This window comes from Thalassophryne amazonica, chromosome 1, assembly GCF_902500255.1.
Source record: "Thalassophryne amazonica chromosome 1, fThaAma1.1, whole genome shotgun sequence".
Lineage (NCBI taxonomy): Eukaryota > Metazoa > Chordata > Actinopteri > Batrachoidiformes > Batrachoididae > Thalassophryne > Thalassophryne amazonica.
The window spans coordinates 8,751,182-8,885,331 of NC_047103.1; the positions used below are offsets into that span (position 1 = coordinate 8,751,182).

The 134,150-nt window shown below is 41.9% G+C and overlaps 1 protein-coding gene across 2 annotated transcripts; it reads left to right on the forward strand.

Moving 5' to 3' along the window:
* The first annotated feature begins 8,704 nt into the window (after positions 1-8,704).
* On the forward strand, positions 8,705-114,493 carry oplah (5-oxoprolinase, ATP-hydrolysing). 2 transcript variants are annotated; one of them, XM_034160364.1, is made up of 28 exons: positions 8,705-8,750; positions 24,226-24,397; positions 25,279-25,470; positions 40,909-41,023; positions 48,765-48,888; positions 49,051-49,246; positions 50,619-50,784; positions 50,971-51,109; positions 51,474-51,541; positions 53,846-54,042; positions 54,116-54,256; positions 73,267-73,379; positions 73,595-73,765; positions 76,146-76,283; positions 76,419-76,557; positions 76,858-76,970; positions 77,740-77,891; positions 82,265-82,425; positions 82,518-82,619; positions 82,698-82,872; positions 94,465-94,649; positions 94,737-94,883; positions 98,246-98,380; positions 98,620-98,769; positions 100,600-100,757; positions 101,798-101,958; positions 102,038-102,135; positions 113,937-114,493. In XM_034160364.1, the coding sequence occupies exons 2-28, from the start codon at positions 24,227-24,229 to the stop codon at positions 114,087-114,089; spliced, it is 3,960 nt and encodes a 1,319-aa protein (XP_034016255.1). In that variant the 5' UTR covers positions 8,705-8,750; position 24,226; the 3' UTR covers positions 114,090-114,493. The 2 variants fall into 2 exon arrangements, with proteins under 2 accessions (XP_034016255.1, XP_034016310.1); XM_034160419.1 differs by having other exon boundaries at positions 53,846-54,029; positions 54,115-54,256.
* The last annotated feature ends 19,657 nt before the right edge of the window (positions 114,494-134,150 follow it).

Sequence of the window (134,150 nt, forward strand, 5' to 3'; positions counted from 1 at the left end):
TACTATGTATGCTACAGTTAGTCTATGGTCATTTTAATGTGATTTTGAAATGTTTTTTTTTTCTTTCAATTTATTTTCATTTATATGGCGCCAAATCACAACAAAGTTGCCTCAAGGCGCTTCACACAAGTAAGGTCTAACCTTACCAACTCCCAGAGCAAACACACAGGCAACAGTGGTAAGAAAAAACTCCCTTTGATGATTTGAGGAAGAAACCTCAAGCAGACCAGACTCAAAGGGGTGACCTTCTGCTTGGGCCATGCAGCCGACACAATAAAAATAAGTGCGTCTTAAGTCTGTACTTGAGAGTTTCTACAGAGTCTGTTTTTTGTTTTTGCTTTTTTTTATGCAGGGAGATCATTCTACAGAACAGGGCCACAATAAGAACAAACTGTGACCTCCAGACTTTTTATTCAGCCTAGGGACCAAAGTAGTCCTGCACCCTGAGAACTCAAAGCCTGGGCCGGTACATAGGGTTTAATTAGGTCAGCTCGGTAGGGAGGTGCCAGTCTGTGAACAATTTTATAGGCTAGTAGCAGAACCTTAGATTCTGATCTCACAGGGACAGAAAGCCAGTGAGATGCGAAAATGGGTGTAATGTGGTCAAACTTTCTACTTCGTTTCAAAAGTCTGGCAGCAGCATTTTGAACCAATTGGAGAGCCCTAATGCTAGACTTTGGTAAACCATAAAATAGAACATTGCAGTAGTCCAATCTAGAAGAGACAAATGCATGTTTCTATTTTATTTGACTTTTTTTTTTAGGTTTTAAAGTTAGTTTCATTTTTGTGATACTGTCATAGTGTGTTATATTTGTCTTTACAGATCAAATCAATTTTATTTATATAGCGCCAAATCACAACAAACAGTTGCCCCAAGGCGCTTTATATTGTAAGGCAAAAGCCATACAATAATTACAGAAAAGCCCAACAGTCAAAACGACCCCCTGTGAGCTAGCACTTGGCGACAGTGGGAAGGAAAAACTCCCTTTTAACAGGAAGAAACCTCCAGCAGAACCAGGCTCAGGGAGGGGCAGTCTTCTGCTGGGACTGGTTGGGGCTGAGGAGAGAGAATCAGGAAAAAGACATGCTGTGGAGGGGAGCAGAGATCAATCACTAATGATTAAATGCAGAGTGGTGCATACAGAGCAAAAAGAGAAAGAAACACTCAGTGCATCATGGGAACCCCCCAGCAGTCTAAGTCTATAGCAGCATAACTAAGGGATGGTTCAGGGTCACCTGATCCAGCCCTAACTATAAGCTTTAGCAAAAAAGGAAAGTTTTAAGCTTAATCTTAAAAGTAGAGAGGGTGTCTGTCTCCCTGATCTGAATTGGGAGCTGGTTCCACAGGAGAGGAGCCTGAAAGCTGAAGGCTCTGCCTCCCATTCTACTCTTACAAACCCTAGGAACTACAAGTAAGCCTGCAGTCTGAGAGCAAAGTGCTCTATGGGGTGATATGGTACTATGAGGTCCCTAAGATAAGATGGGACCTGATTATTTAAAACCTTATAAGTAAGAAGAAGAATTTTAAATTCTATTCTGGAATTAACAGGAAGCCAATGAAGAGAGGCCAATATGGGTGAGATATGCTCTCTCCTTCTAGTCCCCGTCAGTACTCTAGCTGCAGCATTTTGAATTAACTGAAGGCTTTTCAGGGAACTTTTAGGACAACCTGATAATAATGAATTACAATAGTCCAGCCTAGAGGAAATAAATGCATGAATTAGTTTTTCAGCATCACTCTGAGACAAGACCTTTCTGATTTTAGAGCTATTGCACAAATGCAAAAAAGCAATCCTACATATTTGCTTAATATGCGCATGGAAGGACATATCCTGATCAAAAATGACTCCAAGAATTCTCACAGTATTACTGGAGGTCAGGGTAATGCCATCCAGAGTAAGGATCTGGTTAGACACCATATTTCTAAGATTTGTGGGGCCAAGTACAATAACTTCAGTTTTATCTGAATTTAAAAGCAGGAAATTAGAGGTCATCCATGTCTTTATGTCTGTAAGACAATCCTGCAGTTTAACTAATTGGTGTGTGTCCTCTGGCTTCATGGATAGATAAAGCTGGGTATCATCTGCGTAACAATGAAAATTTAAGCAATGCTTTCTAATAATACTGCCTAAGGGAAGCATGTATAAAGTGAATAAAATCGGTCCTAGCACAGAACCTTGTGGAACTCCATAATTAACCTTAGTCCGTGAAGAAGACTCCCCATTTACATGAACAAATTGTAATCTATTAGATAAATATGATTCAAACCACCGCAGCGCAGTGCCTTTAATACCTATGGCATATATGTAACATATACATATATATATGTTACATATGTATGATACATGTATAACATATACATACAGGTCCACAGTTGTGTCTGTAAATACATCTAAAACACAAAAGTTCAGTTCCTTGTGACGTGGTGTCAGACTTCCTGCCTGGCGCCGCCTCCTTTTCCGAACAGGTGTCGGGGCGGGGAGTCAGTCTGTCCATGGCAGCCATACAGTCTTGGGGGCGGGGGCGAGTTCCTCCGTTTTATTGGCTAGGGGGCGTTTTTTTCCTCTGAGCGCTTCTGATTGGCTCACAAAGATGAAAGAAGAGCTGATTCCCGCTTTGCTTTTTTTAATGCATATTTATTTTTTGCTGTATAAAATTCTATTCATAAATAGTTTTAGCTCAAGTGTTGTTTTTTTTTTTTTTTTTTTTTTTTTTTTTACTGACACGTAAAATTAAAGCAGAACAGTAAATAATAATTTTTTAAAAGTCCGAACTGACTGGGTACGTCACTTCCGGACAGATTTCAGATATCAGATTTCTGCCCGGAAGTGATGTATTTTTGCTCGTACCACACGCAGACTGGACAGCTCATTGGCCCACACGCACACACTCCGTACAATCCGCTGAAGTAAACTGGCGGCCATCTTGCCACTCCCAACTTATGCAGACCGCACATAGACAGCTTATTAGAACGTCAACAATTTCAAGTAATCACTGAGCTGATTCTCTCATTTATTATTTTTGTTCTTCGGATAATGTAAGATTGATCTCTCCTAATCTATGCATGCCATAATTAACTATTTGATTTATTTTCTTTCTTTCTTTTATTACTTTGACACTTTCTTCCCTTCTATTCTCACTTATTCATATCTCACTGGGACAAATAATACTAAAATTATCATTGTTTAATCAAAGTTTATACAAGTGCTGTGGAATCATCAGCAAGTTTATATATGCAGGGTGCACATAAACTCATCATGCTCATGTGTGCTAAAAATTACTGATGCTCAGCACACAGAGGGAAACACTTTTCCTACAATCTGTCATTGCTGTCCTTCTATGAAGTGCTTCCCTTGTGTTTTCTGCTGCACATTTAATTTTAGCACGCACAAGCTCCACAAGTACCAGTTATGTGCATGTCTATATATATATGTGTGTGTGTGTGTGTGTGTGTGTGTGTGTATTGGGACTATATCATGAACAAAAGTGGATGGATAACAATGCGAAGTGATGCGAAGCAAGGCGGGGGTGTTGCTCTTATTTATAAATCTAGGTTTAGCTTATTAGCTGTTGGGGGTCACAAAAATCACTCATTTGAGCATCTGATTCTCTGCTCTGCTCAGGATATTACACATCGCCAAGGTCAGAAGAATAAAAATCAGTCGTATTACTTTGTCACTGTATATAGGCCTCCTGGCCCTTATTCTGAATTCTTAGATGAATTTGGTGCGTTCATCTCCAACTTGTCAACTAGTGTAGATAACATTCTGATCATTGGTGACTTTAACATTCATATAAATAAGCCTTCTGATCTCCTCTGCAAATCATTTATGGAAATTGTGGATGCATTAGAATTTCAGCAATGCATTCGGGATTCGACGCACATTAGTGGAAATACCCTGGATCTGGTTCTCGCACGTGGTATTGCTGTCACGAATATTGACATCATGCCTCTTGCATCAGTGGTGTCTGATCTAGTGCAGCGGATAACTGAAAAAAATGCTTCAAATGGTGATGCAAGCACCAAATTTGGCACACATACTCCTTAGACAGTACTCTTTTAAAAATGCCGGGTACCCACGTGAACTTTCAATAGGCGGCCAAGAAGGGGTCAATTGAAGTATTACACAGGGGTCAAAATTTAAAAATGCTCCATTCATATTGAAAGGTATTCCATATTATTTGTCTGATCATAAAGATTCCAAAAAGGTATAGTTTGGACTATCTGTGAATGAATGTTCCGGAGTTATGGGGTAAAAACAGCAAGAACACTGAGAAAGGTCAATTTCAGTTTGTACAGGGGTGAAAAGTTAAAGTTGCTCCAATTTTGGTAAAAAAATTGTGCAAATTACTGGTTGAGCTAATAGGATTAATAAATGGAATAGTTTTGACTGTGTTGCGTGCTTGGTTTGCAAAGTAAAGGTTAAACAATATCAGCATCCATTGGATTCTATGACACTACTACACCCTGCTATTGAGGTGGGCGCCACTACTGAGGTATTACCTAGATTTACAGAATTTAATAGTATCTCACTAGACATGCTGACAAAACTCATAATGTCAACAAAAGCACAACCTGTTTATTTGATCCTATACCAACAAAACTGTTTAAGGACCTGTGGCCCACTCTTGGGCCGACTGTGCTGGAAATTATTAATCTTTCTTTAACTTCTGGATCTGTTCCTAAATGTTTCAAATCTGCAGTAATTAAACCATTACTTAAGAAACCTAATCTTGACCCTAGTGTATTGAAAAACTATCGGCCGATATCAAATCTATCATTTTGCTCTAAAATTCAGGAAAAAGTGGTGTCACAGCAGCTTGTAGACTATCTTACTGAGAATAATCTCTTTGAGCCACTGCAGTCTGCTTTTACAAAATATCATTCCACAGAGACGGCACTCACTAAAGTGGTGAATGATCTTCTGCTTACAATGGATTCAGACACCACTACGGTTCTGTTGCTGTTAGATCTCAGTGCTGCATTTGATACAGTGGATCATCATATTCTACTTGATAGGCTGGAAAATCATTTTGGGATTACTGGGAGTGCCCTTGCATGGCTGACGTCATACTTGACCAGTCGTTCTCACTGTGTTTTGTACAGTAACACTACCTCTAACCTTAGTGACATGAAATTTGGGGTTCCACAGGGGTCTGTCTTAGGCCCCCTGCTTTTCTCCCTTTATATAGCACCCCTTGGGCACATATTGCGGCGTTTTGGGATTACCTTTCACTGCTATGCAGATGATACTCGGTTATATATGCCGATAACTGCTGGTAATCTCGTTCACATAAAATCCTTAGAAGATTGCCTTGCAGCAGTGAGAAGTTGGATGTCTAGAAACTTCCTACTTAAACTCTGATAAGACTGAAATGATGGTTCTTGGTCCAGTGAGACATCGGCATCAATTTGACCAGTTAACGCTTAGCCTCGGCTCGTGTGTCATACATCACACTGACAAAGTGAGGAACCTTGGGGTAATTTTTGGTCCTTCGTTGTCCTTTGGTCTCCATATTAGAAATATTACTAGGACTGCTTTCTTCCACCTGCGAAATACAGCAAAGATTCATCCCATCCTGTCTATGGCTGATGCTGAGACCCTGATCCATGCATTTATCTCTTCTAGATTGGACTACTGCAATGTTCTATTTTCTGGTTTACCGCAGTCTAGCATTAGGGTTCTCCAATTGGTTCAAAATGCTGCAGCCAGACTTTTGACATGAAGCAGAAAGTTTGAACACATTACACCTATTTGGCGTCTCTTCACTGGGTTCCTGTCCCAGTGAGATCAGATTTTAAGGTTCTGCTACTAACCGATAAAATTATTCATGGACTGGCACCTCCCTACCTAGCTGACCTAATTAAACCTTACGTACCGGCCCGGGCTTTACATTCTCAGGGTGCAGGACTACTTTGTGTCCCTAAGGTGAATAAGAAGTCTGCAGGTCACAGAGCTTTCTCTTATCGTGCCCCTGTTCTGTGGAATGATCTCCCGCGATCTCCCTCAGATTCTGTGGAGATTTTCAAATCCAAACTTAAGACGCACTTCTTTTCCCTTTCATATGGCTAGCACATACTCGGACTGATATTGGGATTTTGGGAATTTGCCCGGTGGGCCGCTGCACGTTCTCACGTGCGTAGGCCGGCCCTCCCATATTTATAGAGATTATGGAAATACAGTGTTCTCGAACCGCGCGCTGCTGTCAACACGAGGAAAGTCCGTGATCGGTGAAGCTACAGCATTTAATCGGCTCAGCTGCAGAACCACTTCCTGAATTTGTGTCAAAATAAAAGTTCTGTATTTCATACACGGTGCAGTCTTATTCTAGGTTTCAGTTTTGTTTCCGTTTGATCACACAACGGTGACTTATATCGAGCACAATGATTGACATGACCAACAGCCAATGACAATTGGAGAAGCATACAAGGTGGCCAATCAGATTGCAGGAAGAGCAGGCGGCCGCTCCCGCCCCTGCACTGTTGCCAGATGTACGATAGTTTTACCCTCTGTACGATGTACGATCAATAATGGGAAAAAATCCAAAATGTACGATAATTTCAAATTTGGTTGCCCAAACACGCGTCTCTCTCTGACACCCAAGAATCATTTTGCAGGCGTTGCACTCAGGCGGCATCAAACACACACCACACACAGGGCTGCTGCTGGCTTTGTCCACCCGGGACAACGTCATTTGAAAGCCCCGCCCCCTCTCATACAAAGTAATGAGTTCCATCCAATCTGTGCCGTGACAGGAAGATTCCCCAACCAACACCTTTTTTTCGAAACTTTATTTCAACATATGCAATAACAAACGAACAAAACATAAGAGCAAAGAGATAAACAAGAAAAATAAAAAAAGTTAAAGTTCCTTATGGAGGTGTCAACATTTTTTCTGTGTTCAACAAAATCTGCACAAGTGGCATCGGATGACGACAGCGACCTCAAGGTTGAATTCGACTCTTTCTAGTCTGGTAATTAACACGTTTGTGTCCCTTCACAGAAAAAAAAAAAAATCATCTTTCTAGTAGTGCGTTCTAGTTTCCCCATTACTATAATTACTGTTTAAAAATGTGACATAAAATCCTTTGGAAATTAAAAAAAAAAAAAACCCGCTAAAATAGCTACGTTTTGTTTGTGTACGATCATTTCTCCCAAAATACGATAATTTGGAGGTTTTGGTAGTCTGTGGTAGCCAGTGTCCTCTTCTCTGTGGTGGTCTGCTGGGGGAGCAGCATGAAGAGGAGGGACGCCGGACGACTGGACAGGCTGGTGAGGAAAGCTGGTTTAGTGCTGGGAACAGAGCTGGAGACACTAACATCAGTGGCAGAGAGAAGGACCCTCAGTAAACTGCTGGCCATCATGGACAATGTTGAGCATCCTCTGCACAGCGCCATCATCAGGCAGAGGAGCTCATTCAGCGGCAGACTGCTGTCCCAGTCCTGCCACACGGACAGATTCAGGAAGTCTTTTGTCCCTCAGGCCATCAGACTGTTCAACTCTTCCCATCTCAGTAAGAAATAATCCTGTGACACATCTGTTTGACCTTTTATTGCTTTCTTTTGCACTACCAACACTGTTCACATTGTGTACTGTTTACGTCTGTGCTACCTCCTCACTACTGCACTACTACATTTACTCCTCCGTCATATTCTCTGAGACTGGATGCTGTACTTGCACACAAATTTTATTTTATGTTATTTTATGTGTTATTGTGTTGGCGATCCTCCTGTCCTGTGCACCAATAGCATTTCTTGTATATTCGTCCGTGAATTGTTCTGTAATTTGTGTTTTGTATTATGGCCCAAGCAGAGGGTCACCCCCTTTGAGTCTGGTCTGCTTGAGGTTTCTTCCTCAGAGGGTGTTTTTCCTTACCACTGTTGCTCTGGGGGTTGGTAAGGTTCGACCTTACCTGTGTGAAGCGCCTTGAGGCAACTCTGTTGTGATTTGGCGCTATATAAATGAAATAAAAAAAAAATAACAACAGCCATGATGAATAATACAGAAATAGTGGATTTTCTTTTAAATAGCTGCACTAATAGAATAAAACACCACTTAACTAGCTACAGGAGAGTTAGTTTTCTCTGCGATGACATTTATTACACACAGCTCTGTGAGCTTCAGCCTAATATAAGTAATAAACCTCATAGCAACAACGCCTAAAGCTCCAAAACTATGCACAAGCAGACCTACTAAATGTCTTAAAATAGCTCGTCCAACACAAAAACACATGTGGCTTCACATGTTGAGTTAATAAGCCACTTATTATTATTATTATTATTATTATTACCTTTGCCTATATGCTGGATTAAGTGAGAGATCTCTTCAAATTATTGTTCATTACTTCCCATTTCAATCATACTCACAGGTAAATTGTTCGTCCACAGCCTTTGATCTGGCGATCTGCGCAATTTATAGCTGCACGTGAAGGTATTTTATAACAAAATTACAAAGAATAAAGTTGCGTGCGCCTCATTAAAGATCAATAGAAAAGAGCGTTCAGGAGCGGGACATGGGAGTGGTAATATGGCGGCCGGTTTGCTTCAAAAATATTGGCCAATGAGCGATCCAGTGTTATATAGAGATCAGTGGTTGTTGCTCGTACCACACACAGACTGCATTGCACATATATATACATATAATATTATAAGGTACCACACAGAGCCTGTCTGACAGTCGCGGCACCGATGTCTGTGTGTGCGGTTATTGGGATTAAAGTGTTACATCGCCACATATTAACCGCTCCAGGTGGGTAAGCGTCACCGCAGTGAAATTAGTTTTACGGTGGATATTCGACAGACATTCGCTTCGGTTTACCCTCTTTTTTGTCGCGGGTAAGCCTCCTCTTCGCCCCGGTTAAACCTCTACTTTGCTCCGTCTACAATGCGACTCTGAGCAAGCCACTCCAACATTTCAAGGGTGACCGTATTGCAGACTTTACAGTAAATACGCGGCCGACAGCACACGTCTACGGCGCGTATCGACTTCCTGTTTTCAAAATAAAAGTGGGATATTCAAACCAGAGATGTTGTTTAAAAATGTTGAGGAGCTCTTGAAGAAGTTCAACAGCTCCAGAAGCTGTTGTTGGACTTCTGTGCTAGTCACAGTTTGTCCATCACGAACACCATGTTCGAGCACAAGGGTGTCCATAAGTGCACATGGCACCAGGACACCCTGAGCCAGAGGTCGATGATTGACTTTGTAGTCGTATCATCTGACCTTCGGCCACGTGTCTCGTACACTCGAGTGAAGAGAGGGGCAGAGCTGTCGAGTGATCACCACCTGGTGGTGAGTTGGATCCGCTGGGAGGGGAGGAAGCTGGTCAGACCTGGCAGGCCCAAACGTATCGTGAGGGTCTGCTGGGAACGACTGGCGGAACCCTCCGTCAGCGAGGTCTTCAACTCCCACCTCCGGGAGAGCTTCTCCCAGATCCCGGGGGAGGTTGGAGACATGGAGTCCGAGTGGATCATGTTCTCCACCTCCATTGTCGATGCGGCCGCTCGTAGCTGTGGTCGCAAGGTCTCTGGTGCCTGTCACGGCGGCAATCCCCGAACCAGGTGGTGGACACCGGAAGTATGGGATGCCGTCAAGCTGAAGAAGGAGTCCTACTTATCTTTGTTGGTAGGTGGGACCCCAGAGGCAGCTGACAGGTACCGGCAGGCCAAGCGTGCCGCAGCCTGTGCAGTCGCAGAGGCAAAAACTCGGGTCTGGGAGGAGTTCAGGGAGGCTTTGGAGGAGGACTATCGGTCGGCCTCGAAGAGATTCTGGCAAACCGTCCGACGCCTCAGGAGGCGGAAGCAGCTCTCCACCGGCACTGTTTACGGTGCGGGTGGGGAGCTGTTGACCCTGACTGGGGATGTTGTTGGGCGGTGGAAGGAGTAGTTCGAGGATCTCCTCAATCCCATTGTCACGTCTTCCGAAGAGGAAGCAGAGCCTGGGGACTCAGAGGTGGACTCATCCATTACCCCAGGCCGAAGTCACCGAGGTGGTTAGAAAGCTCCACGGTGGCAAGGCTCCCGGGGTGGATGAAATCCATCCTGAGTACCTTAAGTCTCTGGATGTTGTGGGGCTGTCTTGGCTGACACGCCTCTGCAACATCGCGTGGCGATCGGGGATAGTGCCTCTGGACTGGCAGACCGGGGTGGTGGTCCCTCTGTTTAAGAAGGGGGACCGGAGGGTGTGTTCCAACTATAGGGGGATCACACTCCTCAGCCTCCCCGGTAAGGTCTATTCCAGAGTACTGGAGAGGAGAATTCGACCGATGGTCAAACCTCGGATTCAGGAGGAGCAGTGTGGTTTTCGTCCTGGTTGCGGCACACTGGACCAGCTCTACAGGCTCCATCGGGTGCTCGAGGGTTCATGGGAGTTCGCCCAACCAGTCCACATGTGTTTTGTGGATCTGGAGAAGGCATTCGACCGTGTCCCTCGGGGCACCCTGTGGGGAGTGCTCCGGGAGTACGGGGTCCGGGGTCCTTCGCTAAGGGCTATCCGGTCCCTGTACGACCGCAGCAAGAGCTTGGTTTGCATTGCTGGTAGTAAGTCAAACCTGTTTCCAGTGCACGTTGGCCTCCGCCAGGGCTACCCTTTGTCACCGGTTCTGTTCATTATTTTTATGGACAGAATTTCTAGGCGCAGCCAGGGTGTAGAGGGGGTCTGGTTTGGGAACCACAGAATCTCGTCTCTGCTGTTTGCGGACGATGTGGTTCTGTTGGCTTCGTCAAATCAGGACCTTCAGCGTGCACTGGGGCGGTTTGCAGCCGAGTGTGAAGCATCCGGGATGAGAATCGGCACCTCCAAATCCGAGGCCATGGTTCTCGACCGGAAAAAGGTGCTTTGCCCTCTTCAGGTCGGTGGAGTGTCCTTGCCTCAAGTGGAGGAGTTTAAGTATCTCGGGGTCTTGTTAACAAGTGAAGGACGGATGGAGAGTGAGATCGATAGACGGATCGGTGCAGCATCTGCAGTGATGCGGTAGCTGTATCGGACTGTCGTGGTGAAGAGAGAGCTGAGTAGGGGGGCAAAGCTCTCGATTTACCGATCGATCTACGTTCCGATCCTCACCTATGGTCATGAGGATATTGTACCAAAAACCACCATCTGCACCTACCCTAACCAGAAACCATTTGTCGAGCTAGTGGTACGTGCCAAACTCAAAGCATGCACCGCTGCCTTTAATTCTGGAGATCCTGAGGCCTACAAAGCAGCCAAGTACGACCTCAGGAAGACTGTACGAACATCACAGCGGGAGTATAGGAAGAGGTTCGAATCTGCCCAACAGAGCAACGATGCCCGGCAGGTGTGGTATGGCCTCCATTACATGATGGATTATAAGGGGAGGAGCAGGTCTGTGGAGATGTCCAGCGCATCATTCCTGGACGAGCTCAACACCTACGCCTGGTTTGACGCAGACAACACCACACCTGTCACCAAACCACATGTGGACAGTGAGGACGCCACACTCCACATAGACACAGCTACAGTGAGACGGGTGTTCAAGAAAGTAAACCCTCGAAAGGCTCCCGGGCCCGACGGCATCCCAGGGCGGGTGCTGAGAGTCTGCGCTGACCAACTCCCCGAGGTGTTTACCAACATCTTCAATCTGTCACTGAGCTTGCCCACCACCCTCAAGACCTCCACCATTGTTCCTATCCCAAAGACCCCCACAGCAACCTGCCTAAATGACTTTCGGCCCATAGCACTCACATCTGTCATCATGAAGTGCTTTGAGCAGATCATTAAGAAACATATCTGTGCCTCCCTCCCCGACACCTTAGACGCCCTGCAGTTTGCATACAGAGCAAACAGGTCGACAGAGGACGCCATTGCTCTGGCAGTTCATACCTCCCTTAGCCATCTGGAGAAGGGGAATATGTATGTGAGAATGCTCTTCATTGATTACAGCTCAGCATTCAACACCATAATCCCCTCCAAACTGGTCACCAACCTCACCGCCCTAGGCCTGGAGAAGTCCATATGCTGCTGGATCTTGGACTTCCTCACTAACAGACCACAGGCGGTGAGAATTGGCAGACACCTCTCCTCCACACTTGTCCTCAGCACAGGTGCTCTTCAGGGCTGTGTTCTCAGTCCACTTCTCTACTCCCTCTTCACGTATGACTGTACAGCCAAGCACTCCTCTAACGTGATCCTCAAGTTTGCTGATGACACCACCATCTTGGGCCTCATCACTGACAACGACGAGACTGCCTACAGAGATGAGGTGAAATCACTGACCAGCTGGTGCCAGGAGGATAACCTCTCTCTGAACGTCAGCAAAACTAAGGAGATGATAGTGGACTTTAGGAGACAGCGCGGAGGTCAGCACTCCCCCATCCACATCAACAACACCGAGGTGGAGCAGGTCAGCAGCTTCAAGTTCCTCGGCGTCCACATCACCGAGGACTTATCCTGGACCTTACATGCAGACACTGTGGTTAAGAAAGCCCGGCAGAGACTCTACTTCCTGAGAAGGCTGAAGAAGTTTGGCACAAACACCGCTGCTCCTCCACGTCGAAAGGAGTCAGTTGAGGTGGCTCGGGCATCTTTTCCGGATGCCCCCTGGACGCCTCGCTGGAGAGGTGTTCCGGGCACGTCCCACTGGGAGGAGGCCCCGGGGAAGACCCAGGACACGCTGGAGGGACTAGATCTCTCGGCTGGCTTGGGAACGCCTTGGGGTTCCCCCAGAGGAGCTGGGGGAGGTGTGTGTGGAGCGGGAGGTCTGGGTGGCTTTGCTTGAGCTGCTGCCCCGCGACCCGACTCCGGATAAAGCGGAAGAAAATGGATGGATGGATGGATGGATGGATGGATGGATGGATGGATGGATGGATGGAGGAGCTGTTGAGCTAAAATGCTAATATTTACATAGAAAAATGTATTTAAAATATTCAGATATTTAAAATGCAAAAAGAAGAGGTGTATCTCATGCAACCAGTGGAGCACAGTGATTTCACACAGATTTTGAGTCATTTGATCACATGACCTGGAAGCTATTGAGCTAAAAGGCTAATATTTACATATAAAAACTATTAAAAATATGAACAGATTTAAAATGTAAAAACAAGAGGTGTATCTCATGCAGCCAATGGAGTACTATAATTTCACACTGATTTTGAGTCAATTGATCACATGACCTAGAAGCTATTGAGCTAAAATGCTAATATTTACATATAAACGACACCTCTTGTTTTTTAAATCTCTGAATATTTTTTAATTCTTTTTTATATGTAAATATTAGCATTTTAGCTCAACAGCTTCTCAAGAGCTTTAAACGCAGTATCTATGGTTTGAATAGCCCACCTTTTTATTTTGAAAACAGGAAGTCGGTACGTGCCGTAGTCGTCTGCTGTATCCGCGTATTTACTGTAAAGTCTGCAATACGGGCGCACTTAAATGTTGGAGTGGCTTGCTCAGAGTCGCACTGTAGCCGGAGCAAAGTAGAGGTTTAACCGGAGCGAAGAGGACGTTTACCCGTAGCAAAGAAGAGGGTAAACTGTCGAATATCCAACGTAAACTGATTTCACTGCGCGGTAAGAGACTCCTCTGTTTCTGTCGAGTAAACTCGCACTAAGTTAGAGGTCAACTTCGATTTTTTTTTTTTTTTTTTTTTTTTTTTTTTTTTATTTAGGCTTGATAGATGAATTAGCTCATAAATCAAATTATTAAAATGAGCATAATGTTCATGTGCAAAATTCTGTTTTTGCTATGTTATTTTGTGCAGTTAATTGCTGCAGTCACTGCAGCGTGGCAGAATGTTGCTTAGTTGCTATTTAAAGGGGTCATATTTTCAGCGGTTTAATGTGGGTCGTCAGATTTTTAAAGGTTTACTTCATTAATTTGCTCTACCAATTTTTCAATTTCAATTTATTTTCATTTATATAGCGCCAAATCCAGTGGCGGCTGGTGAAAAACAGTCTTGGTGGGGCTGCTGTGCCAATAGATTCCCTTGCCTTGTCCAGTACAGGCATTCAAGTGAACAGTCGGAAAATTACTACAATTCCACAATAATCATTTCATGTCCTTCTCAAAATCAGCAGTTTTCCAGATAAAGTTAACCATTTACAGCTATATTAGGCCCCATTTCTACTTTGGAAAGGAACAGTATCAAATACAACACTCAAGTTCTTGAGCAAAGAACATTTCACCATTTGACACCAATTACACACATAGTACACCAAACTGTACTGAACTGCCATTATCTTCAGACAAACAGATCCTGGGGTTCACAATGACACCGACCTTAACAAAATAGAAAATATCACCAAATTTACACTCTTTCAAAATATGGAAAAATTCTTCAATTGACAAAAGAACATTATGTACATATTACAATGTTCACACCACCTTCAGAGAGAGAGAGAAAATGTGTGTGTGTGAGAGAGAGAGAGAGAGAGAGAGCGAGAGAAAATTAAGTTGCATGAACATTACTGAGTGGAATGGAGGCAAACTAAAGAAGCTTGAAAAACTTAAATAACTTGACTAACTACTAACACCAAAACCTTTAAATTGGTTAAAATTAATTAACAGTGTAGAGGACAAAGCAAATGAAGTATACAAAACCACTTAATTAAATGCGTTGCTAAACTTGGGTTTGTCTGACTATAAGTGTCTTGTGTGTACTCAGTGGCTGAGTTAAAATTTCTTTAAAAAACATGCAAATTGCTATTTTGGGGTTTTGTTTTGTTTTTAAACTGAGCAAATAATTTGTTTTAGAGTGTGGAATACTCCAAATAATATTTCATTTCTGTGAACTGATGCTCATAACGTGTAAAGTGAAATCAAAATACCAGCATGGCTGCAGCTTTGAACACTGTTACAAACAGCCCCGGCCTCCCCTATTACCATTAGAACTGGTCTGCTGTCCCAATAAAGATCACAGCTTTGACCCCCTAAAACAAACAAAAAAACATCACTCCTTCGCTTTCGTTTTATCCACACCAGGAGAAACATTCGGGAATAAATCCGAGTCATTTCAAATGGCAACTTTCTGGTTTTAAGAAACACTATAAGAAATCAGGAAAAAAAATTGTGGCAGTCAGTAACGGTTACTTTTTTAGACCAAGCAGAGGGAAAAAAATATGGACTCACTCAATTCTGAGGAATAAATTATGGAATCACCCTGTAAATTTTCATCCCCAAAACTAGCACCTGCATCAGATCAGATCTGCTCGTTAGTCTGCATCTAAAAAGGAGTGATCACACCTTGGAGAGCTGTTGCACCAAGTGGACTGACATGAATCATGGCTCCAACATGAGAGATGTTAATTGAAACAAAGGAGAGGATTATCAAACTCTTAAAAGAGGGTAAATCATCACGCAATGTTGCAAAAGATGTTGGTTGTTCACAGTCAGCTGTGTCTAAACTCTGGACCAAATACAAACAACATGGGAAGGTTGTTAAAGGCAAACATACTGGTAGACCAAGGAAGACATCAAAGCGTCAAGACAGAAAACTTAAAGCAGTATGTCTCAAAAATCGAAAATGCACAACAAAACAAATGAGGAACGAATGGGAGGAAACTGGAGTCAACGTCTGTGACTGAACTGTAAGAAACCGCCTAAAGGAAATGGGATTTACATACAGAAAAGCTAAACGAAAGCCATCATTAACACCTACACAGAAAAAAACAAGGTTACAATGGGCTAAGGAAAAGCAATCGTGGACTGTGGATGACTGGATGAAAGTCATATTCAGTGATGAATCTCAGATCTGCATTGGGCAAGGTGATGATGCTGGAACTTTTGTTTGGTGCCGTTCCAATGACATTTATAAAGATGACTGCCTGAAGAGAACATGTAAATTTCCACAGTCATTGATGATATGGGGCTGCATGTCAGGTAAAGGCACTGGGGAGATGGCTGTCATTACATCATCAATAAATGCACAAGTTTACGTTGATATTTTGGACACTTTTCTTATCCCATCAATTGAAAGGATGTTTGGGGATGATGATACCATTTTTCAAGATGATAATGCATCTTGCCATAGAGTAAAAACTGTGAAAACATTCCTTGCAAAAAGACACATAGGGTCAATGTCATGGCCTGCAAATAGTCCAGATCTTAATCCAATTGAAAATCTTTGGTGGAAGTTGAAGAAAATGGTCCATGACAAGGCTCCAACCTGCAAAGCTGATCTGACAACAGCAATCAGAGAAAGTTGGAGCCAGATTGATGAAGAGTACTGTTTGTCACTCATTAAGTCCATGCCTCAGAGACTGCAAGCTGTTATAAAATCCAGAGGTGGTGCAACAAAATACTAGTGATGTGTTGGAGTGTTCTTTTGTTTTTCATGATTCCATAATTTTTTCCTCAGAATTGAGTGATTCCATATTTTTTTCCCTCTGCTTGGTCTAAAAAAGTAACCGTTACTGACTGCCACAATTATTTTTCCTGATTTCTTATAGTGTTTCTTAAAGCCAGAAAGTTGCCATTTGAAATTACTTTAGTTTTGTGTCATGTCTGTGATCTGCTTTTTTTCTACGAAATTAAACAACTGAATGAACATCCTCCGAGGCCGGTGATTCCATAATTTTTGCCAGGGGTTGTACAGTTGGTTATTTCGCTGCACTTCAAGGGCGCTTTTAATGACCGCCCAAGACGAGGAATGATACGTTCTCTGCTTCCTTCGGTGGAAATGCACTGTTGAATGAGAGTCAGTTGGAGGAAGTGTTCATATTACATGTAGGCACATACTATTAAGTAAAACTGACATTGATAATACTTTTTAAATATACATATATTATGACTTTTCCCCTCCACATCTAGGAGGGCAGCGCCCGAGCGCCCCCTATGGGCCAGCCGCCACTGGCCAAATCACAACAGAGTTGCCTCAAAGTGCTTCACACAGGTAAGGTCTAACCTTACCAACCCCCAGAGCAACAGTGGTAAGGAAAAACTCCCTCTGAGGAAGAAACCTTAAGCAGACCAGACTCAAAGGGGTGACCCTCTGCTTGGGCCATGCTACAGACATAAATTACAGGCCAATTCACAGAACAATTCACGGATGAAAATACAAGAAATGCTATTGGCGCACAGGACAGGAGGATCGCCAACACAAACACAACTCCCATCTCTGGATGGAGCTGCACCTTAAACTGAGAGAAAAAACAGAATCAGGCGTCAGAAAGACAAAAAAATACTGTATAATTTGTCAGCATTAATCAACAAGAAAAACAAGAAATACTAAGGTGATCGCCGGCCGCTAGCCCTAAACTTCACTAAAAGACCCAGAATATAGGTAAAGTTGAGGCCGCGGCCCGCTCCAATTACTAATAACATGAATTAAAAGAGTAAAAAGCGTAAAGCAAAACTGTACCAGTATGCTAGCCATACGAAAGGGAAAATAAGTGCGTCTTAAGTCTGGACTTGAAAGTCTCCACAGAATCTGACTGTTTTATTTACGCAGGGAGATCATTCCACAGAACAGAGGCACAATAAGAGAAAGCTCTGTGACCCACAGACTTCTTATTCACCTTAGGGACACAAAGTAGTCCTGCACCCTGAGAACGTAAAGCCCAGGCCGGTACGTAAGGTTTAATTAGGTCAGCTAAGTAGGGAGGTGCCAGTCCATGAACAATTTTATAGGTTAATAGCAGAACCTTAAAATCTGATCTCACTGGGACAGGAAGCCAGTGAAGAGACGCCAAAATAGGTGTAATGTGATTGTACATTCTGCTTCATGTCAAAAGTCTGGCTGCAGAATTTTGAATCAATTGGAGACCTCTAATGCTAGACTGCGGTAAACCAGAAAATAGAACATTGCAGTAGTCCAATCTAGAAGAAATAAATGCATGGATCAGGGTCTCAGCATCAGCCATAGACAAGATGGGACGAATCTTCACTATATTTCGCAGGTGGAAGAAAGCAGTCCTAGTAAAATTTCTAATGTGGAGGCCAAAGGACAACGAAGGATCAAAAATTACCCCAAGGTTCCTCACTTTGTCAGTGTGATGTATGACACACGAGCCGAGGCTAAGCGTTAACTGGTCAAATTGATGCCGATGTCTCACTGGACCAAGAACCATCATTTCAGTCTTATCAGAGTTTAAAAGTAGGCAGTTTCTAGACATCCAACTTATCACTGCTGCAAGGCAATCTTCTAAGGATTTTATGTGAACGAGATTACCAGCAGTTATCGGCATGTATAACTGAGTATCATCTGCATAGCAGTGAAAAGTAATCCCAAAACGCCGCAATATGTGCCCAAGGGGTGCTATATAAAGGGAGAAAAGCAGGGGGCCTAAGACAGACCCCTGTGGAACCCCAAATTTCATGTCACTAAGGTTAGAGGTAGTGTTACTGTACAAAACACAGTGAGAACGACTGGTCAAGTTTGACGTCAGCCATGCAAGGGCACTCATCAGTAATCCCAAAATGATTTTCCAGCCTATCAAGTAGAATATGATGATCCACTGTATCAAATGCAGCACTGAGATCTAACAGCAACAGAACCATAGTGGTGTCCGAATCCATTGTAAGCAGAAGATCATTCACCACTTTAGTGAGAGCCGTCTCTGTGGAGTGATATTTTCTAAAAGCAGACTGCAGTGGCTCAAAGAGATTATTCTCAGTAAGATAGTCTACGAGCTGCTGTGACACCACTTTTTCCAGAATTTTAGAGCAAAATGATAGATTTGATATCGGCCGATAGTTTGTCAATTCACTAGGGTCAAGATTAGGTTTCTTAAGTAATGATTTAATTACTGCAGATTTGAAACATTTAGGAACAGATCCAGAAGTTAAAGAAAGATTAATAATTTCCAGCACAGTCAGCCCAAGAGTGGGCCACAGGTCCTTAAACAGTTTTGTTGGTATAGGATCAAATAAACAGGTTGTGCTTTTTGTTGACATTGCAAGTTTCGTCAGCATGTCTAGTGAGATACTGTCAAATTCTGTAAATGGAGGTAATACCCCAGTAGTGGCGCCCACCTCAATAGCAGGGTGTAGTGGCTGGGTTAAGGCATGCTGGGATATGTTCAACCTCATGTCATCTATTTTCTTCTCAAAGTAATCCAGGAAATCTTGTGCTAAAGGAGTGCGAGCTACAGGTGGTTGTCCATGAATAAGTGTTGCCACCGTGTCGAACAAGAACTTTGAGTTATGCTTGTTTTTGTTGATCAAATCAGAGTCATAGGTCCGCTTTGTAGCCAATAATGCATGTTTATAGTCTAAGATAGCATCATGCCACGCAAGGTGAAATACTTCTAATTTTGAATGACGCCATTTCCGTTGTAGACCTCTTGCTTTATGCTTGAGGTCACGCAGGTAATCATTGAACCTGCGTGACCAACTTACTCCAATTAAGGGTTACAGGATGCTGTCTGACTACTTTCAATTTAGCACCAAATAACAAAAAGTTGCCTAAGGCCATCACAAGTATTTTTTTTTTTTCGACTGGGTGTGAAGCCGTGTATACGCTGAACCGGATGCCAGTTTATCACAGGGCCACATATTCTCAAGGTTGGTCATACTGGCATTTAACTTTGAGGGGCAGGTGGCAAGCTCAATACAAATACATGTAATTTGGTCACTTTTCAAAGGGATCAGACTTGTCAATAAAGTTAATTTAATGTACAAAGGTTCATTTCAGGTCATCTTAGTGTATAAATCGCACCGTCCCAGGCAGTGAGAGCTATCAGCTGGCTGTTAGAGACAAAAGCAAGCCGGCTGATTTCAGTAGACAGTTAATGCAGCCCGAGTGAGTTTTCGCCGAGCGGCCGGTCACGGAAGTATGAATTCTCAAGTTCGGATTGGCCACTTTGCCGAAGTGACGTGGCGCCGATCTCGAGAACGCAATGCATCTGTAAAATATTCACAGAGCTTCACTTTTTCCACCTTTTGTTATCTTGTAGCCTTATTACAAAATGGATGAAATTCACTTTTTTTCCTTGAAATTCTGCTCACAATACCTCATAATGACAATATGAAAAAGTTTTTTTTTTTGTTTTTTTTTTTTACATTTTTACGTTTATTAAAAAAAATTGATAAATTAAGAAATCACATGTACATAAGTATTCACAGTCTTTGCCATGAAGCTCAAAATTGAGCTCAGGCGCCTCCTGTTTCCACTGATCATCCTTGAGATGTTCCTACAGTCACTTGGGGTAAATTCAGCTGATTGGACATTATTTGGAAAGACACACACCTGTCTACCAGATGGTCACTCTGTCAGAGCTCCAACATTCCTCTGTGGAGAGAGGAGAACCTTCCAGAAGGACAACCATCTCTGCAGCAATCCATCAATCAGGCCTGTATGGTAGAGTGGCCAGATGGAAGCCACTCCTTAGTAAAAGGCACATGGACGCCCAGCTGGAGTTTGACAAAAGGTACCTGAAGGACTCTCAGACCAGGAGAAACAAAATCTCTAGTCTGATGAGACAAGACTGAACTCTTTGGCGTCATGTTTGGAGGAAACCAGGCACCATCCCTACAGTGAAGCATGGTGGTGGCAGCATCATGCTGTGGGGATGTTTTTCAGCAGCAGGAACTGGGAGACTAGTCAGGATTGAGGGAAAGATGAATGCAACAATGTACAGAGACATCCTGGATGAAAACCTGCTCCAGAGCGCTCTTGACCTCAGACTGGGGCAACGGTTCATCTTTCAGCAGGACAGTGACCCTAAACACACAGCCAAGATATCAAAGGAGTGCCTTCAGGACAACTCTGTGAATGTCCTTGAGTGGCCCAGCCAGAGTCCAGACCTGAATCCAGCTGAACGTCTCTGGAAAGATCTGAAAATGGCTGAGCACCGATGCTCCCCATCCAACCTGACTGGGCTTGAGAGGTGCTGTAAAGAGGAGAATGTGCAAAACTGCCCAAAGATAGGTGCACCAAGCTTGTGGCATCATTCAAGAAACATTGAGGCTGTAATTGCTGCTGAAGGTGCATCGATTGGTGCGGCCCGGTGGATAGTGGTTAGCACTGTTGCCTCATTGCAAGAAGGTCTGGGAATGATTTCCACCCGTGGCCTTTCTGTGTGGAGTTTCCATGTTCTCCTTGTGTTTGTGTGGGTAATAAGCATTAATTATAATAAGCATTAATTAACATTCAATTAGTTCATGCAGTAATAATAAGCATTAATTAACATTCAATTAGTTCATGTAGTAATGATCATTAACAGTGAATTAGTTCATGCAATAATACACAATTACATTTAATTAGTTCATGCTGTAATAAGCATTAACAAATTAGTTTGTGCAGTAATAAGCTTTAACATTGCATTAGTTCATGCAGTAATAAGCATTAATTAACGTTTGAATTAGTTTGTGCAGTAATAATAAGCATTAATATTGAATTAGTTCATGCAATAATAAGAAATAATTAACATTGAATTAGTTCATGCAATAATAAGCCCTCAGATTCACTAAAAGACCCAGACTTTAGATAAAGTTGAGGCCGCAGCCCACTCTCATTACTAATAAATGAATTTAAAAGGGTAAAAATCATAGTAACTATGAACTATGGCTAGCATACTATGCCAGTATGCTAGCCATACAAAAGGGAAAACAAGTGCGCCTTAAGTCTGGACTTGAAAGTCTCCACAGCATCTGACTGTTTTTTTTTGATGCAGGGAGATCATTCCACAGAACAGGGGCACAATAAGAGAAAGCTCTGTGACCCACAGATTTTGTTCACCCTAGGGACCACGAAGTAGTCCTGCACCCTGAGAACACAAAGCCTGGCCAGTACGTAGGGTTAATTAGGTCAGCTAGGTAGGGAGGTGCCAGTCTGTGAACAATTTTATAGGTTAACCTTAAATGTGATCTCACAGGGACAGGAAGCCAGTGAAGGGATGCCAAAATGAGTGTAATGCGGTTGAACTTTCTGCTTTGTGTCAAAACTCTGGCAGCAGCATTTTGAACCAATTGGAGAGCCCTAATGCTGGACTGCGGTAAACCAGAAGATAGAACATTGCAGTAGTCCAATCTAGAAAAGACAAATGCATGGATCAGGGTCTCAGCATCAGCCATAGACAGGATGGGACGAATCTTCGCTATATTTCGCAAGTGGAAGAAAGCAGTCCTAGTAATATTTCTAATGTGGAGGTCAAAGGACAATGTAGGATCAAAAATCACCCAAGGTTCCTCACTTTATCAATGTGATGTATGACACACAAGCCTAGGCTAAGTATTAGCTGGTCAGATTGATGCAGATGTCTCACTGGACCAAGAACCATCATTTCAGTCTTACCAGAGTTTAAAAGCAGTAAGTTACTAGACATCCAACTTGTCACTGATGCAAGGCAATCTTCTAAGGATTTTATGTGGATGAGATTACCAGCAGTTATTGGCATATATAACTGAGTATCATTGGGATAGCAATGAAAGGTAATCCCAACGCGCCACAATATGTGCCCAAGGGGTGCTATATAAAGGGAGAAAAGCAGGGGGCCTAAGACAGACCTCTGTGGAACCCCAAATTTCATGTCACTAAGGTTAGAGGTAGTGTTACTGTACAAAACACAATGAGAATGACTGGTCAGGTATGACGTCAGCCATGCAAGGGCACTCCCAGTAATCCCAAAATGATTCTCCATCTTATCGAGTATAATATGATGATCCACGGTATGAAACGCTGCACTAAGATCTAACAGCATCAGCACTGTAGTGGTGTCTGAATCCATTGCAAGCAGAAGATCATTCACCACTTTAGTGAGAGCTGTTTCTGTGGAGTGATATTTTCTAAAAGCAGACTGCAGTGGGTCAAAAGGATTATTCCCAGTAAGGTGGTCCACGAGCTGCCCGTGAAACCACTTTTTATATAGGATCAAAGGATCAAATAAGCAGGTTGTGCTTTTTGTAGATGTTACGAGTTTCATCAGCACGCTTAGTGAGATACTGTCAAATTCTGTAAATCTAGGTAATACCTCAGTAGTGGCACCCACCTCAATAGCAGGGTGTAGTGGCTGGGTTAAGGCATGCTGTGATATATTTAACCTAATGTCGTCTATTTTCTTCTCAAAGTAATCCAAGAAATCTTGGAGTGACTAGAGTGACTAAATGTTTAAGTGTTGCCACTGTGTTGAACAAGAACTTTGAGTTATGCTTGTTTTTGTTGATCAAATCAGAGTAATAGGTCCGCTTTGTAGCCAGTAATGCATGCTTATAGTCTAAGATAGCATCACGCCACACAAGGTGGAATTCTTCTAATTTTGAACTACGCCATTTTTGTTCTAGACCTGTAGCCTTATCCTTGAGGTCATGCAAGTAATCACGGAACCAAGGTGACTGTGTTTTTTTGGGGAGGGTGTGGTTTTAATATAGGTGGCACAATCATGTCAAGTGTAGTTTTGAGTGCCGAGTTTAAACTGTCCACAAGAGTGTCTACTGATTGGGCATTTTCCAAAAGGGAAACTAAGATATCAGGCAGTCTAGCCTAGAGTTCAGTCATAGTTGAGGAGTTGATGCATCATTGCAGTGATAAATAAGGTTGTTGTTCCACTAAACACGGCAGCAAAATTGTAAACCTAATGAGTGATCAGAGACCACTGATGTAAGAGGCAAGATGTCAACATTCGTGACAGCGATACCACGTGCAAGAACCAAATCCAGGATATTTCCACTAATGTACATCGAGTCTCAAATGCATTGCTGAAATCCTAATGCATCCATAATTTCCATAAATGATTTGCAGAGGGGATCAGAAGGCAGATTTATATGACTGTTGAAGACACCAATAATCAGAATGTTATCTGCACTAGTCGACAAGTTAGAGATGAACTCACCAAATTCATCTAAGAATTCAGAATATGAGCCAGGAGGCCTTGTCTTAATTCTATGTTCGTTAAACCTTATGACGATGTTTGTTGTAAAGTGTGACAAAAATGCACTAACCCTCACATGATGATTAAAGTAGAAATTGCACCAGATTAGGCCAAACATGTAAATTAGTGAACCCATCTAGTTTATTGTGGATTATTGGGAACATGAATAAGTGGTATTCATCCTCATTTTTTTTCTCACTCCTTTCAATATCTGGTTTAACTGGTTTAGCTGATTTAATTGAACCAGTAGTCCTGTGTGCAAGATAAACTGGTTATTTGAACCTGTTTCAAACAGAGTAACAGTTCCCCCAACCCCACTGTTTCAAAGCAACACCAGTTCCACGTTCTGCCTTTGTAGAATAAGTTTAAACATGCACCCAGATTGTTCTGTTGTGGGTTTGATTTCCTGTGCGTTGTTCTCAGCGTTGTATCGTTCTGTCTCTGTAGTCTTCCTCGCTCCTCAGTATGGCTCACATCAAAGGAAAGTTTGACTTTGCCATCGACCGTGGGGGAACCTTCACTGACGTGTTTGCCCGACTACCAGACGGCCGTGAGAGAGTCCTCAAGCTGCTGTCCCGGGACCCCCAGAACTATAAAGACGCTCCCACTGAGGGAATCCGCCGAATTCTAGAGGAGGTAATGTGGCTTGATGGTTGGATTCTTATTTTTTAGGTGGAGTTTTGTGGGATGACATGTGAATAAAGCTCAGCGATTAGTCTTGAAGGCTGAAGAATCATTGGATTAAGTGCGACACATGATGTCCACTCAAAGGTCACAGTAGACGGTTGAGCACCATTGGAGTTATGATTATGTTAGTCTGTTTTTTTTTTTTTTTTTTTTTGGTTGGTAAGTCAGAAGCTAGTCAACATTTCAGTGAATCTTAGTTAAAGTTTGGGTGTAGGCTGAATGGAAAATAAACTTTTTGATTAATCTGGACTGAAAACATTTGTCATCTATCTGGTCTGGATCAGGTACCTTTGAGTTTTGTTGTGTCTCTTAACAGACAGAAGAAGGCTAAGTCACATTGGGCTTTTTTGTTTGTTTTTGCTGTGCTTTGTTTTTTTGGGTTTTTTTTTTAAAGCAGCACCACTGGTGGCATCCTGCACTCTGATTGCTTTGGTCTCTGTCACTGTTTGTATGAATGTTAGATGTTAGCAAGATATCTTAAGAATGTCTAATCCCATAATGATCAAACCTGGCAGGTACATCGGTTCTGTCAAAGTGATGAAGTGATTTTGTTTTGGTGAGGATCAGTCAGTGATTAGAGGTTAGGCTCAGATTTCTTGCCCCTTGCTGACATATACTTAAATGGCAAATCTTCAAGAAATGAGTTCAGGTATTTATTAATCATTTTGCATCGGGTCCCATGAAAACCAGAGCATCAGAGCAAGGAAATGTTAAAGCTACTTGTTTTTTGCATGAACACGATATTTATTTTGTATTTGGACCTTGACAGAGTAATGCTCGTGGATCAGACACGTGTCATAATTTACGTTGCCTGTGTGTATTGCTGACAGGAAATGGGGCGGGGTTTTCCACGAGACCAACCTATTGACACGTCTCAGATTGGCTGGATCAGAATGGGCACGACAGTGGCAACCAATGCGCTGCTGGAGAGAAAAGGCGAAAGGACCGCCCTCCTGGTCACCAAAGGATTTAAGGACCTGCTGCACATCGGCACCCAGGCCCGGCCACAGTTATTCGACTTGGTCAGTGTGTTTGTTTTATTCATGTTTATATGTAAACAGTGTCCCATTAAAAGTGACGGCAGCGGAAAAACTAGCTGGGTGTTTTTATGTTGACTTTTTGATTGCATGTTGCTTAATAACAAGGTTGTGATGTTTGCTGTGTTTTCTCAAATTCTGATAGCGGACTATTTTAAAAGCTTATTATTATTTTATTTTTTTTTTCTTTTTGAAGCCCCTTTCACATCAGGCCTGCATAGAGTTGCATATGCCGTGTATCTGTACGCAGGAATGTCTGCGTCACTTGCGTGCAGCAGGGCGGGAGAAGCTTGGCTCAGCTTGGCAACAGACTGCCTGGACACACAAAATGGAGTTGATACGTTGGAAAAAGTCAGAATACATTATTTCCAGTAGTTAATGGACTTTATTACTGATTTGTCTTCTGCTTTATCATTTTTCTTGTGCCGCGTTGCAGGTGTGTGCGCTGATGTGTGTTCTAGTTTATCTTTCTTCTTGTGCAGCACTGCGTGTTTGCGCTCTGATTTCTGTTCTAGTTTATCTTTCTTCCTGTGACCGCCGAGCTGCAGTCAGCGATTGCTTGCACGCACGCGCGATCCATTTGTGAATGGACGTGGAGATGTCCTTTGTGAGGAGACATGGAGATGTCCTCTGTGACGAGTTATACTGGATGTGGACATGTCCTCTCGCTGGCGATCGGTCTGTGAGCAGGAGTTAATGGACTATATTTAACACAATCGTGAGAGAATTTGAGATGAAAGTGCCGAGGAGCTGCAGCCAGGCTGTAATGAGCATTTTTTTTCTTTTAATTGTTCATGTGTGCTCTTTGAGCGGTATAGTTGCTACATTGTGTGTGGTATAAAAAGTTCGACAACAATCCTGCACGATTTATAGCTCGGCAACAATAGAGCACAGTAGGAATCATAAATCGTGTCGGGTAGCGTGGTATTGCCTGGGTGGGGCATCCACTCACAATAAGTACCGTAACGTTGCTTCAACTTGTGTGAAAACTACTTCAATTTCAATTTATTTTCATTTATATAGCGCCAAATCACAACAGATTTGCCTCAAAGCGCTTCACACAGGTAAGGTCTAACCTTACCAACCCCCAGAACAACAGTGGTAAGGAAAAACTCCCTCTGAGGAAGAAACTTCAAGCAGACCAGACTCAAAGGGGTGACCCTCTGCTTTGGCCATGCTACAAACATAAATTACAGAACAATTCACAGACGAATATACAAGAAATGCTGTTGGCGCACAGGACAGGAGGATCGCCAACACGAATACAACTCCCATCTCTGGATGGAGCTGCACCTTAAACAGAGAGAAAAAACAGAATCAGGCATCAGAAAGACAAAAAATGCTGTATAATTTGCCAGCATTAAACAACAAGAAAAACAGAGACGGCCACTAGTCCTAAACTTCACTAAAAGACCCAGAATTTAGGTAATATTGAGGCCGCAGCACGCTCCAATTACTAATAAATGAATTAAAAGAGTAAAAAGCGTAAAACATAACTATACCAGTATGCTAGTCATATGAAAGGGAAATTAAGTGTGTCTTAAGTCTGGACTTGAAAATCTCCACAGAATCTGACTGTTTTATTGATGCAGGGAGATCATTCCACAGAACAGGGGCATGATAAGAGAAAGCTCTGTGATCTGCAGACTTCTTATTCACCTTAGGGACACAAAGTAGTCCTGCACCCTGAGAATGTAAAGCCCGGGCCGGTACGTAAGGTTTAATTAGGTCAGCTAGGTAGGGAGGTGCCAGTCCATGAATAATTTTATAGGTTAGTAGCAGAACCTTAAAATCTGATCTCACTGGGACAGGAAGCCGGTGAAGAGACGCCAAAATGGATGTAATGTGGTTGTACATTCTGCTTCGTGTCAAAAGTCTGGCTGCAGCATTTTGAACCAATTGGAGACCCCTAATGCTAGATTGCGGTAAACCAGAAAATAGAACATTGCAGTAGTCCAATCTAGAAGAGATAAATGCATGGATCAGGGTCTCAGCATCAGCCATAGACATGATGGGACGAATCTTTGCTATATTTCGCAGGTGGAAGAAAGCAGTCCTAGTAATATTTCTAATGTGTAGGCCAAAGGACAACGAAGGATCAAAAATTACCCCAAGGTTCCTCACTTTGTCAGTGTGATGTATGACACACGAGCCGAGGCTGATCATTAACTGGTCAAATTGATGCCGATGTCTCACTGGACCAAGAACCATCATTTCAGTCTTATCAGAATTTAAAAGTAGGAAGTTTCTAGACATCCAGCTTCTCACTGCTGCAAGGCAATCTTCTAAGGATTTTATCTGAACGAGATTACCAGCAGTTATCGGCATGTATAACTGAGTATCATCTGCATAGCACTGAAAGGTAATCCCAAAACACCGCAATATGTGCCCAAGGAGTGCTATATAAAGGGAGAAAAGCAGGGGGCCTAAGACAGACCCCTGTGGAACCCCAAATTTCATGTCACTAAGGTTAGAGGTAGTGTTACTGAGAACGATTGGTCAAGTATGGCGTCAGCCATGCAAGGGCACTCCCAGTAATCCCAAAATGATTTTCCAGCCTATCAAGTAGAATATGATGATCCACTGTATCAAATGCAGCACTGAGATCTAACAGCAGCAGAACCGTAGTGGTGTCCGAATCCATTGTAAGCAGAAGATCATTCACCACTTTAGTGAGAGCCGTCTCTGTGGAATGATATTTTCTAAAAGCAGACTGCAGTGGCTCAAAGAGATTATTCTCAGTAAGATAGTCTACGAGCTGCCGTGACACCACTTTTTCCAGAATTTTAGGGAAAAATGACAGATTTGATATCGGCCGATAATTTGTCAATACACTAGGGTCAAGATTAGGTTTCTTAAGTAATGATTTAATCATTGCAGATTTGAAACATTTAGGAACAGATCCAGAAGTTAAAGAAAGATTAATAATTTCCAGCACAGTCGGCCCAAGAGTGGGCCACAGGTCCTTAAACAGTTTTGTTGGTATAGGATCAAACAAACAGGTTGTGCTTTTTGTTGACATTACAAGTTTTGTCAGCATGCCTAGTCAGATACTATCAAATTCTGTAAATCTAGGTAATACCTCAATAGTGGCGCCCACCTCAATAGCAGGGTGTAGTAGCTGGGTTAAGGCATGCTGGGATATGTTTAACCTGATGTCTTATTATTTTCTTCCCAAAGTAATCCAGGAAATCTTGTGCTGTAAAAGGAGAGCGAACTACAGGTGGTTGTCCATGCTTAAGTGTTGCCACCGTGTCGAACAAGAACTTTGAGTTATGCTTGTTTTTGTTGATCAAATCAGAGTAGTAGGTCCGCTTTGTAGCCAATAATGCATGCTTATAGTCTAAGATTGCATCACACCACACAAGTTCTAATTTTGAACAACGCCATTTCTGTTCTAGACCTCTTGCTTTATGCTTGATGTCACGCAGATAATCATTGAACCAAGGTGACTGTGATTTTGGGGAGCGCGGTTTTAACACAGGTGGTGCAATCATGTCGAGTGTAGTTTTGAGCACTGAGTTTAAACTGTCCACAAGTCTGTCTACTGACTGGGTATTGGTCAAATGTGAAGCTAAGACATCAGGCAGTCTAGCTTCAAGTTCAGTCTTAGTTGAGGAGTTAATGCATCGCCGTAATGATATATAAGGTTGTTGTTCCACTAAACATGACAGCGAAACTGTAAACTTAATAAGTGAGTGATCAGACACCACTGATGTAAGAGGTATGATGTCAATATTCGTGACAGCAATACCATGTGCGAGAACCAGATCCAGGGTATTTCCACTAATGTGCGTCAAATCCCGAATGCATTGTCGAAATCCTAATGCATCCACAATTTCCATAAATGATTTGCAGAGGGGATCAGAAGGCTTATTTATATGAATGTTAAAGTCACCAATGATCAAAATGTTATCTACACTAGTTGACAAGTTAGAGATGAATGCACCAAATTCATCTAAGAATTCAGAATATGGGCCAGGAGGCCTATATACAGTGACAACGTAATACGACTGATTTTTATTCTTCTGACCTTGGCAATGTGTAATATCCTGAGCAGAGCGGAGAATCAGATGCTCAAATGAGTGATATTTGTAACCCCCAACAGCTAATAAGCTAAACCTAGATTTATAAATAAGAGCAACACCCCCGCCTTGCTTCGCATCACGAGGGACGTGACTAAATGTATATGCTGGTGGGCAGGCCTCATTTAAGGGGAGGACAGCTGTAGGTTTAAGCCAGGTTTCACATCACCCAATCATATCTAAGTGATGATCAATAATTATATCATTGATCAACAATGATTTTGAGGACAGTGATCTTATGTTAATGAGACCCAGTCTAAGGACCTCAGTGGGGTTGACAGTTGAACTGTTTGGATTTAGGGGTGGTTCCAGAGTAGCATATATAAGATGCCTAGAAGTAGGTTTAGGTTTGAGACATTTCATGCGTGTTGTAGGTAGCAGACACGAAATCTTTGCTATTGCTGGAACAACCACTGGGCAATCCTCAATTTCAACATCATCCAATATAGTAATGGGTATTAAGTTTGGAAAGCATATCCCTCTATGATTTTTATGGACACGACTACGGAAGTAGGCCACAGTCTCAACTTGTTGAAATTCTCTCCCTGGCAAATAAACTGCACTATCACCATAGTGGATTTTCTGCACTAAATTCCCCGCTAAGTTAATGGATTCCACACCCACATTTGTCATAAGCCTTGCAGGGTCTCTAATCACCTGCTCTGTGGCCTGCTGTAGATTCCTAATGTTACCCTCCCTGTAGAGCTCTATCTATGTTTGCAGACAAGATTGCGGCGCCTTCTCCAGTAGTGTGGAGGCCGTCCGGCATCAGCAAGCCGGACGTTTTGCCTTCAGCCTTTTTGCATCCATTGCTCTACGGAGAAAATCCGTGAAAAATTGCACTTTCATCCCTCAGTGCATTGTGGCTTTAGGCTGCATAAATTCGGTGTCATCATGATGCTGCATGATGCAACTCTATGTTGGCCCAGTGTGAAAGGGGTTTGAGGCGTCATCAGGCTGTGTTTTCATCTACTCGTATATGACGTCACATTCACATGTTGGTGTAGAAAAACCATCACTCTGGTTGTCAGCAACAGTGACAAACAAGTGATGACGTGTTAAATAGGTGGCCAATAATTTATTTAATGGACATCGTTTTAGAGTTTTGGACAATCTTAGACTGTGACATGAAGCTGTCACTCTGATTAGTGTTTAATGCTGCGTTTACACATAGGCAGGACGTGTTACGCATGTCATATTTGCGTCATTCTTGGCACATTCCTGACATTCTTAACGTGACTTAACACAGGTTTCTTAATAGTGCGTGTTGGTGTGTGATATTCGTGATTTTCGTGGAGCATGTTTTCGGCTGTCAAAAAATGTTCCACAAATGTCAAGCACCACCCTCATCTCACCTCATGTCGTGGAGGTCGCAACTGAGCATGTTGATCCATCTTGATTAGTGGCGATCCTTAATAGAGCGTGACAGCATTCTTCTCTGATGTGCGCACAATTAACCCTGCTGCACCGCATTCAGTTTCGTTGGTGCAGTATGCTGAAGGAGGACAGTGATGCCAAGTCGGCTCAAAGTTTCGTTCCAGTGTTCTTCAGCGCGATCCTGCAGGTGTTCCACCTGCTGCATGTGCCTGATGTTTGTGAAAAAGAGTGAGACGAGAGCCTCGTGGGGCCACACATCTGGCTCTCTCCATCTCCTCCTCTCTGCGCCACTCCACAGCACAGAGCCCAGCTAAGCATGCAGTCACAAAGTTCTTCTGGTGTGGATTTTGAGGAGCAAAGTGGAGCGCTCTGAATTGTTCAGCAACTCGCGGTTGAGTGAGTGTGTGTGTGTGTGTGTGTGTGTGTGTGTGTGTGTGTGTGTGTGTGTGTGTGTGTGTGTGTGTGTGTGTGTGTGTGTGTGTGTGTGTGTGTGGAGACAGTTCGCCTGGTTCACAGTGTGACAGAACTTAACAATGTGCTGTTATGCACGATACCGTGCAACAGCGCGGAACATTATTCTTGACTGTGTTATGGTTCCTGATAATTCTCCAGCAGCACGTGCCATTAATTGTAACGTGTGGTAATAGGTTGCAGCAGTTCCTCCTGAATCATCACATTCATGATCAGCAGCCAAGAATGTGTACTTCGTGGCATTCTTGACTTGTCATTATGTGTAAACGCAGCTATAGAATTCAGTGTTTGTGATGTTACACTTTGACTTTGTCTCTGTAATGTTACAGATGTTGTTCCTTTGATGTTAAACCAGGTGTCTCGGCACTAACATAATCCATCCCTCCCTGTCTGTCTTTTCCCATCACTAAAGGTAAAACAACTTCCAGTTTGCTGCTAGAAGGGGAAAACTTGAGTTATTTATTTGAAAGCTCTCAGCTGTGGTGGAATCTGTTGTGTGCTCTTTAAGGTTTCTTATTCAATCTACACGTTGTCACACATGTGAGATTATTTGTTTTTGGTCCTGCATGCCAAATTCGGTGAAAGGAATGAGGGTCAGCTAAAGGACAAAGTGATTTGATATTTGAGAAAAACTGGGTTTAAAATCAAGGTCACAGGCCAAGGTCAGAATGTGGTCCCAATGCTTATGTGTAAGGATATATGGCTATTTGGGGGAATTGATTAAACATAGCGCCTGTGTTTACATTTAAACACTAATAAGAAGTCACATGTCACCTTGCTATTGGTCACATGACCTTGAAGTATTAAACTCTGTCTTAACTGTTAATCTTGCCAGAAACGTATATTTTGGAATTACAAAGTTACAGCCCCAATTCCAGTGAAGTTGGGACATTGTGTAAAATGTAAATAAAAACAGAATACAATGATTTGCAAATCCTCTTCAACCTGCAGTTGAGCTCAAACGTTTACATACCCTGGCAGATTTTCTTTTTTTTTTTTTTTTTTTTGGCCATTTTTCAGAGAATATGAATGATAACACAAAACTTTTTTCACTCATGGTTAGTGGTTGGGTGAAACCATTTATTTTAAATTCTCTTTTTAAATCATAATGACAACACAAACTACCCAAATGACCCTGATCCAAAGTTTACATACCCCTGTTCTTAATACTGTGTATTTCCCCTTTAATATCAATGACAGCTTGGAGTCTTTTGTGGTAGTTGTGGACGAGGCTGTCTGATGGTAAAGCTGCCATTGAATATGTTTCGGACTTTATTTACACCAATTACAAAGAAATACAAGCAATATGGCACTCTATGGTAAATCTGCATGGAGTAGCCAATTCTCAAAAACTGAGTGACTGTGCAAGAAGTAGAAGAGTGAGGAAAGCTTTATTGTTTTGTGCAAATATTTGCTCATTTTTGAAATGGATGCCTGCAACACGTTTCAAAAAAGCTGGGGCAGTGGTATGTTTACCACTGTGTTACATCACCTTTCCTTCTAACAACACTCAATAAGTGTTTGGGAACTGAGGACACTAATTGTGAGTGTCATGATTAGGTATGAAAGGAGCATCCCCAAAAGTCTCAGCCATTCACAAGCAAAAATGGGGCAAGGGTCATCACTTTGTGAACAACTGCATAAAAAAAATAGTCCAACAGTTTAAGAACAATGTTTCTCGACGTTCAATTGCAAGGAATTTAGGGATTCCATCATCTACAGTCCATAATATAATCAGAAGATTCAGAGAATATGTAGAACTTTCTACACGTAAGCGGCAAGGCCAAAAACCACCATGGAATGCCCGTGACCTTCGATCCCTCAGTCGGCACTGCATTAAATACCAACATCATAGTAGAGAAGCTTGAATCTTTGACTGGACTGGGTTGCTTGACGCGAGGACGTTTCACTTCAAATCGCAGAAGCTTCCTCAGCTAAAATTCTTGCTGTGGTGGTCCCACTTCTGTCTTGACTCTTGTAGAGAAGAATAATCAAGAAGTCACAAAAGATGGAGTTTTAAACCTAACCAGACCCCTCCTACCGAGAGGCAGACTGCTATAGGCTAGTGACTAAACAATAGCTCTAATTAGCACCTATTGTGCTCTAGTTAGCACCCTCCTAATGACAGGGCAGCTGTCCCTCCTAATGATGGGACAGACCCTCTCATGATGTCTCCCTTGACGACTCTGCTGATGACGTGAATGACTCATTACCATGAACAAAAGACTGAAACTGCTTTGACCTGAGTACCCCATTGTAAACAGGGGTAAACAATATTTTAACTTCCTTGTCCTTTCTTGTCCTCAAACAAGGAAGGACAAGGAAGTTAAAATATTAGCCAGAGAGAAGAAATGGTTTGAGAGAGGGGTCAAGGAGGCATTCTTTGTGAAACGTTTGAAACCCATCTTTAACCAGGGATGGGCTCTGAGACATGCTTTATCCCCTGTTTACAATGGGGTACTCAGGTCTCACACTGAATTTATGAGATCATGAGATGAAATAAACGGTCAAATATCCTTAAAACATCCTTAAAAATCAAATAAAATCAATTTTATTTATATAGCGCAAAATCACAACAAACAGTTGCCCCAAGGCGCTTTATATTGTAAGGCAAGGCCATACAATAATTACGGAAAAACCCCAACGGTCAAAACGACCCCCTGTGAGCAAGCACTTGGCAACAGTGGGAAGGAAAAACTCCCTTTTAACAGGAAGAAACCTCCAGCAGAACCAGGCTCAGGGAGGGGCAGTCTTCTGCTGGGACTGGTTGGGGCTGAGGGAGAGAACCAGGAAAAAGACATGCTGTGGAGGGGAGCAGAGATCAATCACTAATGATTAAATGCAGAGTGGTGCATACAGAGCAAAAAGAGAAAGAAACACTCAGTGCATCATGGGAACCCCCCAGCAGTCTAAGTCTATAGCAGCATAACTAAGGGATGGTTCAGGGTCACCTGATCCAGCCCTAACTATAAGCTTTAGCAAAAAGGAAAGTTTTAAGCCTAATCTTAAAAGTAGTGCTCTGTTGGGGTGATATGGTACTATGAGGTCCCTAAGATAAGATGGGACCTGATTATTCAAAACCTTATAAGTAAGAAGAAGAATTTTAAATTCTATTCTAGAATTAACAGGAAGCCAATGAAGAGAGGCCAATATGGGTGAGATATGCTCTCTCCTTCTAGTCCCCATCAGTACTCTAGCTGCAGCATTTTGAATTAACTGAAGGCTTTTCAGGGAACTTTTAGGACAACCTGATAATAATGTATTACAATAGTCCAGCCTAGAGGAAATAAATGCATGAATTAGTTTTTCAGCATCACTCTGAGACAAGACCTTTCTAATTTTAGAGAGATTGCGCAAATGCAAAAAAGCAGTCCTACATATTTGTTTAATATGCGCATTGAATGACATATCCTGATCAAAAATGACTCCAAGATTTCTCACAGTATTACTAGAGGTCAGGGTAATGCCATCCAGAGTAAGGATCTGGTTAGACACCATGTTTCTAATATTTGTGGGGCCAAGTACAATAACTTCAGTTTTATCTGAGTTTAAAAGCAGGAAATTAGAGGTCATCCATGTCTTTATGTCTGTAAGACAATCCTGCAGTTTAGCTAATTGGTGTGTGTCCTCTGGCTTCATGGATAGATAAAGCTGGGTATCATCTGCGTAACAATGAAAATATAAGCAATGCCATCTAATAATACTGCCTAAGGGAAACATGTATAAAGTGAATAAAATTGGTCCTAGCACAGAACCTTGTGGAACTCCATAATTAACCTTAGTCTGTGAAGAAGATTCCCCATTTACATGAACAAATTGTAATCTATTAGATAAATATGATTCAAACCACCGCAGCACAGTGCCTTTAATACCTATGGCATGCTCTAATCTCTGTAATAAAATTTTATGGTCAACAGTATCAAAAGCAGCACTGAGGTCTAACAGAACAAGCACAGAAATGAGTCCACTGTCTGAGGCCATAAGAAGATCATTTGTAACCTTCACTAATGCTGTTTCTGTACTATGATGAATTCTAAAACCTGACTGAAACTCTTCAAATAGACCATTCCTCTGCAGATGATCAGGTAGCTGTTTTACAACTACCCTTTCAAGAATTTTTGAGAGAAAAGGAAGGTTGGAGATTGGCCTATAATTAGCTAAGATAGCTGGGTCAAGTGATGGCTTTTTAAGTAATGGTTTAATTACTGCCACCTTAAAAGCCTGTGGTACATAGCCAACTAATAAAGATAGATTGATCATATTTAAGATTGAAGCATTAATTAATGGTAGGGCTTCCTTGAGCAGCCTGGTAGGAATGGGGTCTAATAGACATGTTGATGGTTTGGAGGAAGTAACTAATGAAAATAACTCAGACAGAACAATCGGAGAGAAAGAGTCTAACCAAATACCGGCATCACTGAAAGCAGCCAAAGATAACGATACGTCTTTGGGATGGTTATGAGTAATTTTTTCTCTAATAGTTAAAATTTTATTAGCAAAGATAGTCATGAAGTCATTACTAGTTAAAGGAATACTCGGCTCAATAGAGCTCTGACTCTTTGTCAGCCTGGCTACAGTGCTGAAAAGAAACCTGGGGTTGTTCTTATTTTCTTCAATTAGTGATGAGTAGTAAGATGTCCTAGCTTTACGGAGGGCTTTTTTATAGAGCAACAGACTCTTTTCCAGGCTAAGTGAAGATCTTCTAAATTAGTGAGACGCCATTTCCTCTCCAACGTACGGGTTATCTGCTTTAAGCTGCGAGTTTGTGAGTTATACCATGGAGTCAGGCACTTCTGATTTAAGGCTCTTTTTTTCAGAGGAGCTATAGCATCCAAAGTTGTCTTCAATGAGGATGTAAAACTATTGACGAGATACTCTATCTCACTTACAGAGTTTAGGTAGCTACTCTGCCCTGTGTTGGTATATGGCATTAGAGAACATAAAGAAGGAATCATATCCTTAAACCTAGTTACAGCGCTTTCTGAAAGACTTCTAGTGTAATGAAACTTATTCCCCACTGCTGGGTAGTCCATCAGAGTAAATGTAAATATTAAGAAATGATCAGACAGAATCAGACAGAGTTTTCAGGGAATACTGTTAAGTCTTCAGTTTCCATACCATAAGTCAGAACAAGATCTAAGATATGATTAAAGTGGTGGGTGGACTCATTTACATTTTGAGCAAAGCCAATCGAGTCTAATAATAGATTAAATGCAGTGTTGAGGCTGTCATTCTCAGCATCTGTGTGGATGTTAAAATCGCCCACTATAATTATCTTATCTGAGCCAAGCAGTAAGTCAGACAAAAGGTCTAAAAATTCACAGAGAAACTCAGTGTAACGACCAGGTGGACGATAGATAATAACAAATAAAACTGGTTTTTGGGACTTCCAATTTGGATGGACAAGACTAAGAGTCAAGCTTTCAAATGAATTAAAGCTCTGTCTGGGTTTTGATTAATTAATAAGCTGGAGTGGAAGATTGCTGCTAATCCTCCACCTCGGCCCGTGCTACGAGCGTTCTGGCAGTTAGTGTGACTCGGGGGTGTTGACTCATTTAAACTAACATATTCATCCTGCTGTAACCAGGTTTCTGTAAGGCAGAATAAATCAGTATGTTGATCAATTATTATATCATTTACTAACAGGGACTTAGAAGAGAGAGATCTAATGTTTAATAGACCACATTTAACTGTTTTAGTCTGTGGTGCAGTTGAAGGTGCTATATTATTTTTTTCTTTTTGAATTTTTATGCTTAAATAGATTTTTGCTGGTTATTGGTGGACTGAGAGCAGGCACCGTCTCTACGGGGATGGGGTAATGAGGGGATGGCAGGGGGAGAGAAGCTGCAGAGAGGTGTGTAAGACTACAACTCTGCTTCCTGGTCCCAACCCTGGATAGTCACGGTTTGGAGGATTTAAGAAAATTGGCCAGATTTCTAGAAATGAGAGCTGCTCCATCCAAAGTGGGATGGATGCCGTCTCTCCTAACAAGACCAGGTTTTCCCCAGAAGCTTTGCCAATTATCTATGAAGTCCACCTCATTTTTTGGACACCACTCAGACAGCCAGCAATTCAAGGAGAACATGCGGCTAAACATGTCATTCCCAGTCCGATTGGGGAGGGGCCCAGAGAAAACTACAGAGTCCGACATTGTCTTTGCAAAGTTACACACCGATTCAGTGTTAATCATCAAGCAAGAATGTGAAAGAATTCCACCTACAAAGCTTCAACAATTAGTGTCCTCAGTTCCCAAATGCTTATTGAGTGTTGTTAGAAGGAAAGGTGATGTAACACAGTGGTAAACATACCACTGTCCCAGCTTTTTTGAAACATGTTGCAGGCATCCATTTCAAAATGAGCAAATATTTGCACAAAAACAAAGTTTATCAGTTTGAACATTAAATATCTTGTCTTTGTGGTGTATTTAATTGAATATAGGTTGAAGAGGATTTGCAAATCATTGTATTCTGTTTTTAGTTACATTTTACACAACGTCCCAACTTCATTGGAACTGGGGTTGTTATTTATATGACTTATTTTCAAACTTGAGGTTTGATTGTTGCTCTCTGAGTGTCCCTTCTTTTTGTAACCACATCTATGCCTTTAAGGAAGCGTATCAATGCCTGTGCAGCATGTCTGTAAATGTTACCAGTGACCAGTTAACACGGGAAAAGTTAGTCAAGTTACAGGTAAACTGATGCATGAAGTGGACAAAGTTTGTCTGAAAGGAAGCCATGTATGCAGTATTTGTGAGTCTGTATGTGGTGTTTTTCGTAGGCTAAGTGCAAAAACCAGGATTAGTCATTATTGTTGTCTTGGAATTTGTCCTTCAGACTTGTTTTAAATGATCAGTTATTTAGAGACTGTAACTGCTGCTTTTTAACTGATCGAGCTGACGGGAAAAACTAAAGTGGAACATAAGCAATCTTAAATTGCATTACAGTATAATGCCTTAAAGGTATTTACAGTGAAGAAAATAAGTATTTGAACACCCTGCGATTTTGCAAGTTCTCCCACTTAGAAATCATGGAGGGGTCTGAAATTTTCATCTTAGGTGCATGTCCACTGTGAGAGACATAATCTAAAAAAAAAAAAAAAAATCCAGAAATCACAATGTATGATTTTTTTTTTTTTTTAATAATTTATTTGTATGTTACTGCTGCAAATAAGTATTTGAACACCTGCCAATCAGCAAGAATTCTGGCTCACACAGACCTGTTATTTTTTCTTTAAGAAGCCCTCTTATTCTGCACTCTTTACCTGTATTAATTGCACCTGTTTGAACTTGTTACCTGTTTAAAAGACACCTGTTCACACACTCAGTCAATCACACTCCAACCTGTCCACCATAGCCAAGACCAAAGAGCTGTCTAAGGACACCAGGGACAAAACTGTAGACCTGCACAAGGCTGGGATGGACTACAGGACAACAGGCAAGCAGCTTGGTAGAAGACAACAACTGTTATGATTATTTATTAGAAAGTGGAAGAAACACAAGATGACTGTCAATCTCCCTTGGTCTGGGATTCCATGCAGGATCTCACTTTGTGGTGTAAGAATGATTCTTAGAAAGCTCAGAACTACACAGGAGGACCTGGTCAATGACCTGAAGAGAGCTGGGACCACAGTCACAAAGATTACATTAGTAACACATGATGCTGTCATGGTTTAAAATCCTGCAGGGCAGCAAGGTCCCCCTGCTCAAGCCAGCACATGTCCAGGCCCATTTGAAGTTCACCAGTGACCATCTGGATGATCCAGAGGAGGCATGAGAGAAGGTCATGTGGTCAGATGAGACCAGAATAGAGCTTTTTGGAATCAACTCCACTTACCATGTTTAGAGGATGAGAACAACCCCAAGAAAACCATCCCAACCGTGAAGCATGGGGGTGGAAACATCATACTCTGGGGGTGCTCTTCTGCAAAGGAGACAGGACGACTGCACCGTATTGAAGGGAGGATGGATGGGGTCATGTATTGCGAGATTTTGGCAAACAACCTCCTTCCCTCAGTAAGAGCATTGAAGATGGGTCATGGCTGGGTCTTCCAGCATGACCCATCTTGACAATGACCCCAAACACACAGCCAGGGCAACTAAGGAGGGGCTCAGTAAGAAGCATTTCAAGGTCCTGGAGTGGCCTGGCCAGTCTCCAGACCTGAACTCAATAGAAAATCTTTGGAGGGAGCTGAAACTCCAAACACTGAAAGATTTGGAGAAGATCTGTATGGAGGAGTGGACCAAAATCCCTGCTGCAGTGTGTGAAAACCTGGTGCAAAACTACAGGAAATGTTTGACCTCTGTAATTGCATACAAAGGCTACTGTACCAAATATTAACATTGATTTTCACAGGTGTTCAAATACTTTATGCGGCAGTAACATACAAATAAATTATTAAAAAAATCATACATTGTGATTTCCAGATTTTTTTTTTTTTTTTTTTAGATTATGTCTCTCACAGTGGACATGCACCTAAGATGAAAATTTCTGACCCCTCCATGATTTCTAAGTGGGAGAACTTCCAAATCGCAGGGTGTTCAAATACTTATTTTCCTCGCTGTAAATATCTTAAACCTGCTTTTTCTGTTTAACTATGTTGACTTGTATCGTACCAGTTTGCATTTTGTGTATCAGGTGTTTGCTTTCTTTCTTTTTTTTTTAAATGGCAGATGCCAAAACCAGCTGCACAGACCTGATGATGATTGTGCAGACTGAATGAAAAGTGTTTGGATAATCCTGATTTGCCACACGGTTGAGGTGGCGGTGCCTCAGTGTTGAGGAGAATGTCGAAGACATGCCCACATTTAACCTGGCTGCACAGATAGATGGTTAGTTTTGAGGGGTGTGGATGGACTCTGCCTGGATGTTTTTCATCCAGGACCTGAGACAGTACAGCGATGTGGTGGATGCGCCGACGCCTGGTGTCGCAGACCGAACAGGCTGCCCCTAAAAGTCGGTCCACCTTTTGCATCTACACATGCATCATTTCGGACCACAGCAGCATGTCTGAGATGGAGTCTCTCCACCCAAAGCAATTAAATGGATTAATGGGATTATTAACCATCAGATGATCAGAAGATAAAAGCTCTTAAATCATTCTAAAGTCAGTTTTAAGCAGAAATGAGGCTGTTTTAAGCAGAAACTCAGCAAAATTCCGTGACACTTTGAAATGACCGATGCGCAGTGAACACATCAGCTAGCAGCTCATTTAGCCGTGGTGCTCTGATCACTTCCGCTGCCTTTAATGGTGAAATAATGCTGAATTTATGTGGAAATTATTGTTTTAGAAAAGCTTCAGATATCTGCCGCTGAGATAGATGATGAGTGGAGGCAGTTTGAAGCAGAAACGAGGTGTTAATCCGTGAAGCTCATCATCAGGGGGATAGATTTTTAGGGGGACCGTTCGGTCGGTGACACCAGCACTGGTGCATGCTACCACACCTGCTCTGTTCTGAATTTGCATAACTGACAGCGTTGCTTGTTGTTGACAGGAGGTGGTCATACCCGAAGTCCTGTATGAAGAGGTCATTGAGGTCGATGAGCGAGTCATCCTCAGACAAAACACCTGCCAGCTGCCCACAAATCATAGCAGGCGTATTGTCACAGGTGTGAGTTTACCTTTGTTACTGTGAAGTTTTGGTTAAAAAAAAATGAATGTGTTACTCTTTGTAATCACAAGACCATAATCAGATTTCATTATGATTATGGGAGAAACTGTGTTTTATAGATATATCACGTGTTTTTAATCCTGCTGCTGGAGGGCGCTATTTATCAATCTGTATATAATCGCCAATTGATTTCTTTCAAACTCACGTTCTCGAGATCATGAGGACTTTTGTTTTCCATGTGAAAAATAAAAGTTCAAAATCTTTTTATGGTGTTGCTGTAGCAATAAATGCTAATGGATGGGAAAGATGTGAAAAAAAGTTTGTTGGTGTTACCAAAAATATTCTGTCGGAGTCGCATTCACATCAGAACAGATTTAAACACATCCCCTAGTTAAATAAAGATAAACCGTTTTGTAATTGAAATAAAAGCACAGACTTATTCGCCCTGTTTACGTTTCAAATCCCGCAAAACCTCGGAGAGGTCACCGCGCTGTGAGATCTCAGTAACATTGAGAACTGCATTGAGACGCTCTGATCTCACTGCACTTTAACCGCTGCACACAGACAACACCATTAACATTGCAACATAAAACTATTTTTATATTGTGCCTAAAACTCTCATGAATATATTCTCTGGGTTTTTAGACGTTGTTATTGCGTTTATTTTATGTCAACATGCAAGAATCACAGGCTGTCTCGCTGCTGTGAGCTGCGATCGCTTCCTGTTCATGTCGTTCTGGAGGAAAGTGAAGTTTGCTCTTTAACGTCTTCATTATTGTTCTTTACAACACTGTTTGTCCTTTTTGTTCGAGACTAATATATATAATATGTCTGAAATTCGGTTTGCGTTTATTAAATTCCACGCAGATTAAACGTAACAGACACGGATTATTTGTTATAATTGCTTTAGCAAGTTTTCAGGGTATTATGCAGCAGTCTCTTATTAACGTGATGAAAAGCATAAAAAATTACATTTTTGTAGTATAATATTCATTTAAAATTGTCATCATATGGATTCTCTATGTTGTTTTGACTGCAGCGACTCTCTGGCAGGCAAGGGATTATGGGATACGTCAATAGGGCGAATGTCACTAAACAAAAGTAAAAAATATTCATATCCAAACTAAACTTAATCTACTGACTAAACAAAATAAAAGTAACATTTAGCGGTTGTTAAATTAAGCAACCACTGAACAGTTTATTAGCTAATTAAAGCTGAACACAATGTCTGGTTATTAAAGTGAAAGCTAACAAGCTATTCACCAAGTAAAGTCAAAGAGCTGGATTGCATAGCTTATGTAAATAAAAATATCTAAGTGAAGGTGACCATAACAATCTGTTAACTAAACAGAACAAAAAAACTCTGTGTTTATTAAATAAAGCAAACACTGACCACTTTATTAACCAATTAAAGCTGGACACAATGGTTACTAAAGTGAGAGCTAACAAGCTTGTAGCTAACTAATGTCGAAGAGCTGGATTGTGTAGCTAAACAAATGTCATAATATCTGCATGGTAATTGAAGTTGATCTTAATCAATTAAATAAGCAAGATAAAAGTAACTTATGTGCTTGCCAAATTACAAGCATTGAACAGTTTATTTTGTAACTAAAGTCAAACAATGTCTGGTTGCTAAAGGTAGAACCAACAAGCTAGTACCTAGAAAAAGTCAAAGCACAGAATTGTGTCACTAACGAAAGTCAAAACAGCTACACACTAACTATAACTGAACTTAACATTCTACTAAGTAAACAAAATAAAAGTAATTTTTTTGTGATTGCTAAATTAAGCAAGCAGAGAACAGTGGTTACTACAGTGAGAGCTAACAAGCTAGTAGCTAACTAAAACCAAAGCACAGTCATTTGCCCAGTTTTGGATCACTTTTTTGAAAGTCCCGCTATACGGAGCCATAATGCAACTGAATGTCCTTTATTGGGTATTGTTGTATTGGGTATTTGGATGTTATCTTGATGAAAACATCAGGATGGGTTAGCCATTCTACTTAAAATGTGAAGCCACATTATGTGTGGTGCAAATATTTGCTGGAAATGGATCACTTTGCCCGGTTCTGGATCACGACACTCTGTCACTTTGGGGGCATTCCTGGCATCTGGCTAGAGCCCTTCTAATGCAGAATGATGCACACTGTGCGCGAGACATTCACACACACACATTCTCAATAAATAAGTTTATTGAGATTCCACATTATTTCTGAAAAAGTATAAATGTGCTGTGTTGCAAGAGCTCTCATAACAAAAGATCAACTTATTTCTCTATAGAGGGTTTTCATGTGACATATCGGTCACGTCATTTTGTGTCCCGCGGCCATTCTGGATTACAACACGGTGGCCGCTGCTACATGCATTTGGCGAACAATTGCAGAAGCTTCAATGTCGGTGTGAAGAAGCCTCGCGGCACCGTGGCGCTGAGAGAGATCCGCCACTAACAGAAATCCACTGCTACCAGAATTTTATTTTATTTTATTCGGCAATACAATTATATAAGAATACATAAAAATACTGCTGAGGATAACACAAGAACGCTTCCAATACGGATGCTTATTTACATTGTGGTCCTTGAGCACCGAGCTGCTGATCCACAAGCTGCCCTTCTAGCGCCTGGTGAGAGAAATCGCTCAGGACTTCAAGACGACCTCCACTTTCAGAGCTCCGCTGTGATGCTCTGCAGGAGGCCGGTGAGGCTGACCTGGTCGGCATCTTCCTAGTTCACAATATCGCAGTGTGACACTGTCGGCCAGTTTGTTACATCACCACTAAATTCACTATCTGATATAAGATACGGATCCACTGAACCAACTGCTACACATCTATCACGATGAATAGCTTTATCTCGAGGATTTAAAGCATCGTAATAACCGTATATTCTCTCCATTTTTCTATCAGGCGGCAGCCTCCTTGTAATCCAGAATGGAGACGGCACCTGTCCTGCAGCAAATCGGTCACGTGATTGAAAACCCTCTATAGTACTACACTGTATATAACTGGAAACAGCGTGTATCCACCATTCAACCTTCCTGGACAAAATAATGCTTCTTTTAAATGATTATTATAGCTCACTTCATGTTTATTTATATTGTTAGAGGAGGGTTTTATGCTGCGTTTACACATAACGATGACAAGTCACGAATGCCATGAAGTACACATTCTTGGCCGCTGATCACGAATGTGATGATTCGGGGCAGAGGCGTCAGGTGTCCTCAGGAACTGCTGCAACCTGTTACCACACGTTACGATTAATGGCACGTGTTGCTGTAGAATTATCAGGAACCATTGCGCATGGTCAAAAATAGTGTTCCACGTCGTTGCGCGCTATTGCGCGTAACAGCGCATCGTTAAGTTCTGTCATGTTGTGAACGAGGTGAATTGTCTCCACACACACACCCATATTCATCCAACCGAATTCAAATCACTCCAGTTTTTCAGAAGAACTTTGTGACTGCATGAATACAACCCCTGGCAAAAATTATGGAATCACCGGCCTCGGAGGATGTTCATTCAGTTGTTTAATTTTGTAGAAAAAAACAGATCACAGACATGACACAAAACTAAAGTCATTTCAAATACCAACTTTCTGGCTTTAAGAAACACTATAAGAAATCAGGAAAAAAAATTGTGGCAGTCAGTAACGGTTACTTTTTTAGACCAAGCAGAGGGAAAAAAATATGGACACTCAATTCTGAAGAATAAATTATGGAATCACCCTGTAAATTTTCATCCCCAAAACTAACACCTGCATCAAATCAGATCTGCTCGTTAGTCTGCATCTAAAAAGGAGTGATCACACCTTGGAGAGCTGTTGCACCAAGTGGACTGACATGAATCATGACTCCAACATGAGAGATGTCAATTGAAACAAAGGAGAGGATTATCAAACTCTTAAAAGAGGGTAAATCATCACGCAATGTTGCAAAAGATGTTGGTTGTTCACAGTCAGCTGTGTCTAAACTCTGGACCACATACAAACAACATGGGAAGGTTGTTAAAGGCAAACATACTGGTAGACCAAGGAAGACATCAAAGCGTCAAGACAGAAAACTTAAAGCAATATGTCTCAAAAGTCGAAAATGCACAACAAAACAAATGAGGAACGAATAGGAGGAAACTGGAGTCAACGGCTGTGACTGAACTGTAAGAAACCGCCTAAAGGAAATGGGATTTACATACAGAAAAGCTAAACGAAAGCCATCATTAACACCTAAACAGAAAAAAACAAGGTTACAATGGGTTAAGGAAAAGCAATCATGGACTGTGGATGACTGGATGAAAGTCATATTCAGTGATGAATCTCGAATCTGCATTGGGCAAGGTGATGATGCTGGAACCTTTGTTGACTGCCTGAAGAGAACATGTAAATTTCCACAGTCATTGATGATATGGGGCTGCATGTCAGGTAAAGGCACTGGGGAGATGGCTGTCATTACATCATCAATAAATGCACAAGTTTACGTTGATATTTTGGACACTTTTCTTATCCCATCAATTGAAAGGATGTTTGGAGATAATGAAATCATTTTTCAAGATGATAATGCATCTTGCCATAGAGCAAAAACTGTGAAAACGTTCCTTGCAAAAAGACACATAGGGTCAATGTCATGGCCTGCAAATAGTCCGGATCTTAATCCAATTGAAAATCTTTGGTGGAAGTTGAAGAAAATGGTCCATGACAAGGCTCCAACCTGCAAAGCTGATCTGGCAACAGCAATCAGAGAAAGTTGGAGCCAGATTGATGAAGAGTACTGTTTGTCACTCATTAAGGCCATGCCTCAGAGACTGCATGCTGTTATAAAAGCCAGAGGTGGTGCAACAAAATACTAGTGATGTGTTGGAGCGTTCTTTTGTTTTTCATGATTCCATAATTTTTTCCTCAGAATTGAGTGATTCCATATTTTTTTTTCCCACTGCTTGGTCTAAAAAAAGTAACCATTACTGACTGTCACAATTTCTTTTCCTGATTTCTTATAGTGTTTCTTAAGGCCAGAAAATTGCCATTTGAAATGACTTTAGTTTTGTGTCATGTCTGTGATCTGCTTTTTTTTTCCTACAAAATTAAACAACTGAATGAACATCCTCCGAGGCCGGTGATTCCATAATTTTTGCCAGGGGTTGTAGTTGGGCTCTGTGCCATGAAGTGGCTCAGAGAGGAGGAGGAGGAGGAGGACAGAGCCAGATGTGTGGCTTCATGCGGCTCTTGTCTCGCGCGTTTTCCCAAACATCAGGCACATGCAGCAGGTGGAACACCTGCAGGAGCGCACTGAAGAGCACTGAAATGAGACTTTTAGCCGACTTGGTGTCAGCAATCAAACTGAATGCGGTGCAGCAGGGTTTAATTGTGCGCACGCTTCTTCCTCCGCCGGACTGGAGGAGGTGCAGAGATGTCTGGCTGCACGCGAGTCTCCTCTCGCTCCTCTGGTTGCTCAGACTCGTTTCTCCCGTTCATCGGTTACAACAGCAGGTGGAAAACCTGCAGGAGCGTCTTGGGGAGCTTCAGCAGGAACTGTGGAACGACACTTGGAGCCGAGTTTAATTGTGCGCATGTGACAGAAAACTGATTCGTCGTGGCGCGCAGTGAAATGTGACGCCGCGTTACAAGTCGTGTCAAAACTTGACAGTTTCTGTGTCACTTCGTAATAACGTGTGACAGTTTGGGCTCCAAGAACCATCACAGGAACCACTACGAACGTTGTCACGTTCTATTAAGGATCACTACTCATCAAGACGGATCAATACGCTCAGTTGCGACCTCCACGACGTGAGACGAAACGAGGGTGGTGTGTGACATTCATGGAAGATTTTTTGACAGGCAAAAACATGCTCCATGACTATCAAGGATATCACACACCAACACGCACTATTAAGAAACCTATTCAGATGCGTTATGTCACTTTAAGAATGTCAGGAATGTGTCACGAATGACAGAAAAATGACATTTGTAACGCGTCTTGGTTATGTGTAAACGCACCTTTAAATGCGTGGAGGTGAGATTTCTCCCGAATTAAAAAGTAAAAGCCCCCACATTCATGTCCATTCGTGATGTTGAGATGACCCCCAAAGTCCACATGACTCGCATGTACTGACACGAGGCTGCTGCTTCAGTGATCCACAACCGGCAGATTTTCTCGTCAGAGATAAATGTGTGCAGCAATTAAACAGCAAGACATAACACACTGACATTTTCTACCCAAGTAAGTATTTTCCCACTCTAGAACCAATGACACTGAATGGCTAACTCACCTTTGCTACTTCTTAGAGATCATTACTTTCAAACTTGCACGAATGAGTGAGTCAGAAAACGCGTGCACACCACTGAGACCGGGATGATTTGATTCCTCTGCTGATCACAAAGATGGCTGGATCCGGTCGAGCTTGTGGTCGTTTATAGACAAAACATCAGTCTTTCCATTGGTACCAAGTATTAGCTTATTCTCACTGATTACAAGAAACGGTGGCGCAAATACTACAGCAGTGATCCGGAACCGGCAATGATCCAGAACTGGGCAAGTGACTGTACTGAATTGTGTAGCTCATGAAAGTAAAAGCTGTAATCTACATGTTAACTGAAGTTAAGTTTAATAATCAGCTAAGTAAACAGAATTAAAGTAACGCTTTTGTGGTTGCTAAATTAAACAAGCAGTTTATAAGCTAAGTAAAGTCAAACACAATGTGTGGTTGATACAGTGAAAGCTAACAGGCAGGTGGCTAACAAAAAGGTCAGCTTTAATGGTTAACTTGAAATCAACAATCCAACAGTTCATTATTTAAAAAAAAAATGTCCACTTGGTCAATCAATTTGAAACTGAGTTTCACTTGTTGTTAAAGTCAGTAAATCTGTAACTCACGCAAAGACTTGCCTAACAGGCATGCAGCTCAAGATTTCTTAAAAATTTGAGTGTTGGAGAACTTTTTTTACCCCTCCAGCCTGTTATAGGTTGGCTGGTTACTGTCATCAACCCAGCGGGTGGGTATTGACCGACATCAACAATTGGTTTGTTAGCGTTTGCTCTGGAATGGTGAGGCCTAGGGTCACCAAACTTACAGGAGAGGAGTACCAGGTCAAGACCTCAGTCAAGTTTAAAAATTGGTGTCCTTGGCCCTGAGGTCAAGGCCATAGGCCAACAGGACTTCCTAACATCACAGGAATTCTGCCACCCAGGGATTTCATTGCCTCGGAGGCTGAGGAGTATCACTGACAGCCGCCAGTATTTTTCACTTGTAGAGAGAAAATAAGTATTCAGATAACGACCCTGTACTAAAACACTGTGACCCGGTTGTTTATACTGGTTTTGATATTTCATGTGTTGACAAAAATCATCTTAAGAAAAATGTATGCAGTTATTTAATGTATGCAAGAAAAGAACTTTAAAACATTTTTTAGATAAAAGTAAAAACTGATAAACATTCCTCATGATGACCACAGTGGAGCAACAGTTAGTGTTTGTTCAGCTAGGGTTCAAATCCCTAACGTGCTCCATTCTCCTGGTACATGTGGCGCTGCTTCAGGAAAGATGTCCGGCGTAAATCTTCTGCCAATTCAGCATGTGGTGCAAATGTGAGACACCAAAAGAAATGAGTTAGTATTTCTGTTTATTTACAGGGACACAGTAAAAGTACAGCGTGAGTTAAACTCTTTATCAGTGTCAGAATGTCATAACAGAATAAAGACCTGATGACAGCGAGTTGAAATAATGAGACAGTCTGTTTTTTTTTTTGTTTTTTTTTAAGGCAGTTCAGGGGATTCTCTGGAGGTGTGGAAGGAGCTGAATCTGGATCGTGTGGAGGAAGACCTAAGAGGAGTTCTGTCCCGCGGCATCACCAATCTGGCCGTTCTTCTGCTTCACTCCTACACGTCAGTTACATTTTTTCTTGTTCCCCAATTGTGTACGCCTGCTGTTAGTTCTGTATACATATAAAACCCTGGTGGTTTACTGGGTCAAAGTTCAGGACTTTACCTATGGTGCTTTTTAGCTCTTCTTTCTCTCTCTCTCTCTCTCTCTGTTTCTCCTCTCAGATGGCCGGACCATGAAAAGGCAGTGGGCTGCCTTGCACGTCGTCTGGGTTTCACGCACGTGTCTCTGTCCAGTGAGGTGATGCCGATGGTGCGGGCGGTGCCTCGGGGCTACACCGTCTGTGCCGACGCCTACCTGACCCCAAAAATTTATCAGTATTTGGAAGGTTTCACCTCTGGCTTTAAGGATGGTCTGAAGGTGTGTTCACTTTTTGTTGATTTTAGAAAGGAGGCTGTTTTTGGATCAGACGTCAGGTTCTGTAAGACCACAGTGGATCCTGTCCAGTGGAACCGTGGATCAGCTTTTTACCAGAACAGTGCAGCTTAAAAGGATTCATCTCGTTGGGTTTTCACATGATTTTAAAAAGCATGACTTCTTCATAAAGTCCTTTTTTTCTGAAGTGATTTAGTACAGCTTGATCTAAAAATATAAAACACAAAATAACTGACTGCATGAGTGCTTATCCCAGTTAATATAGCACAAATAAATCATCACTTTTACAACCAGGTGTTTTTAGGAAAATCGGGGGATGGATGCACAGACACTTCCAAGTTCAGTCAACTTAGTTGTTACAGGTGTCATAAATGGAATTTAAACATTACTGTAGCAACCAACAGCAGCCGGTCTGCTCTGTGTCAGCCTGATCCCAACAGATCTCAGAAGCTAAGCAGAGCCGGATCTGGTTAGTACTTGGATGGGAGACCTCTTTGGAACACCAGCGGCTGTGTGTGTTTCTCCAGGTAAAACTGGAGTTGCGTCAGGAAGGGCATCAGGCATAAAACATGTGCCACCTACCAATGTGGATCTGGCTGTATCTGCTGCGGCGACCCCAAACAAAACCGGGAGTGGCCGAATGACAAAACAACTGTAGCAACCAAAAACTTTATTCAATGTAAAGATTTAATTTGTTAATGGCATCTTGTGCAGAGTATGAACCAACATTCCCTCTGTGCTGCCCTGTGCAACCATTGCTCCATGCATAAAGAGACAGCAGCACTCACTTCGTAGCTGCTGATTTTTTTTAAGCTAGTGAACCACAGCGATTTTCCACAAATATGCTCAAAAATCACCTTTAGATCCTAAACGTGCCTCTGACTATGAACATGATTGATGTTGCACGTACATCTGTTTATTTTCTGCACAGAAAACTCTTAGAGCTGTTAAACGCCTTCAAATTGTAATTGTTCTGCACAATGCTGTGAGGGAGGGTTGGGGAGGAGTGGCTGAGAAGGTGAACTTTGTTTTGCTTCTGAAAATTGAGGTAGAGTGACATCTAGTGACAGAAAAACAATCAATTAGGGCACCTTTATAAAATGGAGAGAGGATGGAACAATAGGGTCAGTCTGCCTAGAGTAGGCTGTCCTCATAAACTGAGTGAGTGTGCAGGAAGGAGGCGAGTGAAGGAAGCTACCAAGGCACCCGTGATAACTATAATAAAAGTAGAACTTTATAATTATTAACAGATAAATCAACAGATTACAGATGTTTTAAATCCTTACTTCTGTGATAGTTGTCTCGATAGTAGTCATCTGAATCCTGAAAGGAGCTCTTTGTTCTGTTTCCTTCTCAGGATGTGGACGTATTGTTCATGCAGTCAGATGGTGGTCTGACTCCCATGGCGCAGTTCTGCGGTTCACGGGCCATTCTTTCCGGCCCAGCAGGGGGCGTGGTGGGATACGCTGTCACTTCATACAGCCAGATGGAGAGGAAACCCGTCATTGGTTTTGACATGGGCGGTGAGGGAAAGAATAAAAAAAAAGAAAAAAGAAAAAAAAGTCCACTTAATACCTAAAATAAAGTAACAAAAAAAAACCTCAAACCTAAGCGTAAACACAAAACAACAAAGTTCCCATTTTTTTTTCTTTTCTGACTGTTCCAGACTTTAGGTTGTAAAGTTCCTGGTCTCCTCTTCTTTTTTTCAGGAACGTCCACCGACGTGAGCCGTTATGCAGGCCAGTACGAGCACGTGTTCGAGGCAACCACCGCCGGCATCACCCTGCAGGCGCCACAGCTGGACATCAACACTGTGGCTGCAGGCGGAGGATCGCGACTCTTCTTCAGGTTAGCCAGTCGAGAGTCGTGACTGTGCTGTCGGTCAACGTTTGACCCCGACTCTCCCACAAGCACATTAATAGACAGAATATAGATCAGAAGAATATATCAGCTCACATTAGTAAATGCAGAGTGTTCACAGTGAACCTGAGTGCAGGAAAAGGAAATACACAGTTTGATTTCAAAATAAAAGCATGCCGTTTCTTTAATAAGCTTGCTTGCTTGTTTGTTTATTTTCCTAGTTAGGTGCACAGTGACTCCATGTCGCTGCACACCAGACACAAAATATTTTCAACTGTTCATTCATATTAGAAAACAGCACAAAAATAATCCATTGACCACAAAAAGACTTTATTGTTCTCTTTCCTTTCAGATCAGGGATGTTTGTGGTTGGACCGGAATCTGCAGGTGCTCATCCAGGACCAGCCTGCTACAGAAAAGGTTCCGCCTCCTTCACCTTTAATCCTCTGCTCACTTTGAGATTTACTTTACTTTTTAATAATTTGATGTGTTTATTTTGGTTCTGTCACACTGTAAGTTAGTACATTCTACATTTTCAGCTGCCAGCCAAATAATAACAATAATAATAATAAAAACAACTCCATAAATGGGGGTATTGTAATAAAATCATTTTGGATCATACATCATCCAGTAATTAATCCACAGCACCAAATAAAAACATGCAGTAACAACTGTTTGTTGAATCTTAGCTGATCTACAGCCTGTAATAGGGCAGCGCAGTCTCGTTTGAGGGCGGGCACTAAAGGGGTAAAATACGATGCATATGACGTAATTTCTCTACTTCCGGGGACAAAAACAAAGCATTTTCTCTGTTTTGGGGCAAATTACATGCAAACAAAGTGAAAATGCAAAGAAAAAGTGATGATGCGTGGGAAAGTGGACATGTGTCGCAGTTTGTTTATGACATGGAACTCAAACATGTCGAGGCAGTTTTGCTGGCGAGAGAACGGAGCTACTCAGCTTGGCTGTGTAGGCTAACACTTACTGACACCACGTCTCCCATTTGCCTCATCTTCCCTTCTCCACTGGGATTTCACAACTGCTTCAGTGATTGCAGCCGAAAACAAAACAGTACACCATGTGTGAAGTTCTGCTGTGTTTATGTTGCACAACGGGAGCAGAGGTCCCCAAAAGTGGTCAAATCCCGCAATATCACGCAGGGTTCAAACGAAACTGCGCTGCCCTGGTCACAGTGATTTACAGCTGGTTTTGGGTCACATCCAGGGTGGTTTGCTTTCACTTACTCCAACTCGTTTAAATTATCATCATAGCTTTGTCTAATCTACCCTCTGCTCTGAAAGAAGCAGCACATTTTGTATTTGTTGCTTTCTCTACTTTTTGGTTTCCTCTTCTCTGGCCTGATAGTTTTTGGTGCATGAAGACTGAAAACTTCAAGTTTAAAGTGATGGAACTCTTGTGTGGTTCACGGTTCTGGGTTGGAGCTAAAATCTGATCTTGCAGAAAACAAACAAGACTCTGTGGGAGAATTTGTTCTCTTATATAAAGAAAAAGCATAGCACACTCAAAATATTGATGTCCTGTTGCTGTTTTATTTCATAATAACGTTTTGGCCAAAGGCCTTCGTCAGATTGCAGGTTCAGTTGGACCAAGTGTTCAAAATTGTTTGTTTTTAAACATCCTCACACTGGTAAAGTCATACCCATCAGAGGCATCATATCCTGCAACACAAAATCTGTTATCTACATGATTACCTGTTCATGTGGAAAAGCCTACGTGGGAAAAACAAGCAGGGCTGAACATAGGAGCACAATAAGTTGTAAAAACTTAAATTATCCTGTGGCAGCTCATTTTGTGGAGTTCAATCATCCGATCTCTTCTTTAAGATATATTGGTATTGAACATGTAACTCTGCCACCAAGAGGTGGGAACCTGGAAGTGCTACCGTCAAAAAGAGCAATTCTGGATCCACCATTTGAAGACTCTCACTCCTCATGGACTCAACATTGACTTCGATTTAAGATGTTTTTTTGTGATTATGTTTTTGTAATCATGTATTGTTTATGCTGATGTTTTTCCTATGAACATTTAATAATTTTGTCTTCTGATTTTTAGAATGGGCTGAAATCACTTGGTGTCATCACTCTTGGGACCTCCCACTCGTTGGAGGGGTTTTGAGCACCTGGGTTGACAAACAATTTTGAACACTTGGTCCAACTGAAGCTGCAATCTGACAAAGGCCTTTGGCCAAAACGTTATTATGAAATAAAACAGCAACAGGACATCAATATTTTGGACATCAATATTTTGAGTGTGCTATGCTTTTTCTTTATATTTGAGTTACTATTTCTGCATATGCACCTCAGCAGAGGATCTTGGTGTGCATTTTTTACCTATTTAGAATTTGTTCTCTTGTCATCATTCAGTTATAGTTCATCTCTCTTCTGTCTTTAGGAGGTTGTTCGAGAGCTGGAACTCTGAAGTTGACATTGTGGACATTGAGGCTTTTTGATTGTGCAGCTGAGCAATCTTGGTCTTTTCAAAATAAAGCACACACAGAATAGTGTTGTAATTCTTACATTTAGAGTGAGATTAAAGCTGACAGTCATTGATTTTGTAGTAATTAATGGATCTGGTTCTAAAAATAATGACTCAACTGTAAATAAAAAAACAAACCTCAAATACACGGCTGTAAAGTGATGTTTCATGTGTACACTTACAATATAAAATCATCTATGACTAAATAAATAATCATTTTTTCCTCAGGTGGCCCTCTGACTGTGACGGATGCTAACCTGATCCTGGGTCGACTCCTCCCGTCATTTTTCCCAAAGATCTTTGGTCCTGAGGAGAATGAACTGCTGTCCTTAGAAGAGACCACAAAACATTTCCACCATCTCACTCAAGAGATCAACCTCTTCCTGTCTTCTAACCAGTCACAGGCACCAGCATCAAAAACAGAGGTAGAATGTTGCTTTTATCAGATATTCCGTCAGGGAATTAATAATAATAATAATTCTTTTAATGTGTTTTCAGGTTGGTGCTGATGGCACCAGTGACTCCCACAGCAGCGCAGTGCCAAACAGCCAATCTGCGATGAGTATGGAAGAGGTTGCCATGGGTTTCATTCGTGTCGCTAACGAGGCCATGTGTCGTCCAATCAGAGCTCTGACTCAGGTAGTTTAGTTGGTGAAGGGGAGGTGGTGGCGTAATGGTTTGCACGTTGAACTGTGGTGCCGGTGATCCGGCTTTGTTTCCCATTCGCAGCCCAGTTCCCAGCTTTCACTTTGCGATCAGAGTGTTACACTGCTGGAGGCAGTGTGAACTTTGAGCCGGGGTGCTGGGAAGGTGGAGAGACACGTGCTGTCCTGGAATCCTGGAAATAAGCTTCCCAAAAAAAAACATGTGGGGGCTTTCGTTGGCTATTCATGTGAAAATAAAGACCTTTACTTTAAGCTGAATCACATTTATGAATGGAGTCCTTTAAAAGTTGTGGTGTAGGGTTTATATATGTATGTTTATATTCTGTTCTAATTGGTCTCGTGTGAAGGTGGGTGATAAAGGTGTTAAATGAAAGAGCATATGATGCAAAAATTGTACTTCCGGAAACAACCCCATTATCATTATTTTTTATGTTGTCATTATGGGGTTCTGTGAGGAGAAATTTGGGGGGGAGGGGGGGGTGAATTTATCCCATTTAGCTATGAGGCTGTAACATAATAAAATGTGGGAAAAGTGAGCTGTGAATACTTTTCACACACACTGTGGAAGCAGACTCTTCAATAGACATGTTGGTGACAGAGGTGATGAAGAAGTAATGGGTAGATATTTTATCGAGGACAGGAATGTGGAAGGACAGGTGGTAGTTTGCAGAAAGGATGGAAATGGCTGTAATGAACACCTACTTTAAGAAAAGGGTGGAGCACAGGGTGACATAAGAGTGGAGGAAGATCCACACAGGTGCACTAAATTCTGTGTAGGAGAGATAAGAGAGACTTTGTCATTGTAATAAACACCAAAAATTTGTTGGTGACAAGCAGTCAGTAGCAGCAATGCTTAGATATAAAAAATAAAATAACATAAATAAAAATATAAGAGCAGTAAGGTGCATAAGACAACAATAGACAGCTTATTTTATTTAGAATGTAAAGTGAGATGCAAAAATTGCACTGCCCATAACTTTAAAATACAGTTGGTATACAGTTGGTCTGTGGTTCAGTCTGTAGCTGAAGCTGGTGAGTATGAGAGTGGGGGGGGAGCTCTGGGAAAAAAAGATGGTCCTCATTCTACTAATCCGGGTTTTTATACTGCGGAATCACTTCCCTGATGGGAGCGAGACAAACAGATGACATCCTGGTGAGTTTGGTCAGTGGAGATCCTGGTGGCTCTCCTCCGCAGACATCTAGCATACACAGCTCCAGGACAGGAGCCTCAGCACATACTCTCCACAGTGCTCCTGTAGAAGTTCACCAGGAGCTGAGGGGAGAGACCAGCCTGCTTCAGCTTCCTGAGGAAGAAGAGCCTTTGCTGTGCCTTCTTCATCAGGTTGGAGGTGTTGAATGACCAAGAGAGGTCCTTGGTGATGTGGAGTCCCAGGAATTTGATGGTGTCCACCACCTCCACCATCTCACCGTTTATGTGAAGTGGTCGGGGGTGGTCTTCCTGGTCCTCCTGAAATCCACAATGACCTGCTTGGTTTTTGAGGTGTTCAGAAGCAGATTATTCTCTGAACACCACTGAGACAGATGTTGTACCTTGTCGCGGCTCGTCTTTAGTCTTCTCAGGATGTCGTCTTTTAGATAACACAAACTAATTGCAAGTGATATGCTAGAAAAGGACACAACACTTTAGAATAATTCAGCCTTAAGCAAGATAAAATGCACAGAGTTTTTAAGTTTATTTAAGCCTTTGACACAGAGCTTAGACAAACTGAGTCCTCTAGAGAGACTGAATATGACAACCGCGCTCGTCTATTTATTGGAGACCCGCGGGCATCGCTCCTCCTTCAACTTTTTTATTTATTTCATTCCTAAGACATGGTTTTCTATTGGAAGCGTCCTCTAGTGAACCCTAAGCAGGTGTTAGGCCATTATATCAATGTGACAAACGCTCCCATTAAAACATGAAGGATTTACAACTGATTTTTTTTAAAAGACCTTCAGCCACAGGTGCAGCTGGCCTGAGGCCCCCCCCGCACGTGGCCTCAGTCACACGTGCACGTGGCCTGCGGGAAAGCACCTAAGAGGCCTTGGAAAGCCCCTGACAGACTGAATGACTAATAGAGCCCTTTTTTTGGGTTGAACACCTGCTAGTTCAACCAGAGGACATACAGTTCAGATCAGGACACTTGATAGTTCATCACAGTTCAAATATGGACCTAAAAATTCTTCTACAGTCCCTCCTCTGGGACTCGAAAGAGTCCCATTACTTCAACTATACTCTTGGGTTGTTTACTGACAAGACATCTTCATTTGTGCATTGCAGTAATAAAAAAGAAAAACACATCACTCGACTTACTGATAACTCTGGTGCGGATATGAATATCAGTGATACTTCACACGGTAAATATATTGCAGTGCAGGTGAACCTACATACTAAGGCACAAGGTGAGCAATTAGCTGGATTATATCAACGCAAGGTGACATTCAAACATTGAGTTTTGGTGTAATTCAAGGCACTTAAAATGGCCACATAAAACAAGTTACAGCAACTTCTTAATCATGGCAAAGTAAAGGCTTTACATTGACATCAGTGCAACCAATCATCTTCTGGCATCTATTGACTCACTCAACCAGAGGCTCCAACCCATTATACTTGGTTCTACATATTATTTTGTTAAAGCGTCACACCTTTATTACTTAAATGCATCAAATAACCCCTACGTTACCACTATTTAGTCAACCAATCAAGAAACTATTCTAAGGTTAGCGCAGCTATGTCTAGTTAAATGATAAACACAATAAATGGTTTCCCTTCATGTCCGTCCTTAAGTCATTTGCCTTAGTCAATCATATAATGGTTTTTATTATAGGCCATTTCTCAACATTCTCCACTTTGTTTTTCTTCTTTTTCAGCTTGTTTTCTAATGCCCTTTTTGGCCAGACGCCAAATTTAGGCGATGCATGTCTCTTGAGGCATGCTATAATTTAAGAAAAAGGGGTCCCTATGGTGCATCTTTACTACTAAATCTACAAACACGCCGTGTAAGGGTCCCCTTTTTATAACTTTGCAATGTGATATCTATGTGTATGCATTTAGCTTTATCTGTGTTACGCAGATGATGGTAAGGACAGACATTTACCCAACCTTCGTTACTAACATATATCCTTCTTTGTTTTTATTTACACTCAGATTTCTGAAACCAGTCCGCAATTCAAACTCAAGAACCAAGATCATAGTCCGTGTTCAGTGCCATTACGTCAGTCCGCGCTCCTCAGCATTTACTCAGCATCTGAAGTTTTGGGAGAAGTTGGGGAACATGGGGAGGTTGGCCTTTCAGGGGTAGTGGGGGAAGGATCAGGAATTCTGGCTTTCAGACAGTCGTGCAGTTCTCTGATGGATCTTTCCAGCTCCTTGTGCTGCTTGGCCAGGTTGTACAGGGCCCCCAGAGAATTCTTGCCCACATTCAGGGTGGTGGTGGCCAGTCCTAGCTGCTCCCTTTCCATATGCTCCATCATGCTGGCTAGCATGTCCATACTAGACTGAAGACCACACAGTTGAGTATGGAGGCCCTCCTGAGCACAAGAGATGTTGGCATTGTCACGGTGTATCCTGAACAGGTATGCAGCTGTCTGACTTAGTTGTGGCATGATTTCCTCAAATAGCTCATGGGGAATGTGATTTGTGAGGGGCAGGAGCTGCTCCAAGGTTTTTGGAACAGACTCTTGTGGAAGACGAAGCTCTCGAACCAAGATTGCCACGTCCAGTGGGGTGACCATGACCAGATTAAGGTTGTGCAGTCCAGGGGACAGGAAGTACAAGGGGGAAGGCATTTCGTGTGTGGGGGGAGTATTGTTGATGTCGCACAGGCAAGTGGTTGGGACACTCTGGGCATTTAGTAGCCTGTACAAAGCTCCCCTCTGTCCTGGTGGGTGAGTTCGACTAAGGTCCACCCCTGCTGATCCTCCTCCAGAGGTACTGGGCTGATCAGAATATCTCTCCTGCCTTGGGGGTGGAAAGCTGGGGACAGGTCCTAGCAGTGAATTGGGTCTAGGATGCACTCGGGCAGTTGCTGCATATGGCCGACCTTGGCTGCCTCCCCTGGAGGGTATCGTTGCCACTGGCACATGTGACTGTCTCCATGGCATCTGCGGAAGGGGTGTGTTCCTGAGTCCAAAGGGTCCTTCAGGTGATGGTGGAGTCCTCGGGCCGACTCTTGCTGCAGGCAGATTCTGTGAAGCCGTCATCGCCAGGTGCTGGAACGATGAAGATCCTTCTGTTGCCAACTGGTTTAGCTGCTGGATGGAAGGCGGCTGTGGCGACCAATCATGTCTCGACCATCCCTCCTGTATATCCTCTCCTCCAAACAGTTCTGAGAGTCCAGTCAGACTTGATAGAGGCAGATCAGGCATAGGTCCCTGATCAGGGGAGTCTGGTCTCTCAGCCATACTCCTGTGTCCTAGTAATATACATATACGTTCATTATTACAGCTCCATGTCATTCTTTCAGATATTGTCTATCCTATCCCTCATTTTTGTGGGTGCATGTGTGTGAATGTAAATGTGCGTGCATGTCTTCTTCCTCGTCTACAATATCACCAAGCACGGTCCATCCCAGTCCTCCCTATCTGGGGTGTACGCCACGATATTAGGGAGCTGGGGGCTGTCGGGGAGGATAATTGGTATTTCATCCATTTCCATATATTCTGGTTCTCTGTCTGTTTCGTTTGTGCTTTCTTCTAGGGCTCGGATGGCTAACAGTGGGAGCTGTCCTACTGTGGATGAAATCAATTTATTGACCAGAAATTTTATCAAGGGAATACCACAACATATTACCAGCAAGACCGCCACCCCTGTTAGTGCCAAGATTACACCTATCTGGTATAACCAGTCTTTCCATGATATCCACCCTCTCCTTAGAGTCCCAAACAGTGAAAATAGTGGGCCAATATTCATTCCATTCCCTACAATGTATCCAGAATCGTCAGTTTCATTTCTCCCTCCTATGGAGTTACTTAACAGTTCCTGTTGCATCTCCTCAAGTGTGATTAAGAGCTCTGTCAAATTTCCGTCTTCCCCTGTACGCATGGGAATAGCTGTGCAACATTCGGTGGCTTTGATCATAATACAAACTCCTTGTTCATCAGCCATCATCATCTCGATAGCTTATCTATTTTGCATTGTCATTAGCGAGGTGGCGTGCAGTTGTTCGGTTAAGGCTCCTACTGCTGCCAATGTCCAGTTCAGGTATCTTTGCTGATTATACCACAAGTAATTAATCCACTGCACCTCCTGGAACCTAGAACGGATTTTTGGAGTAACCCCGAACAGAGCCAATGCCCATCCCCATTTATCCGCATCTTCATCTGCTTTAACTCTGCTACTGTCTATGGCTTCTAACTGTCTGGGTATCCCTTCTGGTATCCCGTTTCTTACTGTGATGTTGTAGTCTGTTTTAAACGTCATTATTCCTCTTTTCTTACGAAGTTTCTGTGGCATGGGTTGTATTGAATTTGGCATTTCAATTACTGTTATTGCTCCTGTGAGCATCACAGGAGCACAAAGGCCTTTCCAATTCGGGGACAGCGATGACAGGAGTTTCCTTTTTTGTCCGCATATCCAAAAGATGTCAGCTAAGGGTACCGTTCCCTTAGCTAAATTTGGAGTAGATACCCATGAAGCATGGGTGAGATTCAGTCCAATTACAGACCCCCCTGTGGCCGGTACTATTTGTTCACACTGTATGCCTGCTGCTGGCAGGGTGTGACAGACGGTAATGTTCCATGCTGTTTTGGCCGGTTTGTATTCTTGCTGCTTTTGCATACACTGTATGTGGTGTTTTGGCTGGGTCGTCCCTACCTGCCAATCGCTTATGTATTGTGCTACTAAGCCTTTAGCTATACAGAATGGGTGTATCATCCCTTTCTCTATTTTAATCATAGGTGGAACGGTTCCTTCTGTACTTAGGGGCACTGGACAAAGTTTACTGTCGGCAGCATATTTTTCATCACCTACTGCCATTTTCATAACACATTGTGTATAGCGTTCTGCTTGGTCTGAGTTATGTTGGGGACTCCTATAACAGTTGTTGATATCAGGTAGGGGTTTAGCCTGAGGTATCACACCTTTCCGGTGACAGGCTATGCAAGGCTTTTCACTGATCTGCCTAGCCGAAAATTTCAACCATTGGTAAAATAAATTGGTCTTCAACCCTTGTGTGCGGGCTAGGTCTGTACTGGGATCCCATCTCCCTAAGTGACTGCTTGTTTCTAGGCTTCTAATTGTCCTCTTTTTCCTTGGTTTGATTTTTACCCATTTTGTGGCTTCATGTACTGTAACAGTTACGTCTTGCTTGGTTTCCCTGCATCCTCTTTTATCACAAATTACCTCTATGTTGAGTGTTCCCTCCTCTTCACATTTGATGCTAATGGCTTCGCCTAATATGTAATCCCCCAGCTTTCCCTGTATTCCTATGTTCTTGTAGGCTTTTGATTTAATGTATACCAAATTATATGTTTTTCCTGTGTTTAGAATGCCTTGTTTAGCTGCTATTGCGGCCATGGCCACGGCACAGTCCGTTGTATGTTTTGGATGTCTATTTTCTCCCATACTGACCACCAGTAGTATTGTCAATCCCTTGAATAATTCCTTAATCATTGCTCTGATGACTGTTGAGATGTGCTACTAGATGTGCTACTAAGTGAGCCGTCACTAGATGAGCTGTCACTAGGGATGTGTGGTGTATCTGTGCTTTGTCTGGGTTGTACTTCCTGCGGTTCTTCTGTCGGTAAATCTACTGAGTTGCTGTCCGAGTCTGATGTCTCCTGTGGCCTGTCTATCTGTCGGTCTGTATTTCTGTCTGTCTGTTGGCCTGCGTCTCCAGTTGTTTCTGAGTCTGCATCTGAGTCTGTCGCTGCTCTATCTGGCAGGGATCCACTACTCTCTGAAGCTGTGCGTCGTCTTTGTTCAATCAGTCTCTGTGAGCGCCTTGGCCAGTGTTCGCCTGGCTGCAGGGAGGCGTGGCCTTCCCTCGGTGCTTCTTCTGGCTGCAGGGAGGCGTGGCCGTCCCTCGGTGCTGCTGTAGGGTCTCTGGCTTCTCCTGCTTCCCCCCTTGGCCCGGCGGCTCTGCCAAGACGAGCTTGCCGAGGCCGCAGGGGCGCTGGGCCACCAACCCTACAGCAGTGGTTTAAATGAAACCAAGTGTCCTTACCGTCTACTTTGACTGCTGTACGTGAGGCAAGAATAACTTTAAAAGGACCTTCTCGGCGGGGCCTGTCCCACTTCTTTTTGAACACTTTGACGTAAACCAGATCACCAGGCTGGATGCTCTGATTTTCGAGTGGAATCTCTGCTTCTCTGTCTTCTGTAGCACCTTTGACCTGCAAAAAGATAGTTTTGTGTATTTGGGTTAACTGTCTCAGATAATTATGCCATTCGTCTTGTAGCTGCTCCAGCGATGGTCCTTCGTAGGGTCCTCTCAGGTATGGAATAGGCATCGGCCGACCTGTAAGAGCTTCAAATGGTGTCAAATGGGTTAGTCGGTTAGTTTGTGAGCGCATTGACAATAAAGCAAGCGGCAACGCATCCAGCCAGGTTAGTTTGCCATTGCTGTCTGCTATGATTTTTGCTAGTTTGTTCTTTAAAATGCCATTAGCCCGTTCCACCGCCCCATTTGATTGAGGGTGATAAACACACCCAAACTTCTGTTTGATACCCAATTGTTTGAATGTTTCTTGTGTAACCTTGGCTACAAAAGCCCTACCGTTGTCAGATGAGATAGTATCTGGAATGCCAAATCTTGGAAAGACATCTCGGCACAAGAATTTGGCTACCGTTTTATGGTCTTGATTTGCAGAGGCTACTGCCTCAATCCATCGGCTGAATCTGCATATCACTACCAAAACATATCTCATTCGTTTAACTCGATTTTCTGCTCCCATGTCTATGAAATCCATCATAAAATGTCTGAATGGCCCATCAGGGACCGGAATGTGGGCTAAAGGGGCTGTGAATGATTTCCGGACATTGTACTGTGCACATACCTCACACTCATTCAACAAACGGTCCACTGTAGCTGCCATATATGGTGACCACCAGACAGCTTTTAGTTTGTTCATAATTTGGACTCGCGAACAATGATCGGGTCCGTGGGCCCAAATGATTGCATGTCGTAATAAATTGGTGGGTAACACAAAATGTCCATGACTACTGCGCCACAGCTTGTCCGCTGGCCCCTGACTGCGTGTCTCAATAGCGCCTCGTTTAACCCACATTCGTTTTTCTTCTCCACTGGCCCTACTTTGAGCCACTATCAGTGCGTCAAGTGAAACCAGTGGGGCACAATCTTGGATGGTTAGCAGGGGAAACATATTTTCTCCTTGTGCTCCTTTGCGAGCTGCATCATCTGCTAGGTTGTTACCTTGAGCTATGATGTTATTATTCTTTTGATGACCTGCACATTTAATGATGGCTACCTCAGACGGTAATTGGAGAAATTGTTGGGAAATTGCTTCTCCATGAGTGACAGGGGTGCCATCTGCTCTCAGGAATCCCCTTTGTTTCCAAATGTTTGCATGTACATGACATACGCCATAAGCGTAGGCTGAGTCTGTGTAGATATTAACACGGTGATCTTTAGCTATCTGGCCAGCCATAGTTAAGGCTTTGATTTCTGCCAGTTGGGCTGAACAAGGCTGATCAATTCCTTGGGACTCCAGTAATTCAAAGGTCTCGCCATCCGTGTTTAGTTTAACAATCCCCATACCCGCATGCAATCCCGCGGCATCCCGAAAGCATGAGCCATCCACGAACAGGGTTAGATCTGCATCTATGGCGTGATTATACAAATGTTCTCTGGCTCTCAAAAATTTCTCTGTCTCTGCCACACAGTTATGTGGAGTACCATCTAACGGTGTGGTCAATTTGGTGGCGGGATTCACCGTGTGACAACGTTGTATTGTTATTTCTGGAGCGGACAACACAACTTCATATCCAGTGCGTCTAGCTTGTGTTAAGACAAAACGTTGACTGGTTAGCAGGGCATGTAACTGATGCGACGTGTACAACGTTACTGCATGTCCCATGATTATGGATGATGCTTTTTGAAATGCAAAGGCAGCTGCTGCTAGACCCTGATAGCATGGTGGCAATCCTGTTTCAATGTTGTCAAGCTTTGTACTATAATAGGCCAATGGTTGTTTTCCTTCATTTGTTTTCTGCATTAGTACAGCACAAGCATAACCAGCTTTTTCAGTAACATACAAATGGAAAGGTTTCCCATAATCTGGGTTACCTAACGCGGGAGCAGATTGCATGTCTGTTTTTAGGGCCTCAAAAGCTCCCGTTGCCTGATCTGTCCAGACGAGGAGAGCTGCATTGCTTGTTTGCCCCACTGCTCTAATCATGGCACGCAAAGGTGCAGTTTTTATAGCATAATCACAAATCCACGGCCGACTGTACCCTGCCATCCCAAGGAATGAAAGCATCTGTCCCACTGTTTGGGGTTTGGGAGCCTTGATTATAGCCTCCACTTGGCTTGGGGCTATACATCGCGTGGTCCCACACAACTGTCTTCCCAAGTATTCTACTTGTTGTTTGCAGAACTGCAATTTGTCCTTACTTACTTTATGATCTCCATCTGCCAATGCATGCAATATAATTAATGAATCTTTTTCACACTGTTCTTGAGTCTCTGCTGCAATAAGGAGATCATCCATATATTGCACCAATGTACTGGGTATATCAAGGTGTTGTAAATCTTCAGCCAGGACTTTGTTAAAGATGGCTGGGGACAGGTTCAGTCCCTGAGGTAGCCGTGTATACGTTAGCTGTTGTCCCAGAAATGTGAATGCAAACAAATGTTGTGAGTCTGGGTGCACAGGCACACTGAAATAGGATGAACACAGATTGATTACTGTGTACCATTTTGCTCCAGCAGGGATGCTTGATAGTATAGTATGCGGATCAGGTACTATAGGTGCATCCATTTCTATTATTGCATTGATAGGATGCAGATCATGTACCAGCCGATACTCTTTGGTATTGTTTTTAGGGATAGGATAGATAGGAGTATTGCATGGGCTTGCAGTTTTTATTAAAACTCCAGCTGCCATTAGTCCCTTAATTACTGGTTTTATGCCTTCAATAGCCTGAGGTTTTAATGGATACTGCCTTTGGTGAGGCAGTTTTGCTCCCGGTTTTACTTTTATTTTTACTGGTAAGGCTGTTTTTACTAGTCCTACATCCGTTTTGCTTTTGGACCACACCACTGGTGGTATTTGCTCTAACAATTTCTCTTGTTGGGCCGATAACACCATCTGTCCCTCTGGTCTAGGATTGAGCTCCACTTTTTGAGCTATAGCCTCATCATTTACTTTTAAATTAATTCGTATAAACTGCTGGTCTTTTGACAGATGTACTTGTGGACTTTCCATGTTTTGCCATTCTTCAACTTCTGAGGCTGTCTTTACCATTGGACCTAGGTCATGGGATTCGTACTTTTCTGAGACTAAAAGGGTCACATCAATCAATCAATCAATCAACTTTTTTCTTATATAGCGCCAAATCACAACAAACAGTTGCCCCAAGGCGCTCCACATTGCAAGGCAAGGCCATACAATAATTATGAAAAAAAACCCCAACGGTCAAAAAGACCCCCTATGAGCAAGCACTTGGCCACAGTGGGAAGGAAAAACTCCCTTTTAACAGGAAGAAACCTCCAGCAGAACCAGGCTCAGGGAGGGGCAGTCTTCTGCTGAGACTGGTTGGGGCTGAGGGAAAGAACCAGGAAAAAGAGATCGATCACTAATGATTAAATGCAGAGTGATGCATACGGAGCAAAAAGAGAAAGAAACAGTGCATCATGGGAACCCCCCCACAGTCTACGTCTAAAGCAACATAACCAAGGGATGGTCCAGTGTCACCCGATCCAGCCCTAACTATAAGCCTTAGCGAAAAGGAAAGTTTTAAGCCTAATCTTAAAAGTAGAGAGGGTATCTGTCTCCCTGATCTGAATTGGGAGCTGGTTCCACAGGAGAGGAGCCTGAAAGCTGAAGGCTCTGCCTCCCATTCTACTCTTACAAACCCTAGGAACTACAAGTAAGCCCGCAGTCTGAGAGCGAAGCGCTCTAATGGGGTAATATGGTACTACAAGGTCCCTAAGATAAGATGGGACCTGATTATTCAAAACCTTATAAGTAAGAAGAAGAATTTTAAATTCTATTCTAGCATTAACAGGAAGCCAATGAAGGGAGGCCAACACGGGTGAGATATGCTCTCTCCTGCTAGTCCCCGTCAGTACTCTAGCTGCAGCATTCTGAACCAACTGAAGGCTTTTTAGGGAACTTTTAGGACAACCTGATAATAATGAATTACAATAGTCCAGCCTAGAGGAAATAAATGCATGAATTAGTTTTTCAGCATCACTCTGAGACAAGACCTTTCTGATTTTAGAGATATTGCGTAAATGCAAAAAGGCAGTCCTACATATTTGTTTAATATGCGCTTTGAATGACATATCCTGATCAAAAATAACTCCAAGATTTCTCACAGTATTACTAGAGATCAGCGAAATGCCATCCAGAGTAACGATCTGGTTAGACACCATGCTTCTAAGATTTGTGGGGCCAAGTACAATAACTTCAGTTTTATCTGAGTTTAAAAGCAGGAAATTAGAGGTCATCCATGTCTTTATGTCTGTAAGACAATCCTGCAGTTTAGCTAATTGGTGTGTATCCTCTGGCTTCATGGATAGATAAAGCTGGGTATCATCTGCGTAACAATGAAAATTTAAGCAATACCGTCTAATAATACTGCCCAAGGGAAGCATGTATAAAGTGAATAAAATTGGTCCTAGCACAGAACCTTGTGGAACTCCATAATTAACTTTAGTCTGTGAAGAAGATTCCCCATTTACATGAACAAACTGTAATCTATTAGACAAATATGATTCAAACCACCGCAGCGCAATGCCTTTAATACCTATGACATGCTCTAATCTCTGTAATAAAATTTTATGGTCAACAGTATCAAAAGCAGCACTGAGGTCCAACAGAACAAGCACAGAGATAAGTCCACTGTCCGAAGCCATAAGAAGATCATTTGTAACCTTCACTAATGCTGTTTCTGTACTATGATGAATTCTAAAACCTGACTGAAACTCTTCAAATAGACCATTCCTCTGCAGGTGATCAGTTAGCTGTTTTACAACTACCCTCTCAAGAATCTTTGAGAGAAAAGGAAGGTTGGAGATTGGCCTATAATTAGCTAAGATAGCTGGGTCAAGTGATGGCTTTTTAAGTAATGGTTTAATTACTGCCACCTTAAAGGCCTGTGGTACATAACCAACTAACAAAGATAGATTGATCATATTTAAGATTGAAGCATTAAATAATGGTAGGACTTCCTTGAGCAGCCTGGCAGGAATGGGGTCTAATAAGCATGTTGATGGTTTGGATGAAGTAACTAATGAAAATAACTCAGACAGAACAATCGGAGAGAAAGAGTCTAACCAAATACCGGCATCACTGAAAGCAGCCAAAGATAACGATACATCTTTGAGATGGTTATGAGTAATTTTTTTCTCTAATAGTCAAAATTTTGTTAGCAAAGAAAGTCATGAAGTCATTACTAGTTAAAGTTAATGGAATACTCAGCTCAATAGAGCTCTGACTCTTTGTCAGCCTGGCTACAGTGCTGAAAAGAAACCTGGGGTTGTTCTTATTTTCTTCAATTAGTGATGAGTAGAAAGATGTCCTAGCTTCACGAAGGGCTTTCTTATAGAGCAACAAACTCTTTTTCCAGGCTAAGTGAAGATCTTCTAAATTAGTGAGACGCCATTTCCTCTCCAACTTACGGGTTATCTGCTTTAAGCTACGAGTTTGTGAGTTATACCACGGAGTCAGACACTTCTGATTTAAAGCTCTCTTTTTCAGAGGAGCTACAGCATCCAAAGTTGTCTTCAATGAGGATGTAAAACTATTGACAAGATACTCTAACTCCCTTACAGAGTTTAGGTAGCTACTCTGCTCTGTGTTGGTATATGACATTAGAGAACATAAAGAAGGAATCATATCCTTAAACCTAGTTACAGCGCTTTCTGAAAGACTTCTAGTGTAATGAAACTTATTCCCCACTGCAGGGTAGTCCATCAGGGTAAATGTAAATGTTATTAAAAAATGATCAGACAAAAGGGAGTTTTCAGGGAATACTGTTAAGTCTTCTATTTCCATACCATAAGTCAGAACAAGATCTAAAATATGATTAAAATGGTGGGTGGACTCATTTACTTTTTGAGCAAAGCCGATAGAGTCTAATAATAGATTAAATGCAGTGTTGAGGCTGTCATTCTCAGCATCTGTGTGGATGTTAAAATCGCCCACTATAATTATCTTATCTGAGCTAAGCACTAAGTCAGACAAAAGGTCTGAAAATTCACAGAGAAACTCACAGTAACGACCAGGTGGACGATAGATAATAACAAATAAAACTGGTTTTTGGGACTTCCAATTTGGATGGACAAGACTAAGAGACAAGCTTTGAGGCACATGAGGCGTGGCATTCGGCACTTGATACCATTGTTGTTCAGCTGAAGTTAGCTTGACAGAAGCTGCGGCCCCTTGGGGGCCTAAATAAATTTCTGTGGTGGTTATGTGAAACAGCCGTTGATTCATCAATACATCCCAGCAGCATGCATAGTCAGTTTGTTCTTGTTTGGCATCGAACATCAGGGTGACATGTAAAGGTAAACTAGGTGTATATACTGCTTCATAGTGTTGTTCGGCCCAGGGCTTCCATTTTTCCCATTGCAGTTGAAGATTTGAATTTTCTGGTTGTAACTTCAGCCAGTATACCATGGGTTGCACAGGTCGGACCTTGTTTTCCATGTCCATAAGCACCATAATGTTGGCGAGTGCTTCGTCGGGAAAGTGTATTTGCAGTCCTTGATGGGTACACACTATCTGGGTTTGTAGCTTACATAAAATGTCTCTTCCCAGCAAATTCACAGGTGTATTTTGTGAGTATAACAGGGGTGCTTCAATTGTTTTTCCTGCAATCGTTACAGGAAGTGGGCGTGTAAAAGGTATTATTTGAGTTTTCCCAGAGAAGCCGATGGTCTTAATTACAGACCCAGAGAGGGGGAGATGAGCGCCCATTTTCCCTATGCAAGAGTATGTTGCCCCTGTATCCACCATGAAAGGGAAATCTCTGTTTTGTATATTAACAGTGATGGTTGGCTCTTCCTTAGGTATCATCGAAATAGCCAATGCCACCGTTTCCCCCTCTGTCTTCTCTAGGCCTCCCTATTGCCAATAGGCCGAGGGTCCAACCCAAGGTCGGGCCGGACAATTTCTCATTCGATGTCCAGGTTGTCCACAGCTCCAACACTCATTAGAGGGTTGATCCCCTATTGGGGGTGTTGGTCCCATAGGCGGTCCCGCTTGACTGTTCCTGGGAGCTGAGTTTTGGAATCTGTTTCCAAATGAAGGTTGGCGAGATCCTCTTCGCCACAGCTGTCCAGCTGTCTTTCCCATATCATGACGTTTCTATGGGGGTGGCTCTGCTTCCCAGCTCGGTGCACTGGCTTTAGTCTCTTTGGATCTTTCCTCTGTCATTTTTTCTCTTTTCTGCTGTAGCCTCTGTGCTTCCTGCTTGAACAAGGCCAAAAGTTCTTTTTCTTCAGTGCGTTTTTTGTTGTTATTTACGTTCTTCTGCTGATCTTTAATTTCTTTTTTCTGTATTTCTACCGCAACTGCTTCACACATCACCGGATCAAATGATCCCTCCAAAGGCCATTGCCTGCCCCCATGTGACCTTTTGTGCCACTTTTTCATACATTGGTTGGCCTTAATGCGTTTTCCTGGATATTTTCTTAGTACTAAGTCTAGCGGGGTACTTTCCCGACCTTGAGAGTTACCCATGTAACCCTGACAAACGCTATGTGAGGTGTTTCTATGGTGTTCTGGTAGTCCCTCAGGGGCTGTCCTGATCCAGACCAATAACTTGCTGGCTGTAACACCTGTTTTGTATTTTAAACCCTTAAAAGGATTAAATTTCCAACTGTTATGCCCGTCTTCTTTTTCTTTAACTAAATACGAAAATTTACCTGTTTCCCACCGAACCTTCCTTGGGACCACAGTCAGAGTCAACCTAGGAAACAGTTCTTCACCTGGATCGGTTGGCAGTGTTATTAAATGATTTAATGGTATGCTAATTTCTTTATTAGGATCAGCACAAAGCAGCTCCAGCCACGGGGTTAAACCCTGATGCCACAGACGTCTTATCAGCAGCTCCCAATTAATTAGAGGGAATTGTTCTTTCTTTTGCTTCAGATTGATTACCTTAGTAATCTGCCATAATTTCTGATTGATCTCTTGTTCGTCCTGCCAATGTTCTGCTCCTACCCTGTCAAAATAGGTTCTTTCCAGCCAAAAATGTGTCCTGATTCCCTGGGTTTCGATGTCTCCGTCAGTCAAGTAATGTTCTGGGAGTATTATTTCATCATCACTTAAGTCTCCCATCAATGACTGTCCCAAGCATTGATCAGTCTGTCAGCTTTTTCACTATAATCTAAGCTTTAACTCTTTTGATTTATAACCAACTTTATTTATTTAATCCTCTTACAACCCTAACACCTCCTAATGTCTTTGCTCCCGACTTTCTATTTTCCTTCTAATTTTTTAACTTTCTGCTTCTCGTCTTTTTCTGCTATGTTTGTTTATTAGTTTTCTCTCTTTGAAATAATATCTACCTTCTCTGTATTTACATAGCACTCTTCTCCTGTCTTTTTCTTCACTGTCTCTGTTTCACACTTTCCTCTCTGCCTGTCATGCACCTCCCAAGTCCTCCTGTTGGGTCTAAATACCTCCCCCTCGTACTCTTTCACATTAATCTTGTATGTCAGCCAGCTTGCAAGCCCTCACAGCTTTGCTTGCACCTCCCCGCTTACTCTCCACTCTCCCACACACAATTTTCAACAGCTTTATACACAAAAATTATTAAAAACAACTTTCTATATATCTCTATCTAGACTTCTGCCACTTTTCACTCCGCGGCTTTAAACAACCTTTTTATTCACTTAACACCAGTGTGTTCTGTTTAAGCATGTATCTCTTCTTCACGTTAGACAGCTTCTCCGGCGCTGTCAGCAACTTCATATATTACTTTTTTACAAGCCCTCTTTGAGCGTACAATATTTCATTTACTTCTACGCCTTACCGCGCCTCGCGTGCGTATCCTGTGCTTAATATATTATTTTTCACCAGCTCCTTTCTGAGCATGCAATATTTCATTTACTTCTACGCCTTACCGCGCCTCGCGTGCGTATCCTGTGCTTACTATATTATTTTCACAAGCTCCTTTCTGAGCATACAATATTTCATTTATTTCTACGCCTTACCGCGCCTCGCGTGCGTATCCTGTGCCTTTCTGCACTTTCTTCTACCTTTTTTTTTTTTCACTTACTGAGCTCCTCGTGAGCTAATGTGCCTTTGCACTGAAAATACTCTCTTTTTCTTTTCTTATAAAAAACTCATATTACTGTGTACTTAATTACTTATTCTTCTCCCACGCCCCACAAGCGTGTATCTGGTGCCTTACTGCACTATTTTCTGCTTCATTAATTCTCATGTATTCTGCACTAACTCTTCATTCATTTTATTTATTTTTTTTATAGTTTTTCTCTTTTCTTAAAAAATGACGTCCTTTATTGAGCTCTTTTACTTACTGTCAGCTGTGCTACTTTGCACTTTCTCTTTAAATCTCTTTATCACGTACGGTATTTCTACTGCGCCCCCTCAGGCGCTTGTCTTGTGCTTCCTCTGCACATATTCTCTGTTAAACTCTTTTTCTCACTTATTTCACTTCAGTCTCTGTTAAACTCTTTAAATAACCTTGTATTACCTTGTATCTATTTGTCAGTATACTCCCCTAAATTAACCCCTACAGCGCATGCTATCAGCCGGCACGTTAGTAATGAATTTCAACACCAATTATTCCCCAAGCATTCCCCAAAAAACATCCAGGTTAGTTCTCCACACATTCTTTTCCGCACCAGAGTTCATGAACATTCCTGACCTTTCGCTCACACAGACATTCTTTTTCCCGGGAACACACACACCTTCTGAGCATTTTATCTACAAGGCCTGATAATTTTCAGTCTTATCTTTTTTTAGTCTCTTATCAATTTTCTTAGTCCAGGTTCTTTTGGGTAAGAGGCAATTAAAAATATCACCTGTCAACTTGGGCGGAAATCCCGACTCACTCCTCCAGATCGTGCAGAAGTTATAAAAGGTTTCTGCTTACCTTTTAGTCGTGATCACTGTTATTTACGGTCTGGAGGGATGAGCTGGACTGCCCCAGGTTGCCGGAATGCCCCTGGACCCTCCTGAAGCTGGCTCGCCAAGTTCTGTCGCGGCTCGTCTTTAGTCTTCTCAGGATGTCGTCTTTTAGATAACACAAACTAATTGCAAGTGATATGCTAGAAAAGGACACAACACTTTAGAATAATTCAGCCTTAAGCAAGATAAAATGCACAGAGTTTTTAAGTTTATTTAAGCCTTTGACACAGAGCTTAGACAAACTGAGTCCTCTAGAGAGACTGAATATGACAACCGCGCTCGTCTATTTATTGGAGACCCGCGGGCATCGCTCCTCCTTCAACTTTTTTATTTATTTCATTCCTAAGACATGGTTTTCTATTGGAAGCGTCCTCTAGTGAACCCTAAGCAGGTGTTAGGCCATTATTTCAATGTGACAAACGCTCCCATTAAAACATGAAGGATTTACAACTGATTTTTTTTAAAAGACCTTCAGCCACAGGTGCAGCTGGCCTGAGGCCCCCCCCGCACGTGGCCTCAGTCACACGTGCAGCTGGCCTGAGGCCCCCGCACGTGGCCTGCGGGAAAGCACCTAAGAGGCCTTGGAAAGCCCCTGACAGACTGAGTGACTAATAGAGCCCTTTTTTTGGGTTGAACACCTGCTAGTTCAACCAGAGGACATACAGTTCGGATCAGGACACTTGATAGTTCATCACAGTTCAAATATGGACCTAAAAATTCTTCTACAACCTCCTCCCTGTAGAGAGCCTCCTCATTGTCACTGATAAGTCAAACTATAGTGGTGTCATCAGCAAACTTCACCATAGTGTTAGAAGAGTGGATGGTGGTGAAGTCTTGAGTAAAGAGGGTGAACAGGGCTGGGCTGAGTACACAGCCCTGTGGCACCCCAGTGTTCAGCATGATGGTGGTGGATGTATGTCTTCCTATCCTGACATTCTGCGGCCTACAGGTAAGAAAGTTCATAATCCATGTGCAGAGTGAAGTCGTAAATCCAAGATCCTGGGGTTTGTGAACCAGTTTATAGGGGATTATTGTATTGAAGGTGGAGCTGAAGTCTATTTGGTTGTTCCAGGTGGGTCAGGGCTGAGTGGAGTGCAACAGTGACTGCATCCTCTGCAGATTTGTTCCTCTGGTAGGCAAACTCGTGACTATCCAGATCTGCAGGGATGATGTCTCTGATGTGGAACAGGATGATCCTCTCAAAGAACTTCATGACTACCGGGGTCAGAGCGACAGGGCGGTAGTCATTAAGGCAGGTCACGGATGTCTTCTTTGGTGCAAGAATGATAGTGTTTGATTTAAGTGGGGACAGCAGCTTGTTGCAACGAGAGGTTAAAGATGTTGGTGAACACTCTGTTAGCTGGTCAGCACATGACTGCAGTGTGCGGCCTGACACCCCAACAGGTCCTGATACTCCATCAGGTCCTGCCACTTTAGAGGTCTTGATGTGACACAGAGCAGATCTCACCTGGTGTTGCTGCAGGACAAGTGCTGATTCTTCAGATGCAAGCTAATAGAAATTGGAGACTGTGACTGCAGCCTAATGAGTGAAACTCTTTCACTGAGGAATCCTGCAGCCTGTCGTGGTGTTTGACCTCAGAATGTTGTTGAGATGAAGCAGCTCCACCCCTGCTGTGATCTTTCTGTACAACAACCTGATTCATCCTTTTCTCTCCAAATCATCTCACACAGGCCAAAGGTCACGATACATCGCAACACGTGCTGGCCTGTTTTGGTGGTGCGGGCGGTCAACACGCCTGCGCTATAGCCAGAACGCTGGGGATGAAGACGGTCTTCATACATAAGTAAGAGTGCTTAGTGTGGATGAATGTTCCGTTTGGAGTGATAAATTTGTGCTTGTGGGTTTACTTTTGACAACAAAACAGGAGAAAAAAAAGCTTTTGTGTCTGCAGCTTTTCTGCTTCTAGTCTTTTGTAACATTAAAGTCAGTTGCTGCAGTGCAGACATCGTCACGAAGTGGACATACGTGCTTGATGGAGACGTGTGCTGTGTGTTCCAGGTACAGTGGCGTGCTCTCGGCGTACGGTCTGGCTCTGGCTGATGTGGTGGAGGAGGTTCAGGAGCCGTGCTCGCTCCGCTACGAGCAGCAGTTTTTCAATGATCTCGATGGCAGGATGGAACAGCTGTTGCAGCGCTGCCGTGACACGCTGTGTGCACGAGGCTTCACCAGGTCAGCACCCACCCAACGCCAACTGGGTGACCCAACATGTCGCTAAAGCCTCTGTTGTAAAATTCGTGCACACACATTTATTTCTTCTCAGTTTATAACCCTGTGCGCTGCATTGCTGATTTCAATTAATCACAGTCTAGAATGACTTTTGATTACAGAAAACCAGGACACTCGGCCCAGCAATGAGATACTCAAATGATACTCTAAGTTTACTCAAGGATGCCTTATAATTTCAATGCATTTAAAGTATGCTTCCTCTGTATGGATAGAAAATGATTATATTAAAAACACTATAACCAAAGACAAATTCAGATAAGCTTCTCAGAGGTTACTCAGCATGTATTATTATGCCTAAAATAACACCTCTTTGCTAAGTCAAATATTTGGCTTTTGGATTTGTAGCTGTTGTGGTGTTTCACAGTATTAAATGTCAACGCACCCTCCGCTGCAGTCACAGCATCATCTTCTCTTTTTCCGGGTCTAACAAAGAACTCCATCAACTTTGCTGAAGTATTCTCACCTCGCACAGCTTTTTTTGTTTTTCGGTGTCTGTGTGAGCTTCAAGATCCCTGGCACCCCCACTGGACTGCAAAACATATGTGCCAGGTTTGCACGCGGTGCACTCAGCCCAAGGCGCCATCAGGGATTTTGGGCCCCATGAAAGCAAATCTTACTGGGACACCCTCCATATTATTTTGTCAGTATTATAATAGTATTAGGGGCCTCTCTGGGCCACTGTCAATGATGGGTCCCTAGAATCCTTCACCTTATTCTCCTCTTTCCATCACCCCCGCCATTAGCCTCCCACTTGTCCCGACCAGGACGGTAAGTGGGGAATTTTTTCTGCAGCTCATCTATAAACGTGCACTTGCATGTTGGCATTTTGCAGGCAGAAGTAACTCTGCTCAAACGGCTGTCTACCAAGCTGTCTGCTGGCTCCATGTGAGTGAAAAGAGAACTGTCTACATGGCAGCCTCTCAGGGATGACGTCACATGCAGCAGAGTGCCCTAATGCTGCTCAATTTAATGGACCAACAATGAAAACCAGGACATTTTCATCACTTTCTGTTTAAAACACCCAGGACGGCCAGGGCAGGACATGAAAACAAGACATGTCCCAGGAAAAACAGGACCTTTGGTCACCCTACCACAGTCATTGTGAATGTGTGTGCATGTGCACATGCCTGATCTCGACTCAGAGAATATGCCGTGGTCAAACTAGCAACTTGCAGCAAGGCTTTTATTTGCAGGTTCACCTGAAGGGGTGGAGCCAAAAGCTCGAATTGTGCGTCCTGCAGCCTTTACCGTCTTGGTATCCAAACCTTAGCTAAAATGCATAATTTGCTTGCAAGTGAGCGGAACAAGCTCATTTTGAAGCTAGCTAGCTAAGCTTGCTCATCTGGTTAGCCATTGTTGTGACCTTGGACAGTGGTTTGCATGACTCCAACAAGACTGATTGTAAAGGATTTAGTTTAGTTATCTAACACAGTTTATGCCCGGACAAAAAGTTAGCAGTTACTTGGATGGATTGTATTTGTGCTGTCGTGTTATTTTAATGTCGTTGGCCACCACAAGTGACCCGCTTATGGAAGAGTTTATTATCAACTCAGGATGAGTTTTACCAAGATGTATTATTTGACAAACAACAAGACCTCAGGTGTGGAAATGAACAAAACTGACAAGCTCATGTCCCTGCAACCATCAAGGACATGTCCAGCAGGGGGCAGACAGGTAAATGGTATGATCATACTCGAGCGCCATTAGCTCAAGCTAAAAGTGGGCACTCTCGTTTTGGCCAAACAACTGTCCAGTTTCTGTATATTCTGTGTTAGTGTGCGCCCAACGTGCTTGATGAATTCCTGCACAAAAAGTAGTTCCCAGATAATTGTGATATATTCCTGTGAGATAATGAGTATATCTCATCTAAATTAATTCTAAAATTTACCACTAATAAAATTATGAAGATAACTGAAGTTTTAAGAGTGGCCGTAATAAATATTTAAGAAACTTAAAGTTTATGAGCAACTTCACCTGTTATTGCTCAAGCACATTGTAAACATTGACACGATGGAGTTTGATGCGGAAGAGTTCAGAAAGATACGACTGGAATGTTTTGATGACCATTTACAGTTGGGTGTTAACTTCATGTTAAAGTCAGAACAAGAAGCTGCACTGAAAGAGATCTATCTGGGACAAAGAGACACATTCTGTGTTGTTGCTCCAACGAGAGCGTCACTCTGAGGGTGTGGTATGACTGTTCCCTGCAGCAATTCAAGACATGTTCAGCAGGGGGCAGACAGGTACTTTTTGAAGACTGTAGACGTTGGTAGAAGGTGAAGTATTTGTCGTTTAAAGTGTTTTTTGTTTTTAATTGTTTCAGCGGACAGATCACCACAGAGGTTTTCCTCCATCTGCGTTACGAACGCACCGACTGCGCTTTCATGGTTACAGCTAGCGGTTACCCCAGTAACGCCCAGTCCTGTCGAACTGGCGACTTCTGCACCGCCTTCACCAAACGGTGAGTTATTTACTGACTCGACCATTTAAACAGAGATGAGTTATTTTACTGCCACCGATGACTGAAGTCTGTTTTGATCTTACTTTCACCGTGTTTCTGCTTTCTTCCTCACATCCCTCCTCTGCCTGTCTCTAGTTACCTGAAGGAGTTTGGGTTCACCATCACTGACCGGCCCATCATGGTTGATGACATCAGAGTGAGGGGTTGTGGGAAATCTGGTATTAAATCGGTGTATGAAATGAAAACCAGAGCCGGACAAGCAAAACCTGTTTCGGTAGAAACACACACATACAGAAAAACACAAATACGTACTTGTGCAGGCCGTAGGTGTCCACATGTTTCATTGAAGCCCACATGAACCTCTGATCAAACACTTGTTTTGATGAATGTCTTCAACTCGATGCGAGCTGTGACTGATGATGTAACAGACAAACATTACACTGTGCACAGCTTCTCCAATCACAGCCTCAGACGCTCGTCTCACCTTCAGAGTCACCTGAGTGTCTCGGTGGCTCCTCCTCACTGGTCTCCTTCTCACGCCGTCTCTGCGATGTTCCGTTTTCTGTTTGTACAGATGACTAAGTGTTACTTTGAGGACAGTTACCTGGATACCAGCGTGTATCTGTGGGAGGAGCTTCCATGTGGTCACAGCATCGAGGGGCCGGCCATCATCATTGACAAGAACAGGTAACGGAATGTTCATCAAATACCCGCGTTCCAGCTCTCCTCCAAATACGTAGAAATACTGCTAATGAAATAAAAGCTCATTAAAGTACTTGTTATGTAGGTTCATTGCCATTTATTCATTGGTATTTTAATTTTTAGGCACTTCAAAATGTAATTGATTACTGGTGATTAAATCCCTCTTTGTTTTTGTTATTCCATTGTTGACCAGTAGGGTGTGACATAGATGTGTAATTACCATGGTACATGGTACCATGTACCATGGTAATTACAGACCACAAAGTACTCTTACTCTACTCTTATGTCTTGAATAAGAGTAGAAAAGCATCTGCATTATCAGCTTTTCAGTGGTAAAAGCTGTCCAATGATGTAAGGAGGTGGAGCTTGGGTGTTGTTTATTCTGTAGTTGTGAGAAAGCCACAATGCGCTTGATTTTAGCTTTTTAACGAGATAAGTGCATAACGCCACAATGGTCTCATATTTGATTCAAGACTTTAGATACTGATGTTCAGCTGTTATTTGCAATACTCGCCTCAACCATGTGGGGGCGGTATAACCACATGCACAGTAAGATACCATTCAGAACAACAAATTAAAAATGTTTGAAGAGAAACCCCATGTACTTGTTTGTCAGTCAGATATATCAGAGGAGGCAAAAAGAGGAGGACGATAACTTGCAGTTCCCAGAGTTTGAGTCTGTTTTGTTTTTCTGTTTTTGCCCCATGCTGCACATTGTTTTACTTATTTATTTTTTTATTGTTTTCTTATTCAGCACCATCTTGGTGGAGCCATGCTGTGAGGCCCGTCTGACAGAAGGGGGCGATGTGTGCATGACTGTGGGCTCGGATCCACACTGTGTCCTTGGCACCGAGCTCAACACTGTGCAGCTCTCCATCTTCTCGCACCGTTTCATGAGCATAGCAGGTCAGCACGCGTGTCACTGCAGAGGAGGGAACGAGGGGAGGAGAGGAAGTGAGTGAGAAAGACGCAGGGATGGAGAAGAAAAAGGAAGGAACGGGCAAAAAAACTCACCTTCAGGGCAATTTTTTTTTTAATTCTAACTCTACGGTGTGTGTGTGTGTTTGTGTGAGTGTGTGTGAGAGAGAGAGAAATTTAGATTTTTATTTTTAATTGACTGTGTTTGGTTTGTGAGTGAGAGTGGCCGATTATTAATGAACCAATTTTTACTTTTTCCACAAACAAGACAAAGCTTTGGCTTCAGTTCCGTGTATTTATACAGCGCCAAATCACAAAAAAGTTGCCCCAAGACGCGCCACATGGGTAAGATCTAACTTTACCAACTCCAGCCTGTATTCCTGGAGGGCTTTTTTTTTTTAAATAAATAAAATTTGGCATGATTGCCATTTTATTTTGGGTTGGAACTTAGATAAAGGGAGTCTCCTGCAGGAAAATAGACCATTTTGATCTTTTTGCGGGTTTTGAGTTCACTTTAGTGGAGCAGATAACTGTAACAACTGTTCATTTCTGGAAACAAATGCAAAAATGGGCACACATACTCCTTAGTAGACATTAGTCTTTAGAAAAAAGAGTAGGGGTCAATTGAATAATTACACAGGGGTCAAAATTTAAAAATGTTCCAATCATATTGATAACTATACCACATTATTTGTCTGATCACAAATATTCTGGAAAGGTATAGTTTGGACTATCTGTGATTGAATGTTATGGAGTTATGAGGTAAAAACATTAAGAGTGGTGACAAAGGTCAATTTCAGTTTGTGCAAAGGCCTGAAGTTAAAGTTGCTCCAATTTTGGTGAAAAAAAAAAAGTGCAAATTATTGGTTGAACTAATAGGATTAATAAATGGAATAGTTTTAACTGTGTTAAATGCTTGGACTCCAAAGTAAAGTCAAACAACAATGCCCATAGGATTCTGTGGCATGTCACATATGCTACCCTGTAACGTGATAACTAAACATGACACATGGTGCAAACTATTCCTTTTTAAAACCCTATTAACTCAACCAATAATTTGCATCACATTTTACAATATTTTGAGCAACTTTAACTTCTGACCCCTGTGCAAACTAATGGCCCAGTCACACAGCACACGACGATTCCTGAACGAAGGGAAAAAGTAAAAAAAAGTCACAATTTGTTGAGAAAAGGTGGACGAAAGAGCTTTATCGCCGAACAGCCTGCAAAGGAAGCGCGCAAAAGGGACGAAAGAGGAAATTAACAAAACCAAAGCTAACGATCTCAACGCTTTCAATGAAATGTGCCTGGAGCCACAGCTGGAGTAGTGTGTGTCTGCATCTCTGAGTTCCAGGACTCGGCGCTGGGACGGAGCTCATAGCGCCTGAGTCCTGGAGAAACTGCAAACAGAAGCTGTGGAAATCTGTGTGCATGTCGGTGGGACCACCTGCTGTGGTTACTCGTCCAGAGCAAAAGAGGGCTCATCTACTTCATCTTCAGAATCCTCACTGTCTGACGACACGCTGGGCGCTCCGTCACTGCTGTATCACTGTATTATGTTCTAAGCCACATATATATTGATTTATAACAGAAAACTGTCAAAAAGGGAAATAAATCTAAGTGTAAAGATGATTGAATATATAGGAGCAGTAAAGTGATCAGTCCGTGTGAACTTAAATTGACTCACGTGCGGTTATTTCCACCAGCTGACCACTGATCCACAGCATGAATTCTGCCTTCAGTACAGCTTTTATATAATCTTTTGAATTATCTTCCTGTTGCCACATGTACAGAAGGGCTGGATTGTCATTCCTACACTCATATTGTTATATTTAATAAAAAATAATTAATTAATTGTATCCACATAAAAGATTAATTCTGGCCTATATAACGTGCCTGAGCCCATTGAAGCTGACCCCCCACACAGATAAAAAAAAAAATCCTAGCAAACAGGCTGAGTTTGCCCTGTAATTTCCGACGGTACATGAACGCAGCAGCAGCGCTCACAAACCGGCTTCTGCACTGTGTGAAAACATTCAGCTGGTCAAACGAAGTCAAACTAAACAATACCATTACAAAAATGAAACAATAAAAAAAAACGTCAAGAACGACAGCAAAACGAAACATGGACAAATTGAGATTTTCGTTGCCCTTCGTTCAAATTTTTCAACAGTTTAAAATTCCTGACGAAGCGTCAGCTGCAGGAACGAAGCTGCACTAAGGTTAAACGATGCCAACGAAAGTCCAGATTTCTTGTTTTGTTAGGGCTTCATTGCCTTTATGTTCATGACAAATAATGTGGTATTGCTTTCAATATGATTGGAACATTTTTAAATTTTGATGCCTGTGTAATTCTTCATTTGACTCCTTCCTTGAAAATTCAAGTGGATATTCAGTTTTTTCAAAAGAGTAATGTTTAAGGAGTATTCATGCCAACTTTGGTGCTTGTATCACAATTTGAAGGATTCCTCTGTAATTATTCTGTTATCTGCTGCACTACTTCGTTTTTTTTTTTCGAGTGCAAAATGTGGTTTTCAGTGTCCCCAGGTTGGGATCCCAGTCTGGATGACCTTTGTTGCATGTCCATCCCCATCTCTGTTTTCTTGTTTTCTATCTCTGACAGATTGGTATTTTCTTGTTTTCAAAAAATAAATAAATAAACAAATAAACTCACCAACATTACAACAATCATCATAGCAAGATTCTGGAAAAATAGAAATCATCAGATTTTTACATTATCAGCGGTCCTTGAAGTAATCAAGTGCACTGACTGCTTCTGTCAGGAAAGAAAACAGCTAAATTTCAAGTGAAAAAGTGGGATTTCATTGAAATTACCTATTCTACACATGTATGCAAAGGTTTGGGCACTCCTGATAATTTTCATGATTTTCCTTTATAAATCATTAGTTGTCTGGATCTGAAATTTCAGTAAAATATATCATACAGCAGACGAACACACAGTGATATTTGAGAAGTGAAATGAAGTTTATAGGAATTACAGAAAGTGTGCAATAATTCTTTAAACAAATTTAGGCAGCTGCATAAATTTGGGCACCCTTGTCATTTTATTGATTTGAATACATTTAGCACTAATTATTGGAACACAAAATTGTTTTAGTAAGATCACTGACCCTTGACCTCCTTACACAAGTGAATCCAGTCATGAGAAAGGGTATTTAAGGTGGCCATTTGCAAATGTTCCCCTTTTGGCATCTTTTCTAATAAATGGCAACATGGGAGCCTCTAAACAACTCTCAAATGACCTGAACAACATCATGGTTTAGGGGAAGGATGCTAAAAGCTATCTCAGAGATTTCAGCTGTCAGTTTCCACTCTGAGGAACATAGTGAGGAAATGGAAGACTGCAGGCACAGTACTAGTTAATGCCCGAAGTGGCAGGCCAAGAAAAATCTTGGATAAGATGAAGTGAAGGATGGTGAGAACAATCATAGTCAACCCACAGATCTGCTCCAAAGACCTACAACATGATCTTGCTGCAGATAGTGTCTCTGTACATCATTCAACTATACAGCGCACTTTGTACAAGGAGATGCTGTATGATGCTGTAATGCAGAGGAAGCCTTTTCTGCATACACGCCACAAACAGAGTCGCTTGAGGTATGCTAAAGCACATTTGGACAAGCCAGCTTCATTTTGGAATAAGGTGCTGTGGACTGATGAAACTAAAATTGAGTTATTTGGACATAACAAGGGGTGGTATGCATGGCTGAAAAAGAACACAGCATTCCAAGAAGAACACTTGCTACCTACAGTAAAATTTGGAGGTGGTTCCATCATGCTGTGGGGCTGTGTGACCAGTGCAGGTACTGGGAATCTTGTTAAAGTTAAGGGTCACATGTATTCCAGTCAATATCAGCAGATTCTTAAGAACAATGTTCATGAATCTTGTGGTGATGGAAGCACCACTTGTCATACATATATTTTGTTGTAGATTAAGATTTGATGTAATCTTGTTTTAGATTAGATTAGATCTAATCTAAAAGAAAATATATGTATGACGTGGTACTCCTGTCACCACCACTAACAGTTGGGTGCAGTTGGATGAATGTGTACATAGAGATTACATTTTTTTAAAATTGTAAAATAAATGATGAAAGAAATTCGACTTATATTTTTTCTTGTTTTTTTTTTCTTCTTGTTTCATGATTCATGACATAACTACTCTACTGCACAAAGGCATTTAATTTAGTTCATTCCTACTTATAGTCATGATTGTGCTGTTTCCTGTACAGGTGCAGTAAAATATGTAAAAAAAAAAAATGTGAAGGAAAGAAAAACAAAAGAACTTGCAGAGTTCTTATTGGCTTGCTAAGTTCTGGCCCCTCTTTCATTCTTTACAGAACAGATGGGTCGAGTTCTTCAGCGAACCGCCATCTCCACCAACATCAAAGAGCGGCTCGACTTCTCCTGTGCTGTGTTCGGACCAGACGGGGGTCTGGTGTCCAACGCGCCCCACATCCCGGTCCACCTGGGGGCAATGCAAGAGACCGTCCAGTACCAGGTGAGGCTGCAGAACCGCACCGCTGACGCTCGTGAGAGCCGATGCTGAGCGCGCTGTGTGACCGGAGATTCTGTCCGCTCTTCTCCCCACAGATGAGATCGCTGGGGGCCAACCTGAAAGAAGGGGACGTGATTCTGAGTAATCACCCGAGTGCAGGAGGCAGCCACCTCCCAGACCTCACCGTCATCACACCCGTCCGTCACCCGTCCTCTCTGCACGCCGCATAAGTTTCTCACCTTCTTCTTCTACTCATGATTTTGTTCGTCCATCAGGTATTCAGGAAAGGTGTGAGCGGTCCAGTGTTCTTTGTAGCCAGCAGGGGGCACCACGCCGACATTGGGGGTATCACTCCAGGCTCCATGCCGCCCCACTCCACCTCCCTTCAGCAGGAGGGCGCTGTGTTCATCTCCTTTAAATTGGTCACGGGTGGAGAGTTCCAGGAAGACGGTAAGAGACAAAACACAGCTGCAAGATTACAATTCTTACCAAGGACTTTTTTTTTTCTTTTTTTTTTACATTATCTGAAAACCAGTGCGTCCTCACAGACGTTTAACAGTCCAGGATTTTACATATTTAAACTAATACCTTTTTTGTATGGTGCTTTCCAACAAACACTACCAAGATCGACACAACATTGATAAAATAAAGTAGTACACAAGAAAATAAATCAAATCAATTTTATTTATATAGCGCCAAATCACAGCAACAGTTGCCCCAAGGCGCTTTATATTGCAAATCGAAAGCCATACAGTAATTACATACAAACCCCAACGGTCAAAATGACCGCCTGTGAGCAAGCACTTGGCGACAGTGGGAAGGAAAAACTCCCTTTTAACAGGAAGAAACCTCCAGCAGAACCAGGCTCAGGGAGGGGCAGTCTTCTGCTGGGACTGGTTGGGGCTGAGGGGAATCGGGAAAAAGACATGCTGTGGAGGGGAGCAGAGATCAATCACTAATGATTAAATGCAGAGTGGTGCATACAGAGCAGAAAGAGAAAGAAACACTCAGTGCATCATGGGAACCCCCCAGCAGTCTAGGTCTATAGCAGCATAACTAAGGGATGGTTCAGGGTCACCTGATCCAGCCCTAACTATAAGCTTTAGCAAAAAGGAACGTTTTAAACCTAATCTTAAAAGTAGAGAGGGTGTCTGATAGATAAAGCTGGGTATCATCTGTGTAACAATGAAAATTTAAGCAATGCTTTCTAATACTGCCTAAGGGAAGCATGTATAAAGTGAATAAAATTGGTCCTAGCACAGAACCTTGTGGAACTCAATAATTAACCTTAGTCTGTGAAGAAGACTCCCCATTTACATGAACAAATTGTAATATATTAGATAGATATGATTCAAACCACTGCAGCGCAGTGCCTTTAATACCTATGGCATGCTCTAATCTCTGTAATAAAATTTTATGGTCAACAGTATCAAAAGCAGCACTGAGGTCTAACAGGACAAGCACAGAGATGAGTCCACTGTCTGAGGCCATAAGAAGATCATTTGTAACCTTCACTAATGCTGTTTCTGTACTATGATGAATTCTAAAACCTGACTGAAACTCTTCAAATAGACCATTCCTCTGCAGATGATCAGGTAGCTGTTTTACAACTACCCTTTCAAGAATTTTTGAGAGAAAAGGAAGGTTGGAGATTGGCCTATAATTAGCTAAGATAGCTGGGTCAAGTGATGGCTTTTTAAGTAATGGTTTAATTACTGCCACCTTAAAAGCCTGTGGTACATAGCCAACTAATAAAGATAGACTGATCATATTTAAGATCGAAGCATTAATTAATGGTAGGGCTTCCTTGAGCAGCCTGGTAGGAATGGGGTCTAATAGACATGTTGATGGTTTGGAGGAAGTGTCTAATGAAAATAACTCCGACAGAACAATCGGAGAGAAAGAGTCTAACCAAATACCAGCATTACTGAAAGCAGCCAAAGATAACGATATGTCTTTGGGATGGTTATGAGTAATTTTTTCTCTAATAGTTAAAATTTTATTAGCAAAGAACGTCATGAAGTCATTACTAGTTAAAGTTAAAGGAATACTCGGCTCAATAGAGCTCTGACTCTTTGTCAGCCTGGCTACAGTGTTGAAAAGAAACCTGGGGTTGTTCTTATTTTCTTGAATTAGTGATGAATAGTAAGATGTCCTAGCTTTACAGAGGGCTTTTTTTTATAGAGCAACAGACTTTTTTCCAGGCTAAGTGAAGATCTTCTAAATTATTGAGACGGAATTTCCTCTCCAACTTACGGGTTGTCTGCTTTAAGCTGCGAGTTTGTGAGTTATACCACGGAGTCAGGCACTTCTGATTTAAGGCTCTCTTTTTCAGAGGAGCTACAGCATCCAAAGTTGTGCTCAATGAGGATGTAAAACTATTGACGAGATAATCTATCTCACTCACAGAGTTTAGGTAGCTACTCTGCACTGTGTTGGTATATGGCATTGGAGAACATAACAAAGAAGGAATGAAGGAATTACAGTACAATCATAAAACAAATTGAAATACCACATAGCAATAAAAAAAAATCAGGAACTTGAAAAACTAGATCTCCCAGCAGGTATATGCTTGGTCCAACCCCCCCCTTTGCGGGCTGCCTCCAGAGCCCCCACGAGGCCAGTGTGACTCATAATGATGCAGCTCTAAGATGTGGGCCTGACCCACAGAGCCACGTGGGCGACGGTAGTGTCACACCAACTTTACTGGCAAAAGGACTAACTTTAACTAAGACGTCCACACGTTTTCAGTGCATCCACTGGATCACAGCTGTTTGTCCCACCATGTGCATGAGGTGCTGTGCATACAGGTACAGTGTATCTGGAATGTATTCTCAGCGCTTCACTTTATCCACATTTTGTTATGTTACAGCCTTATTCCAGAATGGATGAAATTAACTTTTTCCCTCAAAATTCTACACACAGTATACCATAAAAGTTTTTTATTTATTTATTTATTTTTTACTCACTCACTCATGTTCAACCGCTTAGTCCAATTAATCAAGCAGTAGAATTGTGTAGGAAGTAACCACTAAGCTACGCCACCTTGGGGTAGGTGATGGTCTAGCGGGGGAGGTGATGGTCTAGTGGTTAAAGCGTTGGGCTTGAGACCAGAGAACCCTCAGTTCAAATCCCAGCCCTGACTGGAAAATCACTAAGGACCCTTGGGCAATGTCCTTAATCCCCTAGTTGCTCTCGGTGTGTAGTGAGCACCTTGTATGGCAGCACCCTGACATCAGGGTGAATGTGAGGCATTATTTGTAAAGTGCTTTGAGCGTCTGATGCAGATGGAAAAGTGCTATATAAATGCAGACCATTTACCAATTAAGTGTCGCGGGGAGCTGGAGCCTATCACAGCAGTCACAGAGCACAAGGCGGGGTGGGGTTCACAGTGGGTGATACGTGGGGTTCACATTGGACAGGGCGCCAGTCTGTCGCAGGGCCACAAACAGACAAATGCAACCACACCCGCACACACACCTATGAACAATTTAGAGTGAACTTCCTCAGAGATTAAACGATCAACACCAGACTTGGTATGGTGATTGGGGGCATACATACATACATACGTACATACAAAGCTGAATTCTGTAATAGATAAATAGATAAAGAGAATAGATTAAACCATTCAATTATTGGTTGTCCAAAAGTTCTTTTTGTCTAAGAATTCTAGCAGTCATGATTAAAGCTGAATTCTGTAATAGATAAATAGATAAAGAGAATACATTAAAGCATTAAATTATTGGTTGCACAGTAACCATAAAAGATAAAGAGAATATATGAACGCATTAGCCCAGTGACCATAAAGAATTAAAGTGAAAGTTCTTTTTGTCTAAGATTTGTAGCAATAATGATTAAAGCCGAATTCTGTAATACAACCCCTGGCAAAAATTATGGAATCACCGGCCTCGGAGGATGTTCATTCAGTTGTTTTTAATTTTGTAGGAAAAAAAGCAGATCACAGACATGATAGAGAAGCTTGAATCTTCGACTGGACTGGGTTGCTTGACGTGAGGACGTTTCGCTTCAAATCACAGAAGCTTCCTCAGCTAAAATTCTTGCTCTGGTAGTCTGACTTCTGTCTTGACTCTTGTAGAGAAGAATAAACCAGAAGCCAACAAAAGCTGGAGTTTTTAACCTAACCAGACCCCTCCTACCGAGAGGCCGACTGCTATAGGCTAGTGACTTAAACAATAGCTCTAATTAGCACCTATTGTGCACTCTCCTAATGATGGGATGGAAGCCTCCCCTGATGGCTCCCTGGACGACTCTCCTGATGACGTGAATGACTCATTAGCATGAACAAAAGACTGAAACTGCTTTGACCTGAGTACCCTCATTGTAAACAGGGGACAAAGCGTGTCTGAGACCCGCCCCCCGGTTAAGGCTGGGTTTCAACTGTTTTACAAAGAATGCTTCCTTGACACCTCTCTCAAACCATTTCTTCTCTCTGGCTAATATTTTAACTTCCTTGTCCTCAAACGTGTGGTTAGTGTCTTTCAGGTGGAGATGAACTGCAGACTGAGGTCCACTGGTGACCTCTCTGCGGCGCTGGTATAGCCTCTTGTTTAAAGGTTGCTTAGTCTCACCTATGTAGTGTTCATTACAGTTTTCCTGACATCTGATATAATACACTACATTGCTCTGTTTGTAACTAGGGATTCTGTCCTTAGGGTGAACTAATTTCTGTCTCAAGGTGTTAACCGGTTTAAAGTAAACTGGGATTTTGTGCTGTCTGAAGATCATCTGTAGTTTTTCCGCTACTCCTGCTAAATAAGGGAGAGACACTCCTCTTCTTCTTGTCTCCGTCTCCTGTCTATCTGGTCTCTTTGTTTTCTGGGACTTCTGCACTTTGTCCAGGGGCCATCGTGGGTACCCACATACTGTGAGGGCTTTCCGTACAAGTTGTTGTTCTTTAGCCCTTCCCTCTGCCGTTGTGGGCACCTGTAGGGCTCTGTGTTGAAGAGTCCTGATCACCCTGAGCTTGTGTTCAAGGGGGTGGTTTGAGCCAAAGAGCAAAGAGAGAGAAGAGCAGATATTGGTCAGTGTGAGTGGGTTTTCTGTAAACCTCTGTCTGGAGCTGCCTGTTCTGTCAGGTCAAAGCATTTTCAGTCTTTTGTTCATGGTAATGAGTCATTCACGTCATCAGGAGAGTCGTCAAGGGAGCCATCAGGGGAGGCTTCCATCCCATCATTAGGAGAGTGCACAATAGGTGCTAATTAGAGCTATTGTTTAGTCACTAGCCTATAGCAGTCGGCCTCTCGGTAGGAGGGGTCTGGTTAGGTTAAAACTCCAGCTTTTGTTGGCTTCTGGTTTATTCTTCTCTACAAGAGTCAAGACAGAAGTCAGACTACCAGAGCAATAATTTTAGCTGAGGAAGCTTCTGTGATTTAAAGCGAAACGTCCTCACGTCAAGCAACCCAGTCCAGTCGAAGATTCAGGCTTCTCTACTATGGAAACCACCTGGACAACTGAGAGCCTACACAGAAACATCACAGACATGACACAAAACTAAAGTCATTTCAAATGGCAACTTTCTGGCTTTAAGAAACACTATACGAAATCAGGAAAAAAAATTGTGGCAGTCAGTAACGGTTACTTTTTTAGACCAAGCAGAGGGAAAAAAAATATGGAATCACTCAATTCTGAGGAAAATATTATGGAATCATGAAAAACAAAAGAATGCTCCAACACATCACTAGTATTTTGTTGCACCACCTCTGGCTTTTATAACAGCTTGCAGTCTCTGAGGCATGGACTTAATGAGTGACAAACAGTACTCTTCATCAATCTGGCTCCAACTTTCTCTGATTGCTGTTGTCAGATCAGCTTTGCAGGTTGGAGCCTTGTCATGGACCATTTTCTTCAACTTCCACCAAAGATTTTCAATTGGATTAAGATCTGGACTATTTGCAGGCCATGACATTGACCCTATGTGTCTTTTTGCAAGGAATGTTTTCACAGTTTTTGCTCTATGGCAAGATGCATTATCATCTTGAAAAATGATTTCATCATCCCCAAACATCCTTTCAATTGATGGGATAAGAAAAGTGTCCAAAATATCAACGTAAACTTGTGCATTTATTGATGATGTAATGACAGCCTTCTCCCCAGTGCTTTACCTGACATCCATATCATCAATGACTGTGGAAATGTACATGCCCTTGCCCAATGCAGATTCGAGATTCATCACTGAATATGACTTTCATCCAGTCATCCACAGTCCACGATTGCTTTTCCTTAGCCCATTGTAACCTTGTTTTTTTCTCTTTAGGTGTTAATGATGGCGTTCGTTTAGCTTTTCTGTATGTAAATCCCATTTCCTTTAGGCGGTTTCTTACAGTTCGGTTACAGACGTTGACTCCAGTTTCCTCCCATTCGCTCCTTATTTGTTTTGTTGTGCATTTTCGATTTTTGAGACATATTGCTTTAAGTGTTCTGTCTTGACGCTTTGATGTCTTCCTTGGTCTACCAGTATGTTTGCCTTTAACAACCTTCCCATGTTGTTTGTATGTGGTCCAGAGTTTAGACACAGCTGACTGTGAACAACCAACATCTTTTGCAACATTGCGTGATGATTTACCCTCTTTTAAGAGTTTGATAATCCTCTCCTTTGTTTCAATTGATATCTCTCGTGTTGGAGCCATGATTCATGTCAGTCCACTTGGTGCAACAGCTCTCCAAGGTGTGATCACTCCTTTTTAGATGCAGACTAACGAGCAGATCTGATTCGATGCAGGTGTTAGTTTTGGGGATGAAAATTTACAGGGTGATTCCATAATTTATTCCTCAGAATTGAGTGAGTCCATATTTTTTTCCCTCGGCTTGGTCTAAAAAAGTACCTGTTACTGACTGCCACAGTTATTTTTCCTGATTTCTTATAGTGTTTCTTAAAGCCAGAAAGTTGCCATTTGAAATGACTTTAGTTTTGTGTCATGTCTGTGATCTGCTTTTTTTCTACAAAATTCAACAACTGAATGAACATCCTCCGAGGCAGGTGATTCCATAATTATTGCCAGGGGTTGTAGATATATAGATTATTTCTAGCAAAAATGAGTAAAGCTGTATCCTGTAATTGATAACTAGATAAAGAGAATAGATTAAAGCATTAAATTATTGGTTGCCCAGAAGTTCTTTTTGTCTACTATTTCTAACAGTAATGATTAAAGCTGAATTCTGCAATAGATAAATAGATAAAGAGAATAGATTAAAGCATTAAATTATTGGTTGCCCAGTAACCATAAGATAAATAGATAAAAAGAATAGATTAAAGCATTAGTCCAGTAACCATAATGAATTAAAGTGAATTTTTTTTTGCAAGTTCTCCCACTTAGAAATCATGGAGGGGTCTGAACTTTTCATCTGAGGTGCATGTCCACTGTGAGAGACATAATCTAAAAAAAATATATCCGGAAATCACAATGTATGATTTTTTTTTTAAAGTAATTTATTTGTATGTTACTGCTTCAAATAAGTATTTGAACACCTGCCAATCAGCAAGAATTCTGGCTCACACAGACCTGTTCATTTTTCTTTAAGAAGCCCTCTTATTCTTCACTCTTTACTTGTATTAATTGCACCTGTTTGAACGTTTTACCTGTATAAAAGACACCTGTTCACACACTCAGTCAATCACACTCCAACCTGTCCACCATAGCCAAGACCAAAGAGCTGTCTAAGGACACCAGGGACAAAACTGTAGACCTGCACAAGGCTGGGATGGACTACAGGACAACGGACAAACAGCTTGGTAGAAGACAACAACTGTTATGATTATTTATTAGAAAGTGGAAGAAACACAAGATGACTGTCAATCTCCCTCGGTCTGGGATTCCATGCAAGATCTCACTTTGTGGGGTAAGGATGATTCTGAGAAAGCTCAGAACTACACAGGAGGACCTGGTCAATGACCTGAAGAGAGCTGGGACCACAGTCACAAAGATTACATTAGTAACACATGATGCTGTCATGGTTTAAAATCCTGCAGGGCAGCAAGGTCCCCTGCTCAAGCCAGCACATGTCCAGGCCCATTTGAAGTTCACCAGTGACCATCTGGATGATCCAGAGGAGGCATGGGAGAAGGTCATGTGGTCAGATGAGACCAAAATAGAGCTTTTTGGAATCAGCTCCACTTACCATGTTCAGAGGATGAGAACAACCCCAAGAAAACCATCCCAACCGTGAAGCATGGGGGTGGAAACATCATACTCTGGGGGTGCTCTTCTGCAAAGGAGACAGGACGACTGCACCGTATTGAAGGAAGGATGGATGGGGTCATGTATTGCGAGATTTTGGCAGACAACCTCCTTCCCTCAGTAAGAGCATTGAAGATGGGTCATGGCTGGGTCTTCCAGCATGACAATGACCCCAAACACACAGCCAGGGCAACTAAGGAGGGGCTTCGTAAGAAGCATTTCAAGGCCCTGGAGTGGCCTGGCCAGTCTCCAGACCTGAACTCAATAGAAAATCTTTGGAGGGAGCTGAAACTCCAAACCTGAAAGATTTGGAGAAGATCTGTATGGATGAGTGGACCAAAATCCCTGTTGCAGTGTGTGAAAACCTGGTGAAAAACTACAGGAAACGTTTGACCTCTGTAAGGCTACTGTACCAAATATTAACATTGATTTTCACAGGTGTTCTAATACTTATTTGCAGCAGTAACATACAAATAAATTATTAAAAAAATCATACATTGTGATTTCTGGATTTTTTTTTTTTTTTTTTTTTAGATTATGTCTCTCACAGTGGACATGCACCTAAGATAAAAATTTCAGACCCCTCCATGATTTCTAAGTGGGAGAACTTGCAAAATCGCAGGGTGTTCAAATACTTATTTTCCTCACTGTGTGTATAAAAGGCAGTCTGTGTATGTAGCATGGTTTGTGTTTGGGGTGAACTGCCACAGTAATTATGCAATCAAAGCCAAACTTGTTATGGTGACTGGGGCACCAAGGGGGAAGTCACTGGGGCCCTTAGGTTGAAAGTGCATGTTTGCGAACACACATACACACACGGTCAGCCTGTTCGCTATGTATAGCCACAGTAATTAAGCAATTGACACCAAACTTGGTATGGTGACTCGGGGCACCATGGGGGAGGTTACTGGGGTCCTTTTTATGTCATGTACCCATGGGTTGTTAGTCGTCCTTTGCCGCATACCTGCAGGTACATAACATAGCTACAAGATGAATGGTCATGGAATTGCGCTTTCACCACATACACAAAACCATTTGAACTCTTAACCAGGCAACCTCAGTGCAGAGAAACCTCGGCCTGTAGTATTACAGACCCAAGGCAATACAGGTAAACTTGCATAATCCGTATGGGTTGGAACCCAAAAAATCCAACCAGATTACACCATGAGATTAAACCTTAAATGGTCTAGGAAAGGGACCACAAATTTCATTCCGATTATGGGAGGATCCAGATTATGCAAGGTTGCAATGTGTGTGTGTGTGTGTGTATATATGTATATATATATATATATATATATATATATATATATATATATATATATATATATATACGAGGGCTGTCAATAAAGTAACGGTCCTTTTTATTTTTTTCAAAAACTACATGGATTTCATTCATATGTTTTTACGTCAGACATGCTTGAACCCTCGTGCGCATGCGTGAGTTTTTCCACGCCTGTCGGTGACGTCATTCGCCTGTGAGCACTCCTTGTGGGAGGAGTCGTCCAGCCCCTCGTCGGAATTCCTTTGTCTGAGAAGTTGCTGAGAGACTGGCGCGTTGTTTGATCAAAATTTTTTCTAAACCTGTGAGACACATCGAAGTGGACACGGTTCGAAAAATTAAGCTGGTTTTCAGTGAAAATTTTAACAGCTGATGAGAGATTTTGAGGTGATTCTGTCGCTTTAAGGACTTTTCACGGTGCGAGACGTCGCGCTGCGCTCTCAGGCGGCGTCATCAGCCTGTTCAAGCTGAAAACCTCCACATTTCAGGCTCTATTGATCCAGGACGTCGTGAGAGAACAGAGAAGTTTCAGAAGAAGTCGGTTTCAGCATTTTATCCGGATATTCCACTGTTAAAGGAGATTTTTTTAATGAAAGACGTGCGGATGGATCCGCGCGTCAGGACGCAGCCGACGCGGTGCGGCGGCACAGGAAAACACCTCCGTGTTGATAACCATTTGTAAAATCCAGGCGGCTTTTGATGGCTTTCATTGGAGTGAGTATATGAGAAATTGTTTAACAGGCAGGACATGTTCCAACTTGTCCTTAAGGCTTTCAACAGAGGTGTTTTTCCTGTGGCGGAGCGTTGCGGCGGCTGCGTCCCGACGCGCGGACCCGTCCGCACGTCTTTCATTAAAAAAATCTCCTTTAACAGTGGAATATCCGGATAAAATGCTGAAACCGACTTCTTCTGAAACTTCTCTGTTCTCTCACGACGTCCTGGATCAATAGAGCCTGAAATGTGGAGGTTTTCAGCTTGAACAGGCTGATGACGCCGCCTGAGAGCGCTGCACGACGTCTCGCACCGTGAAAAGTCCTTAAAGCGACAGAATCACCTCAAAATCTCTCATCAGCCGTTAAAATTTTCACTGAAAACCACCTTAATTTTTCGAACCGTGTCCACTTCGATGTGTCTCACAGGTTTAGAAAAAATTTTGATCAAACAACGCGCCAGTCTCTCAGCAACTTCTCAGACAAAGGAATTCCGACGAGGGGCTGGACGACTCCTCCCACAAGGAGTGCTCACAGGCGAATGACGTCACCGACGGGCGTGGAAAAACTCACGCATGCGCACGAGGGTTCAAGCATGTCTGACGTAAAAACATATGAATGAAATCTAAATAGTTTTTGAAAAAAATAAAAAGGACCGTTACTTTATTGACAGCTCTCGTATATATGTATATATATATATATATATGTATATATATATATATATATATATAAAGCTTATGGCATCATATTCAAGAAGAGTTGAGGCTGTAATTGCTGCCAAAGTTGCATCAACAAAGTACTGAGCAAAGGGTCTGAATAGTTATTTACATGTGATTTCTTAGTTTTTTATTTTTAATAAATTTGCAAAATTAAAAAAAAAATTGTCATGTCATTATGGGATGTTGTGAGTAGAATTTTGAGGGGAAAAATAATTTACTCCATTTTGGAATAAGTCTGTAACATTACCTTCTGGAGACACTGTAACTTTGGCGTAACACAGTTTGAGTTATCAGGCTCATCTTAATAACATAACCCCCTGAGTGTCAACTGATGTTTGTGCAACAATTGGTGCAGATGAGACTTATAATCAAGGCAAAGATTGAATAGGTAGATTTTCCATTTGTTGCATTTTGCATAAAAATTAAATGGGTGTAGCCCATTGTCGCACATTCAGTACATGCATGGGAATGTAGGAATTTTGACTGACTGTTTCAATGTTGACTGATTTTTGCAATGCGTGTTTCAGTCCACAAGGCATTTTCCTTTGTTATAGTGCCACCTGCAGGTGAATAAATAGGTATATGATGAACAGACCCTTTATCATTCATAAAAAATTCAGCTTGTAAAGTTGTACAGTGTGGGCCAGACTCCCTTTCATAGTATAAGTCTTATTTTGAAAAATTAAAAGAAATTAAACACTTCAACACATCACAAAAAAATACAATGAGTGTAAACAACAGGGTTTCCAGTTCTGCCTTGAACCTCTAATAATCATGACAGAATTACAAAAAAATACTGCAGTTAATAACTTGATAGACCGTAGCTGTAAAAACGTACTCGCCTCCATGGTCTTTTATGTGTCTTAAATATTTTATGACAAAAATCTAAAAATTAATATTAAAATGAGAGAACACATATCTTTGTACAAAAAAATAACAAAGATTTTTTTTTTTAATCTCAAAATGAAAACAAACTAAACAGTTACTTGTGCAGCCTTTTAGCTTTAGTTGGGTCAAGAGGTACATACAGGAACTTTGAGTTCTCCTAAATTGTAAGGTACGATAAATCTGATTACGGTAAATCTGTAAATCCAGCACTCTGGTTCTGCTCATCGTGCTTCTCTGTTTTCCTCCGTCAGCTGTGACTGAAGCACTGATGGCCCCAGCTCGTTACCCAGGCTGCTCTGGGACGCGTAACCTTCATGACAACCTGTCGGACCTGCGGGCTCAGGTGGCAGCCAATCAGAGAGGCAGCCAGCTGGTGGGGGAGTTGATTGACAGCTACGGGCTGGCTGTGGTCCAGGCCTACATGGGTTACATCCAGGTTTGTGTTTTCTTGCCGCTAAGTGTTTCTGCGCATGTTGATGCTGCACATTAGTGATGATTTGATGAAGTGATCTGTATTTCTCAGCATAATGCAGAGCTGGCGGTGAGGGACATGCTCAGAGACTTTGCACAGCGTCTGCAGCAGCAGACAGGCTCCCTGGAGGTGGAGTCAGAGGATTTCATGGATGATGGAACGCCAATCAGGCTGCGGGTCCATATTAACGAGTATGAGGTGAGCAGAGAGGATCTCCTTACCTCCTCTGAAGTTCTGAGAAGGACAAGAGACTTAAGCCCCTTTCACACCGGGGGTGCTCCTGGTTGCTCCCAGTTGTGCCGTGCGTCATTATGACAACGCTGCGTGGAAGCAACTCAGTGCCGAGACGATGCAGCTCGGCGCCACAACAGCGCGAGGGCGCAAAGGAGGAAGCAAGTCAGGCGCCGGAAAATTAAACCTGTTTAATTTTTTTGGCGTCCTGTGCTCGACGCAGAAGGGAAGTGGTTCCAGCGCAAGTCGGGGCAAAAAGGTGTAACTCTGGGCAAAGAGGCGTTACCCGGCGTGACTCGAAGCCGATTTATGATTCCTGCTGTGTTCCATTGTTCCCACAGTATAAATCACGCAGGATTGTTTTTATACCGTGTACTTAATGCAGTAAAAACTACACTCTGAAGAAAAAAAAATGCAGACTGATTGCCAGAAATATCCAGTAAAAAGTCTGGACATCTCTAGTCCACTCATGGATGTTCGTTCACGTGCGCACGTGTGAACAATTAAAAGAAAAAAAAAGTATGGCTGCAGGCATTCGTTCCTTGTTCTCTGCTCAAAGTCTCACATCACAGTTAAAAAAAAAAAGGACATAAGTCCTGAGACAGGACATGTCAACATCAAGTAGAACTCCAGACATCTCCACATTTGCTTGACAGTCCATTCGCACACACGTGCGTGCATCTCGCGGTCAAAGGAGGAAAGAAAAGAAAAAAAAAATTGTCTGCAGGCAGTTAGTTCCTTTCTCTGCTCAGACTCTCTCATCACAGTTAAAAAAGGACATAAGTCCAGGACATGTCAACATCAAGTAGAACTCCAGAAATCTCCACATTTGCTTAAGGACAGTCCGTGCGCGCGCGCGTGCATCTAATGGTCAAGGGAGGAAAGATAAACTATAACAGAACTCAGAGCGCAGCCCTGCAGCTCAGCACAACAAGTAGAAGAGAAGTCAGAGTGCACAGTCTGTCTGCAGCCAAACTGTGCACTCTGACTTCTCTGTGCAGAGAACCTGCAGGCTGCGTTCTCGCCTCCTCTCTGCCCCCTGCTGCGCGCACCTGACGCAGAAATTCCTCCATCGTCATGACACCACAGGGAGCAACTGGGAGCAGCCCAGGTGTGAAAGGGGCTTTAGTAGATTCAGAAGGGCTGACTCTGTCCCAGAATGCACTCTGGACCCCATCGAGGTGGTAGGTGAGAGGAGGATGTTAGCTAAGCTGACATCAGTTATGGACAACCCCTCTCAGCCCTTACATGAGACTGTGGGAGCCTTAACCCTCTGGGGCCGACGCCGTCGTATACGACAGCTAAGAGCAAGCTTTACTAAATTATAAATAACTTTTTAATGATATGAGATAGAAACTTACTCTTTTGCTGAAAAGTTAACTCCGGACTTTTGAGCCAGCCATCGGCCATCTTTGTACTCGTCATAGAAGCTGTGTGATGATGTGCGCAATGTGAGTGTCCAATCGAAATTGGTTCACCGTCACATGGTTTTCAAAATCCAATCGTAGGGCAGATTTACCTCACGTGAAAAGCCAAAGATCGTTTTCAGGAGTCATATGTTACTAGTTGGCCCGTTTGAATAGCCCCCTGGGTGCTCCAATGAGTACATCCAGTGCGCCCTGCGCCATTACGCACAGTGATCAGTGAAAGCAGGAGCAGATGGAGAGCCTCTGATGACAGTCTCACATGCTCAAACAAAGAGTGTGTAACTATCAGGATTGCTCCACTAGTTTGCATGTGAATGTTACTGGATAACTCTGTTGCTTTCTCGGCATAAAGCACTTGTTTACCATATCAGTGGAGCGAAGGGGAGGGCAGCTCCTCAGACTGTAAGGAGCCAAAGTGTGAATGGAAGCTGCTTTAGGAGCAGTACAGAACATTCCAAAACACAGTAGAAGTAGAGGTTTGTGTTGTAACCTTTGTGTAATAGCAGACAGAAATTGCTTTCAGATGAAGACAAAAAAAAAAATGCATAGACCATTTTGTATATATTGTTCAAAATGTGCATTTGTGTTTATTGTTTGAACCTTTTTGTTGTACAATCTTTCACACAGGACCTCAAATTACCATTATAAAGTGTCAAAACAGTTGTTTATTATAGTTTGCTGTGTGTTTTGAAATGTGTGTGTAAAATTATTTTCCGCTTTACTTTTTTCTTTCTTATTTTTGATTATAAACCTTTATTTCACTTATAAAACACAACAAAAGCATATATATTATGAAAGCACAGGTTGTCCTGAAAAAAGAGACATAAAACTTGATTATGGGATGCAGGGAGAGCTGTTAACAGCAATAATAAAACATTTATGCCAGGTGAGTGAACTGTCCAAAAAATGCCCTCGGACCCCAGAAGGTTAAGCAGCTCCTTCAGTAATAGACCCTCGGTGCAAAACAGAGCAGCTCTGCAGTCAGACTGTATAACACCTGTCAACTACGACTGCCGCCACCTTCTGTGCTTTATTACATGCACAACTGTGCAATTTATCCTGTGCAATAATTTTACCATATCTATAAATACTTATACTATATTCTATCTTTGAGGTAATCTGTTCACATCTGTATTTATGTACCCACCAGTAAACATAGCAATATACTTTTTGTCACCTTTCTTTAATGTAAATCTTTTTCTTTTCTGCTGTATGACTCTTGCTGCTGCAAGAAATGATTTTCCTCACTGTGGGATCAATAAAGTTTTCAACCCCAAAGTTTTGTGACACTCACAACAAGCTTTTCTAGTTTTCTCAGATTTCTTTGCAAAAACACTTAAAGCTGCAAACACACTAGTATTTTGACCTCAGGGAATACACATGCGCCATTTGTGTCCAGTTCATTATTGACTAGTTTTGGGCTGTAGGTTCATATTGATGCTCAATGAGACTCTGTCCTTTACTGTCAGAGTAAGGTTTAAACCGTGCTCATGTGAAGCATCTCTCAGCATCTCAGCCAAGTGCTTCACCAAAAGAATGGAGCCACTTTTCACAGCTCGATAGTAGGGGTCTATACCAGATAATGGTATTATCAAATGTACCTTTATAAAATGTTCAGTACACATACCTGTAATCCTGTCTCCATATTTTTGATATATCAGCGCTGGATGTTAATCCACTGCTTCTGTTCACCATCCAGAGTGCTCACATCTTACTATGCAGGAAGGCACCTTGTTCCGTTGGCAGGTTGGCAAGCGTTTGGTCCTTCTGAATGGACTTTGTTTAGATCCCTGCCTGATTGAAACATGTCCCACGTGACAGAGTGTCATGAATTATACTACAGTGTGCTACAACTCACAGCCTACAACCTCCAATAAAATCTGAAACCCTCCGTCACTACAGGGCAGTGCGGTGTTTGACTTCACAGGAACCGGAACAGAGGTGTGGGGGAACTGCAACGCTCCGCGAGCCATCACCTTCTCCGCCCTCATCTACTGCCTGCGCTGCATGGTTGGACAGGAAATCCCCCTCAACCAGGTCAGGCTCCTGAATGACCTTTCAGCTACCACCCAAACCATTCCTTAGACCAAGTCAAGGGGATCGGTCCGTAAGGATACCTTGAAGCACTAATGCAGCCCAATCCCACTGTACTACCCAGTATACTGTACTGTGCAGTACAGTATACTTTACTTCCATTTTTGCTGAAATGTGCTTAACTCTACCGCTGTCTCTTCAATTAGTCTGTGTTAATGTGATTCTCTTTCTTTTACATTCAGGGCTGTCTTGCACCCATCAAAGTCATCATCCCACCAAGCTCGATCCTCCAGCCGTCCCCGGATGCCGCTGTGGTCGGAGGAAATGTGCTGACATCCCAGAGGGTGGTCGACGTCATATTTAAAGCGTTCGAGGTGTGTGCTGCCTCACAGGTGAGAACGGATGTCTTCGTAATCAACAAACTGAACAGCGAATAGCTTATGCTAGCTCTTTTATTTATATAATGCTAGCGTAGATGGTCACGTGTCCCCGTGCGTGCTCGTCTGTCACCTTAACTCAAGTCATCTAACTCTGATTTTACCGTGAATATGGCTGATTAGAAAACAGCATCACCCCCCCCCCCCTTTTTTTTTTTTATTCTTAGACATGATTTTGGAAAAGTACCACTCCCTTGAACACAAGCTCAGGGTGATCAGGACGCTTCAACACAGAGCCCTACAGGTGCCCACAACTGCAGAGGGAAGGGCTAAAGAACAACAACTTGTACGGAAAGCCCTCACAGTATGTGGGTACCCACGATGGTCCCTGGACAAAGTGCAGAAGTCCCAGAGAACAAAGAGACCACATAGACAGGATACGGAGACAAGAAGAAGAGGAGTGTCTCTCCCTTATTTAGCAGGAGTAGGGGAAAAACTACAGAGGATCTTCAGACAGCACAAAATCCCAGTTTACTTTAAACCGGTTAACACCTTGAGACAGAAATTAGTTCACCCTAAGTACAGGATCCCTAGTTACAAACAGAGCAATGTAGTGTATTCTATCAGATGTCAGGAAAACTGTAATGAACACAACATAGGTGAGACTAAGCAACCTTTACACAAAAGGCTATACCAGCACCGCAGAGAGGGCGCAAATGGACCTCAGTCTGCAGTTCATCTCCACCTTAAAGACGATAACCATGCGTTTGAGGACAAGGAAGTTAAAATATTAGCCAGAGAGAAGAAATGGTTTGAGAGAGGGGTCAAGGAGGCATTCTTTGTGAAACGTTTGAAACCCAGCCTTAACCGGGGAGGGGGTCTGAGACACGCTTTATCCCCTGTTTACAATGGGGTACTCAGGTCAAAGCAGTTTCAGTCTTTTGTTCATGGTAATGAGTCATTCACATCATCAGCAGAGTCGTCAAGGGAGCCATCAAGAGAGGGACAGCTGTCCTGTCATTAGGTGTGCTAACTAGAGCACAATAGGTGCTAATTAGAGCTATTGTTTAGTCACTAGCCTATAGCAGTCTGCCTCTTGGTAGGAGGGGTCTGGTTAGGTTTAAAACTCCAGCTTTTGTGACTTCTTGATTATTCTTCTCTACAAGAGTCAAGACAGAAGTCAGACCACCAGAGCAAGAATTTTAGCTGAGGAAGCTTCTGCGATCTGAAGCGAAACGTCCGCGCGTCAAGCAACCCAGTCCAGTCGAAGATTCAAGCTTCTCTACTTTGGAAAAGTACTTTCGAAAGACCAAATCTTAAAATGCTTATATTTGTACATAATGCCAATAGAAGCATGATGAGAAATACAATTAATCTGAATTACACTAATTTAAGTCTTAAAAATTAAGATTACTCTGAATCTTGAGCAAAAAGGTTGTATTGAATCACTGCTGAAAGAAGTGATATTGAATTTATCAGTTAGTACACCGCTAGTTTGTTTTTACCAAAATGTGCTTAGGAACAAGAGAATTCTGTTAAATCATTTCATGATTTCATACATTTATGACAAGAAAAACATTTGTTGTGTATCATGTTACATTCACATTAATTTGGTTTCGTAGCTACTCGTTCTAGCAGCCAAACCAAAGTGAGAGAAATGTAATTGATTTTTGTTTCATAAACCAAACACACACTGCAGAGGTTTAACTTACAAGTTACTAGTCAATAAACTGGTTAGTTGGTCACTGTTGTATCATATGAATATTGTGCTGCCTGTGTCAACAAAAAGTGACTGATAAATTAATGACTTTTTGTTTTGTTCATTTGTTTCACTTCTTCTTTTAGGGCTGCATGAACAACATTACATTTGGCAGCGAGCGGGTCGGTTACTATGAGACGGTTGCCGGGGGAGCTGGGGCGGGGCCAGGTTGGAATGGGCGGAGTGGAGTTCATAGTCACATGACCAACACGCGCATCACCGACCCAGAAATTCTAGAGAAAAGGCGAGACGCAAAACTGTTTTTTTTTTTTTTAACACGATACAATTCTTCTGGTGTTTAACACATTGATTTTAATGGTGTATTAGGGTGATTCTTAGACTACAGGCACTTATTATGTCCTTTGATCATACTGTATGAAAAACAGAAAAAAGGGGAAATTTCACACTTTTATAGTTATCTTTACAATGAAAGTGTGTTAAGAAATTTGTTCTAGTAGTCTATGATGGCTTTTTCACCTTTTTTCAGCATCATCATATGCAAATATTGCAGTTTTGTGCTTGTCCCACACCCAGACTTTTGATCTTCAATGATAAAAATGAATGGTAAAGAAACGTTTTTTCTAATGTTTTAAAATATCTCTGAATAAAATATCAGTAAAATAATCAAAACATAATTGGGGTATTCAATGTCATACAACTGTTGTGATTTTTTTTTAAACAAAATGTAGTTGTCCCACACTATTGCCGTAATTTCCACCACAACACTGTAATGTCCCTTTAAACAGTTCCTATGGAGATAAACAGTGACATCAGAGCACATGTATATAGCGCCAAATCACAACAAACAGTTGCCCCAAGGCGCTTTATATTGTAAGGCAATGGTGTGGTGGAAATTACATTTACAAGGCCAATAGTGCCCGTAGTTAAAGAATCACCCATTAACTGATAGAAAGTACAGTTTGTCACTGAGTGTGTGATGTAATTCCTGAGTCAGAGATTGTCTGAGTTTGATGGTTGTAAAGAAGAGCAGCCTGCAATTGCGGTGAATTTAAAATAAATTTATTTGGCGTCTTCCATCATCCAAATGTACATGTTGGGATCAAACCAGTCAGTGGAGTTTGAAAACACATGAGGGTGCAGACTGGTGTGGCGCTAAAGCATCACCACCAGGTCCTCATGGACCTCTTCAGGTCCTTCAGACTTTGACAGCTGCTGACTTTCAAATTAAAATATCTGTAAAATAAAAACAATCACAGGAACGTCAAACAGCTGCAACTCATCAGAGGCTAAGATGTTTCATTGTCCGCTCTTCTTTTCCTTCAGGTATCCGGTGATCCTGCAACAGTTCTCCCTGCGGCCCGGCTCAGGGGGAGCTGGGGAATACTGCGGCGGAGACGGCGTGATCCGTAAACTTCTGTTTAGGAACAGCGTGGTTCTGTCGGTACTGACCGAGCGGCGCTCCACCCACCCGTACGGCCTCCACGGTAAGCCACTTTGATTGGGTTTCAACATGGTGACATCACTGCGTTCAGTTTATGCTCCGTCCTCTCTGTCTCGGGTCAGGTGGGCAGTGTGGTGCAGCGGGTCTGAACCTGCTTTACAAAGCAGATGGCCGGGTCCTCAACCTGGGAGCCAAAACCAGCGTGACCCTTGAACCCGGGGTAAGACTGCATATTTAGAACTTGTGCCCTGATTCTGAGTTACAGCACTGAACAGGTCTGCAGGTTCGATTCCTGAGCTGGGTGACTTCTGCTGCACGTCTCATCCTGTTATTATGTCCGCCAAAGATGTAATAAAATCATCGGCATTTATTTGTCTGTCTGTTAGCAGGATTACTTCAAAACTACTGCACGGATTTTGACGACATTTTCACCACAGATAGATATTAGGTCATGGAAGACTCCACTGAATATTGGAGGTGATCCGGATCTGGATTCTGGATCAGGATTTCAATATGTACGCTTCACTTTGTCGGATTTTGAGGATTACGTCAAAACTACTTAAGGGATTTTCACCACACATTGCTGTGAGGCCTCGAAAGACTCCATTCAGTTGTGGAGGTGATCCAGATCCTTATTCTGGATCAGTATTTCACTTTGTAGACTTTTTTTTAATGATTTGAACTTTATTGACTTTGCGTAAGAAACAAACATAAAATATGCAATCAAAGATACAATGTGCAGAGTGAGTAAATGTGCAATGACAATAAACCAGGCAAAAAATGAAGCAGAGACATTCTCCGTATGTAGGATGACAGTGGTTCAGTAACACGCTGCACTCTTTGTATGAGCATGTATAAATTAACACTAATCATAATAATTCACAATATAAATATGCAAATAAAAATTAACATTCCCTCTTAAACACTTTTATTCCCCTTCACGAGCTGTGCCAACAGCAGGCACCGCTCTTCTGTCCAGTTGGGCTTTTGAGTTCTTTTTGTATCCATTTCGTTTGTTGTTGTGGTCATTCTGCCAAGTCAAACCTCTTTTTATGAGGTCACCAGGAATCACAGGACCTGCTGGCAGCTGAGTCTGCATCCAACATTAATATCAAATACATTAAGAAGTAAAGTTACCAGCATGGACAGTAAACATAACAATAAGCTAATCAATATAATAATCTGCACGTGACTGAGGTACGTTCAAACATTTTGAAGCTGTGTAACAATGTATTTAATTTTTGCTGAGTTTCATCCAGGGCTTAATTTGAGGGGGAGCAAGCCGGAGCGCGCTCCGGAACCTCGGACGTTGGCTCTGCCAGCTATTTATTATGGATCTGTGATCCGCCACCTCTCTTGACGAACAAAATATAAAAAATAAAAAAAAAATCACCGCGATTACTCTCACTGCCACTCATACCGCCACCCTCCTGTCTGCTGTGCGGAATTGCGCCAAATCTGGCAACAGGTCCAGAGGCTACACTCGCTGTTTTGATCCGGATGTTGACTGTAGCCGCAGAGCTCCGTGGCCACCGAGAGAGGACTTGGATTCTTTGCGGGTCCCACATCCGTTTTCCCGGAGGCAGTGAGTGAAGAGAGAGCCGCGCATTGTGTTCTGCGTGTGTCTGTTTATAATCTTCTCGCACAGAAGAAAAAAGAGAGTGTTTACACAAGAGAGAAAAGTGAGAAAATGTTAATGCCTGTTTGAGAAAAGTGTGTAGTGAGGGGTTTTACAGCCTTAAAACATCTATAATAAGTGTAAAAATAGCGCTACTTCGCGGATTTAATGCCGCATTCACACCAGGCGCGATCAGATGCTACAAATTTGCGGGGGTCGCGTGGCGACGGACGTGCCTCCTTCGCCCGGTGTGTCGCTCTGCTTGGGTGGACTTTCGCTACGAAAATTCGCCCTGGTGCATCATTAAATAGGAGGAGCTTCCAAAAAAAAAAAGAAAGAACGAAACTCTTCGGCTTGCTGTGAGGCTGCTCCTCGCTCTTTCCCAAAAAAACTCTGTCATAATTGTCTTTAGAAACCAGTCACCATTTGCTTTATTATACATCTGTGTAGTTAATACGTAAAATAATCTCCATGGATGATTCCCTCGCGCGCGCACGTAAAATAAAAAGAAAAACTCTGCTCCCCCTGCTGTGGGGCTGCTGCTCGCTCCAAAAACTCATAATTGTGTCATAATTGTGAAATAAAGGCCAAAAGAGACATAAGTCCTGCTCACAGGCTGCTACCAGAGACAGGACATGTTCACGTCTTCAGTCAAACTCCAGACATCTCCACGTCACTCTACATATTCAGTCCCTGATTGGTCATCGTGGTGCGACGAGATGAAAAAGTTCAGATTTTTCAACTTGGGGAGGAGGGCAACACGACGTGACGCGACGCAATATCGCGCCACAAACGCGCAAAACGCTCAAAATCGCTTCGCGCTGCGCAGTTTGGCACCAAAACGCGTCCTTACATAGGGATTACATGGCAACCTGTGGCTGCAGTCGCTCGCGTCGCGCCCCGTGTGAACACAGAGAACGTAACTCCTGCGATAAATGAGGGACCACTGTACATCATTAAACAGGAATTTGTACTCTATCCGGATTTGGTGTGACTAGTGTTATTAGGCCTACAATACATGCCCAGTTTATTTTTGGTGTGGCGCACAGCGTTGTTCGCAAGGCCCCCCCCCCACTTTTTTTTTTTTCTTCTGCACCGGAGCCACCCATCCTCTGCGCTCCGCGGGACCTCCCACTTTACAAATTAAGCACTGGTTTCATCATTATGACTTTAAATTATTTTCACGGTTACAAATTTCTTAATACAGTCCAGGTTATATGATCGGTTGAGTTTACTGTCTATTCATAAGTAGGAGCGCGGAGCACATTTGGTTTGTTTTTTTCTCTTCCCCTTTCTGTGACAACCAATCACAGCTCTTAGAAGGCTGCATCACACCGAGCAGGTGTCAACCCCGCCTCCACACAAAGATAAGGGTTTCTGTCCCCTCCTTGCTCAGACTTACTCTCAGACACTTCCTGGGTCACTCTTAGGCAAAGATTCCTTGCCAAGACTTTTAGGCTAAGTTAGGAGCTCTTTGAGAGGACTCCGAGATGCTTCATGGATACGGGCCCTGCTTTTTTGGCACCACATGTAGGGGAAACCGGGGCACAGTGAATCAGTAGCTATATCTGCAAAACTACATATATATTTGCAGCAGTTATGCCATATTTTTATGCATAAAGACATCCCCCTTATAAATTAATGTTTTGTTTTTGGATACATTAAGGGTAAAACTAAGTGGCAAGTGAAGTCAGTTTTTTCCTATCAAAAGTAAATTTTGTGGATGTCACTGTCTTTGTATTTATTTCTCACAATAGAGGAAAGGTAGACCAAAAAATTATTAGTTAGAAGACTACCCCGTCCAACTGATGAGCATGTGTTATGTCTTCTCCAGACTATCAGCTATTTGATAACATGACTCGTGTGTCACATGCACTCGGGGCACAGTGAATCAGTCTAGAAAGTGATTTACTGAGCCCCAGGATCAAGTGGATGACAAATATTACTTGTTGAAGCTTATACATTTCTAAAGCTTATACGTTTCTAAAGGACTTATATCACTATATAAGACACTCACACGTTACATAGCAGGTTTGCTGGATTATAGCTTGTATATGCATCAGAATATATTTAATAATTTTGAAGAAATCTTTATAATCATGTTTTTTCATTATATTCGAAGTCGCATCACTGTGCCCGATGAATTAGTGTCAATTTTATTTACGAGGTCTCTTAGATAATAAACCGACCCTTTTATTTTTTTTTTTAACTATATGGATTTGAATGACATGCGATTACACCAATCATGCTTGAACCCTCGTGCGCATGCGTGAGTTTTTTCACGCGTGTCGGTGACGTCATTTCCCTGTGGGCAGGCCTTGAGTGAGATGTGGTCCCGCCCTCTCGGCTGAATTCCTTTGTTTCACACGCTGCTCGAGACGGCGCGCGTTGCTTTATCAAAATTTTTTCTGGACCTGTGAGGAATATCCGAGTGGACACTATTCGAGAAATTAAGATGGTTTTCTGTGAAAAGTTTAACGGCTGATGAGAGATTATGGGGTGTTTCTGTCGGTGTAAGGACTTCCCACGGAGCGGGACATCCTGCAGCGCTTCCAGGCGCTGTCGTCGGCCTGTTTCGAGCTTAAAACATCCTAATTTAAGGCTTAATTCACCCAGGACATCGTGAGAGAACAGAGAAGATTCAGAAGAGGCCGGCATGAGGAATTTATGCGGACATTCCACTGTTTAAGGACATTTTTTTAATGAAAGACGTACACACAAATTCGCTGAGTCGTTTCCGTGACGACTCGGCAAATCTGTGTGCGCCGCGACAGGAAAAACACCTCCGTGTTGAAAACCATTTGTAGAATTCAGGCGGCTTTTAATGGCTTTCAACAAGTGAGTAACTGAGAAATTGTTTAACAGCTTGGGCATGTTCCAACTTGCCCGTTAAGATTTCCAACGGAGGTGTTTTTCCTGCCGCGACCCCCCGCGGTCGGGTCCAGCCCGACATGCGACTCTGCCCGCACGTTCTTTCATTACAAAATGACCGTTAACAATGGAATGTCTGAATAAACTCCTCATGCCGACTTCTTCTGAAAGTTCTCTGTTCTCTGACGACTTACTGCGTCAACAGAGCCTGAAATGTGGAAGTTTTCAACTTGAAACAGCGAGACGTTGCCGCCTCGAAGCGCAGATCGCCGTCAGGCGCCGTGGACCGTCCTTAAAGCGACACTACCAGACCAAAATCTCTCATCAGCCGTTAAAATTTTTACCGAAAACCAGCTGAATTTATTGAATGGTGTCCACTCAGTTGTGCCTTACAGTTTTGAAAAAAATTTTATCAAACAAAGCAACAGTCTCTGAGCCATTCCTAAACAATGAAAAAAATCGACGAGCGGGTGGACGACTCCTCACTCAAAGCCTGCCCACAGGCGAATGACGTAACCGACAGGCGTGAAAAAACTCTCGCATGCCCACGAGGGTTCAAGCATGTCTGATGTAATCACACGTGATTCAAATCCATATGGTTTTTGAAAAAATAATAAGGTCGGATACTTTTCTAATAGACCTCGTATATAGCGCCAAATCACAACAAACAGTTGCCCCAAGGCGCTTTATATTGTAAAGCAAGGCCATACAATAATTACGTAAAACCCCAACGGTCAAAACGACCCCTGTGAGCAAGCACTTGGCTACAGTGGGAAGGAAAAACTCCCTTTTAACAGGAAGAAACCTCCAGCAGAACCAGGCTCAGGGAGGGGCAGTCCTCTGCTGGGACTGGTTGGGGCTGAGGGAGAGAACCAAGAAAAAGACATGCTGTGGAGGGGAGCAGAGATCAATCACTAATGATTAAATGCAGAGTGGTGCATACAGAGCAAAAAGAGAAAGAAACACTCAGTGCATCATGGGAACCCCCCAGCAGTCTAAGTCTATAGCAGCATAACTAAGGGATGGTTCAGGGTCACCTGATCCAGCCCTAACTATAAGCTTTAGAAAAAAGGAAAGTTTTAAGCCTAATCTTAAAAGTACAGAGGGTGTCTGTCTCCCTGATCCGAATTGGGAGCTGGTTCCACAGGAGAGGAGCCTGAAAGCTGAAGGTTCTGCCTCCCATTCTACTCTTACAAACCCTAGGAACTACAAGTAAGCCTGCAGTCTGAGAGCGAAGCGCTCTATTGGGGTGATATGGTACTACGAGGTCCCTAAGATAAGATGGGACCTGATTATTCAAAACCTTATAAGTAAGAAGAAGAATTTTAAATTCTATTCTAGAATTAACAGGAAGCCAATGAAGAGAGGCCAATATGGGTGAGATATGCTCTCTCCTTCTAGTACCCGTTAGTACTCTAGCCGCAGCATTTTGAATTAACTGAAGGCTTTTCAGGGAACTTTTAGGACAACCTGATAATAATGAATTACAATAGTTCAGCCTAGAGGAAATAAATGCATGAATTAGTTTTTCAGCATCACTCTGAGACAAGACCTTTCTAATTTTAGAGATATTGCGTAAATGCAAAAAAGCAGTCCTACTTATTTGTTTAATATGCACTTTGAATGACATATCCTGATCAAAAATGACTCCAAGATTTCTCACAGTATTACTGGAGGTCAGGGTAATGCCATCCAGATTAAGGATCTGGTTAGACACCATGTTTCTAAGATTTGTGGGGCCAAGTACAATAACTTCAGTTTTATCTGAGTTTAAAAGCAGGAAATTAGAGGTCATCCATGTCTTTATGTCTGTAAGACAATCCTGCAGTTTAGCTAATTGGTGTGTGTCCTCTGGCTTCATGGATAGATAAAGCTGGGTATCATCTGCGTAACAATGAAAATTTAAGCAATGCCGTCTAATAATACTGCCTAAGGGAAGCATGTATAAAGTGAATAAAATTGGTCCTAGCACAGAACCTTGTGGAACTCCATAATTAACCTTAGTCTGTGAAGAAGATTCCCCATTTACATGAACAAATTGTAATCTATTAGATAAATATGATTCAAACCACCGCAGCGCAGTGCCTTTAATACCTATGGCATGCTCTAATCTCTGTAATAAAATTTTATGGTCAACAGTATCAAAAGCAGCACTGAGGTCTATCAGAACAAGCATAGAGATGAGTCCACTGTCTGAGGCCATAAGAAGAGCATTTGTAACCTTCACTAATGCTGTTTCTGTACTATGATGAATTCTAAAACCTGACTGAAACTCTTCAAATAGACCATTCCTCTGCAGATGATCAGTTAGCTGTTTTACAACTACCCTTTCAAGAATTTTTGAGAGAAAAGGAAGGTTGGAGATTGGCCTATAATTAGCTAAGATAGCTGGGTCAAGTGATGGCTTTTTAAGTAATGGTTTAATTACTGCCACCTTAAAAGCCTGTGGTACATAGCCAACTAATAAAGATAGATTGATCATATTTAAGATCGAAGCATTAAATAATGGTAGGGCTTCCTTGAGCAGCCTGGTAGGAATGGGGTCAAATAGACATGTTGATGGTTTGGATGAAGTAACTAATGAAAATAACTCAGACAGAACAATCTGAGAGAAAGAGTCTAACCAAATACCGGCATCACTGAAAGCAGCCAAAGATAACGATACGTCTTTGGGATGGTTATGAGTCATTTTTTCTCTAATAGTTAAAATTTTATTAGCAAAGAAAGTCATGAAGTCATTACTAGTTAAAGTTAAAGGAATACTCGGCTCAATAGAGCTCTGACTCTTTGTCAGCCTTTCTATAGTGCTGAAAAGAAACCTGGGGTTCTTGTTTTCTTCAATTAGTGATGAGTAGTAAGATGTCCTAGCTTTACGGAGGGCTTTTTTATAGAGCAACAGACTCTTTTTCCAGGCTAAATGAAGATCTTCTAAATTAGTGAGACGCCATTTCCTCTCCAACTTATGGGTTATCTGCTTTAAGCTGCGAGTTTGTGAGTTATACCACGGAGTCAGGCACTTCTGATTTAAAGCTCTCTTTTTCAGAGGAGCTACAGCATCCAAAGTTGTCTTCAATGAGGATGTAAAACTATTGACGAGATACTCTATCTCACTTACAGAGTTTAGGTAGCTACTCTGCACTGTGTTGGTATATGGCATTAGAGAACATAAAGAAGGAATCATATCCTTAAACCTAGTTACAGCGCTTTCTGAAAGACTTCTAGTGTAATGAAACCTATTCCCCACTGCTGGGTAGTCCGTCAGAGTAAATGTAAATGTTATTAAGAAATGATCAGACAGAAGGGAGTTTTCAGGGAATACTGTTAAGTCTTCAATTTCCATACCATAAGTCAATCAATCAATCAATCAATTTTTTTTATATAGCGCCAAATCACAACAAACAGTTGCCCCAAGGCGCTTTATATTGTAAGGCAAGGCCATACAATAATTATGTAACAAGATAATTATCTAACAAGATCTAAGATATGATTAAAGTGGTGGGTGCACTCATTTACATTCTGAGCAAAGCCAATAGAGTCTAATAATAGATTAAATGCAGTGTTGAGGCTGTCATTCTCAGCATCTGTGTGGATGTTAAAATCGCCCACTATAATTATCTTATCTGAGCTAAGCACTAAGTCAGACAAAAGGTCTGAAAATTCACAGAGAAACTCACAGTAACGACCAGGTGGACGATAGATAACAACAAATAAAACTGGTTTTTGGGGCTTCCAATTTGGATTGACAAGACTTAGAGTCAAGCTTTCAAATGAATTAAAGCTCTGTCTGGGTTTTTGATTAATTAATAAGCTGGAGTGGAAGATTGCTGCTAATCCTCCCCCTCGGCCCGTGCTACGAGCATTCTGACAGTTAGTGTGACTCGGGGGTGTTGACTCATTTAAACTAACATATTCATCCTGCTGTAACCAGGTTTCTGTAAGGCAGAATAAATCAATATGTTGATCAATTATTATATCATTTACTAACAGGGACTTAGAAGAGAGAGACTTAATGTTTAATAGACCACATTTAACTGTTTTAGTCTGTGGTGCAGTTGAAGGTGCTATATTATTTTTTCTTTTTGAATTTTTATGCTTAAATAGATTTTTGCTGGTTATTGGTGGTCTGGGAGCAGGCACCGTCTCTACGGGGATGAGGTAATGAGGGGATGGCAGGGGGAGAGAAGCTGCAGAGAGGTGTGTAAGACTACAACTCTGCTTCCTGGTCCCAACCCTGGATAGTCACGGTTTGGAGGATTTAAGAAAATTGGCTAGATTTCTAGAAATGAGAGCTGCTCCATCCAAAGTGGGATGGATGCCGTCTCTCCTAACAAGACCAGGTTTTCCCCAGAAGCTTTGCCAATTATCTATGAAGCCCACCTCATTTTTTGGACACCACTCAGACAGACAGCAATTCAAGGAGAACATGCGGCTAAACATGTCACTCCCGGTCCGATTGGGGAGGGGCCCAGAGAAAACTACAGAGTCCGACATTGTTTTTGCAAAGTTAGACACCGATTCAATGTTAATTTTAGTGACCTCCGATTGGCGTAACCGGGTGTCATTACTGCCGACGTGAATTACAATCTTACCAAATTTACGCTTAGCCTTAGCCAGCAGTTTCAAATTTCCTTCAATGTCGCCTGCTCTGGCCCCTGGAAGACAATTGACTATGGTTGCTGGTGTCGCTAACTTCACATTTCTCAAAACAGAGTCGCCAATAACCAGAGTTTGATCCTCGGTGGGTGTGTCGCCGAGTGGGGAAAAATGGTTAGAGATGTGAACGGATTGGCGGTGTACACGGGGCTTCTGTTTAGGGCTACGCTTCCTCCTCACAGTCACCCAGTCGGCCTGCTTTCCCGGCTGCTCGGGATCTGCCAGAGGGAAACTAACGGCGGCTAAGCTACCTTGGTCCGCACCGACTACAGGGGCCTGGCTAGCTGTAGAATTTTCCACGGTGCGGAGCCGAGTCTCCAATTCGCCCAGCCTGGCCTCCAAAGCTACGAATAAGCTACACTTATTACAAGTACCATTACTGCTAAAGGAGGCCAAGGAATAACTAAACATTTCACACCCAGAGCAGAAAAGTGCGGGAGAGACAGGAGAAGCCGCCATGCTAAACCGGCTAAGAGCTACTAGCTGCGCTAAGCTAGCGGATTCCTAAAAACACGCAAAGTGAATAATGTGTAAATAATTTAGAGGTGATTCAGCAGAGGGAGTGCTTTAGTTAAGGCACGTGAAGATTACACTGTCAAACAAATCGTTATCTCGGTAACTAGATCAATCTAACTGCGCAGATTAAACAGCTAACAGATACAGCAAAACACCGCTGTGCTCCGGAACAGGAAGTGATACAATACCGCAGTGAGAGCCAACCACCAGTAGAGGCCGAGGTCTGGTGCTTGTTATTCATTGGTTTAGAATAGTAGACCATTTTGGCAGATGACAGAGCATGTTTGTACTCAGCCATCCCATCAAACCATCTACGATCCGCCTCATCCAACCTTGAATGGCGCCATATACAGTAGTGTTCAGAATAATGGTAGTGCTATGTTACTAAAAAGATTAATCCAGGTTTTGAGTATATTTCTTATTGTTATATGGGAAACAAGGTACCAGTACATTCAGTAGATTCTCACAAATCCAACAAGACCAAGCATTCATGATATGCACACTCTTAAGGCTATGAAATTGGGCTATTAGTAAAAAAAAAAGTAGAAAAGGGGGTGTTCACAATAATAGTAGCATATGCTGTTGACGCTACAAACTCAAAAATATTATGTTCAAACTGCTTTTTAGCAATCCTGTGAATCACTAAACTAGTATTTAGTTGTATAACCACAGTTTTTCATGATTTCTTCACATCTGCGAGGCATTATTTTTGTTGGTTTGGAACCAAGATTTTTCTTGTTTACTAGTGTGCTTGGGGTCATTGTCTTGTTGAAACGCCCATTTCAAGGGCATGTCCTCTTCAGCATAAGGCAACATGACCTCTTCAAGTATTTTGACATATCCAAACTGATCCATGATACCTGGTATGCGATATATAGGCCTAACACCATAGTAGGAGAAACATGCCCATATCATGATGCTTGCACCACCATGCTTCACTGTCTTCACTGTGAACTGTGGCTTGAATTCAGAGTTTGGGGGTCATCTCACAAACTGTCTGTGGCCCTTGGACCCAAAAAGAACAATTTTACTCTCATCAGTCCACAAAATATTCCTCCATTTCTCTTTAGGCCAGTTGATGTGTTCTTTGGCAAATTGTAACCTCTTCTGCACATGTCTTTTATTTAACAGAGGGACTTTGCGGGAGATTCTTGCAAATAAATTAGCTTCACACAGGCGTCTTCTAACTGTCACAGCACTTACAGGTAACTCCAGACTGTCTTTGATCATCCTGGAGCTGATCAATGGGTGAGCCTTTGCCATTCTGGTTATTCTTCTATCCATTTTGATGGTTGTTTTCTGTTTTCTTCCACGCGTCTCTGTTTTTTTTTGTTTTTTTTTCGATTTTAAAGCATTGGAGATCATTGTAGATGAACAGCCTATAATTTTTTGCACCTGCGTATAAGTTTTCCCCTCTCCAATCAACTTTTTAATCAAACTACGCTGTTCTTCTGAACAATGTCTTGAACGTCCCATTTTCCTCAGGCTTTCAAAGAGAAAAGCATGTTCAACAGGTGCTGGCTTCATCCTTAAATAGGGGACACCTGATTCACACCTGTTTGTTCCACAAAATTGACGAACTCACTGACTGAATGCCACACGACTATTATTGTGAACACCCCCTTTTCTACTTTTTTTTACTAATAGCCCATTTTCATAGCCTTAAGAGTGTGCCTATCATGAATGCTTGGTCTTGTTGGATTTGTGAGAATCTACTGAATCTACTGGTACCTTGTTTCCCATGTAACAATAAGAAATATACTCAAAACCTGGATTAATCTTTTTAGTCACATAGCACTACTATTTTTCTGAACACTACTGTACGCTCCAATTTCCTTAATATACGCCTAAAGATGCAGAGATCACCTATGATCCAGGGCAATTTATTTCACAGTTGTTATTTGGGCTTCAAAGGTGCAGCCAAATCCAAGAACCCCTGGTGTTCTAATACCACGTTCTGATCTGATGAATAGAGCCGAGGAGGTAAAAGTTTAATTAGCTCTTAGAAGTTTTAAAACTTAGGTGTCTGAACTCTGCACAAATAACCCTTACCAAAAAGTAGTACATACAAGTATGTTTCAAGTATACTTCCAGTTTACTTTTTATATACTTATCAGTACTATTTTTTGGTAAGGGAAGGTGAAGACGTCTCCTTATAATCACAGCGTGTTTTCTTCATATTTTGTAAATGATGTCAGTAATTTTTTAAAAACAATCAAAACCAAAAAGTTTACAAAAAGGAATGGGTGATGTGTATGTGCTGTTTTGTATCACCAGGTCATACCAGCAGTACATGGACTTCCTGTTTGATCCCCTCAGCTTGTGTAAAAAGCTGTGTTATTCTGGTCTGTCTCCCCCTGCAGGATATGTTTTGCCTTTACACTCCAGGAGGAGGAGGATATGGATGTGAAGAAGAATCGAGCCCAAAACCTCAGCACAAACACCGACACCGAAACCAGACTTTCCCCGAGAGAGGCAGCCTGTTCGATTACCGACAGGCACAAGAGGGTGTGTAGAAGACGTGGAGGAGACAGAGAGGTGCTCAACACGGACAGAAATGGAACTAATGTCCATGTGCACTGTATAAAACCAGCCCAGTGTCAGATACCAGATGATGTGATAAATTCTCATTTCAACCTGTAGCTGTACACCTTTACCGTGACCTGTGACCTCTCCTAGATACACTCTCTCTGTATCAGGGTTTCCCCGTCCTGGTCCTCGGGACCCGTAGTATTGCACATTGTCCAGTTCTTCATGTCTGACTGAGTAGATTAGGGACAAATGGAAACCATGCAGTACTTTGGATCCAGAGGACCAGGATAAGGAAACACTGCTCGATATCAAAACACATAGCCAGCAACATGACAGCCCTGCAAAGGATCATGGGAGCAGTGCTGTCAAGTTAAAACTGCAGAACCTAATCGTATCAAGACTGATAAACGGGTGTGACAGGATGCAAATGCTGGATCAGACTCAAGGATTAGTAGACAAAAGCAGTTTACTTGGGCAAAAAACAGGGTCTGGTACACGGGTAGGCAATCCAGCGAGGCAAACAAGAGCAAGAACATCAGGCAGGTGCGTGGTCGAATATACAAGCAAGATGTCAAAGAACACGGGAAGCAAGCAGGTCGAGAACGAGACAAAGAAGGCTGGAGAGAAGGCACAAAAGCGCATCAATCTGGCGAGGTAACAGCAAAAAGAGGATCTTAAATACACCCAAGTGATGAGGCGTAGATTGGGAGCAAGTGTGCGTGGAACTCACCAGAATGAGGGTGTGGCCAGGGAGAGGGAAACACCCACCACCAAGAGACTGGAGATACAACCAAGAGAGACAGGGACAGTAAAACCCAAGCAGGGAAAAACCCTGACAAGAGAATAAGACTACACTGAAGCAAACATAGCAAAAGCATGAAAACAAAACCAGGCAGAACCACACATCCTGACAAATCGATATGCTCCTCGGATGCTCTTCCAGCTGAGTGGCACCGTCCACACGAAAGATAAATGTCTCTGAGACGTTTCACGAGTTGCACAAAAGAATTTAATATTCTGGTTTTAGTTTGATTAACTATGTAACAAATTTTTATTTTTGTTTTGTTCCTGGGTACACAGTGTTTTTTCCTAACCTGTTATGCCTTAAATAAATAGAAAATAGCTGTTATTCCACAGAAACTTTGTTTCTGTGATCAGGACAATGATATTTTGAAATTTTTCTGTTTTCAAGAATATTCTTGATTCGCCTTCACTGCTACTGAGTAGTCTTCTAGAATATTCGTTAACTGCTTGAACTGTCCAGAATTTTCTAGAAGTTTCCAGAATTATCTAGAAATTTCAAGAAACTTTTAGAACTTTGTAGAACGTAAAAAAAAAATAAAATCAAAGTTTGTGCTGAATGTAGTCATTGTTTCATAGACTTTAGACATATGCAGTTGAAATATAACACTTAGAAGCCAGGAACAAAAATTGTGTTACATAGTGTTATTTGTTACTAGGTAAGAAAACTGATTAAAAAGGAGTGATTTGCATTCCGCTCTTCTACACATTCCAGTGAACACTAACTGACCAGGAGACCTCAAATATGGCACATTATGCAACATGCTGGATGTTTTTGCACTGCAGCTCAAACATACTTCAGTGCATCTGTAGTCAAAGTCATCCAGACCTTCTGCCACGCCCCCTTTTGGACACTGAAAAAGTCAGCCATGTCTCTGATGGTAAAATTATTATGATGTCAAATGTGAATAGATTTCTTTAAAAATAAATAAAAGTGACGTTTTCACCAAAATAAAGTAATTAAAGAGATTTCTATCCTGTTTTTATGCTGTCTTCATGTCGAGTGATGCCTCCTCTCCTGGGATGCTTCAGGTGCATGAAAATTGTATCAATACAGCTGCAAACATAAGTTTACATACACCCAAGTGAACAATTTTCAAACTTTATCCCCAATGACACAGATTACATTTGATCAAACACATCTGTTCAATCTATATATTAAAAGCCAAGTGGTGTCTGTGTATGTGTGCGTAACTTCAATCACAGACAAACTGGGGAGAGCTGAAATTTGGCTTTGGTATGTTTAGTATTCTGGGTTGAGGATGAATGCCACCAAAACGGAACATTGATAGGACAAATATTTTTGGAGAAATTACAGATATTACATAACAGCAGTGAATAATGGATGTTGATCATTACATTCTGGACTCACACACCATTCCCACTCATTATAGAAACGCTAATTAAACTCATCATTTATCACCACCCTTGAAAAATGTCATCTACCTATTTTATAAACACTACCCAATCTAGAGTCCATGGATCCCCACGGACAATGTGCTAGTTCATTTGATTTATACAATACCAAATCAGAGCATTAGTCCTAAAATCACTAGCAAGCACACTGGGGAGCAAAGTGTGCTTGCTCCCAAGTGTATTGGAGAGTGAGCACCCCCCCAGAGAACAAATGAATAGCTGTGCCCCCCCAGCGACGCACATACACACATTTCCAACATCTTCGTGTTTTTCTTTTTATTCTTTTACACATATTAAACACATTTTTAAAGTATTTGTGTGTTTTAAGGAACTGTCTATGCTTTTACAAATTTTACAGCCTTTGTAAACATTTTAAACATGTTTTTAAATAACTTTCTATTCTGTTTTTATCTTTTGTCATATTTTAAACATCGTTTTCTTAAACATTTAAACATCTCTGTGTTTTTAAGCATCTTTGGCATAACTAACACATTTTAACATAAATAATAAGGGATGGGTATTAATAAGATTTTATCAATATTGATTCTGCTTATCGATCTGATTCCTGGTCGATTCCCTTATCAATACCTCCTGTGAATTTTCTGTGTACTAAAAGTAGGCTTTACAGGTTTTCTATGTCAACATTTTTTATTGAATCTTAAAGTAAATAAATATGAAATTGGTCACTGGATCCTTGATCTCTGGACATAAACAGAAATAAAATCTGTAGTTTTTCTCAAAAGCATTTCCTTTCAGACATTAATGGCATGAATCTAACTCCATATTGGAAACTCACACTTTTGACTCCAAGGCTATCGAAGCCTCCAAGAAAGTTTTGTTTGAGCTCTGCCCTGCTACTATGCAGTGTTGCATTGTTCATAAAGGACAGTTCAAAAATTCAAACAATATAAAATGTGCCTTAAAGTCCTGAATGAATGTGGGGAGAATATCCCTAGATTTGTATCTCATTACCTGGATGAGCTGCCACCTGTAACGTTCTCCAGCTTGGATGTATCCTGTTTGCTACGGAGAATGAAGCAGCTGCTTTGAAGCACATAACTCAGCTCTAGAGGAGAGTATGTGAGCAAGTTTGGGCCAGAGTTGAGGAAATTAACCGCTGGGTGACTGTACTGGAGTACCGCCGGTCTGATGTGCCAGCTTCTCTGTGTGTCTGCTCTATGTGTCGCTATATTGTAATGGTAAATTGTTTGGTATCATTAGGATTGTGTCTTTTAAGTTGAAGTGATTAAAGTGGTTAAAAAAGGGAGTGGGAATAAATAAGTTTGTTTTTTTTTTTACTCCCCCCCCCCGCCACTTTTCAGATGAGAATAAACTGGATGTATAATCAAGAAATATAAGTTGCCAGAATATTGAACTGTATATTGCTGAATGCTGTAGGCTTATGGCAGATTGCATTTTTAAGTTGTGTATACAGTAGTGTTCAGAATAATAGTAGTGCTGTGTGACTAAAAAGATTAATCCAGGTTTTGAATATATTTCTTATTGTTACATGGGAAACAACATACCAGTAGATTCTCACAAATCCAACAAGACCAAGCATTCATGATATGCACACTCTTAAGACTATGAAATTGGGCTATTAGTAAAAAAAAAAAAAAAAGAAAAGGGGGTGTTCACAATAATAGTAGTGTGGCATTCAGTCAGTGAGTTGGTCAATTTTGTGGAACAAACAGGTGTGAATCAGGTGGTCCTTATTTAATGATGAAGCCAGCACCTGTTGAACATGCTTTTCTCTTTGAAAGCCTGAGGAAAATGGGACGTTCAAGACATTGTTCAGAAGAACAGTGTAGTTTGATTAAAAAGTTGATTGGAGAGGGGAAAACCTATACGCAGGTGCAAAAAATAATAGGCTGTTCATCTACAATGATCTCCAATGCTTTAAAATGGACAACAAAAAAAAACCCACCCCCTTTTCTACTGTTTTTTTTTTTTTACTAATAGCCCAATTTCATAGCCTTAAGAGTGTGCCTATCATGAATGCTTGGTCTTGTTGGATTTGTGAGAATCTACTGAATCTACTGGTACCTTGTTTCCCACGTAACAATAAGAAATATACTCAAAACCTGGATTAATCTTTTTAGTCACATAGCACTACTATTTTTCTGAACACTACTGTACGCTCCAATTTCCTTAATATACGCCTAAAGATGCAGAGATCACCTATGATCCAGGGCAATTTATTTCACAGTTGTTATTTGGGCTTCAAAGGTGCAGCCAAATCCAAGAACCCCTGGTGTTCTAATACCACGTTCTGATCTGATGAATAGAGCCGAGGAGGTAAAAGTTTAATTAGCTCTTAGAAGTTTTAAAACTTAGGTGTCTGAACTCTGCACAAATAACCCTTACCAAAAAGTAGTACATACAAGTATGTTTCAAGTATACTTCCAGTTTACTTTTTATATACTTATCAGTACTATTTTTTGGTAAGGGAAGGTGAAGACGTCTCCTTATAATCACAGCGTGTTTTCTTCATATTTTGTAAATGATGTCAGTAATTTTTTAAAAACAATCAAAACCAAAAAGTTTACAAAAAGGAATGGGTGATGTGTATGTGCTGTTTTGTATCACCAGGTCATACCAGCAGTACATGGACATGTATCATTAAGAAATTTACTCAAAACCTGGATTAATCTTTTTAGTCACATAGCATTACTATTATTCTGAACACTACTGTATATTATGTTTTCCTTGTGTGGTCCAAATAAATCATTCATTCGTTCATTCATAAATGTATATACACTGTATGAGTCTCATGAAAATGAAGATGAATATCTCAATAGACTGATGTTTATCAATGCTTTTATACAAGATAATATATCCAGCGCATATGTTATTGGGGATATGAACGCTGATATTGCAGACAATAACTCTGTATTTGCTAATCATCTGACCCACTTCGGTGAAGATAATTTTGTTTTGTCAAACAAACTACTACTGTCCATTAGTGATAGGGCTTGACCATTGTATTAGTACAGCTGATGGGCAGGTGACTCTAGTATGGGGTGACATACCCGCTGCACTTACTGTAAATGTTAATGATATTCCGACAACAGCCAGTAATGATCGAACTGTAAATGAGTTCACTGCAAAATTGGACAGGTCATCTCTCACCAAAGATAACTTGGTGGCTTATTATAACAACACAAACACCAGAGTGATGTACATCTTCCCAGGGAAGCTACTTTGTGTAAGGATGCCAGTTGTAATAGGGACCACCATAAGAAAGACCTCTGTGCCATGTATGACAGAGTGGTGGCTGCTTTGTATGATGGTAGTATGTATCATACTGAGGCTCGTGAAACTTTTAAGCTCTGGGTCATGGCTTGAAAACCTAGGCAAGGCCCTGAGCTTGAGCATAAAAAAGCTTGCTAATGCCAGATTCAAGTATGCTGTTTGTTTCATAGCTAAAAATGAGCAAGCTATGAGGGCTGATTCTGTGGCCAACAAATTCATGTGTAACAATGTCACTGATTTTTGGAAAGAGGTGAGAGCTCTTAACAATTAGTAGAGAAGCTTGAATCTTCGACTGGACTGGGTTGCTTGACGCAGGGACATTTCACTTCTAATCATAGAAGCTTCCTCAGCTAAAATTCTTGCTCTGGTAGTCTGACTTGTGTCTTGACTCTTGTAGAGAAGAATAACAAGCCAGCATAAGCTGGAGTTTAAACCTAACCCGATCCCTCCTACCGAGAGGCAGAGGGCTATTGGCTAGTGACTAACAGTAGCTCTAATTAGCACCTATTGTGCTCTATTTTGCACCCTTCTATTGACAGGGCAGCTGTCCCTCCTAACGATGGGACTGACGCATCTCCTGACAACTCTCCTGGTGATGTGAATGACTCGTTACCATGAACAAAAGACTGAAACTGCTTTGACCTGAGTACTCCATTGTAAACAGTGGACAAAGCATGTCTCAGACCCCCTCCCTGGTTAAGGCTGCTAATTAGAGCAATTGTTAGTCACGAGCCAATAGCAGTCTGCTTCTCGGTAGGAGGGGTCTGGTTTGGTTTAAACTCCAGCTTTTGCTGGTGTCTGTTATTCTTCTCTACAAGGGTCAGACAGAAGTCAGACTACCAGAGCAAGAATTTTAGCTAAGGAGGCTTCTGTGATTAGAAACGAAATGTCCTCGCGTCAAGCAACCCAGTCCAGTCGAAGATTCAAGCTTCTCTACTATGGAAACCATCTGGACAACTGAGAGCCTTCACAGAAACAATATTAACAATTGTAAACCATCCCTCCCTTGTAATGTTGAAGGTAGTGTTGGTCCAGACAACTTTGCAGCATTAAGGCAGCATTACTGGTCATAGTTTAACTGCATAGAGTGATCCATATGTGGACAACTCTGATATGTGTGCAGAAACAATAAGCACTCATGAGGTTTACACTGCCAGATAATAAACCATGTGGCTTGGATCTTATTTCAGCTGAACATCTTAAAATGCTAGTTTGAGGTGAGCTCCCCTCCTGGTTCTCACCCTCACTGGCTGTATAATCCATGGTATACTGCCAGATTCAATGCTGTACATCCTGCATGTCCCAGTGCTTAAGGACAAAGCTGGGAGAGTCAGTTCCATGGACAATTATAGGCCTACAGCGTGAGTCAGCATTCTATCAAAAGTTGTAGCTCCTGCTTGAGAGAGTAAGTGTGTATCTCTCTTCCTGTGACACCAAAGCATGGGACAGATGTGTATACATGCGCCCAAAGAAATAGCGAACCTGTACAGGGCCAAAAATTCATCTGTCCTTATGTGCTTTATTGATGCTTCACAGGAAGCTCTTCGTGACTCTGGCACAGAGGGGCGTGTCTGGTTATATTGTGCGGGTTCTGGTTTACTGGTATACTCACCAGAAGATGCAGATTAAATGGGGAGACAGTGCATCAGCCCCCTTTGGAGTTGGCAGTGGAGTTAGTCAGGAAGGAATCCTGTCACCAATTTTATTTAATTTATATGTGAATGATCGATCAATGCACTTGAGAGCCTGTAGCACAGGGTGTGTGATTGGTGAATTGCTGGTGAACTACCTTATGTATACAGATGATCTGATTATCATTAGTAGTGCAGGACTGCAGCAACTCCTAAATATCTGCACTGAGTTTGGTCAAATGCATGACATTATATATAATGCTAACTATTTTAATATGTAGAACCAAGCAGGACAAAAAAAAACCAAAATTTTCCTGCTTTTAAACTGACTGGCAATGTTCTTGAAGTATGCAGCAAGATTAAATACCTTGGACATTTTATAAATGATGAACTAAAAGATGATGATATATACCGACAACACTGGATGCAAGTTCAGCTTCTGTTCAACGCAGGTGAAAGTAGCCCATTTTAAAGCATACTGCACCGCTTTACTGTGCCAATTTATGGTCAAGCTATAAGAAATCTAGCATTCAGAGGCTGCACGTTGTGTACGATGATGCTATACACATCCTTTTGAAAATACGCAGAGGGGGCAGTGCCAGCCAAATGTTTGTCGCTGTAGGAGTGAGCACATTCCATGCACTCTTAAAAGACATTTAATGTTTAAATTTATGAATAGACTGGAGGAATCTGGGAATGGTATTATTTTGGCACTTTGTAAATCCCATCCTGAGCTGCTCTCACTGTACCTCTAGTCTGAGGGAGCACTGGCTGAAATGTTTGCACATAATCTGATTTTTACTTATTTATTGTTTTTATACTCTACAATCCCAATTCCAATGAAGTTGGGATGTTGTGTAAAATGTAAATAAAAACAGAATACAATTATTTGTAAATCCACTTCAGTGGAATTAGAATTCTGACTGCTTTATGTCAAGGCGTGGCACAAATTGGGTGGACACAAGTGCAAGTCTCACAACATATGTGGTTAGAATCAGGTTTAATTGTTGAGACAGGCAGGGATTCGGCACACAGGTGGTCCAGCAGCGATGGCAAAGGTACAGACAGACGTGAGGCTGAGGCTTGGTCCAAAAAACAGGCTGTGATCAAAAAACACGGCGTGGAGGTAATCAGAGGCAAAGACAAGTACAAGGTCGAGGGCAAAACGTCAGATACCAGCAGGTTGATCAAGACAAGACGTGAGAGCTGGAAAGTGAAGTACATTCAACAATCGAGCAAGAGACTGTGAGGGCTTAAATAACTGGTGATGTAATTAGTGGAACAAAGTACAGGTGTCAGTGAAGGTTCTGGAAGTGGTCGTGACCAGGGAAGACAAAAGTAAGTGCAAGAGAGTGAAGGCAGGAAAACACAGTGGAGTTATGAAAGTAACAAAGGCACATGAGCAAGTGCAAGAGCGGGAGTGAGAGAAAATACAAAGCAGACAAAGTGTGAGACATAAAACACAATGGCTGGTGCAGTGATATGGAGTGGGTACATACTTAGACAGGTATGAAGGAAACACTGAACTATGAACAAAGCTTAAAACCGAATAATATATTAACCAGACTGACCCACATTAAAGTATAAGAATACAAGCAACAACTGATGAGCAAAAAATAAACTAAAACCAGTGAGCAAACAACAAAATAAATAATAAATAGAAAATGCAATACATACAACTGGGACACAACTGGATGAAAACACTGAAGATAAATATTAACCAAAACCAGTGATTAAAGCATAATAAAGCAAGACAAAATAAATGATAAACAGAGTGCAATAAATACTGTAACTAAAGGAACATAACCAGACAGGAAACACTTGCAGGTAAATAATAACCAAAAACTGTGATCAAAGCATAATACACACAATGTGATGAACAGAACTAAACTACAGCTACTTAAGGAACCAAGAGTGAACAAATACGAGGAGGATTGACAGAAGCAAAACCAATGATAACATGAACATGAAAACCTGGCAAGAACAAGAAACAAGACCAGCTGAAGCATGACTATGATACATGGCATGATTAAGAAATACAAAAGACTTAGAATTTTGACCGCTTTATAATTTTTGTACTCAGGCTTTCTTGATGACAGTAACCATAAAAGATAAATAGATGAAGAGCATGGATTAAAGCACAAATTTTTTGGTTATGTTCAACTTTTAAAAAATGGTACCAGTGTGCTTCCCATGTCACGAGGATTCAGAATATACATAGGTTTTAGGGCTACATATTATAGTTTGGGTGGGGTGGAATTAGAATTGACCACTTTATACTTATGGTACTCAGGCTTTCTTGATGACATCATCAGGATGGGAGGGGGGATTAGAATTCTGCCCACTTTACTCAGGCTTTCTTGATGACATCATCAGGATGTGTGTGTGTGTGGGGAGGGGGGCGGAATTACCATATTTTCCGCACCATAAGGCACACCTAAAAGCTTTAAATTTTCATAAAAATCGTCCGTGCGCCCTATAATCCGGTGTGCCTTATGTGCGCACTGAATTCCAAAATCTGTAAAAACAACCGACGTTGTCTTTGACCGTCGGAATATCGGACCATTTCCCGCTGACACAAGGACGTAATACATAAAGCACGTACGCTAGCAGCATAGAGTACGTACCCTGGCATTGATAAACCAATTGGAGAACATTACGTAATACGTAAAGTACGTACGCTGGTAGCGTAGAGTATGTACGCTGCCAGCGATAAACCAATCAGAGAAGAGTCCGTGGTACATACACTTACCTCCGCCACTCCTCCGATAGTTACCGTATACTACAGGTATCCTGCAAAACAACATTTGTTTGTCTAAGGACCCCCGAAAATGGCACCAGTGAAGAGACATGCTTACGAGGCACAATTCAAACTGCAGGCTATCAGTTACGCGGTTGTTCATGGGAATAGAGCAGCTGCGAGAAGAAACAAGAAAATGAACTGCGCCAAGTTAAAAAGACCAAACGGAGTTTCCGCAGAAACAAAGCGAGGTGGCCACAGCTAGAAGACCAGCTGTTCAATTCAGACACAGAAGATGAAGACTTCGATGGATTTGTGACAGAACCATAATAAAAAATAATGTGAGTACCATATTGTTAAATACCGGTAGTTCAAAGTTGTTAAAAAGTTCAAATAAACTCACAGTTTTGCTTCCGTGACCTTTTTTTTTGTAGACTATATGTTTTAGTGTGCACCTTTTGTACGGGTTAAGTACACGCTAATTGAGGCCGCGCCTTATAATCCGTGCGCCTTATGGTGCAGAAAATAACCGCTTTATACTTTTTGTACTCAGGCTTTCTTGATGACAGTAACCATAAAAGATAAACAGATGAAGAGAATAGATTAAAGCACAAATTTTTTTGGTTATGTTCAACTTTTAAAAAATGGCACCAGTGTGCTCCCCATGTCACGAGGATTCAGAATATACATAGGTTTTAGGGCTACATATTATAGTTTGGGTGGGGTGGAATTAGAATTGACCATTTTATACTTATTGTACTCAGGCTTTCTTGATGACATCATCAGGATAGGGGGGGTGGGGGTGGAAATAGAATTCTGACCACTTCATACTTTTTGTACTTAGGCTTTTTTGATGACATCATCAGGATGGGGGGGAGGGGATGGAATTAGAATTCTGATCACATTATAATTTTTGTACTCAGGCTTTCTTGATGACAGTAACCATAAAAGATAAATAGATAAAGAGAATAGATTAAAGCATTAATTTTTTGGTTGTGTTTAACTTTTAAAAAATGGTACCAGTTTGTTCCCCATGTCACGAGGATTCAGAATATATATAGTTTTTAGGGGTACATATTATAGTTTGGGAGTTTATCCCGAACAGACAGACAGACAGACAGAATTAGCCCTTTATGTACGTGGTGTGTCCATAAAGTAACGGTCCTTTTTATTTTTTTTAAAAACTATATGGATTTCATTCATATGTTTTTACGTCAGACATGCTTGAACCCTCGTGCGCATGCGTGAGTTTTTCCACGCCTGTCGGTGACGTCATTCGCCTGTGAGCATGCCTTGTGGAAGGAGTGGTCCCGCCCCCTCGTCGGATTTTCATTGTCTGGAAATGGCGGAATGAAAAGGACTTTTTTTCCATCAGAATTTTTTCAGAAGCTGTTAGAGACTGGCACCTGGAAACCATTCGAAAAAGTTATCTGGCTTTTGGTGAAAATTTTACAGGCTTCACAGCGAATAAGGACTTTAACTACAGCTTTAAGGACCCCTTTAAGGACGGTCGGTGCGCCGCGCTCCGAGCTGCGACGTCGCGGCACAAACCACTGGATCATTTCTAAGCTGATGGCTCTGTGGATACGAGACCGTCGTGTGCTCTTTCTCTGGTTATCACAAGAGCTGGACATCAGCCATTTTCCGTCAGATTTCACTTTTAACAAGAGATTTTGTCATGGAAAGCCGCGCGGAGGCTTCGCGCATCACGACCGATTCGCTGATGAAGCAAGACAAAGGAACACCTCCGTTTCGGAGTGTTAGAGGACAAGTTTGGACATGCCTATCTCGGCTTTCAGTGCTTACCAGTCGAGTGAGTATGAGAACTTGTGGAGAGCTGGACATGCGTGCGACATGCGACAGGCGTGGAAAAACTCACGCATGCGCACGAGGGTTCAAGCATGTCTGATGTAAAAACATATGAATGAAATCCATATAGTTTTTAAAAAAAATAAAAAGGACCGTTACTTTATGGACACACTACGTATATACTAGCTGGGGTACCCGGCGCTTTCCGGGTTAACTTGTTTTAGACATAGGCCAAATGCCAATCATTTTAATCAAAACAATTGCCCAACATTTGTTTTTGTAATGTTGCCCAGTAATTCCATGATTAAAGGTCTATAGATGTATGTATATCCATTTATCTTATCTCATATATATTCTGTACATTTTGTAACATTGTTATAGTGTAAAGTTTTATTATATATTATTTGTTTTGCTGCTCTATTTTTTTTTTTTTTTTTTTTTTTTTTTTTTGCACAGAACTTTGTCTTTTGTGTTAGCACCGAGTACCACAGCAATTTCCTAATGTTGTGAACTTGTTCACTCATATGGCAATAAAACTTTTCTGATTCTGATCTATAGACCTGGGCAACCAGGGCAGCTTGACCCGGTTGACAGTAACCATCATAAAAGATAAATGGATAAAGAGAATAGATTAAAGCATACATTTTTTGGTTACGTTCAACTTTTAAAAAAAATGTTACCAGTTTGTTCCCCATGTCATGAGGATTCAGAATATATACAGTTTTTAGGGCTACATATTATAGTTTGGGAGTTTATCCCGGGCAGACAGACAGAATTAGCCCTTTATGTGTGTGTATGTATATATATATATACATATATATATATATATACATATATATATATATATATATACATATATATATATATATATATATATATATATATATATATATATAATCATCCAGCACTGTGCACTTTAGTGACCTAATTTCAAAGCTGAAGGTAAAATCAGAGGAGAAATGGGTAAAAGTGGGAGGTATAGATTTTATTTTAGTTTAGTTTATAATCGCAGCCACTCTGCTCTGTGTCAGCTTGATCCCATCAGATCTCAGAAGCTAAGCAGTGTGGGACCTGGTTAGTACTTGGATGGGAGTCCTTTTTGGAACACCAGCAGCTGTGTGTGTTTCTCCAGGTAAAACTGGACTTGCATCACGAAGGGCATCAGGCATAAAACTTGTGCCAACTACCAGTGTGGATCTGGCTTTATCTGCTGTGGCAAGCCAAATGGACAACAACCATTATTATAATCCTAAAATGATTTTATACATCGAGTGACAAAAATAATCACCTGAGAGTTAATGAAATTGTCACTTATCAAAAAATTTTATCAAAATTTTTACGGATTCTGAAAACATGATTTGCTTCAATATTTCACCTCAGCTGCTTTTAAAATGAAGTTGATGTTGTTGTTGCCTTCTGTCTGAGTTATTTTCATTAGTTACTTCCTCCAAACCATCAACATGTCTATTAGACCCCATTCCTACCAGGCTGCTCAAGGAAGCCCTACCATTAATTAATGCTTCAATCTTAAATATGATCAATCTATCTTTGTTAGTTGGCTATGTACCACAGGCTTTTAAGGTGGCAGTAATTAAACCATTACTTAAAAAGCCATCACTTGACCCAGCTATCTTAGCTAATTATAGGCCAATCTCCAACCTTCCTTTTCAATCAATCAATTCAATCAATTTTTTTATATAGCGCCAAATCACAACAAACAGTTGCCCCAAGGCGCTTTATATTGTAAGGCAAGGCCATACAATAATTATGTAAAACCCCAACGGTCAAAACGACCCCCTGTGAGCAAGCACTTGGCTACAGTGGGAAGGAAAAACTCCCTTTTAACAGGAAGAAACCTCCAGCAGAACCAGGCTCAGGGAGGGGCAGTCTTCTGCTGGGACTGGTTGGGGCTGAGGGAGAGAACCAGGAAAAAGACATGCTGTGGAGGGGAGCAGAGATCGATCACTAATGATTAAATGCAGAGTGGTGCATACAGAGCAAAAAGAGAAAGAAACAGTGCATCATGGGAACCCCCCAGCAGTCTACGTCTATAGCAGCATAACTAAGGGATGGTTCAGGGTCACCTGAAAAACCTTATAAGTAAGAAGAAGAATTTTAAATTCTATTCTAGAATTAACAGGAAGCCAATGAAGAGAGGCCAATATGGGTGAGATATGCTCTCTCCTTCTAGTCCCCGTCAGTACTCTAGCTGCAGCATTTTGAATTAACTGAAGGCTTTTTAGGGAACTTTTAGGACAACCTGATAATAATGAATTACAAGATTTCTCACAGTATTACTAGAGGTCAGGGTAATGCCATCCAGAGTAAGGATCTGGTTAGACACCATGTTTCTAAGATTTGTGGGGCCAAGTACAATAACTTCAGTTTTATCTGAGTTTAAAAGCAGGAAATTAGAGGTCATCCATGTCTTTATGTCTGTAAGACAATCCTGCAGTTTAGCTAATTGGTGTGTGTCCTCTGGCTTCATGGATAGATAAAGCTGGGTATCATCTGCGTAACAATGAAAATTTAAGCAATACCGTCTAATAATACTGCCTAAGGGAAGCATGTATAAAGTGAATAAAATTGGTCCTAGCACAGAACCTTGTGGAACTCCATAATTAACTTTAGTCTGTGAAGAAGATTCCCCATTTACATGAACAAATTGTAATCTATTAGACAAATATGATTCAAACCACCGCAGCGCAGTGCCTTTAATACCTATGACATGCTCTAATCTCTGTAATAAAATTTTATGGTCAACAGTATCAAAAGCAGCACTGAGGTCTAACAGAACAAGCACAGAGATGAGTCCACTGTCCGAGGCCATAAGAAGATCATTTGTAACCTTCACTAATGCTGTTTCTGTACTATGATGAATTCTAAAACCTGACTGAAACTCTTCAAATAGACCATTCCTCTGCAGATGATCAGTTAGCTGTTTTACAACTACCCTTTCAAGAATTTTTGAGAGAAAAGGAAGGTTGGAGATTGGCCTGGGTCAAGTGATGGCTTTTTACACTCAACAAAAATATAAACGCAACACTAACCCTAACCCTTGGTTTTGCTCTCATTTCGTATGAGATGAACTCAAAGATCTAAAACTTTTTCCACATACACAATATCACCATTTCCCTCAAATATTGTTCACAAACCAGTCTAAATCTGTGATAGTGAGCACTTCTCTTTTGCTGAGATAATCCATCCCACCTCACAGGTGTGCCATATCAAGATGCTGACACCATGATTAGTGCACAGGTGTGCCTTAGACCGTCCACAATAAAAGGCCACTCTGAAAGGTGCAGTTTTGTTTTATTGGGGGGGGAATACCAGTCAGTATCTGGTGTGACCACCATTTGCCTCATGCAGTGCAACACATCTCCTTTGCATAGAGTTGATCAGGTTGTCAATTGTGGCCTGTGGAATGTTGGTCCACTCCTCTTCAATGACTGTGCGAAGTTGCTGGATATTGGCAGGAACTGGTACACGCTGTCGTATACGCCGGTCCAGAGCATCCCAAACATGCTCAATGGGTGACATGTCCAGTGAGTATGCCAGCCATGCAAGAACTGGGACATTTTCAGCTTCCAAGAATTGTGTACAGATCCTTGCAACATGGGGCCGTGCATTATCCTGCTGCAACATGAGGTGATGTTCTTGGATGTATGGCACAACAATGGGCCTCAGGATCTCGTCACGGTATCTCTGTGCATTCAAAATGCCATCAATAAAATGCACCTGTGTTCTTCGTCCGTAACAGACGCCTGCCCATACCATAACCCCACCACCACCATGGGCCACTCGATCCACAACACTGACATCAGAAAACCGCTCACCCACACAATGCCACACACGCTGTCTGCCATCTGCACTGAACAGTGTGAACCGGGATTCATCCGTGAAGAGAACACGTCTCCAACGTGCCAAACGCCAGCGAATGTGAGCATTTGCCCACTCAAGTCGGTTATGACGACGAACTGGAGTCAGGTCGAGACCCCGATGAGGACGACGAGCATGCAGATGAGCTTCCCTGAGACGGTTTCTGACAGTTTCTGCAGAAATTCTTTGGTTATGCAAAACGATTGTTTCAGCAGCTGTCCGAGTGGCTGGTCTCAGACAATTTTGGAGGTGAACATGCTGGATGTGGAGGTCCTGGGCTGGTGTGGTTACACGTGGTCTGCGGTTGTGAGGCTTGTTGGATGTACTGCCAAATTCTCTGAAATGCCTTTGGAGATGGCTTATGGTAGTTTGTGAGTTATACCACGGAGTCAGACACTTCTGATTTAAAGCTCTCTTTTTCAGAGGAGCTACAGCATCCAAAGTTGTCTTCAATGAGGATGTACTAGAGAAACTATTTTCTCTCAAAAATTCTTGAAAGGGTAGTTGTAAAACAGCTAACTGATCATCTGCAGAGGAATGGTCTATTTGAAGAGTTTCAGTCAGGTTTTAGAATTCATCATAGTACAGAAACAGCATTTGTGAAGGTTACAAATGATCTTCTTATGGCCTCAGACAGTGGACTCATCTCTGTGCTTGTTCTGTTAGACCTCAGTGCTGCTTTTGATACTGTTGACCATAAAATTTTATTACAGAGATTAGAGCATGCCATAGGTATTAAAGGCACTGCGCTGCGGTGGTTTGAATCATATTTATCTAATAGATTACAATTTGTTCATGTAAATGGGGAATCTTCTTCACAGACTAAGGTTAATTATGGAGTTCCACAAGGTTTTGTGCTAGGACCAATTTTATTCACTTTATACATGCTTCCCTTAGGCAGTATTATTAGACAGCATTGCTTAAATTTTCATTGTTACGCAGATGATACCCAGCTTTATCTATCCATGAAGCCAGAGGACACACACCAATTAGTTAAACTGCAGGATTGTCTTACAGACATAAAGACATGGCTGACCTCTAATTTCCTGCTTTTAAACTCAGATAAAACTGAAGTTATTGTACTTGGCCCCACAAATCTTAGAAACATGGTGTCTAACCAGATCCTTAATCTGGATGGCATTACCCTGACCTCTAGTAATACTGTGAGAAATCTTGGAGTCATTTTTGATCAGGATATGTCATTCAATGCGCATATTAAACAAATATGTAGGACTGCTTTTTTGCATTTGCGCAATATCTCTAAAATTAGAAAGGTCTTGTCTCAGAGTGATGCTGAAAAACTAATTCATGCATTTATTTCCTCTACGCTGGACTATTGTAATTCATTATTATCAGGTTGTCCTAAAAGTTCCCTGAAAAGCCTTCAGTTAATTCAAAATGCTGCAGCTAGAGTACTAACAGGGACTAGAAGGAGAGAGCATATCTCACCCATATTGGCCTCTCTTCATTGGCTTCCTGTTAATTCTAGAATAGAATTTAAAATTCTTCTTCTTACTTATAAGGTTTTGAATAATCAGGTCCCATCTTATCTTAGGAACCTCATAGTACCATATCACCCCAATAGAGCGCTTCGCTCTCAGACTGCAGGCTTACTTGTAGTTCCTAGGGTTTGTAAGAGTAGAATGGGAGGCAGAGCCTTCAGCTTTCAGGCTCCTCTCCTGTGGAACCAGCTCCCAATTCAGATCAGGGAGACAGACACCCTCTCTACTTTTAAGATTAGGCTTAAAACTTTCCTTTTTGCTAAAGCTTATAGTTAGGGCTGGATCAGGTGACCCTGAACCATCCCTTAGTTATGCTGCTATAGACTTAGACTGCTGGGGGGTTCCCATGATGCACTGAGTGTTTCTTTCTCTTTTTGCTCTGTATGCACCACTCTACATTTAATCATTAGTGATTGATCTCTGCTCCCCTCCACAGCATGTCTTTTTCCTGCTTCTCTCCCTCAGCCCCAACCAGTCCCAGCAGAAGACTGCCCCTCCCTGAGCCTGGTTCTGCTGGAGGTTTCTTCCTGTTAAAAGGGAGTTTTTCCTTCCCACTGTTGCCAAGTGCTTGGTCACAGGGGGTCGTTTTGACCGTTGGGGTTTTTCTGTAATTATTGTATGGCTTTGCCTTACAATATAAAGTGCCTTGGGGCAACTGTTTGTTGTGATTTGGCGCTATATAAATAAAATTGATTTGATTTAAATGTTTTGAAGCCATTTTTGAAATAGTTTTAAACAGCTTGAAACCAGATGAGCAAACGAGATTTCAAAAAAGCTGTTGTGTGTTGGGGGGCTTGGCTGGACACTGTTTTGCGGTTTTTGTGTTTGTTTTCCTTCCCAGGTGGTTTGAGGCTGATCTCTGGGGAGAATGCTGCAGAAGAGTCTCTCACCTCTGTCACGGTGATCTGCTGCACCTGTTGCACTCACGTGCGATTCTCTAATCGGGACAATTTACGACACCTGTGACATTCGCGTGCAGTTCTAAGGACTCTCAGCTGGTACCAATGAAGAGATGAAGAACTGCATTTAAGCCAGCAGTGATCTGGGCTTAGGGGCCGGAGAATACGACCGTGTGACGATCGTTTGAGGACGCTGAGGGCCGCTCCAGAAGTTGACATTGCGCCTGTGACGGAGGACGAGGGTGAGAGGCAAGCGCTGTCAGCACACGTCAGAGGTGATTATCCTTAAAAGCTTATCTGCAAATATAATGCGGCGTGGTTGTGCAGCTAAATTTAAGTATTGAAGAGAATTGCTCGTTTGCTCCTCGCAGCTGTGGCGTGCGGATTGATAATCCTCCACAAGTTGTGAGCAGCTGTTCTTTTGAATTAAGCCTGAAATCAGTCCTGAACGTGTTGCTGATAAGTGTGCCTCTAAATAGTGTTTCTTGATATAAGTACTGAATAACCTCACCTCTGTTCCTCCTTCGCAGAGTACAGTCTTGGGAAAAGCCACCTGGGGGGTGTCGGCGGAACTCCTGAGTCCAGAACGTTCGGGCTCCGATCCGTTGAGGCGCTGGGAGAGCGCGCCACCTCTTCACCCCACCAGACTCATTTATTTTGTATTTTGTGTACAGCACAGTGGGAAGAAAATAGATTTTTTTCGTTTGGAAGTGTTTCTGGTTATTTAGTGCTGGGTTCAGTCAGACGCTGGACCGCTCCTCAACCTGCGTCCAGACCATAACAAAAGCAGCTGAATATTTTTAGGTGCTGTTTTGTGGCATAAAGTTGATCATTGTTATACAAATCACTCTCTCATTGGTTGATTATAAAATAAAAAAGCTACATCTGAAGATGGCATCTAAACTTCTCACAGACTAAAACATTCTAAAAAATAACAGTGAGAAGGAAATTTATATGCAATTTATGTTTGTGAAGTGAGGATTTAAACAGTCAAAAGTTTTAAAAAATTAAAGTCTGGGGATTAAAGTCTTGAGAAGTGTCTCTGAAAATACATTTATTCCGTTTTCTACACTTGTTCATTCCAATTAAGTAACACAGGGTCTGAAAATACAAAAACAAGTATTTACACATTATTGTTAATATTTGCACTTAAAAAAACAAAAAACAAACTAATGATCTGTCTGGCTGTAAAACGTGAAAACATGATTTTTCATTCATGTGTAAATTAAAACAACTCTGATAAAGCGTGTTCACGTGACATTAATAAAATTAAAATTTCAAGTTTTTATTGCTTAAGTTTTGATTTAAAATTAAGAGTCCTCATACCAACAGGAATGAAATGCAATATAGAAATTTTTACTGCAATTCTTTGATGCTCTTAATATTATTGTAACTTGATTTGTGACTGTTTAATTGCTGTTGAGGAAGAACATTTTTGTAAAAGTATTTTGCACAGTGGAAAATAATGTTACATTATCGCTGATCAACACGAAGCAAAAAAGAAAAAAGCTTTTTTTAATTAAGGGCCCTGTCCCACTGGGGAGAGGATTAATTGCGCATGAATTGAGTATACAAATCGCGGGTATTCGTTGTCGTCCGCAACAAAAATGGCCAAAAATTACAAATGTCTATGAATTACGGATTTACGAGGTCTGTGATAAAAAAGCAGTCCTTTTTATTTTTTTCAAAAAATAAATGGATTTGATTCATATGTTTTTACGTCAGACAAGCTTGAACCCTCGTGCGCATGCGTGAGTTTTTTCACGCGTGTCGGTGACGTCATTCGCCTGTGGGCAGGCTTTCACTGAGGAGTGCTTCACCCCACCCGTCAGAATCTCTGTCTGAGACGCTGCTCAGAATTTTTTCAGGACCTGTGAGGGATATCCGAGTGGACACTATTCAAGAAATTCAGCTGGTTTTCGGTGAAAAGTTTAACGGCTGATGAGAGATTGTGGAGTTTCTTTCGCTTTAAGGACAGCCCACAAAGCGGATCGGCGCGGCGCGGTCAGAGGTGGCGTCCGTCTGGCTGTTTCGAGCTGAAAGCATCCTAATTTAAGGCTCTGTTCACCCAGGTCGTCGTCAGAGAACAGAGAAGTTTCAGAAGAGGTCAGCA

What these genes read in the sequence shown, in the direction of transcription:
- oplah (XM_034160364.1), top strand. Translation starts at nt 24,227, where the DNA reads ATGGCTCACATCAAAGGAAAGTTTGACTTTGCCATCGACCGTGGGGGA. An exon ending in AGGAAATCCCCCTCAACCAG is followed by an intron (nt 98,381 to 98,619) that starts GTCAGGCTCCTG and finishes TTTTACATTCAG; the next exon opens with GGCTGTCTTGCACCCATCAA. An exon ending in CCACCCGTACGGCCTCCACG is followed by an intron (nt 101,959 to 102,037) that starts GTAAGCCACTTT and finishes GTCTCGGGTCAG; the next exon opens with GTGGGCAGTGTGGTGCAGCG.